The sequence below is a fragment of the Pomacea canaliculata genome, linkage group LG6 (assembly GCF_003073045.1).
Source record: "Pomacea canaliculata isolate SZHN2017 linkage group LG6, ASM307304v1, whole genome shotgun sequence".
Classification (NCBI taxonomy): Eukaryota; Metazoa; Mollusca; class Gastropoda; order Architaenioglossa; family Ampullariidae; genus Pomacea; species Pomacea canaliculata.
This window is the reverse complement of record NC_037595.1, coordinates 30,879,240-31,023,418: the sequence shown is the minus strand read 5'-3', so window position 1 is coordinate 31,023,418 and position 144,179 is coordinate 30,879,240. Positions and strand designations below refer to the sequence as shown.

At 46.0% G+C, this 144,179-nt stretch overlaps 3 protein-coding genes across 5 annotated transcripts; 1 reads left to right on the top strand and 2 right to left on the bottom strand.

The window, feature by feature from the left end:
- Positions 1 to 9,197: 9,197 nt before the first annotated feature.
- LOC112565778 (ankyrin-3-like) lies at positions 9,198 to 14,585 on the bottom strand. Its single transcript, XM_025241534.1, has 6 exons — positions 14,571 to 14,585; positions 14,176 to 14,224; positions 13,908 to 14,027; positions 12,953 to 13,606; positions 12,101 to 12,332; positions 9,198 to 11,856 (listed from the first exon to the last, which is right to left on the bottom strand). Exons 2-6 carry the CDS (start codon positions 14,210 to 14,212, stop codon positions 11,205 to 11,207), a joined length of 1,695 nt encoding a protein of 564 aa, XP_025097319.1. The 5' UTR covers positions 14,213 to 14,224; positions 14,571 to 14,585; the 3' UTR covers positions 9,198 to 11,204.
- Positions 14,586 to 14,655: 70 nt separating this feature from the next.
- LOC112565779 (baculoviral IAP repeat-containing protein 3-like) lies at positions 14,656 to 20,464 on the top strand. The gene is made up of 6 exons (XM_025241535.1): positions 14,656 to 14,867; positions 15,040 to 16,448; positions 16,720 to 16,895; positions 17,123 to 17,186; positions 17,612 to 17,698; positions 18,042 to 20,464. Exons 2-6 carry the CDS (start codon positions 15,464 to 15,466, stop codon positions 18,242 to 18,244), a joined length of 1,515 nt encoding a protein of 504 aa, XP_025097320.1. The 5' UTR covers positions 14,656 to 14,867; positions 15,040 to 15,463; the 3' UTR covers positions 18,245 to 20,464.
- A 24,277-nt stretch (positions 20,465 to 44,741) lies between these two features.
- LOC112566215 (single-minded homolog 2-like) lies at positions 44,742 to 127,870 on the bottom strand. 3 transcript variants are annotated; one of them, XM_025242239.1, is made up of 11 exons: positions 126,726 to 127,870; positions 87,946 to 88,014; positions 79,408 to 79,592; positions 61,733 to 61,809; positions 58,038 to 58,127; positions 57,578 to 57,686; positions 57,063 to 57,148; positions 54,700 to 54,899; positions 53,774 to 53,880; positions 50,993 to 51,140; positions 44,742 to 49,577 (listed from the first exon to the last, which is right to left on the bottom strand). In XM_025242239.1, exons 3-11 carry the CDS (start codon positions 79,580 to 79,582, stop codon positions 48,155 to 48,157), a joined length of 2,415 nt encoding a protein of 804 aa, XP_025098024.1. In that variant the 5' UTR covers positions 79,583 to 79,592; positions 87,946 to 88,014; positions 126,726 to 127,870; the 3' UTR covers positions 44,742 to 48,154. The 3 variants fall into 3 exon arrangements, with proteins under 3 accessions (XP_025098024.1, XP_025098025.1, XP_025098023.1); XM_025242240.1 differs by lacking the exon at positions 126,726 to 127,870 and adding an exon at positions 112,744 to 113,014; XM_025242238.1 differs by lacking the exon at positions 126,726 to 127,870 and adding an exon at positions 94,688 to 95,996.
- Between the last annotated feature and the right edge of the window lie 16,309 nt (positions 127,871 to 144,179).

Genomic DNA, 144,179 nt, shown 5'->3' with positions numbered 1-144,179 from the left:
GTCAACAAAGTCAATGATGGATAAAACCCAACAATTCTATATTTTTTAATTTCTTAGCATTTACTTCCTGTTGGTATTTGTTTTGCTATAACAAAACTCGATTAGTTTTCTGAAGCGTAGGCTGTTGACAGCTGAGCCACTCACTGGTGGGAATGTGGGATGCTGTCATTGCTGTTGCATTGTGTGAAAGTCTGGCTGTGAAACAGCATTTCAGGCTTCATTGAACTTTATTGAACTTTCTGTTCGTGTGACGTGTTCACATTCTTTATTGAACTTTCTGTTCGTGTGACGTGTTCACATTCTTTATTGAACTTTCTGTTCGTGTGACGTGTTCACATTCTTTCCTTCCATAAGGTGGCTGTACCTGTGAGCCAACCGCCTGTCACTCGCTATTCGTTGCACACCAACACCCCCCACGGTCCGGTCTGTTGATGGTGGAGGGTGGAATGCCTGCCTCAGTGGGGAGGCCAGGTGTAACTTCGTAGATGTCTGGGACAGGCACTCAGGTAGGCAGGCCCACACCAAATGGCTGACAACAGGATGTGGTTTCCGTAATATTGCTGAGGGTTCGGCCAGCGTGTGAGGGAGATGGCGAGCTTTCATGCTGCATCACCCGACACAAGTTTGATCTTTGGAAGTAAGACTTCACACAAATCTTTCTCTGTGTTATGTTTACAGAAGTGAGTTCAGAATGAAACGTGACTCCTGCGCCGATAATTCCTACATAATTCTAATTGATAGTTTAGTCTTTGCTACTCCTCGACGAGCATCGGGCCTCAACAACAAATTGAGTTTCTTGACTTTTCCATTTTAGCTACTTCTGCTCAACCACCCTGTATGTGGCGTCTCCGCCGTCTGCAGTAGCGGTCCGGTGGCGCAACGGTTAGCGCTGTTAGCGCCTGTCACCAATACAGTGAAGGTTGGCTGCCCTGAGTTCATTTCTCGTCTCGGGCACGCTGATCTTTCTCTGCACGTGGCATCTGTTTACAGGGCTGGCTGCTTGCCGTAATATAGCCTTAGCTGCTGACACGGCGTAAAACACCAATTCCCCCCCCCCTCCGCCGTCTGCAATAACTAACATATTCTCACACACTAACCAACAAGTGATAACTAACACATTCTGGTCAACAAGCGATGACTAACATACTCACACACTGGCCAACAAAAGAACTGGAGTAAAATATTCTATGCCTGTTGTCCAGCCTGTACACCTTGGGAAGGTGGTGCAGACCTGAGAACTAAAATAAGGAGAGAGGTACGCAGTGCTGACTGCTTTATTGTAAATAATATACTATTAGTACAGTTTTTGTTCTTTGATATACTAATTGTTCTCATTTTCTACGTCCTCACAACAACCTGCATACCTTTGATCTCCTAATTGTATCTATAATATATATTGTCGTCTACAAAACCAATGCCAACAACCGTGGGTGAGCCACTAGGTGTGGACTGCCAGGTGTCTGGTGTCACATTTATGTTTATCCCTGTGTGGCTGTAGTCAAGATTGGTCAGACTTCTTACTTCTCAGCACCTCTTCCACTTCTGACATGGCTTTCTTACTACATGTCTGTCGAATATGTCAATGGCTTTGGCAAGTCTTCTGCTTCCTTGGCTACCCGAGCATTTGCCCCCTTGACTCTTCCAACGCTGATGCTGTTGTCAACTTTCTAACACTTATTTTGTTAAAGTCAAGCTTAAAATAAGTATTTGACATATGTGGTGAGTGTAAAGCACTATAGCACTATATATAGCACTATATATATATATGTATACTGTAGTACTCTTGCACTCACTCCCCTGTGATGTCCAGTGTCTCACTTGTTGGGCTGACGGCTCACTTGGAGCATGAAGATGGGAGAAGGAAAAGGAAGGAGGCTGATCTTTCGAGGCAATGAGAGATAAGCATAATGGTGATGCGCCTAGATGATGTGCTCACATGATGTCCTGTCTCCTGAATACGGAGGTAAACAGCTTTAGAGGAAGAGCGGGAGTTGAGGGTGGGGTGCGGCAGAGGAGATGAGCGGGTGGCTACTCGTAGTGAAGATAGAGCTCGATTGCTTCCATCCCTCCGTCTCTTTCTCCTTCCCTCTTGCATGGTGTGCCCTCTGAAATTACAAATTTGTCAAAATATTCTTTGCTTGATAGAATTTCTTTTCTTTTTCTAGAGCCACCGCTAGCATGCGGGCCTGGCCAGAGGGGCGGGGAGGCGGGGAGGCAGGGTGTACCCGGGCCCGAGGAAGGGGCCCGGCATCGGTCAGTCATTTTTTTCGGTTTCTTTTCTTTGAAAACAAAATCGGAAAGAAGGGGATCCACGAGGAATAAGTAAATAAAGCTAGGGTTAGCTTCAAATAATGTTATAAAGTGTAACCACTACTAGAGGTCCAACTACATACAATAACTGTACCCAGATCGGTGACATCACACATCCATCAGGGTGAAGGGTAGAAACCTTGTCTTGTCTTCAATCTTCGTTTAAAACTTTCTTGTGTCCACTGGTGACATTTTGCTGTACAAGTGGTGTGAATAGTTTGATCTTTTCGCATCATTTGCCCTCCTTTACTCACCACTCACCTGTACACAGGTGTGAAATACTCATTTCATGAGGTGCTGTCGATCCCAGCTCTGTACAATTTCCTAATGTTTGCTGTCTATCTTAAGTAAATAAACGAAATGTAAGTATTGCCAGTGGAGTTATGACATGTAAGCATATTGTCATGTAGCAACTAATGACAAGTGCAGGCGATGACTACTGCAAGGGGCCAGGCAAAGGTCGTCTGCTGCTTTTCACGGCCCTACAGGTCTCACAGAAAGAATAAAGTAAATATTAACGGAGGCAATGTACAACAACAGTCTACAGCCGACTGTTAGACGACAGCAATATGTCTGTCAGGTGGGGAGTAGGGGGACATGTGTAACTTTGTCTACTTTTTATCGCCGCCCGCCCGTCACAAACATCGTTACAGTTTGTTTTATTTATAAAATGACTCGGGTAAACATTTGCCGGCCAGTGACATGTTCAACAATGTGTTCCAGTTAGAAATGTCTTTAACTCTCCATTCCTGTATCACTGGATTTCTCTCTGAGCACTACGCTCACGTCTCCAATTGCTAAAAGAAAGACGAAAGAAAACCAAGGAAGGAAAAAAGAACGAAATAAGGAACCCCATCGCCTTCATTGCTAGAAAGGAGTGAAGGAAGTTTATCAATCATCTAACAATTCTAACCCCATCACCTTGATTCCCTTGAAGCTTCTATGAAGGAGTGAAGAAAGTTTATCAATCATCTAACCCCATCACCTTGGTTCCCTTGAAGATGCTATGAAGGAGTGAAGGATGTTTATCACTTCGCTTGAATGTCACTCGATGCTGACAATGGTCACGGCTTGCTAATCACCAGTGCTTCATCATCTTGCATTGTGAAGAGATGTCTAGATGTTGTGGCCCGCATAATAGTCAACATCAACAAGGGTGACGTTTATGTGACGTGGTGTGTGGTTGGCCCTCGCTAATAGTCGCCTAGTCGCGGCGTCTCGCTCCAGCAGCTCGCGTCACAGGTGACGTCACACTCGCTGTGTGGGGTCCGACGGCCGGTGGCCTTTGTTGGTGCACAGCAGGCTTTCTGACAGCTACTTCAATCTTCTGCAGTGTTTGTTTGTTTATCTGTTTGTTTACTGAACCTACCGTGCGGCCCATTGCTTGCGGCAGTTGTAGCAAAGAGCAACAAGCAGCGGAGGACAAAGGCGGCCTTGTGACATCCGTCAACTGAGCTCCCTCCTCCCCATCCACCCTCTCCCACCCATCCCCTGTGAGGGACCTGACAGTCTATCCTGCTACATCTACACACAATGGAGTGGGTTATGTCGGGTAGAGGTCGAAAACAAGACGGTGAGACGATGTCAGCACACTGCTACTCAGTAACTCACATCATCTCATCAAAACATTGACCCTGTAAATTAAAGACCATGGACTGGGTGCACCGTGCGCCCCTAGCGCTGGCTCCATGGCTGAGGTGTAATTACAACATTTATAAAATATATTCAGTTTAGCTGACTGCTTAGGTGTGAACTATCAAGATAGGAGCCAGCGGTGGCTTACTGAAGTTCTCAAACTTGTTTGCAGAGAAAAAAAAAGTTTAAATTAGTTTCAAGACTAGAAACATTCCTTTTAATTCACTTTAAATGTTAATTCTTCAAAACGAGTTTTGCTTATCAATTGCTTTTTACTGATGCTCTCGACAATGTAAAGGCCAACTTAAAGATATTGTTAGCCTCATGGCCTGTCGGTGTACATGGATAGAATCACAAAGTTCGGTTTCCGCAGCCACTTGGTCTTCACTGAGACTGTCCAGTGCCAAAGCTGTTTGGTCTGGTGATACATTAGTTTGCTCCCTTCACCGAGTTTTATTGTTTCCTTAGGGTCCAGAGCTTGTCGACCCCATGTTTTCCGTCACGTGATTTGACCTTTGCCAGCTATGCACCCCAGTGTTGCCAGGAGGGAGCACCACAAGTTATGGAGGACAGTGCGCCTCACATGCTGACCTCTGCTACCAGCGACACCTGGTGGGTGTGACGACAATCGCACTTCCACAGAACCTACCTGTGAGAATCGTCATCGAAAAAAGTTGGGAGGGGGGCAGTAAGAGTGTGTATGGGTGGTGAGTGTGGGTGTCCACAAGGGATCTTGGACTGAATTCTCCTTACATGTCCGTCTGATTCTGTCAGCAGCAGTGTATGCGTTCGTGTGCACTGATGAAAAGAAACATAAAAGCGTGTGTGTGGTGTGTGTGTCTGTGTATGTGTTTACAGGTTTACAAGAACTTGCCAGAATCTTATGTTGGCCTTTGACATGCCCCTTGATCTTTCAGCTTCCCATTCATGCTCCTCCTTTCCTTCCCCTCTTATTTTCTTGTTTTGTGTTTCATTACCTGTGATTACTTGTCATTACCTGTCGACTTGTCCGCACGTTCCTTTACTACACCTGTCCAACACTAGCTACGCGTACCTCCTGCCCTCCTCCCCTCCTGCCCTTTTCCCCTCCCATGTTCCAGTCTATCACCATGACTACGTGTATCTGGCATTGACTGTGTGTTCAGAGCTCGCAGACACACTGGAATCAAGATTATGGATTTTACCTTAAAACTCTCCAAGGATGTCTCTTGGAAACCATGTTGCCGTGAGTTGACTAATGGGGTTGAGGTGGTCGCTTTGTAGGACAGTGCCAGACATGGATGAGCGACTCGCCACCACCACGGCAGCCTCCCTGCACGACTCGCTGACACCCTCGGCATTGTCACAAGCTTTTTGTTTTCTTGTTGACTAATGTCTCCTACAGGACCGCAGTCTGTGGTTTGTGACATAGCTAACACTAAAAGTATTATTACCAGTTATCTATAGCCACTCCACGCTGTTGTTTGTTTACATGAGTTGTTGTGTCCCACGGCATAACTTTTACACCAGAGGTCGCACGTGCAGGTCGTCTAGCAGTTGAACAGGAGGTCAACGGTGACAACACACAGTAGACACACTGTACACTAAGTACTTATTTACCCCACATGGAGGTGCACCTGACTGCCACTATGGAGTTTGTAGGCCAGGCGGGGGGCGGCAGGCAACACGTGTTTGATTCCCGCCAAAACAACAATGAATCCTTCCTGCATCCTGGCGCCTGCTTCACATTTTAGCCTTCTAACCAAGCCTCGGTCTGCGAGAGCACCCAGCACTTGATGTGCAGCATGGGCGGGTCGAGCCCTAGGCTGGGGCCTCCGAGCGGTCCCTCCAGGGGCTAGAACTACACATACCCCCGAGGCAGAGGCTGAGAGGTCTGTGACCGGAGAAGGCGGCGGCAGGAGGGAAGAAAAAAGCGAAAATGCGGCCAGTGCCACCTGCCACAGGCGGAAGGCGAACTCGTTTCCTTGTCATTTCTGGGCTGATGAGATCAACGGGACTGGACCCGCTGCTTCCTGCTGACGAGCTTCACGGCTGCCTGCAGGTGGATGCACGCGCTTATCATCACCTTGGTGGAAGTCAGGTGAGACGGGATCTGGTAATTGTCATCACAGACCTGTTTGCTTCTTCAGCGTTCGATAAACGGTTGGCCTGCTGCACTGTTTGCTCGAGGCTGCTGATTCCACCCACCCCACCTGCCCCTAGACCTCACATTATTTTCAGTCGGATAATGTTTCTGGTGGTTTTTTTCTCATTCACAACGGATGGTGTAGGAGACTCACAACTTTTTCAGATTTTTTGAGCCTCTAGTGGCCAGTGTGTAGACGGGTGGTGGGCTCGCTCTTGTCCAGCATCCAGACAGCTCACAAAAGCGCCAGGAAACTGCTTTGTTCTGTATCAAGAACATAAAGCGACTGACAATCTTGTTAGTGCCACGTGGGCTCAGTACCCAAAGAATAAATGCAATGGCTCGACTGAGCGCACCCGGCTATCATAGTACAGCCGGCCGTAAATCCGGGTTGAAGGCACCCGCTTATCATAGTACAGTATAGTTGAACTGAATGCACCCGACTATCACACCCCTCGCTGTGCGGCAAGTAACCGACTGGCAAAATATGTTTTCTACCCACTTCAGGCCATGCGGTAACTATGTTCAGACACCTGGAGAAGGGTATTCTATTCCTCTATGTGGAGGAGAGGGAAATTAATGACAGACCATTATCAATAATTCAATGTCAGCAACTACGACAGCGATGAATGATGACCGTTTTAGAAAACAACAAACGATGCAGACCAAGGCTAAAGAATTCGTGGTGGTGGGTGGGTGGGTGGTGGGTGGTTGGTGGTGGTGGGTGGGTGGTGGGTGGTTGGTGGTGGTGGCAGGGACACAGTTTGACAATAAGTCGAATGGTAAAGATGTCTTCTAGCTGAGGTAAAAAAATCTTTCATCGGAATCGAGGAATTAATTTAATCTCGAAAATCGTTAAATCAAATTTGTGTTGTTGCCGTTTCTTGCAGATTGGTAATAACCGGCTGTCAAACACCATGTTTATTTTTCTTTTTAGTAAAGCGCTTGGACCCGCCTTTCATGGTGGGAAAACAGCGCTATACAATTATAATTATAATTATTATTATTATTATTATTATTATCAGACCCAATCAACAGTGCTGTCCAGTCATGTAAAACCTGTTATCTGCCCTGACATCCGCACTGACCTACCCGTGTAATGCAATGCCACGTGTGTGAGGCCTGACACGTTTGCTGCTCTCACCTTTCACACCAATGACTTCACTTCAAGCGGGTGGGTGCAGCTGCCATTATCGTTACCTGAACTTGTCCCAGACTGCAGTCGGTGCGTTTCGGGGACGGGATGATAGGAGCGTGCGGCAGCCACCCCGGGGAAGCAGGATGGTCTTAGTGTCCATTAGGGAACAGGAAATGACGGAGAGTACTGCGACACCCTGTCATCGCAAGACCACCCCCTCACAGACACGTGCTTCCCACCCCCATGACTCGAGGACTAGCGAGACACAAGAAAAGAACTTATTGACTTACCATCAGTTAGTCAGGTGCACAGGTCAGTTTAGTCACCATGCACTAAATACTTTCATGGTTGTTGCTGTCAGCTTTAACGGGCATTTCACTTTTGTTACACGGGTATAACAAGGCACAGGTGGTACAGAACTAGCTGAGCTGTAACCTACATCCTGCTGTCTGATTATTTGTTGCTTTAAATACAATGTGTTGGGGAAACAAAACCTTGGCACCAGCAGCTGTTACTGAGACAAGAGTAGCAGTCACATTCACAGAGCAGGTTCGCAAACTTCTGCACTTGTTGCACTTATTCACACGTTCACTTCGTTACTGTTCACAGTATCTTATGTTCTTTCTAACAATCACTTTTCTGTATTTTAGTTAAATCTTCATGTTGAAGGTGAATATATTGTGTATTTTTTTAGTTTCATTCCGGATGGGTTTTTTAAATAGGAAAAAGTATATAAATAAAATAACATTGTAAGCAAAATAACCTTAATATCGTTTATTGTCACATTTTAACAGAAAATCTCCCTTTTGCATGTTTCAGAGCATCAGACAACAGGTCAGAATTTGCAAAAGTACATCAATCGCAGTCTTGAAACTTGTGTGTATTCCTAATGTGCAGTGCAGTTATGACATGGCTAGACGGCCGGGTAGATGGGTGGCCCGACTGGATGATGGACGTGAAGCAGGTGTCACACACCAGGGTAGCAGGGTCAGGGTGTGTTGTCTGAGTGTGTCACACCATCCACGACTAGTCTCTATATCAGAGCCGGGAGCAACCTTTCTGTTGGCGAGACCAGCTAAGGTCTGACTGTTGCAAGTAGAGGTTTCTGGTGTCCTACGAGTGAGGCAACAATCAAATCTTCAACAGCCGAGTCCTCATCAAAAAGCACCTGCAGCCTGGTAAGAGTCACTATCATGTTATGGACTTCTAAAAGACTTTTGATGGAGTATGACACGAAGACCTATGGAGCGTACTGCGGACATTCAATGTGGAGGAAGATCTGCTTCACGACGGTTCTAGCAACTCTACTCGTCAACTACAGGCTCTTTCTCACGACGATGGGTGTGCGCCAGGCATGTCATTTTGTCCCCAGTGCTGTCTAATATCTGCCCGGAGAAAATCATTGGTGATAAACTCCGGGACCATCACACTTCCGCTTCAATTTGGGGGCAGGGGGAATGGGAGGGTCGTGACACAAGCTGATGTGGTTCGCCATGTCGTCCGACACGACACCTTGCCGAAGACGTCCTCCAAGGTGGTCGACGCCGAGGCAAAAGCAAAAGCTAAGTGACTAATGTGAAAAGTGTGGAGAGGCTGTCCACTGGGGGACCTTCTCCTGCGGGTGCATGCCTGGCACCATTGGCGTCAGTTCACCTCTGCTGTGGCTGAGAGTGGTTGGCGCATCCAGTAGCAGTTAAGGGAGAAGAAACAATCAAAAGTGTTTATTATAAATGGGCCACCATGGTAGAATTTGATGATGTCACAACATCATGCTAAACGTCTTCATCTCCTTATCTTGATGCCAACACCACTGACTCTTTCACGCTGACACTAAAACACATTTCCAAAGGTCTAGCCTAATGCAATATTTTGAAATCACCTACATGAATTGCTGAAAAGATGATAAGTGGTGCTTGAACTTTGGAAAGAGCTATATGAATACCGCAGCTGAATCAGCACATACACTAATCAAATAAGTCAAAGAAGGCATTCATCTTAAAAATATATTGACATTTCTGCATTAACATCTGTGGCCAAGACCATAAACATCTATAGCCACAGCCACAAACTTACATTTTTAACGAACAACCATGATTATTTGTGGTCACGGCCACAGCATGCCACTGAGTGGGGTTTCCAATAGTGAAGTGGTTAAAACATTCACTGATCACCACTGCAGAGACGCCCTGGGTTCAGATCTTGTCTCGGGACACTCTCTGTATGAGACGCCTGTTTGTAGGGTTGGCTAGCGGGGGTTTTGTCCAGTTTCACCCCTGCAAAATGACTTCTAGGTGGAAACACTTTCCCGCTGAAGCAACACCATTGAATGTGTGGATTGCTGGACTTCCAGTCATTTAAACTGACTAAAGGTACTGTAAATGTCTTTCAGTCATAACATCTACATATGAAATAAAAAAATGTACAGAGACTAAAAGCAAATGTTATTAAAGACATGAAAATAATAATAATAAAAAGAAACAGTGCCATAAAAATAGGTTAAGTCATAAGTACTAGTAATTATTGTCTCCCCAATCATTACAATAACTTTTTTAAGTCATCTTGTGTATTTTAAGAAAAGATTTGTGTAACATTAAAAGCGTTGTTTGACTTAATTACAGATAAATTATTTTAATCATGCAGAGTTCACTTTATTCCCCAAAATTCTTGTGTGTCTGTGTACATGCATACTGATTGTCAGGTCCATTCTTCATGCCCACTTTACCGCATTTTATTTTTAAGAAGCTATTTTATGCATAACTTATTTTGTATATTAGCACCTAGACTACCCTAAAATTGTACAGGCACCTTCTTTCAGCAAATTTATTTTCCATAGGAGAGTTAGTGTCATTGTCAGGATAGCAAATTAATGGTAGGTCATACACTGCTCTACTAAGTTAAATATACTTGCTGATATTCAAAACACTGCTTCAGTACAGCTCTCTGCCTTTTACCTATAAAATACAAGCACACAGATGAATGACTTTACCAGCAATGAACGTGAAACTACATGTAATTTTAATAATTTAGATATGAAGATATCTGTTTCCTGGTATAAACATAAAAGCAAAAATGATAAAAGAATTGTCTAAAATATGTATTAGTTCTGTCCCATCTAAAACTATGTTACACTACTTTGTGTCAATCCTGACCAAAATCACACACAGGCATCTACGCACACACACATGTATGGAAAGTTCAGGCAATTAAACACCATAAAAAAAAGCACCAACACATTAAGGAAGAAGCATAGCAGTGAACAAGAGCAGGTGAAAGTATTTCTGATTAGTTTCTGCACTTGATTGCTGCCATTCATTTACATCACACATTATGGTTTCCAGTTGTGCTGGTTTTGTAAAAAAATAAAAATAGTGTTGTCAGATACAAGTTATAGACTAATTTTCCCACAGTAATAACAGCTCTAGATCGACGTGCTTCTCAGATGAATCGATAAAATCCCTTTAGAACTTGAGTGATGTTACTTGCCAGTCACAACCCGATGCACAGTACCTTCTTGAGTCTTTCTAAACACCTTTGTGCACTGTGTATCCTCCTATTCATAGCACAACTTTAAAGTAAAACAGAATGTAGTCTAATCAATTTCTGATCTGTAATTCGTCGTGACAGATGTAGATGATGGGGGCGGGAACTGATGTTTTACACCGAGCCAGCAACTAAGGCTATATAACATGTAAGGCAACCAGCTCTGTAAACATATGCCACATGCATAGGAAAAACAGGGTGTCAAGATGAGAGATGAATCCAGGACAGACAGCCCTCACTGTATTGGTGACAGGCGCTAACCATTCCGCCAAGGGACCGCCCTAGATGATAAAGGAAACTTTTATTATGTTTGAATGTTTAAGTAGAAGTGAGTTGTATCCCAAGTTTAAGGATCATGTTAAAGTGTATTGTGCTTCCTTGTATAGGGGGAAATGCGCTACACAAATTACCCCAATAATTTTGGTTATAATTCAGCATCACATGTTGCTTTTCTTTCTAGAACATGTATGGCTCAAGAATATCTTCAAGGAGCAAGATAGATTTTAAGCGACCTGGCATGGAAACCGACTGCGTGTAGTGAAGAAGATTGACACATGCAGCACGTAAGACATCCCTACAAAGGACCTGCAAGGTGCACACCTGCTTTTGCGCCTCATGTACATAATACAATGCTTTCTGCTGGGAAGGCAAATCCAATGCGATGTGTGTGCCAAAGAAGCTGGATATAGTTAGAGGGTGATGGTAATGTCCACAAGACAGCAATATCTGTGTGAAAATACAGTCTCCTTTATAAATGGCCAAATCTAGCAGAGACCACACGTTGTTTGAATTGCACACACCCTTGACTGTGGCTTTTAAAGTTGACTCTGGAAATGACACAACAGGAACACTGATCTGAAGAAGGTAGTTAACAACATCAATGTTTTTCCCTCGATCATAAGCCAGCTCAATGACAGTCTCCCCTCTAGCAGTAAGGGCATCTAACTGGGCACCATGCTTAACTAATGACATGACCATTGACAAATCATTCTGGGTAACAGCCACATGCAGAGGAGTCCAGGAGTCATCATCCAGTAGCTGTGAGTGAAAGGAGTGTGCATTGCAGTCAGCATCATTGTCAATGAGCCAAGACACCAGCTGTTGATGCCTGCACACACATATACACCCATCGCATCCCAAGACAGAACAATGTGAAAGATGATATACTAAATAAGCAGGGTTCTATTGAGAATAGACAGTCTAAAGCAGTTATTTTATATTTATTTTTTATCTGATATTATCAACTTATTATATATCGTCTCTGTTGTTTCATCATCTAAACTCTAAAGCCTTTTTTAAAAGTTATCTATAGGCGAGACAGAGCACTAGTGTGGCTAAGAGCACAATCTGACCTGCAAGTTAGTGCAAGAACAAGCGGAGTGACTGAATGAGATCGGCGATCTGCAGTGAAGCAAATTGGCATGTTGACACTGTGGCCATGATCCACCAGGCAATGAACTAGTTCCATTTCATTATGTTGAATAAAGATATACATTAGTGGGTAGCAAACAAAATCTGTTTTGGACATGACAGCATCAACAGGCAGGCCCTTATTGAGCAGCATCTTCATCACATCCCACTGACCTGCACACAAATCCATTTTTCCACTAGGTACATAACTATATACATATACTCCTATCAAGCACATTTGCGAAAATGACATTCAACAATTATCTGATACTGATAGCCTCATGCACAATTTTTATAATTCAGTTGTATTTGTGTTTGGTAGAGTATTTATGTCCAACTATTGCCATCCAAAGTACCTGTCAGATAAATAACAGAGAAAGATGCACTACTGCATACTGGTGATCTGTCATTTTAAACTGCATACTCCTGAAATGAAGATTTTAATGGAAAATGTCCCATGCTAAAGGTAGGTTTGCTTGCATGGCTGCAAGAGTATGCACAGCCTATTGAGACAGATATAAAACCATATTTCTCATATCCAAAAGCTATAAAGTAGTGCATAAAATCTTATCAAGGAGAAGAATTCTAGAATTAAAAAGTTATCTAAATTATCAGTTAGCAGTTTTATCCCTTTATCCACTTTTTTCTCCTTAAATATTGATAAATGGAACGTACTTCAAATTTTTATTAAAAAGTGATAATGGTTCAGATAGCACTTACCTTCTGTTTTTCCTTATTTAATGTCATCAAAGAATTAAGTACCTTCATAGGGAATACATATACTATACACTTACCTGTGTAGGCACCATATTGATAAGCATCATATGATACTGCATGCCCATCTGAATTTATGACATACATATCTGCTCCATTCTCAATCAAATACTCAGCCATATCACTACTGCAGTAAAAGCATGTCAGGCGAAGAGGGGAGAATTTGTTACACTCATCTTTGAGGTTTACACCAAATTTATGCACCAGATGCTTAAAGCATTCATTAATTTTTTTATCAGTAGTAGCAAGCCAAAGACACACTTCCATGATGACTAGCTTCCAATAGGCAGTCAGCTCATCTCCTAATATTTCTGTCAGAAAATCAACAACTTCACAACTTCCTCCATTCAGAGCATGAATAAACAACTTGACTATGGCAGCACTGTCCTGATAACTGTAATATTGTGTGTAAAATTCCCGTACTGTCCTTTCTGAAGATGTGAATAAAAGTCGCAAGAAGTTTACATTACACGCTGCAGCAGCAACATCTGCATATGTGACAGTGTGGAAGTCAGACGGTACCAGTGAAGAGGCATGCACCACTGAGTGGCGTATCAACTTTAAATAACTTTGATTACTCTCTAGAGATGGCCTCAGAACCAAAGGCAGGATCTCATTGCATGTGTGAAGGTCCACAGTCTCAGACTCCACCTTGGGGCTGTTGCTGCACTCACCTGAATCAAACAAGTGGCATTGTCAAACAGATGACACAATGGAATAATCACTATTTAATAGTAAACTTGCTTGCACAGTCAGATTGTGTACAATTAGATTTATAATCAGAGGCTAGATTGTATAAGATTGTAACAGTCAGATATGGTAGGAAATTTAAAATATTTTTTCAGCTGATTATCTTAAAATAGTCAATTTTCCGAAAAAGTGTCTGAAGAGAGTAAAGATGGTGAACAATCCTTAAAACAAAATCTTTATGGTGAAACAAACTATACAAAAAATTAACTTGTTTTCTGTTCTTACAAGTAACTGGTACCAGTGTCTGGCTTAGTAGATAGCTGTGGCTGCTGACAAACCTATCGTTGATATTGTCAGTCCATGCTGCTTTGAAAATATTCACTCTTTCTTCAGCAAGACTGAATTCTGTAATCACAGAAAAATAGTGAATACACATACTGAGGACCTTCTCAAAGAAAATGATTTATCACTGCACATGAATATGTGTACATGTATTCACTTTCACAGATTAATATGCTCATGCATCTATTTGGAGCATATAATAATCTCTCACCATTTTGCTGGGTTCTGTGTGATATTGGTGTTGCCATCACCACTTCATTCTGAAATATACAAGGAGGAACAAATTGGAACTAGTACTTACTAAAACATTCATTTTACTGTCTGTTATCTATTAAAGACCAAGTAGAAATGTTTTCTAAGCTTTAAGAAACTTAAATACAAAGAGCTGAATAAGCAGACAACGACAACAAGTTGTTTGGTGTACCCTGGCTGAAGTCACACAGATGATTGCGAACAATCCATTTGGGAATGAACTATTTTTAGAAAGGAAATATCCCGGAGTTAATTACAGCTTCACAACGAGAACAGTCCATATGAGAATGAGATATATTTAGAAACGGAATATCCCGGTGTTAGCTAATTGCGATTGCAACCGGTGTAGCTTACTATAGCACATGTAAGTAGCTTACTATAGCACATGTAAGTAGCTTCAGGCGTCTGAACCGAGAGGCGCAGCGTCAACACCCGTGCAGCTGACTTCCTCCAGTCGACTCAGCTGTCGGGAATGGGTACCCGACTACAGGATCGAGCAGCAATTAAAGGATATATATAGCTGCAGGCGTATACAGTTTGATATATTTCATCTATAAGTTCGAAGTCAAAAAAAAACAAAAAACAAAAAAAAAACAAGTGAAAAAGGAATTACTGCAGATCGATGCTGGGCTTCCTCAACCTCACCATATGGTATATTTTTCAATATCGGAATAAGTGCATGCATCGATCTATATATATATAGCACATGTACGTTGAAGTAAAAATTATTTAGAAACATTAATTGATAAATCTATAGTTGCTGTTAGTATCAATCAGCCATGCAGTACGGTCGCAATTTATTATTTTGTGTGCAATTTTGCAGTTGATCGAAATTATGCGAGAGAGCAGATCGAGCACGTACACCACGAACCTGTACACATCGTGAGTACACGATCCCCGCCTGTAACACGTACGTCGATCGGGAGTTGTCTTTGATGTGGAATTCCGGGTTGCACAACTACACTATATGACGTACAAAGCTTATCGTGATATAGGTTCAGCAACAGATACCAATACCAATTTAGTAGAACGGAAATTTGTGTGTGCTGTGGACCGAAACCCTTAACCACGGAAAGACTGTGATCTAAAATTAGTACCAGGCCTGCCAGGAAATTCCCGTTACTATTTCTGTCGCCATATCATCGTCAGCCATCTTGTGGAATGAGCTGCTGCCAAGTGATGTGACTTACTGAACTTTATTTTAGATCGTCTTGTACCACACACTACAGATATTTTGCTCAGAAAGCATGGCTGAAGCAAACTGTAGTGATAACATGAGGAACGAGTTTTTGAGGTACGCATCTTTTAGTTGTAACTCCAGTTTCCACCTGCCTAGTGGCGTGTGGGCATTACAGTTAGCTGGGGCAGGATTCTGTCGGACCGCGGCTTGTTCGCAGTGGGAAGTGATTTGCTTTTCGTGCGGACTTAAACTGGACGTGAGGACATTGTCCAGACGGCCTGTGCTAGAAGTTCATAGACTGTTGGCACCAACGTGTAGATTTGTGACTGGAACTTCCGATAATCAGCCTATTCCGACATATCCTGCCGTCTCCAGCTGGCTAACTCAAACCTTCCTTTTCCCTATACCACAAGTTTTCACTATTACGCAGTCGGACAACACTCAGAGAAATGGAGCTCGCAGTGTTCAGGAGCAAGATCAACCAGATCGTCGTCCTGACCACCAGCAGCAAGGACCTCTTATTACAAGTGGACCATTGCCGCAGGATCTTGTTCAAGGACTTGCAAATCCTGTGTTAGATGATTTTACATTAGCTGGCACCGTCGCAGAACTAGGGAGTGATTCCAGTTTTCTTTTGAGCACAACGACGTTTGACTTCGCATCAGCACCAAGTCTGCCTTCAGACTTTTTCACAAATTTTCAGAATATGACGCAGGATGACGCACAATCATTCACAGTTTTACCTTTGGAGAATCAAGTTCAGTTTCCAGAAGAAGTCCTTGTCACTGATGGGAAGGCAATGGAACCAATAGGTAATTATCCAGACCCTGATATATCAAACACAGAAGTACATCAATACAAATCAGCAGTTACACCAGGGGAAGAGAAGAAGACAATAACATTTGAAGATTTAGGCATAATAGTACAGCGACCAAAGCGTCAAGATCTTGCAAGTCTTCCAGCACGATTGCAAACTTTCCACATGGGATGGTCAAGCCCCAGTGCCTTGAGTACCAAGGAGCAGCTGGCAGAAGCAGGATTTTATTATGCAGGTAATAACACTTTATTTTACTTGAATTTTACATCATTTAAAATAATCATTCTTCAAACTTTATGCCTTTTTTGTTATTTTGTTCATTTAGTGATCTGTTTATGTATTTATAGAGGTCTCAAAATGATCTCCAGTTATAGAGATATAAATCTCTCAAGCATTTTACAGTCAGGGCCTAATTTATTGTAATGGCTCAGTATATCCTTATTCAAAGATTGAAGTGCTTGTCAACACACAAGAAACTTAACACGATAAACTGTTTTGACTGGCAGGTTATGCAGACTGCTGTCGGTGTTTTTACTGCGGTGGTGGACTTAAGAATTGGGAGGCAGAAGACCATCCATGGATTGAACATGCGCGTTGGTTTAAGACGTGTCCATATGTCCGCAGCTCAAAAGGACTGGAGTTTATAGATGCTGTGCAGTCCCTAGCTCAGACTAATGCTGCTGTAAGTCTCCTTTGCATTACAATATATCAGTGCAACCAATATCACAGTTTCCTTTGCTGAATAATACTGTTATTTTTTTCCCTTATCTTTAGCATGATATTACCTTTACAAATTTTCCTAGAAAATTAATATATGCTAACAGAAATATAAATATTCATGTGAAATGTTTGCTTTGTTGTCAGTAACATTTTTAATGTCATGGTCTCCATTGTTTCCTTTAAATCCAGATCCATATGAAAGATGTTGTAAAGGAAATTGACAGAATGTTAACAAAGATGCTAGGATCAAAAGGTGAGGAAAGAATTTTTGTTTTCTCTTTAATACATGTACTGTAAATGTACTTTTAGTTGCCATTCATACCAGGTGGCAGAAGCTGAGCATTTTGTGTTATATGCAAAATAATGCATTTATTACTATAGGAATATGCGAAATAATGGTTGCATTCTTTATCTTTAACTGTATGCCTTGTTTATAACCTGATATATCAAACTAATTATGACAGCTGTGTGAAAATGAATATAGGGGAGGCACATGATCACATGACAAATGTTAGGTTAACATAAGTGGTCTGTAGTAATTGGACTTGACTAAATTATCGTAAAGTACATTAATAGATAAAATATGAACATGGTTGTCTTTATCAGCATCATTTTCTCAATCCTAATTTGGATAATATTAATTTGCAGAAGTTTGTAAAGTAATCAATCTGTTTACAGGTGAAAACACAAATCATTGTGAAACCAGCGAGTCAGATCCTTTACTGGACAACCTGGATGATACAGATGATTACCAAACCATATTAAGTAAGAATTTGATCATTTTCATAATGTAAAAGTGAGCAGTCTGCCTTTCAATTGTACGTAATTTACATGACCGGCCAACATGAAAAAGTCAGTTCTCTGTTACCAGGTTTTTGCCTGTTTAATTATGAACGTGAATGTGTTTATGTACAAGCTTGCAATTTTTTAAGACAAAGTCAAACAGCAATTGTTCCACATTCTTAAGCATTTACTTCATTCTAAAATTATTGTAATTGATTCAGTTGTCTATTTAGGAAGACTTTAGACTTCAGTGACATAAATATTACTTGGTATCATTAATAGTATAAAGTGTAGTGGTGTTGCTAAGAAATGTTTTGGTCCCCAGGAAATGCCGAAGAATTGGAAACAGAAAATGAAGAACTGGTTCATCAGAAGATATGCAAAATTTGCCTGGATAAGGAGGCTTGCATCTTATATGTTCCATGTGGACATCTAGTTACCTGCTCACTCTGTGCACCTTCAGTGAGGGAGTGTCCTGTTTGCCGGCAAAAGGTCCAAGGGCAGATCAGAACAACCTCAGTGATATGAAAATGAAGATGATGCTGTTAGTGAAAAAGAATAAAATACTTGCAGTGTGTCACATGGGATTATGTGTATTTGAGCTGCTTACAAGTGCCAAAGGTGGAGACAATGTGTCTGTTTGGAAAAGCACTCTTGTCTTATTGAAATACATGTCCACGAGTGAAGAGTGCTTCCAACATTTCTACTAACCATAGCCATCCATGAAACATCACAGACGTAAAGCTTACTCTGTCATAACGGCTTTATGCAGTTAAAATTTCCTAGTATTTTATTCTGCTATTGAAAACTGTTTTTTACAGCGTTCAATATCCACCACATCACTGTGATACTATGAGTATGATACATTGATGTTTATGATCTCTAATGTTTTGGTGTTTATGATTTTGAATTGGTTGAAAGTGACATACTGTACAACAATAGAATGAAAAGCGTATTGAAATGCTGACTTTTTTCCCCCCATCTTTCTCTCTCTCTCTCTCTTTTTATTTTTTTATGAATGAAGCATGGCTTTCTGTGATTGAATCTTAAGTACATTGCTAGTATTTAGTGAAGATTGGATCTTTCTTAATTGCCACATTCATTTCTAAGGACTGCTTAGATATGATAATTTATTATGTTTGGTAGAATTTAGCCCTTCAATTTCATAGTTTTGATAATGCTATGCAGTGATGCATCCAAGCTTAGGGGAAAATGTGGATCTTTGGGTCACTGATTTTAATTGTGACCAAGCTTTTAAGGGGTGGCATATGTGTTTACAGTACAATACTTGCACTTAATCTTATCAGAACAGATTCACCATAAAACATGCAGTTCATTTAATGAGAATAGATCACTGGCTCACCGAGCCACTTTGTTCTCTCTCCTTTGTGTTTGTGAGAGACAGGGTGAAGGAATTACTGGTTTGTAATAGTTGCTTTTTTTGCAGCTGTGCATGAAGTGCTAAGAACTTTAACAGAAGAATCAGTATAATTTATTGTTTGAAATAACATGATATAGTTCTTTGTTAATTTATGATATTCTACAACCTCTCTGTGACAGCATTAAAAAGAATTTGTATTAATCTGAATGTAAATTAATAATGGTCATGGAAGTTGTACTCAGTGATTTCTTTTTAATCTTTAAGAGCATTATAGAAGTTTGAATGAGCTAAAGGACTTGAAAAAGTAGGGCTGCTATTGAATTATAGAGAAGTAGTTTGTGACAAAGGCCCTATGACTAGGTCTACAAGACTTATTCTTCCTATCATAAAACATTAAAAGTCCCTGGAAGAGCTATGGTGTGGCTTTGTAGACAGGTGTTGAATGTGCTAGAATTTGTGCCAACAGCAGAAACACTCTGTCCACCTGGCTGGATACAAGTATCCAGTGCACTAGGGGAGATGGAAAGCTGCTGAAGAAAAGGGTCAGCTTCTGCTCATCACATACCAGAGCCAAGAGATGGGGAATTATACTTTTCTTGCAGGTCACTGCCCTACTAGATGGTGAACTATATTTTTCTGATAGGTGACTGCTCTACTGGATGGTGAATTATAGTTTTCTTACATGTCATTGTCCTGCTAGATGGTGGGAGCTTTTTACCTTTACATTCTCCATGGGTAAGCAGGATTTGGGATTTTGTCGGTGATTTTGACATAAACAATGGTGTGACCTATTGGCATAAGTTTAGCATAAATGCATTGTCAGTTTGCATAATTTTTTAGGGTGGTGGGGGGAGCCTACAAGTATAGATTGGAAAGCAAGTATTTTATCAGGGTATAAGATACAGTCTGGTGGCTGTCTACCTTGAGAGAGCTGTTCAGCTACCAACAGACTGTGTAACACTTGTAGACACTGGTAATAGCACAAACATTGAAGCTACACTTCTACAGACTCAAACATTAAAAAGTTGAGGACAAAAGTAATTAGGGAATTGAGAAAGTATTATATATGTTTGTTAATTTTGAATACTTGACAGCTTATACAAATTTAGGCATACTTTGTTAGGTATTTCTAGAGAATCTGTAGTCTTGTCAGTTTATGAATTTTGCTATGGCTATAGGTGATTTGGAGTCTCAGCTAAACAACTGGCTTAAATGGTGTGCTGTACACTTATGCAAACTTATTGCTGTATAGATAACTGCATTGTACAGGGCTGTACTGTGATTGATTTTATGGAATACTATAGCAGTATGAATGTGGCTATGAGTTTATAAGGCTGTCTTAAATAAATATCTCCTGAACTGCAAAAGATGTTTTTTCCCAAGCTCTGTATGATGAATGGTTATATACTTATGTTAGTTTCATCAGTGGATGGAAACAACACCTTTTATAACCAGATATGACTGCACCCAGTAGGAGGACACCAAGGAATGATCAACTGCTGTTAAAGTTATGTATTGTGTAATAGTATAATGGTAATCCTTTCACACCGTGCAGTTCTTTGCCTTGTTCTCTCCTCCATTTTCACCTGTATAATTATCTTTCTTTGAATGAATGGCAGAAATCATGTTGTGCTGTCATGAATACCTGGTGTGAATAATGGATGATATGAATGGGCGTGAACAATATGACAAATTAAATTTTGTGTTTTCATACCCAGTAACCTGTAGCATTCACTTGCATAAACCACTAAGCTGCTCAAATAATGAACTGTTTGTGCTGGTGCATATGTCAATAAACAAAACAAATGTAGATTTGTTGCCAGTTCTATGAAGGAGAAAAAGATTGAACAAAAAGAAGCAAGCAGTTTGTAGTGACCGTGTCTGTCAGCCGTCCAGCAATCTTACAAGCACGACATTTTTCAAGGGACGTAACCACTTTATTGTAGTCTCGCTGTATTAATGCAGTTTTTCCCCTTGCTTCAGCACCGTAAGCTTGCTCTGCATCTCACTGGTCATATCTCACAAACTTTCTGAATACTGTGAGACAAAAATGTGTTTAAATTTTAAAGAACATCATTTTAAAATGTTATTGTAGGAAATTCCCTAGCATTTTTGGTCTGGGAGCACAGTTCACTTTCACGGTCTGTGATTTGTGAGCACGAAATCGTGTGTCCGTCAAATTCTGGTTTCTGGTTTCTGGTTTCGGACAAAACTGTACATCTCACCCTCCCATGCTTGCACGTTCAGGTGTTTGTCGTAAAGGATTAGAAATAGGATATCAAGCTATGGCTTGAGTGTGCTTTTTCTACATTAAAGTACCTTAAAAAGCATTATTTGCAAAGCAGAAACCAGACCTCTTCCTTTAATCAAGACATCACCATCGTTTATTGATTGATATGAAGGTAATTTGATAAGTTGGGTGAAAACCGAAATAAATTAAGCACACGGAAGAAGGAAAACTAAACCTTTACACTCAACGGAAAAAGAAAGTAGCACTCACTGTGGCTGTTGGCATGTTTTCACTGGCCTACCTTAGTGACTGTATGGTGTGTTCAGTGCACACCCGTCTGAGATGAACTCGGTCATGTGACTGAATAGGTCCCTTGTACACTGCCGGCAGTTGCAGCCGCCATGTAATATCGGGTGTTAAAGTTCGCCCTATAGAGCTTCAGTCGATGAGTAGATGGTCTTTGCTTGCTGACGGAAAGTGTGGATCACCCCAAGATTATTTTGGAGAGGCTGACGATCATCAAACTGGAGGTACTGATCCGTGTGCGTTGGTCTCTGGTAGACACTGAAGACCAGCCCGTCGTTACCTCTGCTCCATTAACAGTCTGGAACAGACTAGGATTTTTCTTTAGCTAGAGCTTCAGCTCGATGTATTATGATGGAGCAGTGTGCCAACCACACTTTAAACAAATATCCTTCTTCGTCTTTAAGTGTGATAGTGTGCCACTAGAAACATTTAGGATCATTCTGTGACCTTTCTTCAGCTTTCATGAAAGCCTCCTCCAAAAAAAAAAAAAAAAAGAATCACAAAGCCGGCAGAAGCAGAAAGCATGGCCTCAGTTCTCATCACTAGTCAGAGATTTGACACCCATCTTGGCCTCTGACCTGTCGTGGGCCCTGGCAGCACCATCAGCAAGCTTTACACGTGCACTGAACACACACCTCTCCCTTAAACACTACTCCTAGCAACCTTTCCCATGATGCTAGTCATGTGTCACACCCTTCCTTTTGTAATATCATGTTAGTCTCAGCTCTTGTTAGTTGGTTCCTCTTTGCGTTTTCTGTATTTGATTTTATTCTTTGTTAGTAAGGTTGTTTATTCTTGTATAGTTCGTATGTTATTTGTTTGTTTTTCTGTCTCTCGTATGCAGTTATTATTGTTGTTGTTGTTGTTGTTGTTATTATTATTATTATTATTATTATTATTATGTTGTGATATCGGACACTTGGTGTCGAGGCTCTGCTAGTCCTCAACTCTTGAAATCGAGAGCTCGCTATGCTTTGACATTATTACGGACGTTAGTTATGAAGCGAATTTTTAGCATGCTTTGATTTATGTAAAACTAGTCTAAAATATGCTTTTGTGACAATCCGAGTGTAGCGCATACACGGACAAATGTGATCAGGCGCGCACACAAACACAAGGGCACATGCAAGGGGAGATAATGGTGAGAAAGATGTGATTACCAATGACAGCCGTTTTAAAATTTAAATATTTTTAAAAAAGTATAATTAAAGAATATTACTGAACCCAAGAAAACTCAAAACTTTCTGTGGCTGCCTCTCTATCTCTGGCCCCTGGCATGGGACCCAGTGCAGCACAAAAGGGAGAGTTTTTACACACAAGGGTTTTGTAGACAACAAGGAGCTCGTCTGTAGAAAAGAGGAAACATGCATGTAGAAAGGAAGGAGCATTCTTGTAGACAAAGGAACAAGCTGGCAGGCTTTGTGAAAAGGCGGTGGTTTGATTGCGACAGTCGATAAGTCTGTCTTTAGTCCCAGCAACAAGACCGGGGCTTTGCCTGGAGCCTGCACGAGCTGCCCACCTCGCATCTCTCGTCTGTGCACAGGATGTGGCAAAGACCGAGCAATTAATGCCTACTCTTGCCGCTGCCCGGCCACAGGCAGTGTATGGTTGCTGCAGTGTCTGATGATGTTGCTGCGTGTCGTTGAAGAGCGGTGTCTGTTGGTGCAAGATCTCCCCATGTTGCTTGTCTAAGCCACCCACCTCCTGTCCGCGGCTTTGACCGTGCCTGTCCGCTCCCTGGCCGCCTGCTGACGTTAATTAGATTGGAGGATCGCTTGTCGAACTGCTCGTGTCTTCATTGTCCGCCCTGTAGATGTCCTCCCTACAGCCTGGGGATGGGAGGGATTTGGACCTGAGCCCGTTGACTGTTGGCGCTGTTGCTGTGAGGTCAGCGCGAGATGAGGGAGGCTGGCAGCCAAGTAATGGATGACCGCTCGACGTCTGCGGTGCTCCATCTCGTCTGCTGCTCAGGCACGACATCTACGTCACGAGCAAACATGGCGCTGGCTCGCGGCGGAAGTGACCACGATCGTTCGATTAGGAGCCGCTTCCTTCACCTCGTCCGAGAGCAAATTGTAACAAAAATGATCCGCAGGCAAATTATGACATCCATCTGTAACCCGATCAGCGAGTGTTTGCCAGGCTGGGTGTTAGTTAACGCTGAGCACAACGAGGGGGTCCGGGCCCGCAATCAGCGAAACCCGCCATCAGTGAAATTGGAGGCGGTGGCCATGTTTGGAGGGGATCGATGCCGGGCGATTCCTTGTCGGCGGTATTGTCTTAGGCTGGCCGTCCCGGCTTGTTTTACCTGCGCCATTTGCATAAGTGATTGAGGCGCTAGCGAGAAGGTCTTCCTGCCGACCCCTGCTGGCCGTGCGCCCGAGAAATCTCCCAACATCTTGATGGATTGCCGCTGCTTGACTCGCGGACTTATACCGAGGGCTGCGACTCTCAAGCAGATCATCAGCTCTGGGCATTCATCCACACTTTAGCCAGTTGCAGATGACTTAATGGTTATCATGATGATACTTCCATACCGCATCGTGAGGCACGATACAGTAGGGGGAGCATTCATGTAAACATGTATGTCGTCTCCAGTCCAAACTTCCCCAACTGACAAATCTCGCTTTTGTAGGGTGAACTGAGTGTAACTGTGAGTGTAACACCTGAGTGTAGCACCTGTGTACGGACGGCCGACTCTCTCGCGTCTCTGGCTGGTCTGTCATCGTCCTCATTGTCGTCCCTCTACCATTACACGACGAGCGATGAACATGATGACTTGAGAACTGCTATGAGTCGATGGGCGATGATAGACCCCACATCTGTCTGATAAGGTTTGTGACTGAGCTCCCAAGAAATTGCTCAGCAAGTTATTGTTACATGGAAACAAGCAATGAGAGAACAGTTCTTGTCACGAACTCTCATGGCACAAACATGTTGAAAGTACTTGGCTTTGTGTTGTTGATTTTTGTTGATGGATTTATTTCTGTCTTGAGCACATAAAAAACAACCAGGAATGTATTTTTTTTAAAGTGTTTGTTCGTAGGCCGTTCTCATGAGTTATTCCTAAAGTTTTTCTTTTTGCATATTCTTGTTGAGAAAGGGTATTGGTAGGAACACAAACTTTGTCCTGCAGTCTACCCTCCGGCCTCATGGGAGGCTGCAGCCAGCGCAAGACCTCGAAGCATCTGTTCACGTGGTGTCGCGAGCCTTGTGCTCTGGCCTCGGGGTCTTATCTCAACTGTGGAAACTGTCATCGTCATTGGTCCTTCTCTCATGAATAAAGCAGATTTATGCTCTCTGATTTAAGAACTTATATTGTAAAGAAACCAAATTACTTTTTGACACTCTGGATCTGGTCAGTCCTACAACCTGTGTGTGTGCGCGTGTGTGTGTGTGCGTGCGCGCGTGTGTGTGTGCGTGTGTGTGTGTGTGTGGGTGCGCGTGTGTGTGTGTGTGTGTGTGCGTGTGTGTGTGTGTGTGTGCGCGCGATGCTCTCTCTCTCTCCCCATGTGTCCGTGCTTTTGTACATGTAGCCGATAGAAGAGGGGTAAGAAAGGAAATCGGGGTGTAAAGGTAAGAAACACAAAAGACAGTAGTGGCCCTTGACTCCGTGTCGCCGACTGAAATGTGCAAAACGTGTGGAGGTGGGTGACAAAGCCGTCACGCCAGACGCCGCTAAACCAACGCCAGCTTTGCACGGATGAAAGCAAAGACTGTTGTTGCTGCCGTTGCCCTTGCTCATTCATGCGCCACAATATGAACTGATGTCAGGTGACGCGCACACGGGGTATCAAGGGCCACCCTAGTCGAGGGCCCCTACCCAAATACTCGCAGTGGGCTGCTCGGCACAAAGCAGTTAACGGCTTCCATCGCATCTAAGCTATTACAGCCTGACACTTGTGTTGCAAGGCGGACATTTACATATATCATGAGACTGCACGCAACATTGCCAGGACACCGACAATCTGCAGGGTGGGACCGCGAGAGGGGCGAGCAGGGGGAGGGACGTGTGTGTCCACCACCCCGCCTTCACTCCTGCAATGGGGCCGTGCAGTCACTGCTGCCACATTATATGTAAAAAAAAAATCTTTTCTAGTGCAGATCTCGACCACTTCTGTCATTCCACGCTAACAACGAATTGTTACTTCTGTTGGAAGAAAAGAAAATATTTGACAGAAAAATAAGAGCAAAGGCAAAGCTCACGAGAGGGTGGGGAAGAAGAAAATAATGAAAGTATTAGAAAGAAAAAGGTGGCGACTGGACTCGGGTGCCTGTGGCGGTGTGTGGTCGTCGTTGTCACAACAGTGCTTACGATGGCTGCCCCTCCCTTCCTCGTCCCCCCACAGGTCACCTCCAGGTCTGTTAGCGACAGGACTGGCGGCCCCGCTCCATTCACGCGCCATGAGCAGCATAAGGGCCGCTGATTATAGTTGCAAATGTCCACATTCCCCAATTTCCAGGGGAAGGACTCTTCTCGCTCATTAGACTGGCTTTTCTTGACAACACAAGTCAAAACAGTTTTGACGACTTGTGAGGATGTAAATCAAACTCAAATCGAACTAACAAATCCTTCTCCATCACTCGGACTGCGGTCCCAGCCCCTGATGTTGTACTGAAGGTTGATGGCACTTCTCGCCACAGGCTGTTTACAGAGTATATGCACATAGACGATTACAGGTCATTCATTCGTCTCTTGATTGGTAACAGTTCTACTAGTGCTGCTCACCTGGATGAGTACAGGTACAGCTGCGGCTGTAGCCACTCAGGCCTAGCTTGACAGACGACAAATCTTTATTTACAATGATAACAGAACAAACAAATTGTGCTTGTTTACATCTAGCCCTCTAAGCAGAAGAAAGTGAAACACTACATTGCTACCAGACACAGACATTATTACAATCACAGCAAACTACGGAGCGACCCACCCGCTACGTCACCTTGTCAACTCGTCCTCTGACCTCTTGACTTCCTTGCAGAACATAGAATACAGCACAGAATGGTCACATGGCCGAGCCAGACTAGTGTTTGACTGTTGAGCAGGGTTCCTGGTGTTGTGAGTGTAGTGACCGGCCATTGGCTTTGTGTTCCTTGTACGAGGCACCCAGTAACCTCCGGCACTTGTTCTCGGATGCTGTTCCTCTCTCCGCATCCACAAGCAGAGTCCACGTGTGACATCCATGCAACAGGACCGACACTAGGTGCACCTGTACACCTTGCTGCACCAGAAGCCGTCCATCTGGCCGTTGGCGCTGTTGCTGTCACGATCTTGATGCAAACATCTACCATACAGCATCTGTCTTGTGGCAGGCTGGCTCCATGGTGTACTGCTCACTCCCTGTACCTGTACTGCAAGTACTCCGTGTGACAAGTTAGAGTGTTAAAATGATGTTTAACCTGTTTACTAATCTTGTGCCAAAATAAATAAATAAATAATAAGGTGCTAAATAATTAATGGACGATTAAGCTAATTTTTGTGTAACATCCAGTCCATTGTATGTTTGACGACATGTTGTCTGTGTCGCTGGTGTATTGTCACAGGGACAGATAATTCAACATTCCTTCGCACTAGCTATTATGCACACTTTCATCCCAGAGAAAAAGCTGATCTCCCCTGGCCATCTTCACCACCCTCTGCCCACCTCCCCATCCCATCCTCCACTCTGTCCTAGCGCCATTGCCAAGTAGCCTCTTTGCTGCATGTTCCCGCGGCCAGAAGTGTGATGTGGACAATGGAGACAGCAGGCGCCCTGTGGCCATCTGGACTAAAGATGGTGCAGGAGGATGGGAGGGGAAACTGCAGGGAGCAGTCATTTCGTCAGTGGGGAAGACGGCTGCTGACAGCCCATGGTGCAGCCACGTGACCACTGCAGCAGCCTCCCACCATGGATGTCACACCCCTCGTCCCACCACCACCTTTGGTGTCCGCTAGAGAATGAAGACAAGCCTCACGAGCGACTCTACAACGAGTTCTCATACACAAATTGTGGGACACTGGATGATGTGGTCAGGGTCAGCCTGACCCTGTGTATTAGCATAATATGGTGTGAGTCTGTCATGTCAATAAATAGCTGACAAGTATAAATACGTCATGACACCTACACTTACAAGACTGTTCATTGCCCAAAGTAAACCTCGTCAGGTAGGAGGTAAACAACAACAAAGTACCATTGACGACACCAAGACGACCACCTACTGCCCACAGAACAACCTCCTGGTGAGGAGGCCACGTGTCTGCAGTGGCTGTGGCCGCCTGGTGAGCGAGTGTTGACAGTGTCCTCCATCACCATGGTACTTCATGTACACAACATCTACTAAGTACTGATGCTTTATTGACAGTACAGGTGTGGTCGGTGGCATCTCAGTTGCCGATGTTCGTTTAAATAAAAACATTTCTCTGGAATCAACCTGAGCTTTGCATCCGCTGCCATACCCGAGGCCACGAGACACGGCAGAAGACAAACATTCACACAACTATCGTGACAAGACCACGTGACAGCTCCAGCCTCTCACTCACTCACTCACTCACAGTGCGAAATCACCGCCAGGTGGAAGCACTCTCCCTTCCAATGTCAACAACAAAGCTCTGTAATCCAACGACTGAATAAGCAAATTTCTCGATCATATCTCGTTTCGAAACCCATGATTGTAATATTTTCAGTTTATTTTGAGATTTATTCTTTGACAGTGTGTCTTGAAGCCAGTATTCCTACTTCACAGCTGTGTATTGTTGTAAAGATGTCAAGACTGAGCTTTGTAAAATCAGCTCAGCTCAGTGAACCCTCCCTGCTGACTACTAAACTCACCTGAATGAGGTGGCACCTGTGAGAGAAGTGAGGAGATCAAGCAGACTCACTCACTCACTCACTCACTCACTCACTCACTCACTCACTCACTCACTCACTCACTCACTCACTCACTCACTCACTCACTCACTCACTCACTCACTCACTCACTCACTCACTCACTCACTCACTCACTCACTCACTCACTCACTCACTCACTGTCAGATTTGAACACACCACCTTTCAGTCTTCAGACCTCGTCTCTAGCCACCAGGCTATACAGCCGTTACCAACTAACGTATCTAAAGTTCGTGAAGAAGTCAAGTTCGCCGTTTACAAATCCGCTGAACCGAGACGCACACGTCCCAGAACCGGTGACGTCATCGACAACGAAGCTGCTGTTAACGAAGATGACTAGTGCACGACGGACCACAAACACCCTGCTACTAGGTCCCTCCAACTGCTAGGAACACACACGTCATACTCAATGGAGTGAACAAGATCGGAGTGACAGACGGCAACAACCTACCCGATCCTCTCCTCTCTCCTTCAGACATCATTGTACGCGTGGTCAGAGTTGCCTGCCCAGTCAATGGAGGACATCGAAAACTGACAACAGTACCCTACAAAGAACACCAACAAGAAATAAGTGACAAGATGGCCGGTCCTCCACAGTTCATGACAATTGCTATCCTATAATGTCGAGGACTTTGTGTGGACGGCAAGACACTAGCAAGACAAGGGAGAGAATAAGTTCCACTGACCCAGTGACTACGCGACACGAGGTGTCCGTGCTAACGGTCACCAGGACACAGCACGGGACTCACCCGTGAAAATATTTCACATCTTCAACTGCGACATCGAAGGTTTGCTCGTGAAAACACACTATCGTGGCTTTGTACAAACATTAACGTGTTTGTTATTGTGTTTGTTATTGTGTTTGTTATTGTGTCTTACAGACATTGCTTGACGTCAGCAGTACACTGCAATGTTTCTCTGACTTCCAACGATACTTCAGTCCTGCTTCTACACTTACATCGCAAGGAAGAGCTGCCGGCCGATATCCTTGTTTTTAGTAAAAAATGTATTTAATAAGTTTTTGCATAGACTGCAGTGTACGGTTGACAATTTGATTTTATTGCAATTTGACACCGAGTTTAACGAGACAAGTTCTGGACTTAAACCCACAGATGAAACGCAGGTTCGGAGACAGACCAGGAGGAGATCGATCCTCGGCCCAGAACCGGATCCGCTGGGGTGGTATGGTTGCGGCACTAGGAGGACAAAGAAGACTAAAAAGATAAGTGGGTTTTTGTGTGTGTGTGGGTTTGTGTGCTGCTTCCACCATTTTGTAAGTCTATGATCATGTTGAAGCACAGTTACATCTGGACTTCAGGCCTACCACAGAGACGTTAATATTCGAATACCACTTCTACCTACCGCAGCGTTCTCATTGGCAACCTACTATTTCTACCTACGCATCTGGTTTTGTAACATCATTTTCTCATCTCCATCTCTTCCCAGAAGCACATTTTCCCGAGTTCCTCGACCATCTCACCGGAACATGGAGATGAAGCTGAGTTTGTAAGGTGGCCAGTGACAAATCACTGTCATGTGACCCCTAACTTTCATGTCGTTGACCAACGGTGACCTCGCCACCAGTTCTGTCCATTTTTCACGGTTCCTCAAAGCCCCATGGGGAGTTAATCAACACCAGCGCTGTCCACACTTTCCATGTATCCTCCTCCCTGTATCTTTCTCTCTTCTTCTGTCTTCTCTTCTCCACTTTTCCTTATTGTTTGGGCATCGTGGTGTTGATTCCCTCTCCGATTTAAAACAAATGATATCACAGATGGTGGCCTCTCGAAAGTGAGACGTTTTGCGATTTGTTTGTGACTGTCGAACCTTTGCAGTCAGATGTTCCGAAATGTTTGTAAAGGAGACATGCAGGACAATATAAGTCACAGGGCAGACACATCATGGTCGTCCTTTTCAGTTCGGAAAAGAATACCTGCAGCTGATATAATTGCATAAGCCTTATGAAAACTGATATAAAAGCCTTGTGGTTACTACTTCATAGCAGCTCTCAGTTCCACGTTCGCTTGGCCAGTTGACAAAGAAAAGCTCTTCTAGGAGCCTAGAGCCAGTAAACCACTCAGTTAGCCCACTCAATGTATCATCATCGTTATTTTCCTAAGATAGCACTGTCATAATCACTTTTACCAGAAATTGGTCATGAAGCTTTGTTGAGAAGCGAGACATTCGATGAGATAAAATTCTGAGAAGAAGGGGAACTGCCAGGGTCAAGACTGGAACTGTTTTCTCCGTCAGACAATGTTTTCCATAAGTTACAGCACCCTTTCCTTTCTTTAGCAACCAGTAGGTGAGACAAACACAAATGTTTTAGCTTAGTCTCGGGATTTTTTCTAAACCGAGTATATTTGACGGCGCCATCGTTAGGACAACAAGGAAACGACTTTCTTTGAAGTTATAAGTTGTCGGTAGCCGTGAGATCACATCCGTCCCAAACACACTTTTTTTTTTTTTTTTTTTTTTACCTTCTTTTCCGTACTCCCCACCCGGCTAGCCTCTTGGTGACAAATTATGGGTAATGAATCAGTAATGCAGTGGCGTAGGAAGATGTTCGGCGTTGGGGGGGCAAACTCCCTGCTGACAGTGAACGGCGTTCGCACTCGCACGGTGATGACCGTCTCCTGTCTACGTTCCCCTACCTTTCTTCAGTTCTTTGCTCTTTGTGAGGAATTACGTCTCAAATATTGGGGGGGCAAAAGGATATTCCTGCCCCCCCCCCCTGTATTTTCCTTGGGGGGTAATACTTTTTAATACGTGGTAATACTTTTGTTTGTCGCTGTCGCTGAGCCGGACTCATTCTGCCATTGTTGTGCTTCACTCATTTCTCGAGGCTCTCCTGTGTTTGTATTTTGTGTCTTTTATACACGAGTGCATTGGCAACACGTGTCTTACTGTACCTGTCCGTGTAACCTGAGGGTCAGCATCACAGAGAAGCTAGCACAGGAAATAATACAGACTACGGTGTCTTGCTACTAGACTCATGGTGGACTGTGTCCGGCCACACGTGTCTTCACCTGCCGTGTAAAAGAACAAAATTCTTTGAAGTCGGCGAGACAAGTTGCAAAGTATGTTGCATCATTCAGTGTCGCGAGGTTACACAGCAAGCTAGTAACATAAACAATAAATTCACTTACATAATTATCCCATGCGATACCCGGAGCACAGGCCAGTCTACTGTCGCTGTGCAAATATAATTAATTATACACAAGGACCAACACGTAAACAACACACCTGACACAACACCTTGAGCTTGAGAGGAAGTGACCTGTGGTCACGTGACAACTCACCTGTGGAGCACCAGTCGCCGGTTTGTGTGACCAGACTATTTCACGCTCACCCAGGACAACAAGCACAAGCCGGGTGGAAAAGCCCGGATGTGAAGGACGGGGGCAGGTCGCAAGTGATCAAAGAGGGTGGATATCAAAAAGATATGGTGGCGGCAAATAGACTGTTGGAAGGGACAACAGTGTCGGACAAACACATTCTTCTCTCAACTCGCCTGCTCCCCATCTTCACCCTCGCCACATCACAAAAGGGAGGGTGCGCAATATCCACAGCACAGGGCGGGGGAGGGGATGAGGGTCGGGTAAATGAAGCTCGCCAGACATTCGGGAGCCGCCATTGTGCGGGTATAGTCGGGTGGGTGGGTGGGTGGGGTGTCGACTGGGTCAGCGAGGTTTCCTCACTCACCTCACAGGTCCCGCTATGACGCTCCTTGTGAAGACTGTGAGTGGTGAGAAAATATGGACGAGTGCCGGCAGTGATGACAGAAAACACTCCAGTCGCGCAATGGACCGCGGCCGCCATGATGTGCGCAAACTGTTGTTGGTGAGTGACCTTTGACATGCGCTGAGTTGATTGTTTACTTCTAGTGGCACACAAACAACGGTCACGTGTTTGACCAACGCACCCGTTACTTGAGCTGACAGTTGGTAGGTGAGCTTGTCCCTCTCTCTCTCTCCAGCTGGTCAGGTTAGTGGAATATTCACACACACACAGCGCGCGCACACACACAGACAAGCACACAGACACACGCACACGCCCCTCCCCCACACCATTACACACAGACACAACACACACAACACAGACACACAAACAGACACACGCACACACACAACACAGGTATACACACACACGCACACTGTATTCTCGCCATTATCTAAACGCTATGATCACCGTCATGACATTCACTATTTTCAGATGAGTGTTCAGTGTCATGTTCCTGTCAGGTCTACACACAACTGAGATGGCGATAGGGTTAAATGTTAGTCTCAGGGTTAATCGCCGTCGCCACACGTGACATCATCAGTCAGTTTATTTTCTGACAGTGAAACACGGAGTCTGCTAGTGGTGTAAACACGACCACAAACTATGGTCAAAAATAATAAAGCAATAATGTGACGTTTTGACATCAAACAACAAACATTCGCCGTTTTCTTTATTTATCACAAATGTCTCTGTCTCCTTGTCTCTGTCTCTTACTATTTTTCTTGTAAGGTTTGAGTTATTTCTGTGTTCACTGTTTGTTGGCTGAGTATTGTAATAATTTGACATATAAGTTACTTATGAACACCAGTGCACGTGTCTACAGGCCGTCTGAACAGCCTCTGGTTGTCCAACGTGTGGGTTGAACGTATTCTGGCTGAGTACAGTCTAGAAACTGTCATCACTGACGATTGTGTAGCTGTCATCGCTGATGATTAGTGTAGCTGTCATCACTGATGATTAGTGTAGCTGTCATCACTGATGATTGTGTAGCTGTCCATCACTGGTGATTGTGTAGCAGTTCACCTACAAGGTCTCAAAGACACATTTTCAAAGATGCTGATCACTGAAGCTAAACTAGTGAGCGTTTGCTGGCGACACCACAACCACCACAACCACCACCGCTACCACCACCATCACCACCATCACCACAACCACCACTACCACTTAGGGCCTTCCCCCTCCTACCGTAAAGCGTGAGTAAAGAATGCTCGTGGGGCGACAGACGTCACAAAGGTGGGAAGGCTGGGGGTAGGGGGGGTGGGCTGTGCAAACACGTGTCCTCACCAGCTTCCTCATTCCCACCAGAGGGCGCTTGTGTCCCCTCCCGTCGAGCGTGCTCTACGTCCCCCTTCCCCTACCTTTCTTGCAAGTCCGCCAGTCGGACAGACAGCGGGACAGACAGCCGCACAAACAGTCGGACAGACAGCGGGACAGAGCCGCCCAGACAGCCGGACAGACAGCCGGACAGACAGCCGCACACGCAGGCCAGGGAGGAAAGTTTGTCAACAATATTTTGGAGACTTGTGCTCGAGAAGCGCGCTGCGTTTTTAATGTTTGAAGTTTCTTTGGATGACACAACTGCACAGCGATGACAGAGAAATAAGTCATCGACGACAGGGGCAAGATGGCAGCTAGATACACACTGCATGTACAACACACACTGCAGCCTCTCTCACACTTACACTACAGTTTCTGTCACACACACTGCAGCATGTCACATCATACCGGCAGTGTCGCGTCACATTGTAGACGGTGTCATGTCACACTGCACTCTGAGGCACACGCCAAGTCACCTGCCACGTGTCCCGTTGAGGTCTATGTCACACTTCTCACTGCAGTCTGTATCACGTGTCACACCATAATATGTCACATGTCACAAAGCGTATTACACGTCACACTTGTCTAGAGCACGTCACGTGACAGCCTGTATCACGTGTAACATCACAATCTGTGACATGTCACAAAGCGTATTATACGTCACGTGACAGTCTGTATCACACAGGTGTCTATGTCCTCAGAGACCACTGTGTGTGTGTGACAGTGACGTCGGCCTGCCACCCGTCACACATGTCTGTCTCACTCAATGTGCAGCTGTCCGCCATGTTTGTCGTGTCCGCCACACGAACCTCAATACCTCAATACCTCCACGTGCTACTCACTGTGACACTGTCACAGAAGCAAAGACACAAACGAACTTTCCATTGACTGTTGTTTGTTTGTTGTTTTAAAGTACATCACGTGACTTTGTTGTCTACTCGTCTTGCCAGTGATTTCGTCTCACGTCTTCTGTCTTCGAGCATAACGGCTGAACTCTAACATTGACATGTTGCTTGTACAATGTCTTTATTATTGTTGTTGTTTGTTTGTCGCCTTCACTGCTAGTTCTGATATACTCTCTGGTGTGTGCGGGGTGTGGGGTGCGGGGTGTGGGGTAGGGAGCGCGCACGTATATGAATGAATGAATGCATGGATGTATTGACGGATTCACGTGAAGGAGGGAGTGAAGGAGGGAGGCAGGGCTGTGTGGAGTAGCTTACAGCAGGCTGTCTGGAGTGCTTCTGATGGCTGCGGCCCCCATTTTAATTGCTACTTATCGCCTCCTTCATCCCCGTCTCACAATCGGCTGCAGGCGGAGTTGTGTCGCTTGGACAAACACGAGAGTCTGCCACTGCCGCTAGTGGCGCTGCGCTCGGCCTCTTCTGTCTCTCCGGCAGCAGCCTCCTCATCGCTAGTGTTTTTTAATTCTGTGTAGTCATCGCCACAGTCTATTACAATGGCTGAGTTCTGGTGATTGTGTTTCTAAAAGGAGCAACTTTACAAAATGTCGTCTGCGGGGCTGAGTTCCGACTGAAACGAGCGCCGCCACTCGCAGGGAATCAAAGGCTTTTGGAAAGTCAGTGTTTGTTCTCGGCTTCACTCTATCCTGCGGGCGAGCTGTCGTCAGCCTCTAACGGTCGTTGAAGGAGGATCGAACTCTTGAGCTTGCTGTTGTTGTGAAGATTTCATTTGGAGGAGTCGCGATCTCCACTCTGCTGCTCCACGTGTTCAGATGCCAGCCTCAACCGTCGGCGGTCAGTAATTACAGTTGGTGATGTCAAGTCACATCTTGTGTGACAGAGTTCACTTCACGTTCACATCACAGGATTTCTTACACAGGATGACAAAGACATGCGTGTGTTGTGCTCGCTTTGAGGGGGATTTGAGGGGTGGAGCGGACAGGGTACGTGTGTGAGTGTGCGAGTGTGTGAGTGTGTGAGTGTGTGAGTGTGTGAGTGTGAGTGTGAGTGTGCGAGTGTGTGAGTGTGTGAGCCTCCGTGTGTCGGGAGCTGTACTTGATAGAGAGATCGCCAAACATTCATTATGAATAGAGTCTTGAAGGAAGCTGGAGATCATTGGGTGGCGCACTCGCCAGGAAGAGAGGAGGTTGGTGTGGGACTTTGTCGCCCTAACCAGTGGCCCTCCTCTCCAAAGCTGCTTGTATTTGCTCGCCAACAATCCGCCGTCTGTTGTGCGCTGAGCTCATCTTTCAAGCCATTTGTCACCTCCACTCATTCTGCGGTTTTCCTCCATGGAGGGCCCCTGGGCAGCAGGAGAATATTCCAAACCTTCCATGTGTGGAGGTTCACGATGTGGTTGTCTACATACTTTTGTCTCATTATTAAGTAGTTTCATTCACGTTCCAGCCAAGTTTTATGAACTGCTGTTGAGTGCACACTCACACAAACACAGAAACCCAGTCTTTAAAAACTCAATTCTCTTCATTAAGCAGATGTTCTGTAGCAAGCTGTGACATGTGGTCAGCTCCACCTCACTGTACCAGACGGTGTGTGTGTGTGTGTGTGTGTGGTGTGGTGTGTGTGTGTGTGTGTGTGTGTGTGGTGTGTGAGTGTTGTGTGTGAGTGAACTTTTGTGTGTACGTCAATGCCTACACTGTAGATATTTATTTGTTTATTTATCATTACTGGTCGGCGCAGAGTGCGACCTATCAAATAGACATTATTATAATTATTGTTATCAGTAGTAGTGGTGGTGGTGGTGGTGGTGTTATTAATATTATTTAGAAAAATTCGCTAAACAAACAATCCATGTCTGTAGTGTGAAAGTAGGGATGCCCACCACAGGCCCACCACACGGCCCACCACACAGCCCACCATATCACCCACACGGCCCCACACGCCACACGGCCCACCATACAGACCACCACACTGCCCACCACACGCCCACCACACAGCCCACCATACAGCCCACCACACGGCCCACCACACAGCCCACCACAGGCCCACCCTGAGCTCTGGCTCACGGCACTAATCTGTCGACAAGATCAGCCAGCAAAGCGTTCCACAGTGTCACGTGATCCCTGGTAATCGCCTTACGGCTCACAGCGGCTCAACGGTGCCAAAGCTCTTAAAGCGACTTCCAGAAATAATCGGAAATCTGAGTCGCCCAATCCCCGGCACTTGTCGCTGCAGTGCCCCTGACATACAAAATCACGGAACTGTGTTGTTTGTTTTTGTGTTGGACTCCATTGAAGTTTCCGCTGACTACTTGAGGACAAACCGAGGAACAAGTCGGCGACAGCGATCTGTGGAATGTAATTCATCCACTTGATGCAGCCAGATGCACACAGTGCATGCTCCGCACTGACATGATCCGTCTGCCGCATTTGCACCTGCAGATCACGTGCACGATCATGACCAAAGCTGGTGTTCACAGGTTCAGACCAGGGAGATGATGGATGTCGGTTAATTCTATTAGACATGAACTGTGGTGCAGCCGCCATCTCCTCCGGAACACTGGACTCGTTGGCGGACAGGTCAGTTGTCCACGTGTCTACACCCTCCACTGCCATCCTGGCATTGCACTCAGTCCTTCTTGGTGTCTGGCAGTGGTTGAAGTAGTGGTAGATACAGTGGTAGTGCCATAGCACCATGGAGACCGCCCTGTGTACGTGGTTTCTACGTGACAGGCTCAGTGCAGGCTACAGGTACACGTCGTCACGTGACGACCGGCTGCTACAACAGTCACAACAAATCTTTCCTGATAAAGATGAGCACATTACTACATTCATAAATTATGCACTCGCCTCATTACAAATTATTGTAGATGTGTGTAATAATTTATAAAATTTAAATTAAAAGCGTGAAGGCTTGTAGCAGGTTGTTGATATCCATACTTTATTTTTACAAACCTGTATTTCATCAAATGTTTTTATTTTTATTTTTATTCTAGTTATTTTCGAGGATGCTGGTAATGTCATCGGTATGCGTAAGGTTGTTGCTTGGTCCTTTTTTTCCTTTATTTCTTGTTGGCAAAAATGGTCAGCTTCCTGCGATGGCCCCCACTCTCGCCTCCATCAGCAAGCAGACCTCCGCCTCGTGTTGATGGCCTCCGCCGGCTCCCCTCAGTCTTCCTGGGTCCGTGGTGCACATGGCCAGCCACACACTTCAGACTGTGAATTAGTGAGTGGGTGCCATCACACCACAGCAGGGTGAGAGATCAACTAAACTGTCAATTAATATCACACTAATTACTTTTGTTCATCTTCATTTTGTCAGAACTGTTTGAAGCAGTGTGTGAACTCGTATCAAAGCATCACTGAGAACTGCACGAGGTGCTTGGTCGTCATGACAACAGAAGAAGGAAAGGCGGGGTTACTAATGGTTAGTGGAGGTTTGGGGAGAATGATGCATGCACAGGACCTTCACCTCAAGTTCTGAATTTGACGACTTCCGGTTGTGAGGTGAGCGAGGTCAGCAAGGACACTGACTTTCACCTTCACACATCGCAAGTCTACACAAGCAATGCGCATACACTTGATTAGTTTACTGTTGAATATTTAGATAATTAAAACTGATTTAATTTGCATTCTTCAAGTTCAGCGCGTGAAGAGTGAGTGACTGTGTGAGGTGAGGTGAGGTGAGTAAAGAACTCACAACTGTCAAAGACTTGTCAACATGTCAGGTGTTGGTGCCAGTCCCTGGAGTCCTGTCTGTCCTGCAGTCCACTTTTTCTGACACTTGTTTGCAGCTTGTATGGCAGTATTGTCTGTTGTTTGACAAATGTTTGCTGTGTTACATATTTACTGGGGGAGCCAGCTAATGAAGTTAGAAATTAAAATATTGTTTTAATCATTTTGTGCGCAATATCAAGTTCACAAAATCCGCTATTTTTACAGCCAATGTTGGCAATAAATAAATAAAATAATAATAACACGGAAAAGAACATGACAATAAACTAAATTCCTTGTAAAAATTGTTCACCGCGTTTTAAAACACAATCTATCCATGCTTTATTATTCAAAGTAATTTTATTTTGAGACGAATATAATTACAGACATGTACATCTGTATTAGCTGTCAATGTTATAAACTGGCAAGCTACTAAAATAAAACAATTTTCACCAGTACCATGTCAAGAAAAGGAAAATCAACTCTGACTTTCTCATATGAAGAAGGAATAGCTACCTCGTCCCCATCACCCATGTTCATCCACTCCCCCCCCCCCGCTGCACGGCGTTCCCACCCCCCCCCTCCTGACCGACTTAAAAGCAACTACACATAAATGTCAACAGGTGTGAGCTTCATTACAGAAATAAGTAATTTCGTCTGAGAGATTTGCTGAAATACAAGATACTACCGCCTAACAGAAGGTGTATCCTCCCAGTGCAATATAGAATATGAGAGAGAGATAGTAGCAGACGACGACTAGTGCTGTGTGTTCCTCTGTTGTCTGTCTTCCCTGTCTCGTGTTTATGTGTTTATGTGTTTATGTGCTCGATGTTTCTTTTGTTACACTCTTGCCATCTCTGTAATGCTCTTAGTTTTTTATTTCATGTCTTTATTTAATGTGATCAGCTCGTCTGTGACTGTGGTGTATGAATGGCCGTCAAACAAGCATTCAGTCCAGTGACCCGGGCTCACCTTTGCCTCTGACCTCAGTCTCGGAACATTCTGGACGTCGACTGCTTCTCCTCTCACAACAAACACTCGGGACAGACTAAACTTTCTATTTGCAGGTGTGGACTGTCTGTAGCCACGTGACCAGACCTCACATAAATTACAAGTACCTGTCACCATCATTTTCTGCGCACATCTTTCACGCACCGAATTATGAAAAAGTCCACAGACCCGAAAACAAGACACACCTTGAGCTTTTGTACCTCCGTGAGCACGACCTCGCATCATGGATGCTGAGTACCAAACCGGAAGCTCAGTGGCATGGGACTCAGTCTACAAGTTATTCCCAGACATTCGCTGCCACCACTTGAAGTCTGGTCCCGGGTACATGTCTCGCCTGAGGATGGAGGGTTTTTTGTCTTGTGTCATGACACTGTACTCAGCAGACAGTTACACTTGGAGACAGTTTGTATGTAGAGACAGCTTGTGTACATTTACTTGTTTACATTCTCTGCACTAATCTACACGCTTGTTTGTATACAAAAATCACGAGCAGGAATATCCATCGTTAGACAAAACAGTCTTGACCTATGCGCTCGGGCTGACATGTTTGGTAAGATCTGTAATATCTGTAATATCTGTAATATCTGTAATATCTTATTAGAGAAGGAGTAAGGCTTCTTTGTGAGGCAAGAAACAGGTCACGTGACGGCTAATAACATTAGAGAGAGTGCCACAAGAAGCAGGTCGCACGACAGCCTGTGTCAAAGGGTGGCTGTAATGAAATGGTGGAGGAGAAAAGAACAAATTGATCAATTAGCCGTGCAAGCGACCAGCGGCAGGCAGCAGGCAGCGAGCGATGCCAGACAATCCACAACGAGGCTGACCAGAGCCGCTCCTACCCTGGGTGGCGTTCACCTCACATTAACCCGGTGACTCCAGCAACCCTTCCCTCGTCCACTTCAGCTGACCACTGACTGACTATTACAGAGAAATATGTTTGTGTTGACATGAGGTTCAGACATCACGGAAATGTGTTTATCATCGGACAGAAGCTGTCGTCATCCATTGTTGTCTTGTGTACAAACTCAAAATGCCAGTAAACACAATTCTCATTATTTACTTCAGAACTACGAGGCATGCACCTGTCTGGTCACTGTGCTGTTCGCTAGTCTGGTCATCAGCATATTGAGTAACAGTCACTGAATACCTGTTGAATACAGACTGACTGTAACACCGGCATGATGCTGAGGTCAAAGGTCGCGGGCTTTTCTCCACACGAACGTCGGTCAGAACGCGGGCTGGGGGACGATTGTAGAAGTGTAAAGTCGCCGGCGCTGCGGCTGTTTGTCGCGCTCTTCGCGGTCGAATTGACGATTTGGGTGCAAGATGGCGACCAGGGCTCCTTGACAGCCCTCACTTCCTCACACCGGAAGCAATAAGAGAACGTCGCCCAACGCAACCGGAAGCGCCAATATCACCCCCATAATGCTCAGGACGCGCCCTAGCAGCTCTGCTCCGTATTTCCGGTCCAGTTCGTCTGCTGATCCTCTATCTGCATAAGTAGCTGGAAGGGACTTCCGGCCGCCATTGTGCCTGCTGAGGCGCTGCCCTGACTCGCTGTCATGGGCCATCATGGCTGAGTGGCGCGATAATGCGGCTGTCTCACACCTAAAAGCCCGCAGTACTCGCGAGACCCGCACAAAGGGCAAGAAACGCATCCAACAAAATAAATGTGAGTTCTACTACTGAAGTATGGCCTCCACCGACTCCGCCCGGTATTTTGACTGGTGGTAGTCGACACTCCGTCTACTGGTCACGTGACGTGCTTCTGTCTGAGGGAAGTATCGCGTTACGTCATCGTCATCTTCCTTCTGGGACAAGTATCGCGTTACGTCATTGTCATCTTTAGTTTGAGGAAAAAATCGCGTTACGTCATTGTCATCTTACTCTGAGAAAAATCGTGTTACGTCATTGTCATCTTCCTTCTGGGAAAGTGTCTTTGACGTCATTGTCATTTTCCTTCTGAGGGAAGTATCGCGTTACATCATTGTCATCTTTACTCTGGGAAAAAATCGCGTTACGTCATTGTCCTCTTTATTCTAAGGAAAAATCGTCTTTGACGTCATTGTCATCTTCATTCTGGGGAAAATGTGACGCGTTATAGTCATCTTCAGGCCGAGGGAAATATCTAGTGACGTCACAGTATACGTCATCTTCTGCCTGTCAAACGTCCGTTATCTCCAAAAGCATCTTCAGCTTAAGATGGCAGAGGACAGTGTGTGTAAGTGACGATCAAGTAAAGCTTTACCAAAAAACAAACAAAAAACAAACAAAAACAAAAAGACAAAAAACACATAAAAACAACAAAAAAAAACAAAAAAACAAAACTGCTGGTGAGGTGTGGAGCCCGCACGTAGAAATAATGGCGGCTGGGGAGCTGCCACTAGCCGGTGGGGAGACAATGCTGTGCCCTGACCACCGGCGCAGAAGAGCGCCATCTCTGGTGGCGCCGTAATGAGTTGTGCGAGGTGGCGGCGACTGAGCGGCGTTTAATGATCTTCGTGCGCCATTGGGCACCGCTAGAGCGTGGCTCCTCCTAACGGGCTGCTTATGGCCCCTGGCTGCCCTTCCGCCTGCGATCAACAGCTCAGTCTGCCGTACACAGATTGCCTTATCTCCCCTGAGTGGTGGCGGGCTACCCGCGAGTGTAAGTCGCCAAAGGACACTTCTTACAGATGTGACAAAGCTTGTTATCGCGACTACTCGCTGTTTACACTCACGTGCCCCACACTTGTCAACAACTCCTTTGCTCCACAGGGTCACGTTACAGATTACATGGAAATAATTTGTGGAGCTTATTGAATAATTTGTGTTTGTTATTTCTCTCACAGTCATCTATATTTATCCGCTTATTTATCGTTGGCCATCATTTTGATCCAAATCCGTGACTAGATTAACAGTAGAATTTCTTTCAATAACTTAACGAGGGTTTTGTTAGTTTTGTATCCAGTGGTAATGTCTGTAAGTACTTAGGCTACTAAAGTATGGCGCCAGTGTAAGGCAGGCCACGTGATTACTCAGCTGCACTGTCAGGCGACAATCGTGTTGCATGTCCTCCATTATTTGAGGACGAAGCCTGCATTCTCTCCACTTCGTCAGCTCTTAATCTCTGTATCTCACAAGTACCCCTGGCCCTTAAGACAAAAGCAGGAGAGCCCACGGCCTGCGGAGTGAATGCAGCCAAAAGGCAGAACGAGTGTTCGCGGATCAATAGCGGCAAACGGCACCGGAAGTTGCAGCGAAGATTAGCGCCAGCGCCCCCTAGAAGGATGGCGAAGGTCTCCGTGCGTTCGGGAAGGAGCCTGCAGGGAGACAAGAGCTTGGAGCGGCGGGAGATGGCTTTTCCATGTTCACAGGACATTAAGTTCAAATTAAGGGACGAACCCCTTCTGCGATTTGAAGAGATCGCGAAAAAGGTTTGGACTGCGGTGCGGAGAGGACTGTGGCCGGCTTCTTCTTCCGCCGACCTGCTCCATTTGTAAACAGGTCTGGGCGCCAGGCGGATGTTGTCCGGGCATCACAGAGCTGGACAAAAGGAAGCAGCGGCTCTTCTTCACCATTGATGGACGGTGCCAGGAAGAACTCAAAAATGAACGGCCAATCCACTCTAATGCTTGAAAAACACTTTTCACTGCTTCCGCATGCAATTTAAACTTAATTCTTTACATAAGTGCGTTTTTCAATTTGCTTTTCTTCTTACACTTAATTCAATTCAGTGCCATCGGATTGGAGTTAAAGGTGAAGATGCTGATTACAGAGTATTTCGCTGTTCTAATGAAGCAAAAAGTCAACTGTAAATTATTGCTAATTCTGTTTTAATCACAACAAAGCATAAACTGAAAACCCCCCACCCATATCTCTCTTTTTTCGTTACACCCTCTCATCCCCCTTAACTCTCTCAACCAAAAAAAAAAACAACCAAGGAAGGCATGGCGAGTGGAGTGAGTTCCTCCCCTGACTCACTCGCACAGGTGGCGGAGCAAATGAAGCTCGTTTGTCATGTCCTCCTGGGACTCAAGTGGCGGGAGGTGGAGTGGGTGTAGGCAGGACCTTTACTGACAGTTGAGACGGCGATTGTGATTGGAGGAGCTGGCAAGATAGGGTGGAGGGCAATGGGGGGTAGGTTTGTCATAACTGCCTGGCGGGGTAGCAACGGGTGGCGATTGACTTTCCACTGAGAGCAGGGGGCGGACAGGATCGCTTCCAGCACAGTGCGAGCACACCCACCTGACACACGACACATCGCCATGCTGACACAAACAGGTTGACACTAGTTGTGGCTCTGTAATTATGATGATGATAATTATTGCTGTTGTTACTGTTATTCTAGTCACTGCTGTGGTGCCAGTCCATACCACAGACACTCGGGTGGCTGCACTAATGTCTGGCTGCGACTGTCTTCTGACAACTACTTTGAAAAATTCCTTGTCGCCTTTAATTTCTGGAACTCCGTTTATCTACACAATTTTCTTATGCTGTGATGTAAACAATTACAACAATTATAATGTACTCGGGGTGGTCTAGACAGCTGCAAAGACATCGATGTTAGAGGACTTTGGAGCCTGTCTACAACAAGAAGATAAGTGTCGGGCATGTTGATGTGAAACTGTATCAGTGGGACACAACAAGAGGTGCGAGCTTCTGGCATCTGAAGAAGGTGTCCACCGCGGGTACAGCAACCAAAGGGAACATTTCAACTGAGCATCTTCATACCTTCATGCCTTCACGCCTTCACCACACCATACCTTCGCATGAAGACCGTCTGTACACACAGTGTATTCATGTCAGAGTGTTTACATGATGTGTAAATGACAATAAAATAAACCAGTAATTTATCAAGATTTGTGTTTGTACGTGTCAAAGCTCCTTTCTTTATTTGATAAATCTTTTTATTTTGTGCATGGAATAATCTCGGACATGTCACCTTGTGCCACTAACTTTGACACTATTTCTTGGTGAGTGTATCTTTCCATGTGTTTTATTTTAAAACTCCAGACATTTATATAAAAATATGTATGCAATTATACCACTTGTAAACCACGTGATTGTCAGGGTTAAAATAATATTGTTTCACTTTCTTTGACTGTGTCTCGGTGAGTGGACTAAATTTCAGTTTGTGCTCAATATCATAAAGTTCTAAGGTTTTAGAAATATTTTGGAGCTTTGGGTGTTCTCATTATTATACTTGATATGCTGGACAGTGGGTGTTGTCGGTATTGTCAGTATTGTCAGTATTGTCAGTATTGTCAGTATTGTCAGTATGGTCAGTGTGTATGTCTGTATTTGACTGTTGATGTCCACAGAGTGCGAGTGACAGTCAGTAGAGTTTTCACGATACAAATAGCAAAACATCGGCAACACTGACATGTCACTCACTCAGACCTTCATTTACAACTAAAAGGTTCAGAAAGAAAGATAATCAGAAGAAGAAGACGATAATAAAATTCCATGGCAACGACTTGTGAACTGCACTCTGTGACACAAGCAAGGGAGGGCAAGAGGAGGAGGCTGGCTGTAACTCTGTGTTTAATTAGCGAGTTTTCACATTATGCAAATAAAATAATACACTCAGTAGAGGTGACACGCGGTCTGGCAACTCATTTCTTTAATTTTAAATCATTCTCGCAAAGATCATTTAGTGCAGACACGGGTGGCAGTCCCCCACACACACTGGGTACATGTTATATAGAATATATTCTCACGTGTACAGTCGCTAACAACCTCGCTCTGGCCTCACCCACACTTCTAACTGACACAAAAACCTGTTTGAGCTACAGCAGCTGATTATCATTAGTGGCAAACCTCGTAACAATGGCAATCGTCTGTCAGACTCATCATCGCAACCATCGTCATTGATGCCCCCGAGGTCTCTTAGCCCCGAGGGTAGAAGACAAGGACACATCGTGCACTCTGTACTGACCGGCCCGATGGCTGGATGCAAGTGTCCGCTGACACACACTCAGTGCACACCCGGGGTGTCCTGCTACAGTTTAATAAGTGAACATGACATTTCGATGAACAATATAAAGTCCATGACAACAACAGCAACATTAACGTAGTTTACAGGCCGGTCCGTGGTGCCAGACACAGACACGGACACAGGACCCTGGCACCTGTTTGAATAAATACATTTCTTCTTTGGTATGTTTAGCTGGAGAGATGCTCGCCAGGCTCCGAGACGCCGCTGTACAGGGGAGCGAACTCTGACCCAGGAGCACAGAACCCGTGTAGCAACCCTCGTTTGTCTTTGGTATACGTGGACAGAATGGCAGCTGTCTGGTGGTCATCACAAGTCAGTGTGTTGACATGTTGACACCATGGCGACAGACAACACAGACAGGGATGTAGCTTGACAGCTGCTCACAACAACAACAACAACAACAACAACACAAACAGTAATATCTTCACGTCTCGCTAGTCTAGTCTCTAGTGGAGGTGAGCAGCCTGGGGTGGGTTGTGGTGGGTGTGGTAGGTGTGGTCACAAAGTGGAGGTGAGGAACATGTGAGGTGAGTTCTCCCCGGTGACTAAGTCTAGTGCTACTCACACAAAAGTTACTCATTCCACAGAGTTGCTGGGACACAAACAAAACATGAGTTACAGACGATGAATGCTGTCCGCGAGTCTGTCTGCAGCAGACCGAACTGTACTTGCGTGTGCAAGTGTGTGTTTATCCAAAGATTTGTATGTACATGGCATGATTTTACATTCCCTGATATTTAATATAATTGTTTTCCTTCAGGGTTAGAACTGACCGTTAACAGATGTAAAATAACATTTAACTGATTACACTCTAACTTTACTCCTTTATGGTACGCTAAGAATTTGAAATCTCAATCATGATTAAAATTAATCATAACATTCAGGGAATGTGTTGAATAATTTAAATGTTCCCCTCAAGAAATGTAGCAAGGACAGCATCGACAAGATGGCGGACATCACGTGACCAGCTCCCCTTCCTGCCCACACACCATCGCTCTCCTCATTCGCCGTCTGTGCCGCGGAGAGGAAGAGAGAAAGACAAAGAAACAAAATAAAACGCAGGTAAACCAGGTGTAATTTATCTGTTTACAGGTCAAGTGACAGAGGCCCTCCACAGCTTCTCGTTTCTGTCAGTCGCCATTGCGAGTGTCGGGGGAACCCAGCCAGAACCTCACAAGTACTTGCTGACCTCACAAGCGAGATGAACAGATGGACTGACAGACCAAACCAGGATTGGAAGAAGACAGACGATAAGACACACAGACACAAAAACACAAACAAGTACAGACCACACAGACACACACACACATGAACCGCTGATCTGATGCAATCTGCGGTCGGACTGACGGACTGACGGACTGACTGACTTCATTGCAACAAGGAGACGCTTTGACAGAGAAAATTAGAATATTTTGTCAACTGAAGGCAGCTGGGATGGAGGATCCCCTGTGAGCTCCAGTGAACTCGTAATACACGACACGACCTACTGACACTAAATACTGTTTGTCTTGACACACAACACCACGGACAGTACAGCAGCATCGTGGCAACAGCCAGCAGCGGTCTCACGATCACTGTTCACAGCTGTGTCTGACTTCACACTTCTCACTGTTCACAGCTGTGTCTGACTTCACATCCCTCAATGTTCACAACTGTGTCTGATCTCTCAACGTTCACAGCTGTGTATGACTTTACGCCTCAATGTTCACAGCTGTTTGACTTCCCACCTATCAATGTTCACAGCTGTGTCCGACTTCGCATTTCTCACTGTTCACAGCTGTGTTTGACCACAGAGTAGTCTCAAAATACTGTTCATAAACACAAATATCTCGCGATGCAGTCTGCGGCTACCTTCAGTTTAAATATTGAAACCATTGCAAGTTGCCCACACTCACACAAGTCCCACCTACCGCCATGTCTGATGGATGAAGACAGGACAGGACAGGATATGTTAGTTCGCACAGTCACTGCTCACATCTCTTGCCTCGTGAACATCGCACACACGCCGCTTGTCAGGCTTCTGAAGCCCTTCAAGTAACCTCTGACCTCTGCAGGCAGCTGCAGCAGAGTTCACTCGAGGCGGCGACCACTCACTCACTCACTCACTCACTCACCGAGTCGTCCACAACGTTACAACTCGCCCCGACGTTTCACCAGTCGCAGCCAGACACACAGCCAGACAGACACACAGCCAGACACACTCGCGCTCACGATGTGGCTATTCGCACAGTTAGTTTCAATCACTAGATGTCCCCGCTATCTGCCCTCGACACATCAGAACAGGAAACGTCCCCCAGCGCTGCTACGGATGCTGGTGTGAGTTCAGCACGAGGTGGCGCTGTCTCCAGTATACCCGTCGGCGGACATGTTTGACACCAAACGTCACATGACGATTCTGTAGACTGCAACTCGTCTGCATGGCTGCCAGAAATACACGCGCGCCCTCTCGCGGGCTGACTTGTAGTCAGGGGTCAGTGAACGGCATAACCGTTGGCAAGGTGGTACTGCTGTGGGTCCACGATCACACTTGTGTACCCGGCTTGCGGCATGACCGGGTAGGTGCGCTGGGCCTGCAGGGCTGCGGCGTTCTGGTACATGCTGGCCGTGGGCGGGTAGTTGTCGTAGCCACAAGCTGCCTTCAGGCACTGGCTGTAGTCCTGGGTAGTCCCTGCCATGCCCATGGCCATGCCCACCCCCATGCCCAGCCGCATGCTGGCACCCAGGTACGACTCGGCGCTGGGCATGACGGGAGTGACGCTGCTCATGGCGCCACCCAGGGCACCCACCACGCAGCTGCTGCCGTTAGTGGAGCTGCTGTTGCTGCAGTTGGCGGAGGTGGAGCTGGATAACACGGAGGACTTGACGACGCCCCCCTGACCCGCTCCACCGCTACCTGACCCCACCGACCCCGCCCTTAACTCTGCTGCCGAATGTAAGCTACCAGAGGTCGCCACCGAGGGGGACTTGTGGCTGAAGGCGGGGCCTGTGGGCTGTGTTGTCACTGGTGTTGCTGTAGTCCGTGCTGCTAGACCCGACACCAGCCCCACCTCCGGCAGTTCCGACACCGCCGTTGGTGACAGTACCTCCTGCACTACCACCACCGCCGCCACCACTAACACTACCACCACCACCATTGCCGTTGGTGACGATTCTGTTGTCGCTGGTAGCCGTGGCGGTGGCTGTGGTGTAGGTGGAGGTGGAGGAGCGACGACGCATGATGACGGGGTGAGGTACGGACGATTCACGTTGCGTGACATGCTGTTGTTGTTGTTGCTGCTGTTGTTGGTGATGAAGATGTTGGTGGTGTGGTCGCTGTGGGTGGTGGAGGGGAGGGGATAAGGCTTGTATAGCTCCAGCACTACCTCCCTGCTGTTGTTGCTGCTGTTTCTGCTGTTCGTGGCTTTTGTAGGTGACCCCCTCCTTGGTCAAATGCGAGTCCATCAGCGGCTCGTACTTGTTCCGCCAGCTGACCGCTCGCCGCTCCGCTGGCCGCCGCCGCCCGAGTGCCGCTGCTTCTCGTACTCCTCGCTGCTGCACACGTCCACCTCGGACGCCGACGACTCGGAGCGGTTGCTGTAGGGCGCGGCGTAGTGTTGGGCGCTGTACGAGTTGTCCCGCGAGCTCGAGCGCGAGCACTGACCGGACGACCGGAAGTCTGCGTATGACTGGGTGGACCCTAGCACCCCACCGCCACCACCACCACCCCCACCACCCAGACTCCCCCACCTGTGCTGCTGCTGCTGCTGCCGCCGCTAGTTCGCGGCTGAGGGCCGCCGCCGCCTCCTGGCTCAAGCGCGAGTTCGTGGCCGCCACGGCTGCACTTTGAATGGCAGCATTAGACGACAGATACCCCGGGTAGGCGGCAGGGTCCCTGGCTGGGTAGAAGCGCTCCTCGTAGCCTCGGTAGGGAGACCGATCGTCCAGGTAGCGCTGGTGAGCGGCGGAGGCGGAGGGGTAGGAGTACACGCAGGCTGCGTCTCTGTACATGGCCACCCCGGGGTGCGGGTATGGGGTGGAGTAGAGGGCGCTGTAGCGGTCCATGCTGTCGCTGGTGTGTCCGTACATCATGCTGTGGTAGGTCTGCACCCCGACCACGTCGCTGCTGGTGGCTGCAGTGGCCATGTAGTCGGTGAAGGGCTTGTCCTGGTAGTCCTGGCTGCCCTCGCCGGTGTCGCCGGGTGTGGAGCTGAACTGTGGGTAGGGGGAACGGCGAGACTTGCTGCGTGGAGGTCGAGTCTTGCCTCCCCCGCCTCCCGTGCTGCTGGTGCGAGTGCGTTCAGACATGGCGGAGTAGGGCGACAGCTCCTTGGCCGTCAGGGTCTGCTCCAGCTGTATCTGGCAGTCCTTGTTCATCACCTCGCTGGCGACAGAACACAGCGTGAGTACATGGCCTGACATACTGAGCTGACTAAATGACATGGTCACGTGTTTATATGGTCACGTGTTGATACACTCTATGTCTACATCCACAGCAAGAGTGTCACGTGTTTAATAAAGATCATGCTGTATACGTACACCTCATCTGACTTACGTCCTCCGTATTACAGTAAATTACTCAATTAGCGAACATCGTGTTGCTGACCAAATAACCGGAGCTCCGTGTGTCATCACAATGGCATCCATTTTAACAAGGTCTTTAAGAAGTGTGTTTATAAGCCTGGACACCAAAGTTTCAGACACAGAGCATGTGACAACATGGCGAGGGAGGGTCAATGGACGGCGAGCGGAGGCGTCATCTGCCGCCCTCGTCTGACTCTCAGCATTCACGTGCCTCGGAACGCATCAGCTGCGGCGCCAGTCACCGGCGCCAATCAATCCCTCCTCATAAATTCCTTCCCGGCGGCCCCCGCGCCCCACCCGCCAGTCGATGCCGTCGTTGGCATCGTCTTCCTGCGCCGCCATCACAAGTTTGTCAACACTCTGCTCAGTCCTTAGGTCTGTCAACACCGCGCAACCCCGTCAAAGGGAAGAAAGGCTTGGAGAGGCATTGGGCAGCTGCACCAAGCCCCGGCCTCTAAAGACAAGCCTGGATTCCAATTGAAAAGTCAGATGTGGAGGACGGGGGACAATCTGAAGACTTTGGTCCGAGTCCGAGATCGATGGTTGGCCGGCCCGCTCTGCGACCTTGGCCACTGGCGGTTGTCACTGGATACACAACGGCTTCTCCATATTCAAAAGCCGTGTGGACCCGGAGGACGCCGGCTCTCAAGTGTTGATAATGTTGACTGTAAAAGACGACAGTGCTTTCTCTCCTCTTGTGTTTTGTGATAAAGAATCAATGAGGATTTGGGGCGGACATGTGTGCTCACAGCGCACTTGACATTTTTGTAATTTACTGAAAAATGTTTGTTTGCAGTCGTCTTGTGAAAATTCTAGAAAAGAATATTTTACACACACGGCTCTTGGTGTCGCAATCTGAAGGACAGAGAGATCACTGGGAATATAAACATCACTCAGTAAGTTTAAGTCATGACACACGTAGACAAGTCGACATGTCAGGTCGACAACACTTCCCTTGAGTGACCTGCCAGTGACACCCAGTGACAGCCAGTGACAGCCAGTGACACCCATGTGTCAGTTAAGTGGTCTGACCCTAAGGGAACTACAGCGATCACGGCATCAAGACCGGTGCTAAAGAATAATAATAATAATAATAATAAACACAGTCTTGTGACACCATTATCCGTGTCCGTGACAGTTGAGGTACCCTCTGATTTAAAATTGGTAACGCTTGATCAGAAGTGATGATGATGATGACGATGATTCCTGACTCACCTGAGGACGTAGTTGACACTAACGATGCAGTGTGGACGGGAGGATCGACTGTTGTGGACGATGGTGGCATAACTCTGCATCCACACCCACCCGCCATCTTTGGCCAGGAAGCGGTAGTACTTGGTGGTCACCTGTCCCTTCAGCAGCACTGGAAAGACAGAGAGAGAGAGTTCCTAGAGACGTGTACAAACAGTTGAACTGCGTCAGGTAGTCGAAGCTTGTCAACAAGTTTACAAAACAAATGCCACAGCTGACAACAACAGTGGTAGTTAGTCTGTGTGCTTGTCATTGTTGTCAAGTATGAGCAGGAACAGGCAGAACATTGTCGGGTCGTACCCCGGCCTTGCCAAATACCTCCCAAATTGATTTTTGAAATGTCTTTCAACACTTCAAGTCTGGCCATCCTTCAAACTGGGGCTAAATAACTCCTCAATTTCTAAATTGATTTTTAAGCTTCACTCCCACACCCCCATCCTTCAGATAACTCTCCTTGAGCCTTCACTCTTCCTCAGCTCCCACCCCTTCTCCAACACCCACCCACCCTTCCTCCACCCCCCCTCCCTCGATCTGTTCTTTCTCCGGCATCTGTTCCTCCTTCCTTTGCCATTGCTGCACTCCTCCCTTCCCCCCACAGGCCCACAAGGACCTTGACTCTGGCGCCGGAGTGTCAACATGGCGGCTGGCTGGTAACCAGAGGCAACAACAACTGGTGTTTGGCTTCACTCGCACATTCTGCTCCTTCTCCATCACAGGCCTGCTTCTTTGCAACTCAAACATTCAAAACTTTCTCTCGGCTGATCTTTGTGTCAGCAGGGTGCTGATGAGGATAAGTAACCTGCGACATTACTCTCCATGTTATGTAAGTGTTGTTACACGTTACAGTATCCATTACATACTGACACATCTATGCGAGATAAGTAACCTGCGACATTGCCTGAGTTGCTTCTTGCTCTACACATACTGTTATGTAAGTGTTGTTACACATTTCAATATCTACTTACATACTAAGACATCTACAGAGGAAGGCGTTTGAAGCTGGCATCAGAAGAACAAAAACTCGCTGTTGACTTGTGACTTTGACAGAAACTGTTGTTTACAGCATAAAGTATTGTTAGTGTTGTTTACAGAAGTGACCAGTCACAGCTCACTAGTGTCGGAAGCTTTGCCGCCGGAAGGAGGGATGGATGGAGTAACAAAATCAAACACACTTGCCATGTGAATGTGGAGAGACAGACGACAGTAGAGCTGAGAGACAGACGACAGCAGGGCTGAGAGACAGACGACAGTAGGACTGAGAGACAGACGACAGCAGGGCTGAGAGACAGACGAGAGTAGAGCTGAGAGACAGACGAGAGTAGAGCGATAACAGTTCTGTCCACACACTGACTGCAGTGCCACTACCACGTGATCAATGAACGTGTGGTCAAATGGAGGAGAAATGCGATTGGTGCGTGTTTGACGAGACTGGGTTAACCCCGGGTGTCAAGCCCAACGTGTGGACACTGTAACCGCTAGCCTCTGGGGTCCTGATCACCCCGAGATACAATCAATGCCACACACCGCAGTGGCAGGTCAGGCGGTAAGTCCCGGCAAGAACTACTCTCTTCTCTCGTCGTTTGTTCAAGAAAAATAAACTGATATGGGATAAAAAGACTTGCACAAAAAATCTATAGCGAGGCTCGTGTGATGAAAATGGGGGGGGGGGGCAGTCAAACAGGAGGGAGGGGGACGAGTCGACATGGAAATCCATTCAGCCAGGGAGTGAGAGATAAACACAGGAGATGGAGGGAGGCCATGGTGACGAAAGCTCTCTCTTTTCTTTCATTCATTTTCTTTGGACTCCCTCCTCCCTCCTCCCGCTCTTGCGCCTCGCTGGGTCCCCCTACTCCCCCTACTCTCCCACCACCATGGCCTGGCTGGTGTAACAAGGTAGATTGAGTTACCCTGACAAAGACATCCACCCTACCTCCTCGTCTACAAACAGGACTGCGAGTGCTGTAGATGTCAGTCAACCTTCTCTACTACATGTAGTAGGTGTCACGTGATCTCGGTATGCTGCAGCTCACAGGTGACGTGGAGGTCGCTACAGACACAAGTCTTACCTCCAACTGCCAGAGATGTCCGTGTTCATGGTGTTGATGTCAGTAGACATCTTTGTTTTCCTCTGTTAACGATGTTATTAACGTGTCCATCAACTGCTAGACGCTCGTGAAGCTCAACTGAAGGTTGCAGTCTGTTAAAACCATCTCACCGCCATCTTGTGAGGCTGAGACTGGTGTCGTCGTCTTTTATTTACTTGTTGTTGTCTTCAGATGATGACACGTCCAGTCATTTGTTTTAATACCAGGAGGAGACTTTTATCTCTCTGGTACTAACAGCGAGAAGCTCAACAGTGCAAACAGCGAGATGTCAGCTTGTTTATTTTCTTGTTGTTTCTATAGAAACTGTGTAATGGTGTTAGCACGTGTTGGTGTGGCTCAAATTCTTTGAGTTTCGAAGGACATCCCAAGCCCCTGGCTCTGGCCATCCTGCAGACACTCTGCCTTCATCTTACATCTATCTTCTATTTGTCCCACTCCACTTCCCTCTCTGTATTCCGCAACATGCCGCGCATAACTTATTCATCGTCTGCTGACCAAACAGTTTTTATATGTGTAACTATACACGTGAGACTCTCTAACCAATCAAAACATTTATCCACACACAAAATTATCTCTTCATTACCCGTTGGTCTGTCCTGTCATCGGTCAGTGTCTGGATGAGGGGCAAAGGTCAACTCACGCGTGTGGTGTGCGTAGCGCATGTGCAGGATGTCGCAGGCGTGGATGTAGTGGTACAGCGTCTTCTCTATCAGGTCCTGAGGCTCGTATCCTGTCAGCGCCGCCACCCTGCGCCGCCAGCAAGGGTTAACGTGAGCATTACGTCACCAGCACGTAGTAGTAGCAAATACAGCTTTCATTCTTGTATGTCACGTGGCATGTAAAGCAGTATATGTATATTGATAACGAATTTATACACGTAGACACACACAATACACACGTGTGTTCATGTGATTGTGTTTTTTTTTATGAAGGGACAGGACTAGAGGATACTATCCAAATACCGATCCTAAAACGTCTCGATCCCTTCCCTCCACGGAAAAGAAGTAAGAGGAGGGGGTCAGAATGGAGGTAGCAAGGAGCAATATACTTTTTGTTGTTTTTTTAATTTTTTTTTAATTTTATTATTTCTTTGTTTATATTTTTTATTTATTTGCTGTATTTTGATGAGGGTCTGTCCCTATTACATCGCAGAAAACAGATATTTGCTGCCGTAGACAGCTAAAAATTATTAATTTTATCACAAGCTGTAATTTGTTAACGACTGTCACTCTGGCGGCTGTCTGCAGTTCAAGTCTACGAGAAACAGGAGAAAAGGAGATGATGGAATCCATTGGGTTCACTCTTTAGAAAATAAATAAACAACAAAGGAAACGGACAAGCTGAAGGCGTCCTGCTCACTTTCTGATGGCACCAAGAAAAATCATGGCTGCTTCAACAGCACTGTCAGAAAACGTGAGCAGGTTATGTTTCAGACAAACAGATTTTTAAAGTTTCTGTCTCCAGATAATGCACTTTGCCACCAGGTGGAGCACGTGACGTTGGCGCTAAGTACCCTTAGTTGTGTCGTCTGCTGTCTTCTAACAGGACAGAATCGTCCAGCCTCACCTGGCATCCAGGAAGATGAGCTTGAGGTCGAGGGAGGCGCGGAACATAAACATGTTGGAGAACATCTTGATCTCCGTCACCGCCGACGGCGGCAACGAGTGGCCCACCGCCACCAGCCCCACATTCTGGTAGCAGCCGTCGTAGGGCGCGATGTCCATGGTGTACTGTTTGATCTTCAGGTAGCCAGAGCAGTGGATCACCTGCCAACAGACACAACTCATCATTCTCCTTCACAAAGACAGTGTCGACAGGGGCGTCCATAGCAACAGCAAACACCTGGCGGCTGCTTGGAAGGTGCTACACTTCACATCAACACTTCACATCAACAATAACAACTCACCATGTTGTTTTGAGCTGTAATTTTCACATGTGACTATTCCTACGTGCAAAGAGAACATTTATTTTCAGATTATTATTTCACTATCGTCTGGAGAAGGTGCCGCACCCTGACTTGTTCACCTGGATGTTGCCATGGCTAGGGGTGGCGCAGTACAATGATGACTAAGGAACCGACACCCAAATCCCAGACGATGTCAACGATTAAAACCTGTTATTAACTTGTACTAATGCCTTTTTCTCGTCTTTCATGAGTTAAAACCAGACACAGGTCTGTTCCCACTTGATACCCATTGTCAGAGGTGAGGCCAGGGTCCTCCCTGCTCTTTGTCTCTAGCATCTAGTAACCTCACTCCACTTGACGGATGCCTTGCTAAAGGTTAATCGAATGGCGACCCCTTCCCCACTACAAAGTACTTTTATCGAGGAGTTGTTAGGGAGGGAATTACTTGTCCTCGACACAAGGCGACGACACAGCTCCGCCGCTCTCCGCGAGCAGTGGGCGGGTAGACGGGTAGACGGGTACACGTGTGTAGGTGTCGGGGTTATCAGACTTAGGTCAGCACGAGAAATGGAACTGGTTGGCGAGCGTTTTATGAGCATCAGGAGGGTCTGTGCGTGAAGACAGACGTGCTGACGACGAGGAGTGTGGAGGAGCACGTGCAAGGCATTACTCAGCGCTGCTTATTATCAACGTTTCCTCGCCTCTCCTGTCGATCCCAGCACGCACCTCTCTGACCGGGTGGCACCTCCAGGCCCCTAGGGGCTGGGGTGTGTGACGTCTACCACCTACATCCTCCATCTCCCACTCTGTGCACGTGTAAAAGCATGGTCGGTCGGCGGGGAGACAACATCGCTCTCTTGTCTTCACTAACGCTGTCTTCAGCGAAAATATATCATGTCGAAAAGTCCAACAGTAAATAATGCTTTACGCCAATTAATCGAAAACTGGCTTCTGCAGCGTGGGAACTAGTTAACGAACCCTCGGCTCATCATCACGAACTCTCAGTTATTTATCAGCAGCCGCGCCTGAGCACCGCTCTCTTATTTCCTCCGCCTCGCCCGGAGTGTGCGAGAAGCGAAGCCTCCACCTCCCGACTGGCGAGAGGTCGTCTGCAATTACAGGAGAGCAGATAACGTGGCCACCATCACAGACACTCACAACGGCCTCAAGACAGCCGCACATCGTTGGCAACAATTACCAGGGACATTCAGAAGCGACCCCAGCGTGTCTGTCTGCGTGTCTGTCTGCCTGGGTTACACGCATATAATGAAGTCTGTCGGGAAGGTAAAGGGCGAGCACTGCCACTGACTCTTATAATCAAGGGGCAAAACCTCGACAATAAACTTTTGGCTACTGACTGTAACCTAGGAAACCTCCCACGCTCTTGTGTCAAGTCAGTGTGATAGCGGAGTGGAGGCTGACATTTCCAGCCCCGGGCTGGGACCGTTATTTGGCCGCCAAACAACAAGTGAGGCAACGCACGGGAGGGAGCGGGGCCGTGCACAGTCATCTGCAACGTGTGTCTTCCTTTTACAGGCTTTGTGGTCATTTCATTGTCACTCAGTTGGCATGTTTTTGGTGGTGTCGTCATGCCGACAGTCAATTCCTTCAAAATTGTCTTTTTTTGTTCTTCTTTTTGTTTATTTCCCTTCTAAATCAGAAGTAAACAAAGTTTAGAAAATGTGACTATTGGCGTATTCGTCTAAAACGATCATCTGCCTCTAAGCAAACTATTAAGACATCAAGGATTTGTGTATAATAGACCATTACCACTACTTATAATCATATCATCATCATCATCATCATCATCATCATCATCATGGTACAGTGCCGTACCCAGTCATCGCAAGCTCAGCACGCTTTACAAGTAAATAAAATATGCAAAACAAAATAATAACAGAGTAAGTTGAGAAATAATACAGATTGGAATATTGGGTAATTCAGTCCACATTGCAGGCATTTTTGTAATTTTATTTTATTCTATTTTATTCTAATTTAATTAATATTTTTATTTATTTTTTACCTTGTAACCGCCGGCGGTCAGCCCTGCATTGCGCTTGGCAAGAACACACTTCATTCGTAGGAAGAAGGATCGCTCGATCTCGATATCTGCAACAATCCATCACAGGAACTTACAGCAATCCACGTGTCAGCCATCTTCGCTTGTTGACACATCGTTAAAACACGAAATATTCGTTAAATTTTAAACATTAAAAATTGTATGAAAATAGAAACATTATCATTGTGAAGCTCTACAACACACTCCACACGTGGCTAGTGACATGGCGGTATCCACCTCCTGCATGGGATAGGAGTTGTCACGTGACTTGTAGACACTGTGCTATAGTCTACTGGGTCTTGAGCTGTGCTATTCACCTACTACATTCTAGCTGTGCTATTCACCTCCTACTACAGTGTAGCTATTCACTATTCACCTCCTACTACATGCTAGCTATTCACTATTCACCTCCTACTACAGTGTAGCTATTCACTATTCACCTCCTACTACAGTGTAGCTATTCACTATTCACTATTCACCTTGCAGGATGTGGGCGTGGTAGGGGTGGTGGACGGTGAGCAGGGCTGTCATCTCGTCGTGGTCAGCTGGGTGGATGTACTCGTAAATACTTCCACCCGTAAGCTCCACCTGTCGAAAACAAACTTTTTGTTTAGATTAGCTATCATACCTGATGAAACTACTTGCCGCCATTATAGTTGATTATTATTGCATACTTCTCTAATAACACGATGCTATAACGTGTGTCGCCTTGTCCGTGTCTGTTTACGAGCTTGTGTGTGTGTGTGTACATGCGTGTGTGTGTGTGTGTGTGTGTACATGGTGTGTGTGTACATGCGTGTGTGTGTGTGTGTGTGTGTGTACATGCGTGTGTGTGTGTGTGTGTGTGTGTGTGTGTGTTTGCGTGGAGGGTTGGGACTGGGAGGGTGAGGTGAGGTGAGGTGTGTACACCGGTGGCCATGTCCAGCTGAGCTCACACACCTGCGAGAGGCCGAGATGGACGGATGCTGTCTCGGAGATGTACATGATTTTGCCGTCGGGAGCTACCACGAAGATGAAGCCATCCAGCGTCTGCAAAGTCAAAGCAGGGAAACCCTCGGTAACTTGCTGAGAATCTTTTTATTACCAGCGCTTCACAAGCTCAAGTAATTTTAAACAAAGTGAAAACACAAACAGTCTCAATGGAAATAAGTTAACAAAGCGCGAGACAGGCAACAACATTTCACATTTATTATTCGCTTGCGGTCTACGAATTTCTAGTTTTGAACAAATGTGATCTGTGCATTTCCCTCCCATTGTCTGCAAAGTGACTGGATGGACTGTGTATGTAGCACCCACTGTGATGATGGTGGATGACAGTCACCTCACTTACAAGCACCTACTCAACATGATTTCTGTTCCTCTAGCGCCAAAGGAAGTAGTTGATTGGAAATCTCTTTCTCTCTATCTCTCTCTGTGACTCCCACCATCCCTCTCACCACCAACCCGCCCTCCAGTCCCTCCTGACGAAACCAAAGCTGGAGTTGATGTGAAGCAGGCGGGATGCTGGCGGAGGCTGCCCCTGAGAATGGCTGCATACACACCCCGGTGCCGCGCGCGCCGTGTTTGTCTATGAAAATCACCGAGCCCTTGTCAAATGCTGCCCCCCCGGGATTTACATTTTCAACTCTGTTTCCTTCTGCACTGGGAGACCACGGCCAGGCCCGACAATGAATCATGCACGTGGGACACCAGGTCCGCCAGCCCAAGACATATTTAGTGATAATGATGTTTAGGAGAGAGAAAATATCTACAATGGTGACAAAAACGGTCTTTTTGGGGTTTTTTGGTAGGGGGTGTAGGGGGGAATATTGCGAAGTGCTACATGGAATCACAGTTCTTGTCTGTTGTGGGTGACTGTTGGCGACAGAGAGGTACCCGGCAGTTGCCATGCATTGTCAGCCACACTACCCTCACTCTAGCACCGACTTCTCCATGACCACCGACACATTTGAAATCTTTACAGTTCTTGTGTGAACTTCCAGAATGTCCATCATAAATACTAGTGATGCTGGATGATGAATCTCTGTCCGTCAGGCTGTCTGTACAGCCAGTGAGCCTATGTTGTGTGTTGTCTTGAATGCTCCAGTCACCGTGGAGTCTGCGCCCTGACAGGAAGTAAGTGTGACACTCCAGTGGTCAAACCTTGCCCCACAGGGCAACAAAGTCTCACCACTGGGAGCTGACCTCAAAGCCGGGAACCAGTCATTCATTAACCTGTCTCAGGTTTCATTCATGCTGGACAGAAAGTGTCAGCTTTGCAACAGAAAAAAACGAAAGACAGACAGAATGATAGAAAGAAAGAAAAATGAGCCTCTAAAATTTCACTAATATTATCCGGGATTAAGCGAGGTAAGAAAAAGACAGCGCAATCGCACAACCTTTTCCGATTTTCAGACTATGGTGTGTGTGTCTTTTATGGTTTTATGGGAGTTTCTTTATCAATAAAATTATTTTCCTCATTTATTTTTTTTTTAATGAGACTGCATATAACATTTAAAAGGCCTGATGGAGAACTTGTCGTGTAAAGCGATTGTTTGTAAGACTGACGAGTAAATCGCTTGGCGAAGCCTCGTCTTGCGTGAGGTGTGACTGACTGCAGCACGTGCAAGTCGGACGTCCAGGTGCACCCAGGTAACACAGCCTGAGATGACGTCTGCATGGCAATGGCTGACATGAACAGCTCAGTGTACCGAGGCTAACAAGCTGTCTTCATCACTCCATGGCCAGGAGGAGTCCCAGCGGTGGCTGAAGTGATGAAGAAGCCAGAGCTGCAACCCGAGCATCATCTCGGTGCCGACACCCGGTGTGCGCGAGACGACTGCTGCTCCGCCCCTATCTCGCTAACCAGTCGATAGACCCTCGCGCATCCCCCTCAGCTCGTGGAGCACGGAGGCGCGAACTGTTAAGCGGAAGCCTAGTTAGGTATGCGCGGACATGAGTGGTAATGTGACTTCCGGACAATTACGCGCCCTTGGCCGACAGCATGGCGGCAAATCCGCTGTCACTGGAAGCTGGCTCGGCGGGACTCGCAGAATGTGTAGGTGGAGATAACCGCCTGCAGGACGAGCGGCGCTGGCGGGAGCTGGATGTTGCCGAGGATTACAGGCCCTCGTGTCAGCCTCCCGTCTGTCCTCGCCATGCTTGTATCCTCCTCACCCAACAATCGCACAGCTCTGGCAAGCGTCTTAATTTATTTATAAGTTTCTTTGTTCATCTCTTTGAAATAAAAGACTTCATTATGTCCTCTCCCCTTGAAGCTGTCTGACCTACTGCAGCGCCCCAGCTGCACTCGGAGGCAACATCCTCCGCCAACCCTCGAACATTCCAGCATCATCTGCAGCATCACCTCTGACAACCACAACGGCGCCGCTCTACCAGTCATTGTACTTTAGTTTCATGGAGGACTTTTCTTTGTACAAGTGTGGGTTTGTTTGTTTGTTTGTTTTTATTGCCGCTGACAATAATTGGATGAGGTGAACCTAGCAATGTCGGTCGAACCTTGTCCTGCCCACAGCAAGTGCCGGCATCAGCGGGTAGAATTTTGCACGTGAACAGAAACATTTGCCAAATTTCACTAATTTAAATTATGTTTTTATATTTATAATCTGATTCGCTTGACATTATAAACCTAGAGTCAACAGCTTTTACCTGTCGTTAAGCTTCTCTATTAGAGGATGGTTAATGAGGATAACACGAGGGCGAGGTGAGTGTCTGTCTTTGACCCGTTAATGAAATTCGTGGGTATGGATAAGTTCGTTTATACCCGAAACTACGGTTGTCTCGCGGTGTAAAACTTTATAATTGTTTTGCCTAGGAAGCAGCAGCAAGCAGAAGAAGAAGACGACGACAACTATGATGATGATGATAATAATGATGATGATGCAAGTGAAATTTTAATGTTAGATATTGTCTTTGTAACGGTTTGCCAGGGAGCAGTCAGCAACTTGAGAGTCAGAGGTCAGCAGCAGAAGAAAGGCCAGCAGGCTGTGGCGGGAGACGAGGAGCAAGTTTATCTGAGCTCCTCCATTCGGCAGGAGGACGTGACTCGGCATAGGGGGCGCTCGTCGCCAGCAGAATTACCGTGCAGCGCAATTATCTATTCATGAGATTGGGCGGCCTATTTGCCCCAAGACCCGCCACACACCACAATCGATTCCTGTCACAAGATTGGTAAGGACCTACAGCAACTTAGTGGACTCCATACAGCCACGACACATTTAGCACAATTCACAAAAAGCCTTTCACACATTTTGTTGCTCCTGTCTTTGTTGGTGTCAGCTGCTGCAGCTGCCAGTCAGTAGGCACTGATCTGTAGTGTACATGCCATCAACACACTCGTCACAAATCCTTACACTCAATACAAGGAGAAACTTAAACACTCGATTAATCAAACACTGTTAGTTGCAATGTTTCTCATCAACGGGCGTGCGACCTAGGTCTCGACTTCATTTTTGACACATGTCAATAAACAAGTGTACATTAATTAAACTGTGTTGTGCACCCAGATGACCCCCACAGTGGGGGGCGGTCCTCTAGTGCCAGGCTTTGATGTCCATGGGTGTGGTCTCAGTGGTCTCTGATCGCCACTTCAACATTTATTTAACACGAAAAGTTCAAGTGAGTCAGCCTCCTACCTGCAACAAATGCGAGCCGAGTTCCTTCTCCATGGGTGTCCTGGGTGGAGTCCTCTGGCCCCAGGCATCTCCCAGACCTGTAGATGGAGAGATAGCACAACATGGAGACCACAATGATGCACTGTGCTGCAACATCTTAACTTCCAGCAGACATGAAAAGGTATTGCACCACAAGAAACGACTTTTATCACACTATTCACAAAATAAAGTTCACACAAACAGAGACAGAAAACAGAGACAGAAATTATTTTGTGACATGATTGTACACGATCACATAGCACACTGCTTGTTAGACTGACCAACAAGTAAATACAAATAATAAAAAGTAAGTAAACAAACAGAATTATAAAATACACCAAGTCTGTCATCGAGAGAGTTTAACTGCGGACATCCGATCGCTAAGCTGACAAACTGTGGAGGAGTAGGGACAGTTGGGAAATTCCCCAAACGTGAGCTTTCCCCAGTTTGCTGACTGCTTCTAAGTCGGAGGAGGAAATCACAACAACACTTCTTAACTAAGCTGTTGTGTTACCTTCCTCCCCCTCACTCTCACACACACACCTTCTCCACAACAAGGAGGGGGATGGGTAAGAATGACAACACTTTGAGAAATGATAGTCTCAGAAGAAAAGTTGTAATAATGAACTGAGGACTTGAACACTCGGTGGTAGTGTTTTCTAAAAGACCTCGCGATATCAAGACTTGGAGGAGAAAAAAAATCGCTGGTCCTCCCTCCTCAGTTCTGACCGAGAGCTGTCGTGTGTGTTAGTCCGGACATCATTGTCTCCTCATTACACTCAATGAGAGGCGCCCTCTGTGGGCCCGCTGCCAGTCACAGAATGGCCCATCGCCTGCTCAGTGCAGTTCCATTGTGATGAAAACGATGAAGCCCGGCACTCGGTTATCTTATCCAATCCTCTCTATGAGCCATCGACCCTCAATTAGCCGGGTGTTGACTCGCTCGGTCTTTGAAGTCAGCCCCACGCCCGCGTCACAGCGAGGCTCCCCTGCCGGAAGTCGATGGTTTGGATGCCCCCACAAATGGTCCTCCATGGCGCTTATCCTCCTTAATTTCTTGAAAAATGGCGCCGAGGACGCGAGCAGACTTGGGAAGACGTAGTTTCTTAGCAAACTATCGGGAGGGTGCAAAGGTCACTGCGTGTTTGCGTTGTATCTCTACCCTGTCCCACGTTTTAATTTGATCTCCTTTATTTTAATTCAGAAAAAGTCGCCGTTTACACTGGCGTGTGTCAGCTTGTCGACACTTCAACTCGCACATAAAATACGAGCAATTTTTGAACAGCTTTTGATAGCTTTTGATGAGCATGAGAGTGTAAAGCAACTAATCAGACGGGAGCGGCGTGTACAGAGATGTGATGCTCAGTAAAGTTCAACAATCTCTACAAAAAATGTTGCTGACCTCATCTCCCGCCCTCTCCCCCAATCCCGAGTTCGTTTTTGTCTGCACGTGGCAGAACGGTCGCACTTCCCGACACAGGCCCACCTTGGTCACGTGACCCACGAGGGCTGTGCATAGGGCAGTCAACCCTTGACAATCAGCGGGCGGCAACCCACGGTCTGGGCTTTCAAAGGCCGTCTACCTGCGAGGTGACCACCTTGACAAGGTAGGTGGCGCTGTCTGCACCGGGTCAGGTATTTCTCCGCCAGCGGATCGCCGCCCTCTGTTGTCTGATTAACTACGAGGCAGTAACGGGATCGGCTTCAATCAGCCGTGGGCCGGCGAGACACTTGATGGCCCGCTGCTGGTTAAACAGACCAGAACCACAGGTGATTTACTACCTGCGCCCGCACCTCACCTCCGCCGTGTTTGCTAATTTTCCGCCACACAGAAAGCGAAATCACTCTTTGCTGACTCTTTGGTCTGGCAGCTGTTCGGGGGACAAAAGGAGGGCGACCTCGTCTGTTGATACCTGGAGCCTGACACCGGGTCCTCTACAGGTGTGTCGGATGAGGTTCATTGCTCACTGCAGTACGATGTGGAGACAGGAACAAAGAAAGAGGAGACTTCGGCCAGCATGGGGTGGGCTTGTTTGCGGCTTGTTTGTTGTGTGACATGGACATCACAGAAATCAAACAAACTTTTTGTTGTTGACAGGTTTTCATAAAATAATTGATTGTGTTACGTTCACAGGTGTAAACATTGTGTTTATAGCAGGTATCAACCGTAGCATTTCTCACACGCCATAGTTCATCATCTTGTATTGCTAAGACCTTGTTTGACTGAAGGGAGGGGGAACCTCACCCCCAGCAGTGAGTCGTGTCTAGTGACGGCCAGAGTAGTCTGCCCCGAGCGAGGCGACACGACGTGGAGTTCAAGTCGCCCACTCGTCTGTGGGTCTGCTCGCCCGCCCATTAGTGTATCTTGGATGTGTCAGGGGCGATGTTTGTCTGCATCTTCTTTGTGTGTGTGTGTTACTGTTTTGATTCATGTCCTGCCTGTCACAAGATGGCGATATTCATCTTCTGTACAGCTCGACCTCAATGCATTCGCCAGTTCTGCGAAAGCTACTTTTTGGTCAAGGACCTAACACGTTTTGATAAATAAAAGCAAAGATTTGTTTAGACCTAAACAAGGTGATGAGCTCGTTTCACTAGTTCCCACAATCTCTATTAGCGGGCAGCTTAAAATGAACGTGATATTCCCTCAAAAGGGGGAGAGAACATTGGTCTCACAGGTCCCTCCTGGTGGAACACAGACACGCCGTCACTCAGCCGCTGCCATCAGATCCTCCCACGGCACTGAGTCAGGTTCGAATCCCCCCTCCTCGCCTCAGTGCCGCTCAGCTCCCCCGCGTAGTGTTTTCTCTGGTGGGAGATGGCATCCAGCTCGCTCCCCCTCCATCCCATGACTGGCGGTACCTCCCGCTGGTACTGAAGGTGGACCACAGAGCTGAGTTTGTCTCCCCTATCGGAAGACAACCTTCGTGCCTCCTGCAGGCGAGCCCGGACACGCCACCAATCTGTTTGCACAAGTCGCTGTGAGGGAGATAACGACATTCCTCGTCCTGTCCTCCCAACAACTCACTCCTACCAGCAGCTCGTGCATTGAGCTTTGTGCTATGGCACTGGAATGCTGTGAAAAAAGCTGTGGGTCAGTGTAATCGAGTTGTCTTATCTTTGTCCAGCTGTACGGGTATCTGTGTGTATTATCTCTATACCCTAACATGGTACTCACAATAAACTACAGCCGTACCCTTGTGGAACCCAGGCGCAGATACCACCTGGATGTCAATGAGTAAAGAAGGAAGATTGACAAGGAATGACAGAAAGAAATTCTATACTGGACCAAAGTCAGCTGACGGTATCAACACTTGCTCACAGCTCTATTCCTCCCTTTGTCTCACTTGTCCACCGCTTTCCCCCTCTCTCGCTTGTTCACAGGTCACGTGACAGCTTCTTACTTTACACGCGCTCAGAACCGGTCTTCTTTCATCTTGTGACAGTTAACTAGCCTCTGGAGATTGCTTTGCCAGCAACAAAGGTTACACGGGACTGGAGTGACATCCTCTATCAGCAAGGAAGACTGAAAGGAGTGGAATGTGGTCTGTTATCAACGAACTCACATCATAGACCAGTGGCACACACAGTCTTCTGTACTTGATGACACGTCAGCACCAGCTGCCGGCCATAACCACACACCACAACCGACAGTTTCTCATCGTTGATGACGATGCACTCTGTAGAACCGACCTGCAGGATGCCGGCTACAGAGTGCTGCCATTGTTGTTGTCAGCCTACACCACAGTTGGCAGACAGACAGATCCACTTGCTGGCTGTCTTCCTTGGCCTCGTCTGATAGGTGGACGATAGTCTTGTGTGGTGCTGGTGATACCGGCGATCAGCGGGTCACACATCAAAGGGCCGCCTGCTCAACATGCAGGTGCTGCCCACGCGACGACTCTCACCTGCAACACCTTCCGCAGACTGGAGAATGAGAGGCGAGGGTTCGAGTGTTGAGCCCAGGAGACCATTTTAATGAACATAAGACATGGGCACGACCTAAGTGCATGTTGGTAGCAGCACACAAACAAATTCTTCACTTTCTTCTCGTGTTGCACGTGCGCCATTACCATCTCATCTTGCAGACAACCACAGCTTGTCTTGGACACATTCTCCACATCGTCGCTTTGGACTTGCAAGAGAAAATCACTTTAGGCACCAAGCACTTCAATACAGAAGTCTGGGTGAACAACATGGTGGTGAGGAGCAAAGGTGTGCGAGAAATCTTTGACTAGATTGACATTTCCAATAAGTATTAGAGGAGTTATCATGACCGCCGTCAACAGGATAATAAACCTTTAGTTTACTCGGTAAAGCTGTAAAATCGTAAGCTGAGCCTCCATTAAACTACTATCGACAATCATGAATCCCTTAGTTTAAAAAAATCCAAACTGCTTGAACATGTGAAATACGTGTCTTTTTGTAGAAAAACAGTACTTGTTGACAATGTGGAGACATTTGTATTTGTGTATTTGTGTGTGCAGACTAGCTGACTGAAAATGTGGAAATCAGTTTTCCTGACTGAACTGTTCAGACGCCATGTGCATGTCCGTCAGTCTACCTGCTCGGGCCCTGTGTCTGTGAGAGTAGAGAAAGTGTCTGTGAGAGTAGAAAAAGTGTCTATGAGTGTCTGTGAGAGTAGAGAAAGTGTCTGTGAGTGTCTGTAAAAGTAGAGAAAGTGTCTGTAGGAGTAGAGAAAGTGTCTGTAGGAGTAGAGAAAGTGTCTGTGACTGTGAGAGTAGAAAGTGTCTGTGAGTGTATGTAAGAGTAGAGAAAGTAAGAGTAGAGAAAGTGTTTCCACTCCACCAGTGGCGCTGATTACACACGTCTTTCCTCCCTCAGGAAAGCGGAGAGCGGCATCAAAGGCAGGAGCCTGTTGTATCGCCAGCCAATCGCTGCTGCGGCAGGCCGAGTGATGGGTGGCCCGCTCCCTGCAGGCGCGGTCTGATGGCTGGATCTCGTCTGTCTCAGGATCCCGCGCCTCTAACACGCGATTACACCACTTCCTGCTCGCCATCTGCAACTCGACCCTGTTGAGACCGACTCGCCCGCCAAGTTGCAGTAACTCTAGTCTTCGTCACGTGTGTATCCGGGCATCAACGTGCGGCGGCCATGTTTTGTTACGTCACAGGAAGGAATGTCGGGGCTTTTACTTGCAGATGTCAGACGACTGTAGCATTGAACTGAGATGACACCAGTGTCTGTCTGTGTGTGTGTGTTCGTGTGCGAATGCGTACATCACTTGTGTCTGTGAGTGTGGTCCGCTCTCACTCTCTGTCTGTAACTCTCTCCATCTCTCATTCACACACACACACACAAAACCACCGATGTGATAACACTCAAATAAACTAAAATCAAGGAGAATACACGCAGTGTAAAATATCGGGTACAAATGTCTTACCACCCACCGCCATCCTCAACTCACACAACCCGCGCATTCCCCTTCACATTCAAGGATTCAAGGGGAATATGTTCTCACACAAGCCCTATACACAGTGCAGGGGAGTGTCGCAGATATCCAGCAATACGATAATTTCCGTTGACAAAGTCTGATTATTGCACGGCCACCTGCTTGTAGAATCGGTGACAGAGGTAAAGAGTATAAAGCAACAATCGGTCCTTCCTGGCTCCCTGTGTTCTGGCTCCGTGTTGCTGGCAGGTAACATGCTAGTCACACAGGTAGTCAGCTCGTGGACGGTAAGCTCACAGGAGTGAGAGAAAAGGGGAGAGGGAGGCAAATAAAAACTGAATAAATTGAGATCTTGTCTAATCAACACGTTTACCTTCCTGTCCGCTCTGATGCTCACTTTCTAATGTTGTCAGTAATTAATTTTCTTCACTCCGCAAACTACATTGGTGTTACTCTAGATCTTTTTAATCAGCATCCACCTTTTTCACACTTTCCTCTTAAAATTTGTTTCTCCATTTATTATTGATGATGAGGAGGAGGAGGATGTACAAGACGAGAAGGAAGATGAGTGAAGTATAATACCATTGATGTGTCGCATTCCGTACATTGTTTGTTAGTTTAAATAATCACGTGTGCATACACAGTAGTCAGGCTTTGCATAGTGACACACGCACGTACACACACACAGGTCACAGTTGCCCCCGGTGACCCCACTGTGCAGCAAACTTCAGCAGGACACAGCAGGAGACAGCAGGACACAGATGCTCTCGGAGGTGCGTAGCCTTATCATCCTGACTGGCGAGTGTGTCTCGGTGTTTGCTCTCATGATGGCGGCGCCTGGCAAAGAAGTGATTCATCATCACCAGGCCTCTTACCCAGACGCATGTATGTAAGCACGGCAAGCCAAGACCCTTGAGCGTGACAGCATGTGTGACCTCGCCGAGATAGTCCCGTAGTCAAGCGCCGTAACTAAGGTGTTGGTGGCCAGTGTGGCGGACAGCTTGTTACTCTTATCTGTCAGGCGTGTGCACTGTGGGTGAGTCCATCCACCCGCTAGAGGAGGTGAGGCTCGCGACAATTTTTTTAAAATATATATTGGAAGCAGAACACACCTCCCATTTAAATTGCGCATTGGGACTAATAAAGTTTATTATTATTATTATTATTATTATTATTATTATTATTATTATTATTATTATTATTATTATTATTATTATTATTATTATTATTATTTACGGACAAGAGAATCCAGGCATTGGAGAACAAGTGAGTGAGTTCACTGAGGACATGGACCCAGTGACAGCACCAAGCCCTGTCGCCTCACTCGTAGGACCAGGACCACTTCTCGCAAGAGTCAAGCACGTGAGCTGGCCTCTACCCGGCACCACCTGTGTCAAAGACTGTCTGTCCTTCCAGGTACCTTGGAGGGAGGTGGACACTACGGTGGCCGGAGGCAGAACTGGATTACGAATGTGAAGACGTGGACTGGTCCCCCGACAGGCGGGAGGGGCGGGTCCTGTCGGCTTCCGACTCTATCCATGTACTATAGGTATACCTCCCAAACACCAGTCAAGGAACGAGTGACTGAATAAATGGTGAATGGTCGGAGGTTGAGAAACAAGATATTGCCCAGCATGTTACGACTGTTGGTACTCCACAGCCAGTCCACCAGTCCCACCAGCCAGTCAACCAGCCAGACATGATAACATGCATGACTGCTTGGATTTTTTGGGAAAAATACATCCCTAGGTCGTGTTCTTCTAAATAAATTTATAATTAAAGATACGCTATCAGGATAAATTGTACAGACAATAAATTATACGCATTTAGAGCTCAGTAGATTCAATTAAAGCTTACTAAATACTTGAAGCTTTATAAATGTCGCGTGCATCGAGTTTCAAGAGCAAGCACGAATTTACACAGAATTTATTTTGAGCAGATTCGGGGGACTGGGGTAGTTAATCCGCTAAACACGAGAAAAAAATTTAAAATGTCGTTGTGAAGCATGAAAGATGTTTCTTTGAAAATATAAACATACAGTCAATTAATTCCCCAAACCTACGGGCGCCATGTAAGGGCAGACAATTTCTATATTCTGGAACGAATAAACAAAGAAATAGATATTTAGCTAAAATATTATAACCTAGTTATGCTATTAAAAATGAAATAACAATAGTTGTCTAATTAGGTAAACTGTCTAGCAGCTTATGATACAGAAAATAAAATTTGCAAACATGCGACTGTGGGAGGCGAGTCCAGTGAGGATGAAGACGGGAGGTAACCGCGGATTGCAGTAATGACAGACTGACTGCCATCTTCATTTTGAAAAGGAAAAAAAGAAAATTTGTGTGCTCATTTTGTAGATAATTAAATTCCCCGATGATGATAATTATAAGATTGTGAAGGACTAGCGAATTATTCTGGAGACATTTTACAAGGACTGATGCAGACCTACGACGATCCAAAGTGAGACCAGTGAGGACCATCGTCTGCTACAGCGACGGCGACCTCTGACTTCTGTCTCGTCCTCCTCTCCCTCCACAGAGATGTTCACAAAGCCATGAGACGTTTTTCATTTCAACAGGCGGCAGTCAATACTCTATGTTTACTGACTAGAAAAGAAAACATACACTATTTTATTGGTCAGCCAGTTTGAGGACAAGCCTGTGAGATCGTTAATTCCGGGCAGTTGCTGACAAATTGGCATCATGGCCGTTGCTACGATACGTCACGAGCCACGAGGAGGGGTGAGGGCTGCCTGGGGAATGCGGCTGCCAAGACAAGCGACACAAGGGAGGAGGGAGGAGGAGGAAGAAGAGAGAAAAGAGCGGAGGGTGGGAGTGTCGCACGGACAGAAATTACTGAGGGATAAACAGAGAAAATCTGGACATCGTAAGAGCTAGAAACAGAAATTCAGATATTGTCTCGCCGATGACATGTTGACAGCTGAAATGACTTTCTCTCAGCTTACACAACTTAATCAAACTTAAACCATGGTTGCTTTGCAGCATCACACGTTTATAGGAGCCTTTGCACACTATGGTTGGGGCACTCAGAGGATAAGGTCTGAGGTTCATTCGTTCCGGCAACCGAAATTTCCTGCCCACCCGGCTGAAAGGGGCACCCGAAGTATGAAGCAAGGTTTAAATGGGTTCAGGGAGAAGTCTGGGCTCCACCTTGCCTTCGTCATGTCCTAGTCATTCACAACCTCTTACTGTACAGCTAATCGGCTTTATCACTACTTATTCTTCATCTTTTTCTTCTTTTTATTGTTTCGAAATTTTAAACGATTATTTTTTCCAATTTCAGACTTTAGAGTACTGGTGGAAATACTAGTAAACATCTGAAATAAAAATATTGACATCATGAAGTGGGATAAGGACACTTGTCTGAGTGTGGGACTAGTGGACAGGTGTGTGTAACATGCGTGATGAGGTTACAGTTGTTGTGTGACAACACCCTCCGTGTAACATGCGTGATGAGGTTACAGTTGTTGTGTGACAACACCCTCCGTGTAACATGCGTGATGAGGTTACAGTTGTTGTGTGACAACACCCTCCGTGTAACATGCGTGATGAGGTTACAGTTGTTGTGTGACAACAACATGTCTAGCTCCCCAGCTTCCACTTTAACTGAAGAGTTCTGGTGATGTTAGTGAAATAAAAGCCGCAGAGGGCGCCACGTGCTTGTGTGCTCCTACTTCAGCCATGGCTGTCAATGGCCCTCAGCCCTGTGTTGCTGTACCCTGTACCCTGCCCACCCACTAGGGCAGGACTGTGTGCAGCACCCGGTGCCTGACTTGCAGGCGAGAGAGAGAGCAGCAGCGCGTGCCCGCCGCACGTGGCCGGAGATCAATGACGTGCCGCAGCCAATGGCGTGCAGGCTTCGCTGCCAGCAATGAGACGTCGTCACGCGAGTGAGGACGAGACGAGCTCTGGGATTGGCTGTCCATGAGTGGAGGAGACACGGTGCCAGGCGATGTGTGGAATGTCCTGCAGACACTGGAATGTCTGACAACTACACTTACAGCTGAACTTTTACAAACAGTTTATCCAAGCTGCGTGACTGGGAGATGTGGTTGTGGTTGTGGTTGTGGTTAGGTCTGTTGGCAACACGCAGCTGTAGTTGGAGTTGTTTCCAGAGACATTTTACAGATTATATTTTTTTTATCTCCTCCTCCTCCTCCTCATCCTCTCATCATCATCATCATCATCGGTTAAGTTAATATTTAGAAGATTTTTGTAATTGTATGTTTGTCTCTCGTGTCGGTAAGTTTTTATGTAAACAGAGTCATAACTGTTAAGATTTACTGATGATTGTATTTATTTTAGTTTTGATGACATGCTGAGCCTTTGACTAGCAGCTGTAGTAGCTTACTACAGGTAAATGAAATGTCTAGCCTCCACCAAAACTCTATATTCCACAGGAGTTCTTGGCGATGTGAAAGTGTGCGAGTTAATACTGTGAACTATCTGCCTGTCTAGCTTATTACTTGTTACAAACGGCACTGGGAAGGAAGGAAGGGAAAAAAAATAGAACCAGAGGCTGTAGACAAATAAGTCACAAAATATTTATGTGGAGCACAAATCACCGAGAAATCCTACGAGCTCAACAGAGTATGGGTTATGGTGATGGATGTATGTTATGACCAAGATGTTTGGCGGAGTGAGTGAGTGTCGCTGACATTTTTGTTATCGCATATTCACATTTATCAGGTCGATGTTCTGACAGACACTCGTTGAGACATTTGTTGAAAAATGATTAAATAATTAGCACAATGTCTCTTTCTCTGACTGTGATGTTAGAAGATGCTCACAGTCAAGTTAATTTAGACAGAAGTCGGGGGAGGGAGGGTGCAAACCAACATGTACTTGTAGGTGTGTTAAACGAGTATTCTTCCACCACCACCACCACGACTACGACGACGACGGACGACGACGACGACGTCTAACATAGAAACGTTGGCTTCAGAAGGTGGATTAACACTAGCAGTGCTACTGCATGAAGACCTAGCGCAATGCCATTGTGGTGATGCACGATTAAAAAAGGGGCTCGACAGTCTTATCAATGAAATATGTCTTTCATTTTATTAAAAAAATATCAATTTATGGTGACTCGGAGCTCAGGAGACCAGAGCTGTACTGCCGGTGTGTTATACGGTTAGACATGGGGTCAGCAGCTGCACGACCGGCCAGCTGCACCACACAGTGCCACTGTGTTATAAGGGTAGACCTGGGGTCAGCAGCTGCACCACACAGTGGGGGCATGGGGCCAGTGGGGCCAGTGGGGCCGTGCAGGTGTCCCGGGTACACAGGGACAGTAGTCAGCACTAATCGCACTGTCGTGAGGACAGCGATAAGTCCATCACGTGTCAGGGTACTCACCCTGCTTGTACTGAGTGTGGGCAGCAATGTGGACCACGCCAGGCATGTCCTGCTCCAGGGGAGAGGGGCGATCATCAAGTGCGCGGGTATGCATACACACCTAAAAGATTTGTCACCAGATACTCGGCCACGTATGACATCACACCTGCTGAGAAGGTTTGGGAGAGAAAAAAGCATGGCGCTGCCCCCACCTGCCACCCACCCGCACACGCAGCCCACCCGTCCCTCTCTCTCTCCACACGCACTCCGACCAACCCGAAACCAAGTTGACATAAATCGGCGGAGAAGACAGAGAGGAAACAACACCTTTCTACGGCAGACGTCGACCGTACCGCCCACCTGCTGTGGCTCGTGCAGGTAGTCGTTGTAGCGGGACTGTGGCGAGGATCAAACGAGGACACGGAGAGTGAGCAAGTCCCTCCTTGAGAGTGATGGGAGTGAGTCCTACTCACCGCGCCTCGTTTGTTTATTTGGTTACAGTAGTTTTACTACTTGGTGGTTATTTGTTTCTATTATTTATTTGTTTCCATTATTTATTTGTTTCTAGTATTTATTTGTTTCTAATATCAAAGCAATGGAAACAGAAGTCCAGTACTGGGATGTGCAGCTACCCCGATGGTAGCCAGACCTCTGATTCCTAGTCGCAGTCCTACAAGATGCTGAGACAACCGAGAGAAATGTTCGACAACCTCGGTTAATCTTATGTTGGCACAGCATAGTGCGATGACGGAGACACGTGACCATTGTTGGCGCTGCGTCTGGTGGTGACGACCACGTGGCTCGTGTCTTCAAGTCACGTGACGACGACACGGCGCATGTCCATCCCGCAAGCACCAGACCAAGAGCACATGGTCCTGATGGCCCAGCAAACGAAGCCAAACTGCTTGATGAAATTAATTCCTTGTGTGAGAGCCAGTCGCTGGGGACCCCACCAACGACCATTTTGCATATCAAACTGAGAGGCTGGCGATCGCATCTCGGGCCAAAGGAAGGCACCGAGCTCCAGCTTTCGCTGTGAGTAGCCACAAGGAGCGAGTGATGGCGGAGCTATGGGCACAGACGTGGGCCTCATTACCATCCACACAATGGACCGACAGTCCGCACAGGCTCAGCCAACCTCAACGACGACGTTGATAATCAGGGGCAGTTACTCCTTGTTGACTAATCGGGAGACAAGAGGCCGATGAGTGTGGGATGGGGGAGACAGATGAGAGACAAGCAGTAGCAGATGCTGAGAGACAGCAGAACAGGACATCTTGTAGACCTTGTACTGCCCTGCCACACTGTGTGGTCACTCCGGTCTACATACTCATGTCTGTTTACAGCCGTCCGGCCATCCTGCTTACTCACAGCTGAATGGCTGCTGCTTGCTGCTGCTGCGTGTGTAAAGAACCTGACCATTAGGAGCACGAGCTCAGTACAGTCACATACCTTCAAAATGGACCAGACGACAACCAGCTGTTCTCTGAAACTGGTCTTGATTCCGGTGTAACAGACCTTTGCCCTCTGTTATGCCTGTTATTATCTTTAATATTTTAAGTGTTATTACCTCTAATATTACAAAAACAAATCATTTGTCAACAAGCACAGTCTCTCTAACCAATACTCGGTGCCGCGATGTCTCTGTCACCGACCTCAGAAAATAAAGACAAGGGCGACGACGCCGATGAGACATGACGAAGACAGCTGACGGCTGGTGGGCAGCTGTGGGCACGAGGGTGGGAAGAAAGACAGAAAGAGTTTGAGAAGACTTTGTATCTCCGTCTGAAATACAAGACGAGAATTGCTGATGGACTGCATGGAGGAACTGGATCCTCAGCTCCTGACACGTGGTATGTGGCCTTCGTCCTGTCCGCCTCCCTCCATCTTAAAATTAGCGCCTTTGGCTTCTGGAAAAGTCATCATCATTTTTCTTCTTCGTCTTTTGGCAGTTTTTTAGCCATCAGATTTGTAAAATTAGTCAGCTCCTTGCCTGACTGTTTATTTCTCGATGTGCCAGGTATTTGTTTCCATGGTTATCAGACTGCAGAACAGGGAGGAGATAAGAGGAGGTGGCAGTAGCAGACAACTCATGGTGCTGAAAGCCGGACTAGACGATGAGGCCAGGGGCAAGTGAAAAGTCAATGAAAGTAAACACTGGGCCTCCTCTTGTATATTTGGAAAAGGTAGGGAAGATATACACTGCCTGCTTTTTGTTCAAGCGAAAAATAGCGAGAAACAGCGAACTGGGAACATTGGCAATATCGAATTTTTTATTTCTATTTCTACTACTGAGTACATTTTCCTCCCGCACCACTCTCTCTTTTTCTCTTTACTTTTCCTGTGTGTGTGTGTGTGTGAAATAAACACAACACATCATTTTCACTGTTGAGGCCACAAAGAAAGCCACTCATGTCTGGCTAGGATTGAGCTCAGAGTGTTTCAAGCTAGGTTTCCTTATTGATCACTCCACAAGTGAAAAAATATTCCTGATGGATTTAATTACTGCAGCATTGTATTAATTCTCCATGATCCAGATTTACAACCAGCAGCTTTGTGGCATGAGGAGAGCCGCTTACATGGCAGAAGGACCGGGAGGCGCAGGTTCTCTCCCCAACGACCGATAACTCTTGCTGTGGATGAGATTGTCGCTCAGGGGAGAAAACTGAGATAAATCAGCTTTGTGCAAACAAACTGCAGCCAAAGGTATCAAGCAGAGGCGAGGGACAATGCAACTAATTTATGTTGCCAGTTGGCGAGGGGAAGTGCTACAGTATGAGTGGGACACCATCAGCAGCTCGGCTACCAACATCCAGCCACAGAAATGTTGATGTTGCAATGGCGGGCAACGGTTGTTTGATTATCAACAGCTTGTGTGAGAGAAACTTTACAAGGTTGTTGAATATGACTGACGACATGATTATAGCCGTGCGGGCTTTGCTCCGGCCATGTTGTTAAACTCAGAAAAGTGTGGCCAACAAAAGTCCGCCATCCACGTGCACATGTAGAGAGGTGGTTGGTTGCTTTGGACGAAACGTGCTGCCACCTGGACAAATTAATAATGAACCCTGACAATAACTGTAAGTACAAGGACGTGTTACAGGACGTCCAGTGGGTACGGAAGACAAGCAGACGACGAGAGGGACAGGTAGAGGAGACGAGGACGAGGACCAGCTTATCATTATTCCGCTCGCTAACGGCCGCAGCTTGATGGCAGGACCGCCGTCGGCACGTGAGGTGAGGCCGCCACTTCTTGTGGTGAGCACAGGGAGGGGGGTGTGTGGTGGTGTGAGGGGGCACAGCGGGTGTGGGGCAGGCAAAGGTACAGCGCGTGCTTTTTCTTTTGTTTTTCGCCCCATCGCCTTGGCCGCTTGTCAGAGGCTGGAGAAATCAAGGGCAATTAGTCGCCAGCCCCGCGACTCCCTCCCCTGGGGTGGGGGTACCTGGGGTGGGGCTGACGTTTGCCGGGGCCCAATGGCCCAGGGGTGGAGGGGGAGGCGCAGAAGAACAGCGGGGGGCCGGGAGGCCAGAGGCCGGCCTCGTGCTGTAAAAGAAAAAAAAGAGCTGACTGCGCAAACGAGGCTGATTAGGGAAAGCAGGACAAAAAGCTGGCAACACTTCCACGTGGCAGTCACTAACGAGAGTGGCAGTCATCAACATACCACTCTCTTCACGCTGACATTTTCTTCACAGACGATCTGACGTCAGCATCCACCATCAGGGAATCTTCCGCCATTTGTTTTGTCAGATTCCCCGATGTCAGCTTTCTGAGAGTATTTTTATTATTATATTATTATTTGTTTCTCGTGGCAGTGTCTTCACACTGTCATTCTGCGAGTGTTGATGAGGGGTTAAAGTCTTCACACAGTCAGTCTGTGTCTTAACATCTCAGACTAGTCCGCTCCGCTCTTGCGATACAGTAACCGCGGCAATAATCACAATATCACATCACACTCATGTTACAAGTCCATAATGACATGTATTGCAATGGTCCTTTCACTGACCATGTGTGGTCGTTGTTTCAGTTGATGTATATCTGTCGTTGAGGGTAAACTGTGATTTGAAATCGTTGACAATTATTCAAGTGCAGTTCATAAAGGAATAAAAGTAAATCTGACTGTGAGGATGTTATCGTTATTCTCATTTCACCTGTCAGGTGTTCTGGACATTTTATTCCTGGTGTCTTCTTGTTTGTCTGTCTGTTGTGGTGTGTAGGTAAGCCTGTGTCATACTGAACACTGTTTGTGTGTGGATACTTATGTGATATTGTAAGTTTTGTCTGGGTGTTCCTGTCGGCCACTGTCTCCACAAACAACTCTACTTCCTGGCATTTGGCAGCTGGACAAACACTTGGCTTGTTTTTACATTCAGTTGATGTCATTTATCTCCATTTTCAGAACACTCGAGATCAAAGTAACAAAGGAGGATGACAAAAACCTGGAAGTATTGTATTATGAAGGAGTATTTCTAATTATATAAATTATCATTGCCGCTTGGCCTATTTCTGGCTTGATGAAGAAGTTGAATGTTGTGATGTCGATACTGTTGTGTGTTGTGTCATGCCCGCCCCACAAACATTGTGTTTACATTTTCTGGTATTGTGTGCTGTCTAATGAATGTCAGTGTGGGTCACTTATTTCTGTTTTCTACTCAAGTGAAGGTTGTTGTTCTCCTGTTTGTTGGGGTTGGGACAGTGTAATAAACAGTCCACGTCTGTAGACGATTGGGTGTAGCAATGACATTCCACTGCTTTATGTTTTGTCATGTCAATGTGTTCACTTGTAGCAAACCGCTCAGTGAACACTGTAGTCAACACACTAAATGTGAACAGAAATGTGAACAGTTGTCACAAATCGCTCAATGAACACTGTAGTCAACACACTCAATGTGAACAGAAATGTGAACAGTTGTGACAAACCGCTCAGTTCACTGTTCACAGGCCATCAGCTCCATGCAAATCATACATCGAGACAACAAAAAATGTCGGAAGTTGATGAGGAGCATCTCCTTGTGCTGATCCCTGGATACACAGGCCACTGCCCTCTCATATTCCACTTGACAAACAGGGGTAGACTCGCATGATGTACCCGTGTGTCGACTGACCCACACACATCAACACACCCGTGCTTACACGTCTGTAGATGGCAAGGAGAGCAGACAAACAGACAAACATACCCAGGGTGTGTACTCAGCATGAGCACACCCAGACCCTGGTTTCTTCTCTCCCTTCTGCAATCATCTTCTCTAGGCAGTGGGGAGCTAACGGGTGGTTAGCATGAGGACCTGTGGGTATGGTGCACCACACAAGGATGGAAGTGTTGACTACACCTGTCGTCGCTACTATTGTCCTTCATAACCAGCCTCCATGTGGAGGTTAGACGAGGGCTGTCTCACAAGTTCGGTGATAAGCGGGTGGATCATTGAAAGCTTGCAGACATTCACCGTCACCATCTTCTCCACCCGGCTTGGGGAAAAGAGTGGTTTTAAACGAATTATCGAGGAACTACTCAGCCTCCACTTAACCAATCATCTCTATCCATTCTTCTGTTTACTTTATAAAAATCGTCTTCCTGACCTGAGAGACAACACTAACTGCCCCGCATGTGGCTCCCGCCCTCCTGCTCCACCCCTATTGCCTATATGCCTACTAATTTATAATTTATAAAATAATTTAGCATAATTCGTATTATTATTTGCATCCATTCCTACCAGCAGGACTGTCAGAGGCAGTGACCGCGTGTTAAAAGGTCAATACCGCCACGACAACAGAAAAAAATCAACAAAAGAAACAGGGAAATCAACAACAGCAACATGAACATAAACAACAATAATGTGCATGTTAACAACGCCAATGAGCATTCCTTCAAACATTAATAATCGTGTTTACAAGGCAGACACCCTTTCTCCGTTTGTCATTTTGCCAATAATTATTTTTTTATGTTTATTTTTCACACTTGAACAAGGAGGAGCAGAATGCTTACTAATGCTAAAAAGAATGTTTAATAATTTTATTAATTGTCACTTTTTGTGTTCTGTGTCCGCATGAGTATTTTGTAAATCAGGAAATCTTTCTTCGTTACAAATAATTAATTTTAAAAATTCCATGGAAGCACCTTCCCACAAACTTTTGCAATAAAAATTTGGATGCATCGCAGATTTGAATTTGTTTTTAAATTTAATCCGTTTTGTGTTTATTCCTTTTGTACAGAATTCATGTGAACTTCTGTGGTGCAAGTCTTTGTGTCTTCATCTCAAGGTGGTCAGTTGATGCACTTTATTTAGTGAGGCTGTGTACTTCCCATGATACATGTGTGCAGTCTCTGTCATTTAGCCTTGTTCTGTATTTTGCTGCTTGTAGTTTCATGCTCATCGCTTTAGTTTTAATTGGTAAATTATAATTCACAAATTTCAAAGAGATTTAATTGACATTAGATTGGTGTCAGAAGAAAGGTGTGAACAAACAGCCATTGCCATACATCGACACACAGCAACCTGTTGAGTTCCGTGGAATCGTCAGTCAACTGCACGGTCCACTGACCACACCAGTCTGTACACTGTGGTCTTCTAATCTTAGTGTGACAAGACCAACACAAGCAGTGCGCATGTCAGCAACATGTGTTCTGGTGCTTTCTCACAAGAATGAATTTTTTGTTTGTTGTTTGTTTGTTTAAATTAAAAGTAGAAAAAATACTTTCCAATAAATAAAAGTGAACAGGCTGCATTAGTCTAGATACAGAGGCACAGAGCAGACAGACGAATGAACAACACCGACACCACGTGAGACACAGGTGAGACACGAAGGTGAGACACGAAGGTGAGGAGAAGACAGACGCGAGGACAGAAGTGAGGTCAGGGTCAGGGCGGGTCAAGGCCACACTCACCGTCCGGGAAGACGGCGCGCATCTTGAGGTAGGAGGTGGAGAGCCTGATGATGGAGGCCTTGTCCAGCTGGCTGGTGATGGCCGACGGGAGCGGCAGCAGCTTGGCCAGCTCGTAGAACTCGGCATTCTCCTTCTCGCGGCGCGTCCTGGCGGCATTCTTTGACTTCTCCTTCATGGCTTCCACCCTGGTGACAACAGCAGTGTCAGGTGTTTACAACCCACTCACGTGTGCACTGCCCCTAGGGCCTTCTTAACCGCTCACAGGGTTCCCAGTCACTTAATCCCCGACGCTTCATCCTTAAAATGAAATTTTAACTATAAAAATTATAAGGCAACGAAAAATTTAATTGAAATTCAAATAATTATCTTCATATAAACATCGCAATAAGTTTTACAATTAAAATAAATACTGAAATACATTAACAATATTTAAATCATGCTATTAACTTCAACATCATTTGAACATCTACAACATTAGTTAAAGTATTTTAATTGTAAAACTTACTGTGATGTTTATATGAAAATAATTATTTGAATCTCAATTAAATTTTTCGCTGGCATCATAATTTTTATAGTTAAAATTTCATTTTAAGGATGAAACGTCTGGGATTAAGTGTCTGGACACCAGGTTTTTATTTATTTATTTATTTTGTTTTTCTGTGGCTGTAACAGGAACGAACGGTTGCAAACGTTAACTGGATGTGGGAATGCGGGTCTGTGCCATGTGTGCGGACAGAAAATAATGTAAGGAAAAGTAAGACACTAATGTAAAGAACACTGTTTCTGTCTTCCATTCCTTCATTGAAACTTGTGACCGTTTTATAATTATGTATTTATGTCCTACGCTTTCAGCGCATATAAATAAATAACTTTTCCGTCTACTGTACTGAAACATTATCACCTATTTAATTAGCAGATTAATCAAAACTACGACTTTGACAAATTTTGACACAGTTAACTTTTTGCGATTTAATAGATGTTTCACCAATCTTGTCATTTCTGATTTATCCGCTTTTATCGCGATGGTCGTTCTTTGATGTCCTTAACCGTTGTTACTCCGTCTCTCCTCCGTGTTGAGATTTTCTTACCCAGTGATTATTTTATAGAATATTAATCGCTCTGCTTGCTACTGTAGTGGTCTTCGTACATGCTGTGGTCACAGTAATTAAGTGTTAGAAGTTTGCCTCTCTACCTACTCCACACACTGAGGACAAGAGATCCCACAGACGGCGCTGCAAGTGCTGCCACCGACAGGCTGACGTGGACAACACAGTATTTTCTCACAAGCATTAAACGAGTTTTGTGAATTTAAAACAGAAACGGAAATGTGAAAAAGATGTAATGCATGGAGTGGTGTGGCGAGTGTGTACAAAAGCAAAGAATAATTCCGACGACAGATGAAGGTAAGGTGAGCAGGGAGCGACAGACACGTCACAAGCCTCGTTCTCACTTCTACCCACAATGCAACCAACCATGCCACACCACGCGAAAATAATTATTTACAAAATACTGACTGAGCTTACTTGCCAGAGTTCATTGCTTCAATCACATTTGACTACTTATACACACACTCATCACTCGGTTAAAGCAACTTTTTTCTAGATTTTTCTCAATTTTCTTTAAATTAGCTGTGAATGACTGTACACAATATATATATATGTACCACACTATAGACTAGCTGTGGATGACACTGTATACTATTTATGTACCACACTATATATTACCTGTGAATGACACTGTACACAATATATATATACCACACTATATATTACCTGTGAATGACTGTACACAATATACATATACCACACTACCTACCATGAAAGACAATCAGAACAAACAAGACAACAAGCGGTGGTGAAGTTGTACAAGACTATAATTATTAAAACTGTTTGTACAACTACACGAGGGCGGGTGGCCTGTGATGGGAGGCGGCAACATCAAGAGAGTCACACGACAGGTAAGCGACAGCAACTGTCTGCTGTGCCAAGAACACCTGTGTGTGAAGGAGAGATGTCAGCTATAGACTGTTGTCATCACACAGATCACACCCATTGTCAACAGGGTACTTTGTCTGCTCACGTGTCAGTAGATACCCAGGCGAAGCCTAACTGAACAGTTTGTTTGGACAACAAACAGCTTTGTGAAAGACTAGAGATCACGTGGTGCCACAAACAAAAGTGCAAGTGAGGGAGGCGGGTATTGACCACTTCTTCTGCACCGATTCCTCCGCCTGCGCTGCCTAGCAACCACACAGCACACACCCCGCAACGTGTGGTGCTGCCCTCTGACGTCCGTGTGGTGCGGGGCGGGGACGTCAGCTGACGTACGTGTGGTGCGGGGCGAGGGCGGGGACGTCAGCACCACAGTCAACGGTACGTCAGCACGCGCTGTCACACTGCGCCCTCTACAAGTAACCACTAGAATGTTTCAAGACGAGAAAGCAAACCTCAAATTGTTTGTGCGTTACCATGGCAGCTGGATGTGGTAACGTCTCGCGTTTGTAAAGTATTTGTTTATTTTAGTTGGATGCTGTTGTCCGACAGCAGTGTAAGGTCAGTGTATCGTCTGTCAGACACCTCAAAATATTTTTGTGAGGACTCAGTGATGCGACTGTGACAGATGCCTGAGTCTGAAAACTAGAAACTCTTCGAACACTTGTTTTGTCTTGTTTACTTTGCGTGTTTTTTCTTTGTGTGTGTGCGCGCGCGCTTGTTTTTTTGTTTGTTTTTTTTTGTTGGTTTTTTTTTTTGACTGTTTACTTTCAGTTTCACTATTTGTTATACTTTATTATTTAGTGATTCTAGTGCCTGTTTGTTGTAATGTCGTTTGTTTGATGGAGAGAGCATTAGTTCAATATGATTGCCAAAAAGAAAACTGAATACTACTCAGCTGACCCCGGGGAGAGCGCGAGATGGCGGTTTAAGAGGAATCAACCGATCAACGGATCTGTTCACACCGGCCGTTCACTGCACCACAGGTTGGTGCTCAGTTCATACAGGGCTTGTGTTACCCCCGGGGTCCCGCTGACAATAGCAGGCGAGATGCAAGTTTGACTTGGGCATCCTCACCTGTCGTCAGCTGTTTGCTCGCCACCTTCCTTCATGGCCAGGTGCGCATGGCGGTGATAGGGACCCCCTCCTTCTACCCCACCTACAGACAGGGTGTGCGTGTGGGTGTGTTGGGTGTTGGTTGGTGTGTCTGTGTCTAGCATGCTTGTGTGTGTGTCCGTGCTGTGAGACCCATTCTAAGGAGATCGCTGTCGTGAAGCAAGCACAATAAATAAACAAACAAATAAATAAATCAACCCAGCAACAGAGAACGAAAGACACTCCCTCTCCATTCACTATAATATCACAAAAGCAGGTAACAACTGACGGCATCATCCCGTGAATGGAATAAACAATAAACAGTTCGTCCTTCCCGAGTGCATGCCACATTGAATGACAGTGGACACGTGTTTGAGAGTTTGAGAGAAAAAAAGGGATAAGTATTTCTGTATTTTATTTTAGAAATAGATGACTTATTACCTGTAAATAATTTTTTTGTGCTACAGTGCCACGATAAGTGAAGATTACCTCAGTGGACCATTTTAAACATTTGAGTATTGCAACTCCTGCTGACTGGATGATGTCACTGCAGTCTGAATGTGTGTTACTGTAATATATTTGTCTATATTTGTCTATATTTGTCTACATGTGCTACAGATATAGTGTGTCCTCAGTCCTCACACTTGGCTTTGATTCTTTGACTTTATGTATGAGGTGGCGGCGACTGTTGTGTGATTAAAGTTTCCGGCTGTAAACTGTTAACACCACCTTGCAACACCAGTGTAACACCATTGTAACACCACTGTAACACAGTGGTAACACAGTAGCAGCACCACACCGACTGTCACCGCGCGCCACTGCTGCCCTCCACTGACGCCCTGTGACTGTCTCAGGACGAGAACAAAGTGTGACGAGGACTTTACAGAGCAAAGCTCGCGCACCACATTAATTTTTGTAATTTAATTGTATCTGGTACAACATGTTACATACAGAATGTTTTTTTTTTCCGCAATAATAATTTACTGGCGGCGCCTCTCAAGCAGTGTGACTATGCGTCCTCCTGAAGAAGGAGGATCTTGTTCATCCGACAGTACAGGAGAAAGCCCGCGACATGAAGGCCCGAGGCTAGGGCCTGGAACACGTGATCGATTGGTCGCCGCATCTTGAAGGTGACTGGAGGGGGGATCAAGAATTACACCCAGTCGTCCCCCGGGCAATGATAATTAAACTACTCACGACTATGAGCGCTAGAGTAGCAGTGAACACTGAGCGGGACAAGTGTTCACAACAGAAAGACTCGAGAGCTTGAGGACGAGGACATCCTGTCTGACGAAGGAGGAGAAAGGCGGACGACACCAAACAGATGAAAGTCCACTGGACCTATGTGAGTCTGACTGACATAATGACTTGGTACAATGTACCTGAGTGGACAGGTTAGCCTGTCATCATCCTGCTGCTTCCCTGCCTCAGGTGTCTGACTGATGCAACATGCAATGTAAGTTGTCTGTGAGACAAATGTCGGCGAGATGTAGGTTTGAGATGAATTATTGTTTGTTGATGTTTTTGTGTTTATCCAATGATATTAGCTTCCATTTCTGCTTTAAAGCCTTGACTTCAGCTGTTGTATTGTCATCCACGCGTCTTAATCTTCACCAGCTGATAAATTATAAATCAAAGGAACAATCACATTGTGGACACTATTATGGGATGTAAGCTCGAATGTTTCCATAAGGTCTCCAGGCAGACCGGATAAAAGCACGACTACACAAAAAGTAGAACATCGCGAAAACACACACACAAAACACATAAACACACACAGAGACACACACAGACACACACACAAACACACACCAACACACTCTCTCTCTCGCACGCGCTCTCACTGCACGTTGTTAGCACTCGGCCAATAATTCCCGTTCATAAAAAGATCAGAGATATTGTGGAAATAGAAGACAAGAGAATAAAAATTAAAAAATAATATATCTATTTTAATAATAATATTATTAATTTACGATAAAAAAATTATGAAATAAAAATCCGTTTACTAAGGATTTTTTTTAATGTTGAAGATGTGTGGACACCCGTCTCTTGCGGCGTCAGGGCACCCGATCTACCCCGCCCTCTACTTCCCTTCTCCTCTGGTGTGTTTAAATATTAAAATATGAAACAAAGCCAGCAAAGGGCGGGAATTGGAGTTTTTAGATAGGTTTCCGACAAATTCAGCAGCAGAACTGGAATGTCTCCTGTAAAGACAGGTGAGGGCGCGCCATCAGCTTCAGATGCTGCGGCTGACGAGGGCACAACGGGACACGGACCATCGGCTTCTCTGTGCACGAGCGGATTGTGTCACAACTGACTTTGTTACAGGTGTGTCGGGCACACAGTACAAACATGACATACATGTACTTGTCTGTCTGAGTGAACGAGTAGACGAGTAAGAGCGAGCGTGCACGCGAGAGAGAGAGAGACTGAAGGATGATAATGAAGTGTGAGTGTTTCTGTTGTACCGGACAATATTTCAACAAATTTATTCTGAGCACAGTAAACTTACGAACGGAAGTTATGCAAACAGCTGCACGCACCCTTACTCCACAGGGACCAGCACTTCACACACACATCTGGCATTCACACAAACACACAGTTCTCTCAGTCGGAGGGTGAACTCTTCTCTCACTCTCTTCTGTGTGAGTCTGCTCTCTCGTAATATCTCTGTGTGTGTGTGTGTGAAAAAGAGACAGAGAGAAAGAGGAGAGAGAAAGAGAGAGAGAAAGCAATGAGTGCTTGTGAACATCCGCGGAAGTTGCTACAACCGCACACGTCTGTCGTGTGATAGCTGGTGACTGTGATGTGAACAGTGAGTGAAGCGATGTGTAGTAAACACAACACAGTATTGCTGTGTATTGCAGCATCCCATGATGTCAACTGTTAAACATTAACATATAACCAGTGTGCACTTTTGCCACAAGGACACGCCCTGCTGACCCCTGCTGACCCCTGCTGACCCCTGCTACCAAGCGCCTCACTAATCCTCGCTCTGCTTGCCGCGGCTTCTATTACATTGTATAAAGACAACTTTGACATCTACATTGTTGTCAACACCTACTCCGACATCTGTGTGCAAGTCCAGCAGCTGTCGTCACATGTTGAGACAAGTGTTGTGTCTGCTGTGTTCTAATAATCTTACTGTCAGCCCACCTCACAGGGACCGACCCCTACAAGCTCTAGTCAGCTGTAGGAATGGTCAGAAATAGTTTACAATGATTCAGGTCTTAGCCTGGCTGAGCTTTTATTTATTATATATATCGGTTTTATTTTTTTAATGGACTTAATCTCACAGATCATACTGTTAATCAAAATACTTCTATCCGTGGTGTTGATGAATTATACTAATTAAGAATTAAATCATCTGAAATTGTACTTTAGTTTGCTCTCAATGAAAACAATTATTTTAAACTAAATTATCAGTGAAGTCGATAATCCTAAATGATGCCGATAATACTGAGAAATGTTGTCCTACAGCACTTGAGTACTTTCAATTCGGAGATTTACAGATGTTAATAGAGATATATAAATATTTCCTTCACAATAAAAATAATCTTCTGTATAAATGTCTCCCTCTGGTGTCTCTGCATCAGTGACTAAATTATAATTCCTTCTGAAGAACTGCGACTTGTGTCTGGACTTTGACATTATCTGTCTAAAGTACTGATACATAATAATGTTCTATATTAACCGTCTTCTGTGTGCAGAACTGACTGAATAGCACACTGAATTATTCTTCAATAATATACAGGTAAGTAAAATATTCCAATGCATTTTTTTCTTACATAATACTCCATCCGTTCCCTTCTTGAGGTTTCGATTGAGGCCATGTTTTTGAATAATGTACACAATGAGCAAACAGATGAAAGGTTGACGAGCGAAAACAGACTCAAGGTAACCTACGGGGATTTGTAGCAGCAGCCGCCACATCCTGGGCACATCTTGTGTACATCGTGTGTAGACGGTCGCTGGCTGACATCACGATGACAAAAAACTGAGAAAAGCTTCGACGATCGCAGATAAAGACTGCGCAGAAAATTACTGCCAAGCCACATACAGGATGTGAGCTGTCGCACCACCAACTGGTATTACTGGATGCTGGCAGACAATTGTTTCCAGTTAACTGCTAAAACGAGGCATGCTACTACAAAGCTTCCGGTTTAGTCACATTCTTTGTTACGGCTCGCCGAGACTAACAGCGGAGAACTTGGCAAGACGTTGGTCTCGGCAGACAGACGGCAGTCCACCTACACACGTCTGTGATCCACCTACACGTCCATGGTCGCACTGGCCACCTAGATGCCGGGACCATGGTCTTGTCAAGCTAAACCCTGACCTACAATATAGTCTACACTCTGACCTACACCATAGCCTAAACTCTGACCTCTAGACCATGTGATGCATGTCGTTAGTGCACACTTTGTATCAAGGTCTGAGAGTGAGACGAGGGCTGACTGCCTGCCATGTCCATGATGCCATAGCAACAGATTGTATGGGAAGTGAACAGTTCAGTACAGTCAGTACAAGTACGGGTGGAAGGCCTGTCTGTCTGCTACTCAACCTGTCCGGACGAATACAAGAATCACTGGCACTGATAACTAATTCAAAAGTCAACAAATATCAGCTGTGAGATAACTAGCGGCTCGTGGCATCAGATCGTGTCAAAGCGAGAATTAATTATTTGCAAAGAACCGTGCAATTATTATTCGATAAAAAGTATTTCATATCTATGTAAATTTACGAAATGTTTCTGACAAAAGCACAAAACATGAAATTGAATGAAACAGGGGTTAAGGTCGGTGCTCATTGCCAGCAGCGGTCATAACAACAAAATATGAAAGTGTCGCTAGGATACGATGCCTGGTGTGATGACGAAGTATTTTAACCCTTTCAACCCTTTGGCACGATGGGCTACGACATGGCTTTGCCGGGACAGCACGGAAATACTATTTTCATTACATTTATTGCGAAGTTTAAACTTTCTCTTTCCAAAAATTATAGGTTCTTTGGTCTCATGTCTACCTGAGAGGAGGAATGATAAAAAACAAATTTCCCCCACTGTCGTCTTGACAGTGTTCAGTTAGCAGCAGGTCCTTGTGGTATAAGTACACAATGTATAAGTGCTCAGAGGGTTGAGCCGATAACATTACTACTAATAACAATAGCAATAACAGCAGTAACTAAGACCGGCTAGTAGACGAAGTGTTGCGGTAGAGGAAAGGTGAGGATGAGGAGGATCAAACAGGACACAGGCCGCCCACCGCGCGGAAGCTTTTCTCGGTGTGTGCGTGGTGCGGCGGCGAGTGATGGCGTAACAAGAAAGACAAATCAATAGCACATCCCTAGGGGCTGGCGACACCATTAGCGGCAAGGTGACGGGCAAACAGGATGCAGACTGTAGAACAGGAGTGCAGCAGGGTGCAATGGCGAGCAAGTGAGTACTACTCACCGTTCATGTTTGTCCTGCCCGGGCGAGTCAGGATCAAGCAGAGGGAGGGGCTCAACCCCGTGGTCCGCTCTGAAACACAAATTGGAGGTGGTCCTCATCAACTGCTAACACGTCAGCACTAACACCACCACAAACAACCAACAACAGCTACCACACTGCCGTCGTCATCGTTATCGTCGTTATACCGTCATCATAAACAGCGACAACACCAGCAACACATCGTGTTTGTAGATGAGGCTAGTGATGTCTACAGTTTGATAATGACTAACAATAACTAACAATAGTAACAGCACAACAAGACAAACACGTCATGTGACAAACAATGTGTGATCACATCCACAGCTTCACATGTTACAACTTGTGTCACACTAAATATCACTGGAGCGCTAACACAGGGGGAGCGAGCGACTAATGTAGTCAGATGTGTGTTCACTTAGAGAGCAGTGTAGAGTGCAGCTACCCGCCTAACCCTAACCCCACTCACCCCACTCACGCCACTCACACCCAGGTGGAGGGACAGGGAGGTGAGTGGCTAGCTAGCTGCCTAGCACACAGGGCAGTGTAGGGAGGAGTGGGGTAGGGAAGGGGTTGTGTGATACATTCATTTGCGGTTATCAAGTTTTTAAATATATTTTAATGACAAAATTATTTATAGAACACATACCGCAAGGAGTTAGTACATGCTAAGATAAATTAATTATTTCGTTTAGTTTAATTTATTTCATCAAAAAAATATTTAACAATATATTACCGTAATACAAATAACAATAACCAAGCTCAAGCGAAAACACAATTTTTTTAAACCACAAAAACAACAACAACAACAATAACAGCAACACACGCAGAGAGAGCCTCATATCTCCTTTTCTCCATTCCTCTACACGTGCTTGCATACAAGGCACCAATAAATATTTAAATACATTAACTACAGCAACCATCAATGGCCGTTACAGAGGTTGCTACACCAGGTCCACACCAGGTCCACACCAGGTCCAAAAAGCAAAGTCTGAGGTCCATGTGTAGTACACCTCAATATAATGGGGTGTATTCATGGGGTGTACTCGTGGGGTGGATGTCTCTCTTCACCGGCAACACTAACCACAGTAGTATCATCGTCAACTGGCTTTGCTTTTTAAAAAATGATAACAACCCATTTATTAATATTTTATTCCTTTTTCTTTTCCATTTTTCTTAACAGTAGTATTTAGCACATCATGCACACTGCTCACACATAAAAACATTTTAGTGGCAGATAGAATAATGGCGCACAGACAAACACAACCCACCCTCTCTCTCTCCCTGTGGGTATTCTATCCTTGGTCACAAAAATATGCAAAACTGAAAAATCTGTTAATATATAAATTCAAGCAAGAGGCTTCTTAATGTTCCCATTGTTTTTTTGTTTTGCTTTCTTTCTTCCACCCTTCCCTCAAATTCAATTTTTTCATTTTATAAACATGCTTACAGCAATCATACAACTGTCATACAAGAATGATTTTAATTTCTAAAGAGTAGATGTTAGATGTGGCTGACATTTTATTCTGTTCTTCTTCTGTTTTTGTTCCCATTGCTCTTGTTTTTATTTCTCTCTTCTTACACTAGCTTTGACATTGCTTCTCGTATTATCTTCAGTATTGCTTCAAATGGCTTATCACACTAGTTTACATGTTGCTTCATATCACAAAACCTATCATACTGCTTTCTCAGTGTGCTATCCTCGCTACAGAAACTATTTTGTATCTTTATACACATGGCTTGTAGTCAGTCGGACAGTTTGTTACAGCGGCTTGTGTCTGCCTCTCGATGTCCACACAGGCCGTGGTGTGATGATGTGTGATGGTGTGTGATGGTGTGTGATGGTGTGTGCGATGACAACCGCAACATTCGCGGTGTAAAATTTTCAATTGCTTTATTAAGTGATTTATTAAACTCTTTGTTAAGTGCTTTGTCGAGACTGAATGATGAATACAGTATTTATCAAGGCTAAAAAGATGAATCCAGTATTTATCGAGACTGAAGGGAATATATCATGCGGGGGACACATGAACAGCACAGTGAGGGAGGGACAGACACAGGGAAGAGTGTTTTCACAGTCTGCACTTACAATAGGTCAGCGCCTTTAGCTATTCACATGCTCTCTCCATCTCACTAGTCTGTGTGTCTGTGTGTCTGTCTGTGTAAATGTAACAGACTGTTTCAGCTTAGCTGTTCTGTTATTACCACAGAAATAAAGGAGAGAGCGAGGAAGGACCTTCAAGGAAGACAGTGAGGGAGACATTCCCAGAGCGTGTAGAGCGACTGCGAGCACAAATTAAATGTTTAAATACATAAATATGTTCACAAAGCTTGTGATAGTTATTTTTATATTGAGTGGAGTCTGTATACCAAATAGCATTTGCAATTAATATTGTTAATAAATAATAATTAAAGTAAGTAAAAGCAAAGACAGAAGAACTAGGAGCTGTGATAACATAAGCAGCTGGCAGTGTAGAAACACATCGCTTGTACTACACACCCGACTACAGCTGGTAACTGCTACACAAATGATAAAAACTCACTTCATGTCAGTACAAACTGTAATTGTTGTGAAATCTCTGAAGTATATTTACCTGACTTATACTTATGTAAACGGATTGTTTAATGATGTGCTACACACCGCCGTGTCCTGTATGTATGGTACAGTTGTTACATTTTGTGGAAATGTGCAGAATGTTGATGTCAGCCTACTACAACATCCACCATCTTTTTCTTGCCGGAAGTGACGTATGTGTGATTGTACCTAAGCTTGTGTTTGATTTCACAAGTTCACACGGACAGTTTACAGTTTCAACAAACTCCACGAGACAAACAGTTCACTTCATTCATGGTTGGTTGTTGGTGTGTGGCACTGTCATGTGAGGTGCACTGCACTGTGGCTGTCACTGCAAATGTTTCTGAGGCTGTTGTAGACTTTGCTGCACTGCGCATGTCAGCCTCACACAACATGGCCGCCAGGTGACGTTACGTCACAGATGAGACTGACATGCGCAGTGTGAACAGCGAGTGAACACACGTCACCAGGGAGGGTATGTGGTTGTTGTGTTCAGTTATCGCTGTTATCGCTCACTGCAGCAGACGACAATGTGAGTAAGATGGCGAGCTGTGAAGAGTTCAGGCCGTCACCACTACAGGCACACCGACAGACACACCGACAGACACACCGACAGACACACCGACAGACACACTGGCTGCACACTCGACCGTGAAACACGGAACTTGCATGATGGGGGCACTTGATGTTGGGGCATGGGACGACGACACCGAGGTTAAACCATAGGGACAGACAGACAGACAGACAGGCAGACAGACAGGCAGACAGACAGACACACACAATACAGATAAACCTGTGAACATGCACACAAGACTCACTCACTCAAACTCACCCACTCACCTACTCCATCCATCACTCGCTTGCTCTCCTCGCTCACACAGACAGACGCACAGAGGGAGGACAGGGCGTGTGACACACGTGCACTCAATACACTGTACATGTATTTGCCTGTCACACATCGGTACCAACGACAGGCGCGACAACCTCTACATTACATGACGCCATCGTCGCGAGGTTGTTTGAGAATCGATTTCGATTCGGATGCAATTTGCAGACGATACAAGTTGGGGAAAAAGAGAACAAGGCACAGGTCGATGGAGGACAATGGTGTGAAGGGATCAGAGGAGGGATGGAGGCGGGCAGTCGGCGACAGTGCTGTGCCCGTCGCTCAATACACCAGCAGCAGCAGCAGCAGCCGGCGACAGACAGAGACACGGCGGGGAGAGGTGGAGGAGGAGGTGGTGGGTGAGGAATGTTGACGAAGATGATCTTGTAGGTGTGATGTGGGACAAGCCAGGATTAGTGTCCAGGTACTTGTAGTCGTCTGGCTCGAGATATTAAACAGCTCCGAGCTGTGTGTATGTGTGTGTGTGTGTGTGTTGGAGGGGGGACAGGTGTGTGGATGGGGTGTACATGGCGGAGCAGGCTGTGCACCGGCTGCTAGATAATAACACCAGCAAGAACTCCACCACCACCAGTAACCGCGCACGGCCAAAGCTGTCGCGTGAGGACCAGGTATTATCTCACAATCCACAGATGCATTCAACTCGTTTTTTCAAAAGTGAATAACACAAGATGACCGTTTGACAGAATGCATCTGAAATCTGAAAATCGAGTCGCGGGCACAGAGAGCGACAACAGCGGGTACACGTGGGGGCAGGGGAGGGAGGAATGCAGAAAACTGTGTGAGTGTGACAGACAGACAGACAGACAGACAGACATTCCATTTAATTTTAATAATTCTTATGTTGATTTAAAAAAAAACTCTTTCGCTTCCTCGTTCCCCTATCTTTCCCTCCACCCCATACTGAGATGTGGTGGGGTGGGTGGGGCAAGAGAACTGTAGTTCAGATATTTAACTATCATATCATCACAACTGCTCGGAATTCACAACTATTGCAGAAAATGCTCACATGTAAACATGCGTTTCTTTTAAAGTTTACAAATAATAATATTATTGCTATTTTAAATATTGAGAATAATTATTATAGCAGTTATTATTGTCACAATTAAAATTATTGTTGAAGTAATTAAAATTATTACAATTTATCACCAACTGAACTCAGCAGTAATCTGTGATTCTTTCACGTTGTACAATGACTTTTAAAAATAATACTGACTTCAAAGAAATATTAAACAAAGAATTTCAAACGACAACAAAAAAAAACTATTAATAATAAATAAAATGAAATAAAATAACATATCACAACGCTTAAAGAATAATTAAAGTAGATGCTAACACTCGTCATAAATACATTTAACAAGCCTACATCTTTCACATTTTGCTAAATGTTGTGTACAGTTTAGTCGCGGGCTACAAACAAAGGTGTGGAGGAGTTTGATGAATACGAAGAATGCACGTTCTGTCTCTCCACAACGTGACATACACGTGCACACACACGCGCGCACACACACTGGCGAAGGTAGTCGGGCAGGTGAGGCCATTGCACCTTTGTTATGGCGGACGGGAGGGGGAGGGGAGGACGGTGTCACCTGTGGCTGTTTCTCAAAGCAAAATCTGCTCAGAAATCCATTGGAGATGTCGGGGTGGTAGCGATCTGTCGCCTCCTGAGTGAAAGCACGGAGCAGACGACTCAAGGTGTGTGTAGAAAATGGCTCCACGGCCCCCACCCGTAGGTACACAGGTGTCGAGACTGGCAGTAAATGTGTCAACTTAGTGTAGTTAGACTAACAGTAATAACAGAATATTTTTATTCCTTAGGCCATCGGAACCTAACACGAGGGTGACATCGAAATGACTTGCTATATTTGTAATGCATTACATAGCATGTTACAACACGTGTAACACACAGTTAGATGAGTATAGAGGAGGAGTAGCTGTACAGACAGGCGAACACGGAGAGAAAAACACTCATATATTTTGTCATAAACTGTGCACGGGATTTCCCACATTTTAAAATATTTTTGTATTTTAAGCGCTGCTGCAGGCCTCCATCTTGTTGCCGGAGTCGTTTGAAATTTGTGAATTGTGTCGCAATGTGGGTATCACGGGTACTTGTACTTCGGCAAACGACTTGAACAGAGCTGACTATTTGTGTAGTGATGATGTAACTACTACACCATTTTCCTCTGTTGTTATATCCTGCAGCTGGTGCAGCTGGTGCAGCTGACTGCTAGACTTACAGCTACATTTTGTTGGGATGACACCGGACATGGCCACTTGGCCGTTGTAACTTCCTGTTTGAAAGCAGTAGTGGCATCCTGACTGGGCCACCCCGTCACTGCTACACTCCGACATTTGTGATTTCACTCCTACACACCTCCAGTTACTGTGTACAAACAGTTGTTGTTATGAGCTAATGCAGGTGATGCACGTGAAATTACAGAATAAAATGGAGGCGAATAGGGTGGAGAGTGGTGCACCGAGTGCAGCTACACCTCTTAGTTAGACCGTGGTTGTCACAGTGAACAGGCCTGTAGCTGTGGTGTCACTAGTCGAGGGGCTAACTCCAGCATCCACACACACACTCACACACATATATACACACTCACACACGCTTACACACTTACAGCTCAGCCGCGGACGAGAGGTACTTTTGACAACAACACTTGTCACCGAGAGGTGGACACAGTGGGACACACCACAACAACTAGCTGCGCGCGTGTGTTTGCACGTATTTGTGTGTCCGTGTTTATATGCTACATATATATTTTAGTTCCTGTGTGTTAGAGTTTGAGAAAGTGCGCATGTGCGTGTCTGTCTGGTGTAAAATAAAAAGCAACAACAACAACAACAAATAGATGAAGACAAGCCGCACCAAGTGCAGTCTGTACTGAATGTGAACACTGCTGCTGCTTACCGTGCTCACCACTCAGTCCCCCACTTTACACCTGGCCTACAGCTTTCTTTCATATTACAATCACCCTCGTCTCCCCTCCCTGACCCTCCCGTCCCACCGGCGGAAAACGGGTTGCGAACAGACTTCCATTGACTTGCGGATTATTGCAGCAGCTGAAGCGGTTGTCGTGTTGTGAACACCTTCTGACAAACGGGTGGACTGAACGCGCACCCGTGTTGTACCTCTCACCTCTTCCGCGTGCTCTCAACACGTGACCTCCGCAATAAATAACTTTTAAATAAATATACAAAAAGCTTTAGGAGAGGATGAAAGAAGAGCAATGGTACTGTACCGGTATGGCGAGTCACAGGTGTAGCGCCGTGTACCTCCCGACTCAGGTGTTGACGACGATCAGTCGCGATGAGACAAGAGACACGAGTGGGTGTCACTGCGCTTGTCTCCGGCTCCAGGTGAACCACTGTCTTGCGACTGGCGGCACTGAGTGGTTCACACTATCAAGATTTTTCCGCCGACTGTAAGTCGTCAGCTAGGCATCCGGAAGTGTCTGTAGGGTGAGCTCTCCTCTTGGAATCAAAGATCAAAGCGGAGCGGGTGGCGACGGCAGGTGAGCTTGTCGGCACTCGGCTCTGGGTGTGCACAGGTACTCCACTGCACCGTGGTGACGACTAACCACCACATCTGTGACCGACGACGACTTGCGGCTCCACAGACTGTAGGTGTTGAACCAATAGACAAACAAGACCTGCCGGCCACGCACTCCAACACAAAGCGCGTGAGCGCGCGCACGTACACTGACACACAGCACGCGGACTGTTGCGACTGTCGGTCCTGGTGGGCACAGCGAACCACTCTCCGCACTCACTACGACAGGTACTCGAGGGTGTGTGCCTGTCGGGGGTGGGGCTAGGAGGGGGACAGGTGTCCCCGGAGGTTCCTAGGTGTGACGCAGTCTCCGCTCAGCCAGGTGACTACAAACAGGTTCCTGCAGCACGGCAATGGCTGGCTGCACTTGCAGACAAATATTTCTGCTACTCACAGTTGTTAGCAGCGCCGACACGCTCTGGCACATGGAGGGTCATTGACGTGTATCCTCCTCATCTTCTCCCCTCCCCCAAACCCTCGGACGACTGGTCCCCCCACACGACTGGCTGGTCAGAAGGCGACAGGGCGACACCTGGCTCCCAATCAACCAAATCACTGGCACTCACTCGCAGACCACTCGCCCGCCTTCAGTCACGGATCGCTGCACTTTGGTCGCCACACCCGAGCGACACGACTACAAGACTGGCATGACGATGGTCCGACACTTCTCTCGCAGGATGCAATCAACAGTCGCCGTGACGTACGTGACGTACGTGGTGCCAGACCGAGTCTACGTGGTGCAGCAACTGCACGTCACTGACACGCCTGGCCGCACAAGTGAGCAGCAGTGGTGTGAATCATTGGCTTAGATGCCAGCCACCCGCCGTGAGCTAAGAAAACATTTGTCTTTCGTTTGGTCTGTTCTCACGATGTGTAAAGTGATGTCGGTGTCCGCGCGCGTCGTCAGCCATCGCCTGCTGAGTGGGCGGGGCCAGTGTCAGTGGCAGACAGGCCAGCAGTCAATCACCGCCACCCTGCTATGCCCCGAGCGCGCTGATTGGCTCAGCCACGAGCTGGCGCCGTCCGTTAGTGGCTGGAGGGCGTGGCCGGACTTGGAGGTGAGCAAGAAACACACAAGCCGTAACCCCGGGGGGCGGTGGGAGGGAGATGACGAGAGATTTATGCCTCGACAATTTCACTTCATCACGCGACGCTCGGCACATCATGACCATGGCGGGGTGACAAAACAGCCCTCGTTAAACGACCTTTACTTTTATTTCGAATGTTGGAGAGACAACCATGATTGTATCGCCATCACCGTGAGTGGCTGAGTGGCTGAGCGGCGAGGTCTAGTGGAGTGCAGCCAATCCTGGTCGGTAGTTGGCTCTTACCCTGACTACAGACTACAGACTACCCGACAACTACACAACTACAGTATGTAGTAAGTGTTAGCGTAGCAGTTAGTAAGTGTACTGTATAGTAGTGCAGTCAGTAGTAAGTAAGTGTGTAAGTGTACAGTGTACAGTAGTAAGTAGTAATAGTAAGTGTATAGTAAGTGTACACTAAGGTTGACACTCTATAGTCGTGTATAAAATATTTGTTACAACACAGCTGATGGGTTAGAAGGCTGTTAACAAGGAACACTTACAGCTGGGAGGAAAATGATCACACGGCACCACGTCCTCAAAAATTAATGAGACTGTACTCTGCTCCAAGGAATATTAAAAAGATTATTTGAAGCAATGTGTGTGATTGTGTGACTCATTTCACACACGCCATCAAGTCAATACCCGGAGCTCACACACCCGTGAGGGGGAAGGGTTACGGCGGGGTAGGTGGAGTAAGGGTAACACTCCCCCCCTAGCGGCCTGAAGACACCCCCACTTTGTGTGACCAGGGTTGTCGTCTTTCATATCCACACACGGCCGTAGTGATAACGGGGTGGGTTCACGGTCTTACATTACGGGTGGTACTATCACACAGTCTGTATAAACCACAGAAATTGTGCTCGTGCTTTTCTCTCCCCACCCCAGTAAGACGCAACATTGTAAACTGTTTTTTACAAAACACTTTCCCCCCTCACTCCCCCCCTATAAATGTGAGTGTGATGGGGGTGGGGCTACACCCCCAGCTCAGGTGAAGTCCCGCTAATAACTGTCAGCCAGAAGTTGACCATAGGAAGCGCAGCCATTGGACATCACACCTCCAGTGAAGTAATGGTTTTTCATTTGACCCCTGACCTCTGACCACATCAAGGCTGCAGCAAAGTGAAGCAATGAGTAAAGTAGCCGTTCAGCTCATTGACTGAATGGCGGGACAGAGCAGCAGTCACAACACAAACACAAACAAATACACAAACACAAACACAAAACACAAACACAAACAAATACACAAACACACTGGTGTGACAGGTCCACGACCACAGACCGCCAGGACACACTGCAGTCTGCAGGATGACAATACTCAGCCCAGTGCAGTCATCCTACACACTACTCACTGCTCACTACTCACCACTCAGTGCTAGGTACTCAGCTCACCATCCGACACTCAAATGTTTGTACTTTACCGGGTATTCCTGTTAAACAGTCGCATGTCTACATACCCACACACACTCTGTCTCTAGTATTATTATTACCGACACTATTGTATCAGCGAGTGTAGCAAGAGACCAAACCTCGGACAGTCGCTACCTACACCTGTAAAGCGAGTGTATCTAGAGATCCAGCATAGGACTGTCGTTACCTACACCTGTATATCAGGTAGAAGAAGGTAAGATCAGGGTGGCCAGGCTGCTGGATGGTATCGGTGAGAGAGAGAGTTCAGTCCCGTGTATCACAAAGACAGACCTCCTGTAGTTGTTGGTTTTTTGCTGGCGGTGCAGTCAGTCACTCAGTCACTGGAGAGAAGGCGGCCATGCGTGGGGGAATGTGGCGGGGCCTCACCCACCCCAGTCTCAACATTTCATCTGTCGGGGGAGCAATGAAGTCAGCGCCTGTTGTATGTACGTCACACAGCAGCCCTCAGTTCAGCTGACGCTCGGTGTGGCCAGGTGAATGAGAGACAAAGGGCCGGGGGAAGGGGGAAGGGGCTGGTATTAACCCTCCATAACATCCAGGCTGCCCTGTGCAGATGTTAGACACAACAGCCGACAAAGCACCACACACCGACACAACTCACTCCAGCAGCTTTCTTGTGCAGAAATTTGTTCAACTTGTTTCCGACTCCAGAGCAGGTGGGAAATTGAAAATGCAGCTGACTGACTGACTTACTCGCCCCCTCACTCGCCCCCTCACTCACTCACTCGCCCCCTCACTCACTCACTCGCCCCCTCACTCACTCACTCTGAGACAGCATGAAATAAGACCAAAAAAAGAAAGGGAATGAATGAATAAAATAAACATCTACTCCCAATGCCTAGTTACAGCGGATCGTTTCCTACAAGATATGAATAACATGTTTAAAATACAGCAATGGAAACAAAATGAGAGTGGGAGTGGGAGTGTCTGGTGGAATGAAAGACACTAGATGAACAATGTCATCATGAGGTGGCGTCCTCACCAAGTGTTATTCGCTATTTTGTTCTGTTTGACTGGACCTCGACAGACTCAAGCTGTGGGTGGACTCGTCTCCACACAAAATTAAAAAGTTGTAGTGTCGCAAGTCACAAACTATTTTCATATTAATTCCTGAAAAAAAATGTAGTGTGTCTGTAGAGAATGATTTGCATTCTTCATATTTGTGAGACCATTAGCTATAGTTTGTCACCGACATTTTGTTGTTGTTGTTGCTTTATTCTAAACATAGTGTGACAAATAATTTTATACTCTTCTACTTCCTGTTACTACAGGATCCTTATTGTCTCACAGGTACTTGGTCAACCTGTAGCGACCCGCGTGTCTGGCACCTTCATTTGATACATGTATTGATACTGTTTATATACTGCAGTTATTTTATAATTACAGATATTTAATACATCTTTATTTATATATATATATTTAAGCAGAGAAAGTTATTTTCTTTCTACAGCTCTCTTTTTTCCCTGTCTTTATCTCGCTCTCATTATTTCCTGTCTTTCTACACCTCTGTTTGTTCTGTCAGTCTATACTCAGGGACAAGATTATTGCGGCCATGGTGACATAGTCTTCCACATCGTTGTGTTGTTAACATGGGATTGTTATTTGTCATAGACATACACTGATAAGGTTTTCTGTTCCAGACGTTTCTATGCAAGTAACAAAAATTCCGCCTTTTTTCCCCTGTTCTTATCTCTACTCCGAGGTTGACATCCTTGTCTTCATAGCCTCATGACCACCTCCTACTCGTTGCGCAGAAGGTTGTGGTCCGCAGACTGAGACAACTACGGCAACACTCCGTATGACAACATCAACGTCCACACCACCACAGTCAGGGTAATAGGAATGAGAGCGGTCACCAACATCAGGGTGGCCATCACCTCCCCTTTGGTAACGACAGTGTCTCAGGTGTCAGCAGTCCGCCATGCCAGGCTCTGCAGGGTTGCAGACAGACTGTCACTGTCTCACCTTCAAGCTGTAAACACGTGACTGTCACACTGTCGTCCATACACACCTATCGCTGGCACTTGCACAGGGCTGCTGGATGCCAGAGGCTCTAACCTCGTGACCCAAGGGTCGCACGGCCACCTGTGGTGGTTATTCCCGAGTCAGTCGGCAAAATGGCTTTTGATTTCTCGGTGCAGGAGGAAAGCGAGCTGTTACCTTTGTGTATTGGACTCTCTGGCTGTGTATGTACTGTGCGCAGGTGTGCACCCTGGTGCTGTTATCCAGGTGAAGCCACCCGGTAAGGAGGAGAACAGACGGCAAGTTATGGCTTTAGGAGGACAGACTTTGGCGAGTGTGTGACGACAGGAAGGTGCTGTCCGTGGAGCACACAGGCCTGTGTGTGACGACCACCATAAACACGCCGACATACACACAGGTAGAGTGGCCTGGAGTGCTGGCTTCTGGCTGCTCTTGTCCCTCCCTTTCGTCAAGACCTTAATGGCCTGTGTGGCGCTAGGTGGCGCTGGGGCTGCTCAAGGAGAGCGCGCCGCGCGCCATTGTACCTGTGCAAACACGACGAGCTGCACCCGCTTAGCGGCTCTGCGCATGCTCGACAGTCACGTGATGCCAGAGTCGCCAGACCGGCAGCACGAGCTTCTGCAGCCCACCTTCACGTCCGAGTCCATAAGTGGGCTTCAGTGGGCTTGGCTGCCCACACAGTCCGTGCAGAGCTCCTGCTGGCAGTCCCGACAGTGATGTCCGATGTCCAGCGGAGTCCACTGCTGCCTGTGGTCCTGTCTTAGCGCAGTCACCTTCCACTGCGGTCAGAGGTCCTCTCCTCAGCACACTCATCACACCATCATAGGCTGTCTCCACATTGGCTGGATCCAGCATCCGTTGTCATCTTCAAGGACGACGAACAAAGAACTCTTGGGACACTCTTCCTTCTCGTGTTCAGTTTTTGTTCCAGCTTACTTTTCTCTCGTGACAAGGGCAATGCGAGACGATCACTGGGTGCCTCCAGCTTGCTGCTCCTTTTTCACGAGCCCCAGCCACCCCAGTGAATGGTGACAGTGTCAGCACAGCAACCACAGCCCTGACCTCGCAATACGGGGGGAGTGATAAGTGGGCCAATAATCTGGTCCTTGGCAAATCTTGACAGCCAGCTGTGAGGCCTGGACACAGTCTCACTGACATATTCCGGAGCCTGTCCATCGCCAGTCGTCTGCAAGTCGTTGAGACTGGTCATCTTGTCGCCAAACCACCGGATGTCTAACAGCTGCTTCCCCCGAAACGCCCAGCCTCGTCCTGTTTATTGTAGAGAGAAAGGAGACCTAGATACACGGTGATGATGAGGTCACTGGTGATGAAACCGCTGCTACTACTACTTGTGGAGTAGCTGCTGCTCCCTAGACTAGTCGCGATGTGGTTTATTTGGTTGCTTTGTAAAGGCTTTACGTGATCAGACACGTGACATGGAGGAGGCCATCATCAAGCCGCACTTGACATCAAAGACTGGGTGCACGGAACACCTTGGACGTCTCCATCCACATCGTGCCAATGGAGTTTTGAAAGTTCCTGGAACCTCGAACATACACTAAAGGTTGAAGCGTGAGATATCGGGTGGAGAAAGACATTCATGCGCTTTGTTTGTAGCGTCCTTCTCTCTCTCTCTAGTATTAGTACCTCTACTCCCTCTGTGATCGTCACGCACGCACACACGCACCACACACACACACACATCGTGAAAGGCTCAGATAGAAATATAAATCCTGTGATGTAGGTGTCAGTAAAATGTACCGGATGTACCATGGACTGACAAAGTGGGAAACCCTCGCTGAGCAACCGGACTGTGCAAGTGTCCTAACCCTGACAACATGGCCGCCTTCAAGCTTAATTTTGAATAAACAAAGTAAGAAGACTGCTTCCTGTTCAATTGATTGATTGATTGATTGATTGATTTGTTCGTGATGGTGGTCGTATAAGTATTAATTTTCTGTGTGACAAACAACCACCGAGTGAGTGCCAGAGTAGCTGTCAGTAAGATATTCATTTGTGGTCTGTTTATAAACTTGTCACATTTATTCTGCTTTTTTATTAAATTATTTTCAACTATTTCTGATTTCTACTTAAGAAAAGGCATTGATAACCGATGGCAAATGTATTGACAAGTAGAGGTGAAGGCAATGAAAGGCTTGAGGAGGACGCTGACGATCAGAGAAGGGTTTTACGATGACAGAGGAAAACCTGCGGAAACTTCCATCATCGCGCTCTTTGTAAACTTTGTTTGTTTCCGCTTGTTGTTTGATTATTCCTTCTACGCTTGCTATTGAGTTGTGCCTGGCTGAATGGCACTCTCTGGTTGATCGAGGACAAGTTATAGGTTATCTATCTTAGCTGGGCGAGGAAAAGAGCGATGAGACGATGACATTCGCTACGCGGGGTGGAGATGGTCAGATTCGGCAGACGATGACACTGGCGCATCTCGCGGCCAACCGGAAACCCGTCCTGCTTCTCTCCCTTGCAGTTGAAGCGGCTCTAAACAAACAGAGTTGTTGAGCCTGTGCGATAGCGGCCGCTGTAGAAGTGATACCCTGATGAAGAACTTCCGCCCACACTGTTCAAAGCCGCGGCAGGCGGGAGGAGGATTCAGCAGCGAGCAACGAACAATACCCGGAGCGGAGCGCTGCTTGGGTAGGGAGCGCAGATGGAGCAGAATGGTCTCGGGGCCCAGGTAAGATCGCGGATTTGTTTACTGACCAAACATGGTGAAGAGCGAAAGTCTATACTTGACAAATGTCGGATGGGGCCAAGTTATTGTTGGGGTCCTCCACGGCAGGCAGTGCAGGCGGTAATGGGGGACAAGCGCTGCTCTTGGTCGCCTTGCCCGACCGTCGCTCACTGCCTTGTGGCTGTGTGGCCCTGTGGGCCCTGTGGGACTGTGGGCCTGTGGGCTGTACAAGGTGTGCCCCTTCCCACCCACTGATGGTGCTCCACCCTCGTCTCGTAATGCTAACTTGTTTTCTTTCACCTGAAAATAGCCAGCTCGCCAGTCTAGAGAGAAGTGGCTTGACGGTCTAGTCGGAAACATCATACTCCGCCATCCACGTGCACTCTTTGACATCCACCTCCTCACGACAAGTCTTATCCTTCTCAACATCAACTTCGTTGTTCGGCGGAACCTGGCGCAGCGATTTATGCGAACAAAAATGTCCGTGTTTGAAATGTCGTGTGTATCGAATGTCTGCGCGAGTTTCAATATACGATCCTGATACAAGACTCGGAGGTCTCGACAAACCAGCGGCTCTATTAGTCTCGGATTTGTAGCTGCAGAATACAATAGCGAGCAGACGAGACGGTAGGGGCCAATAAAAGTCTCACACAAACTCTTCCCATTCTCGTGAGGCAGTGCAGGTCACAAAAACATTCCGCCATCAAACGGACTCCGGGAGGCATTGTGGCGGGGACTCCATTTGCTGCACATATTAGCGTTACAAAACGCTGCGACCACAATCGCCTCTTTATGGCGGGCGGCGGTGCTTCTCGCTTCACTTGCCTCATCAGCCGCCCACAAAGGCCGCCGGCCAGTGCCAGGAGGAGCTGGCGAGTACCCCGAGGGCGCCCAGACCTCCGGAACAAGCGGTGCACTGTGGCGGCGCGAGCAGCGCGCGCAAATAAGAAATACAAACGAGATGTAATAAAAGCAAATGGCAGTGTGCGAGCCGCATTGTGCACGCAGCAGACCATTCAACAGTTTGCATTGCTCGGGTGGCAATGTTATCGCAGGTAGGGTCAAGCCCGTCGCCTCGATTGCCTCCCCTAAATTTGCACACCTGCTAACCGCCAAAAGAAGGCGACACAGCATTAATCAAGTGGCCCTACTCGCCCAGTCCATACTGAAGACACTGCACTAACGGAATGTCTTAATCCCTTCCTTCACTTTTTACACTCTCCCTCTTCCCCTCAATCGTCCCCCGTCCTCCCTCGCCATAAATCTTACCCGCAGTCTTGTACAGACCTTCTCTTCAAAGAGCTCGGCGAAAGCACTGACCTTGCTTAAGAAACAGCAGGTGCTTCCAGCACTAAACAAGCTCCCCCTACCCTCGACCCATCGTCAGCGTTGACATCAGGTCCAATCATCACTTTCTTTTCTTTCTTTTCTTTTTTTTTCCAACGAAAGATGTATGAGCAGAATACCCGGGCCACCCGACAGACCGATGAGGTGAAGTCGGGCATCAGGAAGGCGGCAGCAGGTGTCACGTGCTAATGGCGTAACGTGTTGACAGTTGCTCGTCAGGTCACTGACCCCTAACACGTGCGAGTCAATACCATCGTCGCACGTGCAGCATCGAACTTTTCTTCTCACCTGGGTAGCGTAGGTAGGTGTGTAGAAAGAGTTCTAAAGCCTTACTTTATGCTTTTGTACCCAGAGTTTATGCTCGGGATCCCATACTTCAGGAGATTTGTCTGAACAGTTTTCACTCAGCTAAACATTCGGTGTCGGCATAAAAAGGTCGCCGACTACCTGTTCCCTCGCGGGATACGAACTCGAGACAGCTTTTGGTTGCCTCAGCCCTACCTCAGATGCTCATTTGAGCTTATTTGTTTGAATGAGGTCTAGAAGTATGAACTGCGGGATCCATGATATTACTGACATCTCACCTCTACCTGTCAGACATGCAAGTTCCAAATGCACGTGAGTTTATTTTGTCTGGTTTTGTTTGTTTTGTTTTGTTTTGTTTTTATCTACAGGTACTTTGTTGGGAGAGCAGATGATCTGGTGACAAGTTGGGATGCTGAGACCAAACAAAAGCTCGCTGCTACCACGAGGGCTCAGTGCAAGGCAGGTGCCGGATGATTAAGGTAGGAGGCGCACTACAAGGCGCGGACACCTGTGTTCCGTGGAGGAGAGGCCACATCAAGGGTTCCGCCTGTGCCGCCCGCCCAGTGCCCAGTCGCGGGGCAACCAGAGCCGCCGCGGACATCTGTCACCGCGAGGTGCGAAACGGCCGCCGCGCGCTCTTGATGACCCCTGACCCTCGAGTGGTGGGAGGAAGAGCGCGGCGGCCGGTGGCGGAATGCGGGGCGGCGCGATATTTTACAATGTCATTTATCACCACTGCGGCCAAAGATAACACGACTCTACTGACTGCCCACCTGTACGCATCTACCAACCGTCTGGTTGCTAATCCAAGCGACTCGCCGACGGAACTTGGTGCAATGGAAACTGGGTGTCAGTGAGTCACACCCGAAGAATGTGGTGTGGTCGTGACACAGCCACCCGTGGCCAAAGTTCCACCGCCTCTTGCAAGTTTCCGCTCGGTGCTGTAAGATCGCTTGGGAGTGCGCAAGATTTTCTTATTTAATCACTGATCATTCCAGAAGGTTTCCCCTCCTTCTCTGATGTACACAAAGCTTAGTCACCCGCAACCAGTCTTCTGATAACAAGTCCATTTTTATTTTGCATCAGGTCTTGGAATCCAGAAGAATTGTAATAAAAAGTCGCCCCTGATATTTGGTGGTTGGAGGATAGGGTGTTAGAGACCACACTTTTCCCGGGGCCAGCTTTTATTGTGAGGGGGAGGGGGAATGTGTTCGCCTCCTTTGTTTCGCTCCTTTACCCTCCCCATCGCCGACAGCGACCTGGCGTGTCTTTGGGTTGGACCAGCACTGTACCCACTGTAACCACAGGCTCGCTGCTTCCGCTGAAGAACTGAGACACGGAGACAGAAGCTGGACAGTCGCTAGAGTCAAAACGAAACTCCTTCAACAGACAAGTCATCCTCCTACTAGAGGGCGGGTAGATAACAGGGACAGACATCTGGTGAGGTACCCGGCGAAGCCAGCAACCACATCCCGGGAATTTAGGGAACATTTAAAGACGTGTAATAGAAGCCTCGTAGAGAAAGAAACATCAGAGAGAGAGAGAGAGAGAGAAGAGACAGAGAGTAACGGACATTACGACGTCGTCTGTGCTGTGCGATGATGTCATGATGATAACATTATTATCAACACTGTTATTGTTACAACACTTGTAGCCGCCACACAAAATCTCCACTTTGACGTCATCAGTCATAGCGTTTACACAATCATCTCCACTTTGACGTCATCAGTCATAGCGTTTACACAAACATCTCAACTTTGACGTCATCGTCAGTAAGCTAGAGTCAGTCTCGCGTGCAGATGACGTGTTGCTGTGTTACAGCCAGACTCTCGTGTGTGGAGGATGTTAAAGATATTATTTGTTAATGTTGTCTCAAACACAGTTATGGTTCTTGTTCTCTAGCGCTAAGCAAACTCCTTAGTGTCAGTACGCGCTCTACAATTTTGCTTTTTTTTAATTATTCTTAAGATTATGATTATGATTATTCTTGTTATTATTATCGTGGCACAAAGAAGCTGTAACGCTATCGTCAACAGCTAGCAACTCTGGGGTCACGTGATCTCTGCACGTCAAGACAAGTGAATGGAAGGGAAAGGAACGGCTGACCACTGCAGTCGGATCTTGTAGGACTTCTTTAAAGTATCACGTGACTCACGAAGCTAGGTGGATTAGCGAAGTGACTATTGGATTAAAAACACACAGTCGTTCATCTTCTGTCTTCGCCTGTTAAGTCACGTGCCGCTGACAAATATGTATGTGTCTTTGTGTGTGTGTGTGTTTGTGTGTGTGCGTGTGTATGTGTGTGTGTGTGTGTGTTTGTGTATGTGTCTGTGTGTTTATGTGTGTGTGTGTTTATGTCATTAGTACTCAGCGCATATCGGGTGAGCAGTCGCGACTACCCGTACTTGCCCTACGGTGGTGGCTGGTCAAAGTGGGTGTGTGTGGGGGAGGGGGATCGGTCCACACCGGATCCGACTGTAAAGGGAGGAGTGAGATGAATTGCTTCTGCTTCATTAAAGTCAGACACGCAACACGCGGAGAATGGGGGCGGCCCGTTTGTCCTCCTTGCGACCGGCAGCGGAACAGATGCCGGGGGAGCATTGCGAGGACACGATTGTTCCATCTCGCCTGTCACCTTTGGCAGCCACCCGATTGACACCTCGCTCATATTCAAATTAGTCCACAATTCCTCGCCTTCATTTTCCAGGTACAAATTAAGGTGGTGCCGCGCCCTCCGAAAAAGCTCTCGTCACTCCAGAACATTCTAAGCCTGTCTCAGTCGGCAAGTGTAGTAAAAAAAACAACAACAACAACAAAACAACAGGAGCATGAGGTAACAGTCATAATGTTATTCGTCTGTACGTGACCATTAGCAGTGTTGAGGATAAAAAAAAAAATCGAGAACAAAATAACATGAAAAGTAAAATAATATATAACAATACAGCATTAAAACCACTACCAACCAAATGCAGGTAAACATTTGACCAAGTTTGGAAAAATTATTTTTTTTATTTTTTTAAATGACACGATGGTTATCAAAGTCTTCAACAAACTGACTCAAACCCTCGTCCACATTTGTTTGGCTAAGAACAATGCTCAGGGCGGGAGCGAAACAATGAGACAGAAAGATCCGAGAAGCAAGAAAATTATTTTCAACCGACAGTGAGAACCTACTTTGTAATGAAAGTAAAGATACACAGTTCTTGCGAATCAGATTTTAAGATGAAGAAAGAAGCATCGCATTATACATCCACGGAGTAAATAGTCTTCCATTGGATTCAAATAAGCGAGTCAAGAACACATAAATATATTTATGAGTACAAGCAAACTGTATGTTCCCTCCCAGTCCCACGTGAGGAACGGTTAATGGCGATGTTAATTTGCAGCTAAGCTACCTCATCATTCCCCTTTCTTTTCCTCCTCCTTCTCATTTTCGTTTTCTTGTCCCAAAGCGAATGAAAAAAAAAAAAAAAGAAGAAAAGAAACAAACAAACGGAGCGCATGTACGAAGGAAAGGGAAGAGCTTTACCGTCGATTGAAGCCACATCTAAGCTGGGTGTGTATTTTTCACAAAGCGAGAGACGGAGGGAGCGCGAGATGGAGACACACTCCAGCCTCCGGTCCCTCCTTGACGGAGGCTTCAGAGCGCGCGCAAATAGTTTGGCAGGAATTTATTGACGGTGTAAACTGTCTTGGCTAAATGCCTTCTCCACACAAAACCTGTCATGTAAAATCTAAAGTTTTTCAGACAAACAAAATTTGCCTCCGAGCCCAAATCATTTGTGCGCTGTGCCGGGGCTCAGACTTGCGCAAATTGTGCGGCCCGCCGCCGCGGCACGTCCGCCATGTTTGAGCCGCCAACTGCCATGCAAATGTACCGCCAGCCTCCCGCTCACTGCTCACTGCTCACCGCCGCCATGGCGCAACCTCAGCCTCCACAGCCTCACACTCAGGGTCTTAGTCTTAAGATCCGGGTCTTGTCTTCCTGCAATGATGCCATGTCCTGGAGACTAACAGTTGCGGCCACAGGCACTGCCAGTAGCGGGAGGTACACCACAACGCCGTGGAGGCTAGCACTACATGTTTACTGTAGAAGCACAATCACACTGTACAAGTACACAAACATAACCATGAAGATTTCTAGATGTCAATCGACTCACTTGATTAATTGAATCATAATTAGAATGAGTTTGAAATGGCGACCTGGCTGATAGACAGGTGTTGTTGGTTGGCACTTTTCCTCCGCTTGTTTGTCGCTTCTGGCCTTTGACCCTCAGCTTGTGTTCAATCAGATGTGTTGATCTGAACTCACAGTTAACCTAAACTGACATGCGCGTGGATTACAGTGTGACATGATCAGTAACGAAAGTCTGTGCACGTGCAGGACGAGTCGGGTACAGACCGCGCTTGGGTGGCACGATGCGGATGATCCACCCGCCTGCTGGTGCACAGTGCAAGTTCGAGTCCCACCAAAGTTGGCTCCAAACAATGCCTCACACAGTTACTGTTTGACCACCTTTATATTGCAACATCTCATCTCATACACCATAGCGAGCTGTCACGTGATAGTCACGTGCACACAGCAGCACCTGTGATCAGCCCTGTCATCAATGGCCGGACTACAGCAGCAGCACAGGTCGGCATCCTCATCGAACGCCTCAAACACACAACAAAGAGAGCGGCTACTGCTAGTCTCATTCTTCATCGCCATCTTCATCAACACTTTTCATGAGCAGCCCGAAAATGATCGTTGAAAAATAAACTTTGGAACTCAGCGATCCCGTGGAGGAAAATGTTCCGCCAAATAAACGCTAACTTGATCAGGGAGGGCCTCATGATGGGTGATTGTGCAAGAAGTGTCATCAAACGCCGCTTCCGGGACAGCAGCGCGGGCTTTGATTGGCTGTCGGCTGCTGTGGGCACGCGCATCCTCCTCCCTGTTTGGCTTTCCAATGACCGCTTGCAGCCCCTTGACTAGCATCCAGCCTGCCTGCAGGCCTGCCACACTTCCTCCGTCTCCTCCCTCCACGGCACCTCCTGTACCATCCTCCTGACTGCACCGTTTGAACAGCTTTTATTTTGTGGACTTTCCGCTCCTACACCTCTCCTACTTCTTAAAACTCAGATTGAATCAAAAACAAAATACAGAAAACAGAGCATTTACCATTTCCTGTACCGGGTGGTCCATATATGAATTTAATAATACTTTATTTTAGGAAGAAAAGCTAGAAAAATATATTGTTGGATTTCTTTTTTAGGGAAGGGGGGAGATGGGGCAGCGAAACAAGAAAACCAGGAGAAAATCCACATTTTGAATTGTCAGTTCCTGCGCTCACAGTCAGTCCTTTCTACAAAAGCCAAGTCGTCAAAGACAGACTACAGCAGTGGTGCCAGACATCTTCTAGCCCGAGGGCCGCACTGGACACGAGGCGACATCTCGCGGGCCACAACATGGCGGCTTTGCCAGAATCATGATAGTAAAAATGAAAGTATCTTGTGTCTGGTCACAATGAGCGGGCCGGAGGTTGGCCCCTGGACTAAGGTAGTGAGATAAACGAAAAATGTCATCACTCGACGACTCGTACAGACGTCTTGTATGATGTGTAGCGATGATTACACCTTCTCTTGCTGGACATTGCAGTCTGTGCAGGTGTGTGTCCTGGAGACGAGTGAGCAGATGTTCAGGATGAGTAAAATGCGAGTTTTTACCTTCTTTGCGGTGCTCAGAAGTCTGTGTGGAAGTATTTTGTCCAAGCGGCCACGAAATGTTTGTTTGTGAAGCCCACAAGGAAGCAGTTGTGTTAACCCTACAGCTAATCCCTGCTTTAATTGTCCGAAGCTTGCACCAAGCTTTGCTGTGCAGTGACTGCAGGACACGTTGACACACTTAAATGGGTGGGAGGGAAGGAGGGAGGGAGAAGAACACTTTGTTCATGAAATGTTGTGGACGATAAGAGACTGCTGTCAGCTCACCAGTCACCTATCATCAAGTCGCCATTTGTCGTTAACTACTCTACAATCTTTTCCCCGCGATGTTCCTTTCCTCCATTTCCGATGCATTGGCCTCGTGAGGCGACGGACTGAAGGTGCCAGCAAGAATCCATTGCATGAATCAAAGGCCGACCACCCTCATAACCTACCCCTTGTGGAGCCGCGTGCCGGGGTTGCCGTGTGCACCCGATCTCTGAGGTCAGAGGTCAAACCAATAGCCCAAGCGCTCACGGGACGGAGAGGTGGATCAGGATCAGGTGGGATCAGCGAGCGAGTCCGGGGATTTCATCTTCCTGCTTTGGACAACTTAAGATATTTCCTTGCGCCAGGAACTTTGTAACTCGTGTAGAGGGCTAAAAAACAGTCGCTTGGTGACAGATAGCGCCGCCTATAGTCGCAATAATCTCCATCCGTCAAACAACCATTTCCTCTTTCTTCTTCCAAATGTAAATTAAGGAAGCGATCGTCACTCACTGGCATTCTTCTGTGTCAGTGTGACCACTGTTATGTTAGCGCGGGGTGAAAGGTCACATGACGATAAAGGTTCACGCAGGGCTCAGTGTGTGGATGCTGCACGTGCAGCACGGTGCTCGCCACACAGCGCGTGCAAATGGTCAGATGACGTCACAGGACTGCGATGCTGAGGTCGTGGAGTGCACAGATGCCACCTTCCACACTCGATCAACTGATTAACTGATTATCCAAGAGCCATTGCCCCATAGCAGGGAGCAAACAACACTGAAAATCCAGAGTTACACTCATAGGACATAGCTATTAATAGAATTGTAATTACAGCTACAAACACAAACAATGCTGTCACAAAATTACTGAGGTGCATAAATTAATTGTCTTCTGTAAGTCTACGTTGACAAGCATAGACAAGATATACTATCAGTAATGCCAGATATTTACAACTTTTCACTAGTTGCAGTCAATAACAAACTCAGTGTAGAATTGCTGGACTCAGAGCCATGTCCTGTGTGAGTCAGAGAGAGGCTGTCAGACGACAACACACAGCGAGAACCAAAGTGAACTTTATTTCTTCATTTATTTTACATAATGGACACAACAGGTCACGTGCAGGTGTCTTCTTTACTACCCTATAATAACAAAAACCGTCAGCAAATAATACTCAAGTAATTCATTTTCAAATATTTTTCTCACAGTGTCCATGTGTGAAATAAATGAAAATCTCTCACAACTATTAATAGGATCACATTCCTGCCATCTACACACAACTTGTCTCTCTGTTAATGTGCCTATAGCTAAAATGGATAAACCCCTGGAAGGATCCGTGGATGAGAAGTATGAAGATATTATTTGAGTGTGATTAGAAATACAAGGCTATTCAACAAATGAAATGAAGTGTAAAGCTGCTGGCAGACATCGACATGGCAATGATGATGCCTGGGGAGGAAAGTACAGGACTGTGTCCTCAACTGATAAATTCCAACACAAATTTTTTAGATGTTGGCCATGCCATCTTTCAACAACAAAAGCCATCAAGTTGAATCCCTAGACCTGTACTGGCTTACTGTCTTCAGGAGGACATTTGCCGTGATATAGCCCTAGTTGCTGGCACGGCATAAACACAAACAAACAATTCAGGAGGACAGGACAGGTGCAGCAGCGGACAAGATTCGGCGAAGTGAGAGACAGTCTGGCATCGTGAGACCTGCCAGGCGGGGTTTTTACTGTCACCGCTTGGTCGTGTCTCTGGTAGGAAATTCAGAACGGTTTCCACAGAAATTTGGTCTTGAATGCCCGGATGTCTTTTTGTTTCAGCCAACAGAAGGATGTGTTTAAATAGGAAATGTTTGACGACTGCAGCAAACGCTCGCCGCCGGTAAGAAACGCTCCGTGGCTGTCGGACACACCGAGGCTCCAGCTCCCACCCTGTTGTCTCACAAGACAAGTCGTCATATGCTAGAGAGCCGAGACGTACCCCACTCAATCAATACGGGTGCACTGGTGAGCAGATCTATTACCCACGGAGACAGAGGTGGTGGTGTCAGGGAGGACACGGCTCATGTACCAACCGATGTCAGCGCCGCCGCTCGGAGCCCAGTTTTCAGTTAATTTTCTGGTCGTTAGTTGTGTTTGTCTTGCGATTATTAGAGTGAAGCGGGGCAATGCGATCCAGATCGGTGGGCTGACCTCCAGATGATTGCCAGAAAATTACATTATCATATGTCAATAGGCGGGGGCCGCAGCTCAGCGCGCTTTGCCAAAAAAGACTTTCCTTCCTTCCTAGTGTTGCTTGCAACTTCTGCAAACATGGCCAACTGTCTTGTGCAGGGAAGTGGAGAGAGAAGAAGTGGATGACAGGGAGGGAGGGAGCCAGGCCTGGCGACAGGCTTTCGTGTTGTGGTCGAGAGATGGTCAGGTAAAAAGGCGGCGAGCACCTTGGTGACCCGAGACCCACAGGACAAAGGTGAAGATTGCAAGGGCCGGATGAAGGATGCCACGACCCACGGTTCTGCCTCCTCTTGCGGTCTGGCAGGGCGGGTGCCGCATCCCCCACATGAACGGGTAACTAACTGACTAATGCGACTACCCGATTAAATGTTAGGACTGTGTGAAGCTATGACACATCGACATCACCACTGCTTCTACTGCGCCATCACGCGCTTCCTTGTACGAGGCCGACAAAAATAAGTAAAAATATTACCTGTAAGTGTATTTAGAATGTGTGTGTGTGTGTGTGTCTGTGTGTGTGTGTGCGTGCTGTATTTTGCTGTGTGCAGACAGATGGACGAGGGCTGTTGCTCGGTCTGTGCACCAGTTGTGATATCTTTGTGCGATCGCCGGGTGGATTGGCTGCGTGTGGGCGCATTGGTAGCCAATAACACAACATAAGGAGAGAGAGAGAGAAATACCTGGGCGTCCACAGCGGATGAATTAATTTACCTGCGGACTGTGTGAAGGCAGCTGCGAGACCACACACGGCAGCACGAGTGACAGGAAAACCTGCTGGTCAAAGCTGATGGCGGATAAAGACTGGGCCGGCTGTCATGGACTGTGTTTATTGATGTTTATGTTAATGTTTATCTGAGGCCACAGCAGTCAGGCTCGTTACAAACACTGGCTTCAGCTGACAGGCAGGTAGACAGTGGGTCTGACAGCTTCCTAACACCGACACAAGGTGTTGGCAGTCACATCGTCAGTCACATCGTCAGTCTCATCGTCAGTCTCATCGTCAGTTTCATCGTCAGTCACATTGTCATCACATCGTCAGTCACATCGTCAGTCACATCGTCAGTCTCATCGTCAGTCACATCGTCAGTCCAAAAGAAGTAAGCGATGAATTAAATAAGACAGAGAGACAAATGGAGGCGACGACTGACATAAGCAATCAAACCCTGTGTATGTGTGTATGTGTGTGCGTGCGTGCGTGCGATCTATTTGTCAATAAACTAAGTTTCGTGTCTTTTCTCACATTTATAACTCACACACAAACACACTTACATTTTTATCTCTCCATGTGCTTTGGTATTGAATCAGTTCGTTTATAAATATGAAGACAGACAATATTTGAATTTTTTTTTCCGCGGATAACGGGGAATTCGATGCGACTGTCGCTAGATGAACACAAACCGACTGAAGTGTCAGAGGTCAACACAAAACGGGAAAGAAGAACAAACAATGTGGGTACGGGTGGTACATTCGGGTTTAAAATAAACAATGAAGCGGAGGACAAAGTGCAGGAGGTTTATGCAATTGAAAGTCGAGAAGTATAAAAAAAAAATATTGGAGTGAAGTCTGAATGGAAACAAGAAATGTGAAAAAAAAAAATTAAACACGGTGAGAATGTGTGTGTAAAACACCTTCGTCAGCAGCAGCCAGTGATCATGACAAATTAGTAAATCATAATTTACTCGGGGACTGACAATAACATTTATTATATTTTGAAGCGAATCTAAAAACATGAGTCTTCAATTATTTAATTAATTTTTTTCTGCAATGAAGAGATTGAATGCTGAAGAAACGAAACAGCTGAGCCAGCGATAGAACGAAGACACGAACATGTAAGCAGCACAGAGAAATAAAGAGACGGACAAAATGAACAATATCTCAACAAAGAACAAGCGAAGAAGGAAAGAAAGAAAGAGCAGCTGCTATAGGTAGCATAAAAATGATTAAATCAGTTGCTGACGACCAGCGAGGATGAGAGAGAGAGACGCTGGAGTGAAAGCAGACCCTGAAGGGATTAGATGAGAGATGGAGGGTGAGGAAGAGAATGTTGTCGGATTGATTTCCTTGGTCAGTGTGAATAAAGCCGGAGCTGAGATAGCAGCCGACATCTTGGTCATATACTGCGACTGTCAGCGGGTTAATCATCACCAATATTAGCCTGGATTGGCCGGCGATTGGCTGCACATGCGCAGTTGTGTCGCTCCCAGCTCCTCCATCGATTGCAGGCGGTCTGTGGCGGTGCCAGCCTGGACCTGACATCTTCAGCTTTGAACTCCTCCTGTGCTTTCCCCGAAAGATAGTAGCGGGGAGTGGAATGCAAATCAATACTCAACAAATGTAATTAATAAACACTCCCTGCATAACACTCTCAAATCACATCCCTCCCGTCGCCAGGGCCTCCTAAGAAATTAATACCCTCGACTCTGGCCCGCCGCTGTCTCTGTAGTAGCGACGAGCGAGGCCAGCTTCAAAAGTCGCAACGGACAAGCCACGAAAGAAGACAGGAAGGAGGTAATTTTCGTGGAAGCAAAATGGAGGCGAAAAACGAGTTTCAATTTGAATTAATTGCAGTCGGCTCATGAAAACGCACGTACGAGTGTAAAGGTAGACGGGGCTGGGCCGCGCGCGCTCCGACTATCGCTGTTCTACAAGTCTAATTTGAAAACTATCTCCCTGTGCACTCCGACCTTTCACCCCTTCCTCCTCGCCGAAGGCGTTTGGAGAGTAGCTGCTTATCTATTGGCCACAGTAGAAACTGGAGGCTGTTGTCGCCTCACTCAGTGCTGGAGGAGATGGGGAGCTGCTCTATGGCAGAGTAAGAGGTGACACTATTGTGTGAGCACTTGTGAACACCTCCCGTAACATCGGTATCAGTCCAGGCTCTGGTTTCATCTTTATACCTCCCTACAGCTCACTCGCCTAGTGAGGCAACATCAGCAATTCTTCCTTTTCCCACTCGATCCCTCCCAATGACCAACAAAACTCTACTGTTGGACCACATCATACAAACAACGCTGTTCGACTCTAACACTGCATTCTCTTCGTCTCTCTCTCTCTTCACCTTCTCTCTCTCTGTCCCTTTCTCTCCCCCCTTTCTCCAAACTTCGTTGTCTTCTATTGTCTTAGCTCTGTCCAGGTACCACGTGACCTACGGCCATCTGTCACCAACTGATGATGCTGGCTGGACACTAAGCACATAACATCCGGGTGTCGGCGCAGTAACTACATCACGGACAGCTGCAGCAGTCGTCTGTGGTTTGATGTGTAACGACGATAAGATGCTGGACATACTCAGCAAACTGTGAGTCTGACAACTAATCGAAATTTGAATCAGGACCATGGCAGAGAAGATACTCTTCAACAGCTGTATGCCGAGCATCACGGGATACTAAGCAAACACTACCACAGGGAAGCAACCTTCGTGGTCACGTGAACACTACGGGAAAAAGGAAGGAGTGAGGAAGTGATGGATGGATGGAAAAACAAAACAAAAAATCGTCTGGGATGGGCTTGTACGTAGATGAAGCTATGAATAGATTGCAATATTGACAAAACTTTTTTCTGGGAGCCAGGACTATGGCGAGTTGAATGCAAATACAGAAAATATTGAATTTCTTGGCGTTCTTCTTGGCGAGGCGCATGCGCAGTTTGTGGGCTGCTGACTAATGAGACACCAACGTGGGGGACAGCAAACTGCGGATGTTGTCAACAGCCCACGGGGCTACTTTGTACTGTGATGAACTGCTGCAATCGCGATAAGCTTGGTTGTGATGGGAGGAAGGAGGGCGGGGAGTGAAGAGACAGTTAGTTCAGTTCTGTCCGCACTTTGTGGGGTCACTGGTGGCCATGGCGACCTGCAGCTGCTTGTTATGATGTAGTTAATGACTGGCTAGTCTACACACAACTTACATCTTCCTTCACCACATCTTTTAAATAGACATTATGTTATATACTTTTACTTCATAACATGCTACAGTAAATTCTTATTTTATATCTAATTTTTTATCATCATTACCAATATTTCTTCTACGTCTTTCTTCAACTAAAATCATTTTATGTAATAAATATATTATGCTAGTAAATGTTTATTTGTGTCTAAATTAAATGTGTATATTCGTAACTGACTTATAAGACTACAACTAGCACGATATTCTAACTCATACTTGCAAAACCTGGAATCGTCACACATCTGGCCGTTCTGCCTTCTACTTTTTTTCTCTCTTTTTTTTTTTACTTTTTTTATGGTCGAAGATTTTTAACTTGTTAAAGAGCTTGTTAATATGTACACCTGTATAAATCTTTGAGAGACTGTTACCTGGACCAAAGTTGCCGACAGTGTCGACATATACACTCGCTGGGATGTCCTCCAATGTAGTGGTTGCCTCCTCCTACAGATGTTACATCTTTGATGTCCACGGCAAGGACCCTCGCCAACATCCCCATACAAACCACACATACCCCCGTGTCAACGATTTCTTTGTGTAAATACGAGTTTGAGTTTTGTAGCCAGGATGTGTACCTCAGTCCTAAACAAACTGCAAAATGTGTTGTCCTCTTAAATCTCGTGAAAAATCAATCAACAGACCGAGTGAGGGTGAGTGGTGGCAACATCCACACAAGTACAAGATGTGATATGTTTGGTGCAGATGACTGCTGTCTGACTGGCTGTCCTTACTACATCACCTGTTTATTTTATATTGCAACAAATTTTAGTTTGTTTAAACTGTAGGAGTAATTTAGAATACGGCAGCCATTGAAAACTGTAAATAGATAAAAGTAATTATGTACAATTCAAAACTAGAAAATGTCTTTCAGAAAATAGCGCTTCAAAATAAATTTAATTTTGTTTAAGTCTGTGATAGAAAGCCAATTCATTGAATACACCTGACCTCACAGATGATCAAACTTAATTATTCTTTTACGTTTGTTGTTGTTTCTGGCGGTGGTGAGGTTTGTTTGCTGAGTAAAAGTTTGCTGGGAATTGTGTTTGTAGGCTTTGGTCTTTTGTTGATAGTTTTTATCTGAGAGTGTGTGTCCTTCCTTCTTGAAAATAGTTTTCTTAAAATTATGGTGTGTGTTACACCTACTGAAAAAAATTAATATTTATAATTTTACTTTTTAATGTAAAATGTTTACTATTAATTGATGCAAGTAGATTATCTCAGAGATCGCGGAGGTATACAGATCACATCGGCACAGTATCCAGTCTCTTGTTTGTTTTCACATCAATACAACACTTACAAACACGAGTATAAAGGTTCCTACAATAATTCAGTGACAACCTGTGATAGTAAGTATGCCGACATAATGCTAATCAGTAGTGAAGAAATAAATACAATACTACTCATTGTGTAGCACCACGCGCACTGCCAGACTTGTGATGTGCTCACAGAACATAACGACTGTTGCCGACTGTTGCCGACTGTTGCCGACCTTTGCCGACTGTTGCCGACTACGAGACAAATATTCAGGTTATTTCCGTGAACTTTGACACACCCTGGTAAATTAAAACATTAAAAATATTGTTATTTGAAAAGTCGTAATTATTCACTGCTCTAATTATTTATTGATATCGTACTATTTGTTGTTTTGTCTTGGGGGAAACCATGCGGCCATGAAGAAAACTGCGTGTATCCCCCCCCGTAATCCTCGCCCGCCTTTGGCGCACACACACACACACGCACACACGCACACACACGCACACACACACACACACACACGCACACACGCACACACGCACAAACTGCAACAAATAGTATTAGCTGGCGACATGGAGGTACTTAAAGCTTTCTGGACAAGTGACATAAAATAAAGTGTGTGTGTGTGTTGCCTACAAAAGGCATTTTGTGCGGTGATAACATTTTACTATCAACAACTTTCTTGCTACCACTGTGACTGTGTTATCATCCAAGCGATTGCCGTGAACTTGTGGCAGACACTATTAATCTCTGTAATTGTTTTCTGAACATCCCTCTAAGCTGCTGTCATTGTTTCATTGATGCTGTGCTCTAAGCTGCTGTCATTGTTTAATTGATGCACCACGATAAACAACTATAATTGTTTCCGTCTATTATTGTGCTAAAAAACAAGAGAATCAAACAAACAACATGTAAAAGGTGGGCTATGCCATTTGACCGCCAGGTGAGCGGCTTAGAATATCACCACAGTTGTAAAATAAAATAACAAAAAGGTTGGGCGACGATTTTACTAGCGATAATAAATAATAATAAATAACACATTTGTATAGTGCCGTTGTCCAGCAGGAGCTTACATATCGACATGCAAGCACATAATTAATTTATACAGATAATAATAAAATAATATAACATTAATTATACAGGCAAGATTTAAAATATATATTGATGGTAATAGAAGTTAGCTGTCTGTTATTTTAGCTAGCTGTCCTAGCTGTGAAGGCTGACAATGTGTGGTTGATATTGTTGTCACTAATATCACACATCACTACCTGACTGGTGGACTGCACGCGCTGACTCACTCACTCTCTTGTTATCAACTCTCCCCCCCCCAACACACTTCGTGTCCCTCCCAGTGAAACAAAGACTTAAAAGGTCTTTGCACTCAGGGTAAATACCCAATAAATACCAAAGCAGTCTTGCATAATAGGTGAGCACCAAACATTTTTACAGGCCCTTACTACTTCCCGCAGCAAGTACATCTGCAAACATTTTGAAATTGCTCTTCTCCTCTACACCCACAGCTCTTCTCTCTCTCTTCTACCCGCCCCAACCTCTCTCTCTCTCCTGATGTGCAGGGCTGGTCCCTACCTTCATCCCACCGGCTGTCTACCCGGGCAGCCCACCCTTCATTCATTACTGGCGACATGCAGAACACACTGAGCTCATATTCAAGGCCGGGCCAAGAAATAACTGATGGAGCTCGGGTTACCAGCAAACTTTTTTCATAATTAAATGACTGCTATCTCTCTTTTCACGGCAAGAACACGGCGAACTGCCGGGTGAATATGGGGTATTTGAAATCACAGTTTAAACAAACAGGGCTTCTCATTGCGTCCGGTGGGAGTAGAGGGGGGGACAGGCCGACAACATCGTCTTTTCATCGTCGTCACGTCTGCAGGCCAGCAAGATGGCGGGCGGCAGTCGCGGGGTGTAATTACTGCTGACCCCGGCCACAGTTTGGACAGAAAACATGTCGACTGTGTCAGGGGCAGGAGGGACACAGAAATGCTTTTCACCTCCACTTGTATCGATACGGAGCCTGGCGCACACTCGCCTCCATGTTAGCTACGTGTGTGCGTGTGTGTGAGTGTGTGTGATGTGTGTGTGCGTGTGTGTGTGTGTGTGTACGTGTGATGTGTGTGTGCGTGTGTGTGTTTATATGTGTGTGTGTGAGTGTGTGCGTGTGTGTTGTTTTTAGTCATTGTATTATAAAGGATTTTAACGTAGATACTGTAAAACACAAAATCATTTAAACTTGCTTGTGTTTTACATTCAGGTAAAAGAAAAAGAAAATATTTCTTGCATAACGATTTCTGCAAAGACCCTACAACAGTTCAAAGTTTTGGAAATCATTATTTTTGTCTTTTTATCGGATGCTACAATCAAAGCCGACAAGAGTAAGAGTTCTTTCATCCACACGAAAGCTAAACTGTAAATACATATTCAGTGCTATTATCCACGTGAAAGATGAGCTGTAAGAATTCAGCGATTGGAGACGAGAACCAACTGATTGGTCCTGCACCCCATCAACCCATGAAGCTGTTTGTGTTTTCATGTTTATCTAGGTTTTACAGTGCTTGAGCAAAACAAATAAACAAATCGAAATGAAATAGAGTTGCCTTCATTGCGAGGAAAGTTGAGAATCAAAATCTTTTTCTCTAAGATATTTATAATTAGGAAATAACAAAGTTTGGAAATGACCCCACATTTATCCCTGTCCCTCCATAAAAACACCACCACACACAATAAGGAGAAAAAAAAAAACTTTCCAAGGCGTGGGGGTGGTGGTGAAGGAGATAAATAAACTTTGTGTGCAATAAGAAGTCAAATACGCAGAAGAGGATTTTGCAGTCTTTATATCAACAGTCGGCTTCCACAAGGAGACAAGATAAGGCACGGTGGCTCAAGGCCGGGTATCCATGGTTGTCAGGGTGTTGCTAGGTCTGCACTGACCAACCACACCACAGACCAGCCACACGCCTCTTGCTGCGTCTTCTTACCCAATCTTTGGGATGGTGGATGGTGGATGGCGAATTTTAGTAGTTTGCGACCTGAGTGATCCATGTGTCAACCGATCAAGAATGCTGAGGATACACCTCAGCAGGACACAAACAAACAAACAAACAAACAAACAAACAAACTGTAGACAGTGTTGCTGCCTCGAGTCACCAAGAAGTTTAGCCACGTGGCACATGTTTCATCTCGCTGTCGACTTGCACAAACAAGAAAGTGGACTGAGATGAAAACAGTGTCGTGGAAGGAAGGAAGGACGGTCAGTCCACGGATCAGCTGAAGCCGTAGAAGTGAAACAAAATGTCAAAATCGAGAAACACAGTGCAGTACATCACCATGATCACGACAGGTCAAATAATGGACTCCAAAATCAAAATTAACTTACAAAAATAACAAAATCCACAGAAATCCATTAGTGCTTCTTAATGTAATCCCAAGATGGCGGATGACCGAGTGGCGTCCCCTGACGGCGACACAAGCGTCCAGAGCGTGGACAGAGGGCGTCAGACGAGTGACATGGCGACTGGGCACAACCACCAGCCTCCTGGTTCTAGTCACCAAAAATGTTTGGAAAAGCAATTTGAATGTCACCGCACGGATACTGTCCTCAGCTGACTCAGCTGTCTGTAAGAACGGCTCCGCCTCACAAGCAGCAGCAGCAACAACAACAACAACAACAACAACAACAACAACAACAACAACAACATTAATGTGTATATCAAGACCTACATCACGTGGACACTGCCACTGTGGACACTACATCTCACACCTGCCAGTGCCATGTGGAGGCTGAGGGAGCGATGATGGCCATCAGGAGCTGCACTACAGCCATGGAGCCTGGTGTTCGTCAAGCTGCACCTCAACCGCTGCACCGCCTGACTCCTCTCCTCGTGCGCGAGAGGTCACTGTCAGCTGTGACATCATTGCCGTGCAGCATCACGTGTGCACGTGCCGCGAGAGGAGGCGACGGAAAAGTGGGACGCCTGCTGGACACGCAGAGAGATCAGAGGTCAAGGCCTACATCTCCCTGACTACCAGACATGACGACACGTTCTGTGGGCCGCCCACGCTGGCACGCGCGCCATTTCGCACGTGCTGGAAGTGACGTCAGAAGTGAGCATCGCTGTCGTCAGGACTGGATAGTTCCGAGCGCCAACATCTTGTCCTTAATATTGTTTGTCTGATACCCATTATACCCATTATACCTATTATACCCATTTATACCCATGATACCCATGATACCCATGATACCGCCAGTACCCACAGGCTGTCCAAAAGATATTCCTGTCGTCTGCCACACGCCATTAGCGGATGTGCCATTAGCATCCGGCAGCTCACCCCTCACCATCGTTACACGACTTTGCAATATGGCAGCAACACTGCACGCTTGTCCCATGTACCATTAACATCACAAAGCTGCCATTAGCATCACACCACCAGCAAACGCTTCAGGGGTCAGGGGTCAGTGTGTGGTCGCCTTCCTCTAGTCTTCTGACAATGACCTCACCGTGCTGACTCTGATGTACGTACACTGCGCTGACAGCCACAGTCAAACGGTGACAGTCATTGAGTAGGTGAGGAGCAAGCGAATGATGATGATGACGACGACGACGACGATATGTGAGGGGGGGGGTGACCAGACTCTCAGACGGATGCTTGTCACGTGACCTGTAGTACGTGATGTGGGGGGTGCAAGGTGTCCTCTCCTCCTCTAGTGTCTTTACATGCGCATGCGCACTGCAAAGCGACAGGCGGAGAGGAAAATGTCGCTCGTCAACACGACAGTTTGGGGAGGAAGTGGGCAAAATGGGAGACAAATGAGGAAATCTGTTGTGTGTCAAGGCCATGCTTGTCGGTGCTTGTTAGATGTCTACTTCTGGCACCTTGTGTCAACTCTCTCGTGTGTTTACCAGGTGTTTACCAAGTGTTTACCACAGTGTTTAGCATGGTGTTTACCATGGTGTTTATCTTACATCAACTGAGGCTTTCACTGTTGGCACTAAACACAACTTCTGTTTAAAACTAGCATCTAAAGTCTAAACCTTCTTTCCAGTTTCTGTGAGAAGTTGTGCTTTTACTAGTTTTCTTACTTTTTCAGAGACATTTAAAAAGTGAGGCACTCATGTGGTCAGACCATTGATGACGAATCCCTGTTACAAGCCTTCGCTATTCACTCGCCATTTTTATTTATCTGATTTGGTTAAATTTGTTCCTCTGGACACGCGCCGTTTCCTCTGATTCAGCCATGATTTCAATGATAATATCTACATATTGTAGTCCCCACCTCTCAGCCTGCCGACCCTCACAAACCAAACTCCTCCCATCCACCTTTAACCCCTGTCCCATAGGTAGGGGGAGGGGCTACACACTGACAGGTGAGCAGCATGGTGACGTCAGCCATAGGCGCGAGGCTTCAGTCGGTAAACAAACCTCGGTTCTGTTCCGGAGTGTTCGTTCCTCCGTTTGAAAAAGACGAGAGAAAAGTATGAAGGCCTGCTTAGTTTCCTTCAACCTTTCCTTCCTCTGCAGCTGTCGTTAGCCTCCGCATGTGTGTGCTGAGGTGTTACCTGCACTTTATTTATATATATATACGTACTTAACATTACCAGCACCTTGTTTATATATACATAGGTCCTTAGCATTACCTGCACCGTGTATATAAATACAACATTACCTGCACCGTGTTTATATTAACATTACCATTTACCCTGTGATATATATGTGTGTGTGTATATATATATCTTTAATAGAGGGTTAGTGGTCACAAGTTAATCTCATTAAATTATTTTAAAGTTTTTAACATAAAATTTAAAATACACAGGGGTTTGGGGGGAGACAGACCAGACGTTTATGAGCTGCAGGGAAAGTGTCAGGAGAAAGCGTTTGCTTCCCTCATCGTCATATCCGCCTTTATCACGTGCCCTCTGACGTCATCTCCTCGCGCCTCGCGGTTCCTGTCCCGGCCCGCTCCCGCCCGCCCTCTGGCCCTGGTAAACACACGGCGGGTATTTGTCTTGTCCACTGCCCACTGCCCACTGGTCACCACCCCCTGCCCACTACTCACTGCCCACTGCCCACCACAGCCCACCACAGCCCACACACTGTACGTGCTGCGCCTGGCGGTGGAGGGCTGTGCACGCGCCTAATTACTGTGGACGGAGTCCTGTCCCATCCTGTCTGAGGGAGACAGGGTCTGCACACAGGATAAGGTAGGGAAGACGGTGGAGAGGTGGAGAGACAGGGTTGACACTGGCATCAAAGACTTGTTCAGTCAGCGGAAAGCAAACAGGTTATTGTCAAAGAAGAATAACTAAAAGTGGACGACTCTACACACACGTTGAAGAAAAAACAAATATTTACGGAGAGAAAGATGAAACTTCTGCTTACAGTCTGACTGATAGAATGTACCTGAGGACTTCTCAATAGAGTTCGACTTTTGTTGACAATAAATAAAGTGGTAAACAGACTTTTGTTGACTACAAATAAAGTGGTAAACAGACTTTTGTTGACTACAAATGAAGTGGTAAACAAACAACACATTCATGATCGACTCTGCTGACCGTGGACCGTATCTGTCAACTAAATATTTTCTACCCGCAATATTCTACCAACGACTTCATGCAGCCATGGCAGGCAGTCAGTCATCCTATCAATCTTTGCCTTGTCATCCATCCATCTATCCACCCACATATGTTTGAAAAAAAAAATTGCATAAAAAAGTAGAGGTGATTTTTCTCGCCTGAGTGGCAATACTTATCACCTGGTGTTAGCTGTGGCTACAAAGTTCTACAGCGGACCCTCAGTCATCAGTTGTTACAGTGACATGGGGAGACTGATGTACCCGACAGTCAGCGGGTATTTGAGACATTTACACATCAGCACATTAACTGTCTCCTGCCGAGTTCACTGAGAACTTATGTCTGCAGCTCCAGGAATGAAGCAGTTTTCAGCAGCTGTCTGCTTTGTTACACCGTGAGACCCGCACTTGTCTGTTGAAATATTGTACAGTGAGTATGTGAGTGTGTTATTCATGGCCATAAAAAATAATACCAATGTGTGTGATTTGTTTTGTTTGTAAAACAGTTTAAAAAGTCCAAGAAAATTAATCAGGGAACTAACTTGAAGGACTTGTCATTAAGCACAGGCATTGTGATGTGTTACTAAAGACAGACAAACAAACAAACAAACAAACAAACTGTCAACATCTAGCATTTCAGTATATTAAGTATAAAGAGCAATTTGAGATACAGGAAGCCAGCATTACGATAAACAAGAAATGAAACCTCAGTGTGTTGCTGAATTCTTAAAAACATGTTAACAAAGCTAGGGTGTGACATACTCACTTCCAATTAAGAGTTCTGAAGACTCGTAAGAAATATCAATTAATTTTTCCCAGGCCTGGTAACATGGTTTTAAACTCTGGACTGATGTTACTGTTGGTTGGTTGTCTTGCCACTGGGTCAGTAGCTATGTGAACACAGTGAACACACGGACAAGCTCAACATGTGCATGATGCTGTTTGGCAAGAAACACCAGAAACCGAAGTTGAAAAATACAAGTTTGAGGCACATTCTGTAGTTTACGTGCTGGTGTGTGTGGTTGTGTGGTTTTGACACCATTTTATGCTCTGTAAGTCCATATCCAATGAAGTCTAATTTATTTACTATGAAATTTATTTCTAATATTTTACAGAATAATTCAGTTGTCAAAAGTTCCATCCTCATTCTGGCAGGTCGGCTTTGGAGGCTTCATGTTGGCGTGAACGACGTTCACATTCTGGTCCCTCAGCTTCTTATTGAGGGGAGGTTGTCCCCTTGCCCTCCCCACACTGTTACTACACCAACACTTCACTCACACACACTCACACACACTCACACACACACACACACTGTGATTGTAGTAACCGTATGCTCGGAGTCAGTAATCAAGTTCACATGCCCACAGAAAAGCCCAAAATGAGAATAAAATACAGTAAGTATTGCAGCAACAGTTAAAGTAATTTTTCTCCATTGAACTCTTTCCAGTAGAAATAAACATATTTTGTAATAAATATCACTGACCGCGATCCTTGCTTCTGTCGCTCAATTGTTGTTTTTTCTGCCACACGTTAAATAAGTTCAGTAAGGTCTTGTCCTCACATTTGACTAAACTAAATAAAATTAAATTAATTTAAGCTAAACTAAGCTAAACTAAACTAAATTAACTAAACTAAACTAAACACTAGTTTGTGTCCGTGTCGCTAACACTCGGTTTTGTCAAGACCAGCTTTGCCAGATGCCTCCAGTCTTGTCCACAAAGTTCAGGACCAGACATCTTCTGATAAACTCAGTGAGCGAGAAAGTAGGACTCGTGTAGCTTCAGACATCGGAGTGACTGACTGTAATAATCACATAATGATGGACAATGATGGACAATGATGGCGGTTTGCAAGTGTCAGACTGGTGACAGTTGATGGAGCGTTTAAAGGTGTTTGGGATTGTGTGTACAGGTGGATGAACACAGGACAGAGGGACAGGGCGACCCGCACTTCTTTGTCCCTCAGTGTCCGAGCTCAAAGACACAAGGAAAGCGATGATGACGATAGAAGCAATAACACACATGTACCCTCTCAATAACGGCGACTGAGCGATGGGAGGCGAGTTGTCCTTCCACACCTTTTGATGACGTCACAGGAAACAGTGTAATGCGTGTGTGTTGCCTCAGTGTGTGCGTGCGCGCACGTGCGATTGTATGTACGCTTATTTGAATACATCTGTTGATGATGTGTTCGGTGGAGAAGAAGGGGGCGCGGGGGTCAAGACAGAACCAGGGAGCCTCGTTGTGGTCGTGGGAAGCGTTCCGAGTCCATGCATCCAGCAGCCGCCGCAACATGGCGCGTGATGAGGTCGTCACGGTGTCGCTTTACACGTGAGGGGCTGACGAGCACGCGATAGAGCACACAGCAGCCACACAGCCAGCCACACACCCACGGCGACAACTGCCAGACTTCAGCTGAGGCTGGGGCTGTGTGTGGGGGGAGGGATGTGCAGAGATAACGGGTGACGATGGAGGTGGGGTACAGGCGGCCTGCCAGTCTCCTCCGCGTTTCTTTGTCATCGTCTGTCGCTGTGGGCTGCGCAGTGGCGAGGGTGAGGCAGCGCCACCCTCCATACCTGGTGTAGCCAGCGCGGGGTGTCTGAGTAAATAACGGTCACTGGCCCGTTAAACATCCCCAATGGCGACCGTAAATGCTCCATTTCGACGCCAAAATATCCAATATGTTTTCGCTTTCGATTTTGGTTCTGTCATGTTTTCTTTTGATTATAAGATCCAGAAAGACGGTTGAAGAACGACAGTCAGTAAATAAACGTCCCACAAAAAATATGTTGGGGCACATGTTTGTGAAAAAGAAATTGGAGATTCGATCGCCCTGACGTCACACCAGAGGGAAAATAGATGAAAGAGGATGAAAAAAAGAAGAGACGGAAGAGAAGAAATGATACTCACGGTTGGTAGAGAAATCCCCAGCGAAGAGCAGAAAGATAACAAATTGTTTCACACTGGCTGCCATGCTGCTGCCCTCCACCCACACGCTACAGAAGGCGGAGCAAGTCTGTGGGCGGCCAATCAAAGGCCAGCCAGCCAGTCAGCCACCCAGCCACCCCGGGCTGAGGGAGACGAGTGGCCACACGGCAGACAGTAGATGCGGGTGTGTACGTACTCAGCGCACCGGGGCTGTAAAGGGCGATGCTGTCACACACTCGGGTGGTGCTGGCGGGCGGGGTAAAGGGCACGGGGGCACTGCAGCCTCATCAGCACCACACTCACACCGCACCACACCCGTCACCAGCGCTTCTTTCTCAACACACGGAGTCTACAAGCAAGTGTACACGGACATTTTAGTTTAGTACCTTTATTTATTTTTTATTGAAGGGGAAAAAAATATTTGGAGGACGCAAGATGCATGTTAGGAAGTGATAAACACCAAGCAGTGCGAAACTCATGTGATGTCCGTCGGCCGCAGACTAGCGCACACCTGGGATAACGGTTTTTTGTTGTTTTTAGTTTTGGTTGTTGTTTTTGTTGTTGTTTTCCCCGTTTTTTTGTTGTTTTTTTTCTTGTTTTGTGTTTGTTTTTTGTTGTTTTGGTTGTTGTTTTTTTAATAGAGACGGACAGGACTGGAGGTAAGAGTGCGGACTTGAGGATTGAAGACATGAGCATTAAGGACATAAAGTAACTCGGCCTTTCACACACACCTTAGGACGGAATCCCCCGGTATTGGCCAGGTGCGAAGCTGGAGGGCAATAAATCTGAGGGACCAGTGCCTGTGAGGTGGGGCAGAGTTTTTGGCCGTGTGGCACCTGACCCCAGCCACACAAAACCCTGGAGACGCGGCAGACCGACTCCATTTATCAGAAGCCAATAACCCGCCGCCATGCTGGCAGTCTACCGTCACCTGGATACCTGCAACGCTCGCCAGTCTCACCTCCTCTCTTCCACACGTGGCTGATCTTTGGGTGAGTCATGGCAAGGAACAACAAGTGTCCACACAGACAACAAACAGTAACAACAGGAAGACAAGGTCCTGCCATCGAGGACACGGCAAGCAGCGGACAGGAACAGGACAGGACAGGACAGGACAGTTTCGGTGGCCAAGACCGGAGCTGCTGCCTGAAAGACCTGTCAGGTTCTTATTTCACCTGGTGAGTGGCGTGTGGTTACGAAGATGACTCCGTATGTAGGTACACTGTGCAGAGGAGACAAAAAGAAAAACAAGAAGCTCAGTCGAGATGAGTGAGATGATCTCACGGCGCTAAGAAGAAAGGAAGAAAGTTTGGCGACAAACAGAAATCAAACACAAGTCGCAGCTCCTCCACGTGGTGCACTGCTGGCGGATACAATGCGAGTAGAAGGGCTTGGGGGTGAGGGTGAGGGTGAGAGTGAGGGTGAGGAGTGAGGGTGAGAGTGAGGGTGAGGGTGCAGACAATTTATTCCATGCACGTCGACGGGAAATGTTAGATGAAGTATTTGATGGCGTGAAGGACTTGTCCTTTGACAGGACTCATGTCATCCGGCACCTTGGTGTTGTCGCTATCAAGGACACGATATAAAGGTTCTGTGTGTGTGTGTGTGTGTGTGTGTGTGTGTGTGTGTGTGTGTGTGTGTGTGTGTGTGTGTGTGTGTGTGTGTGTGTGTGTGTGTGTGTGTGTGTGTGTGTGTGTGTGTGTGTGTGTGTGTGTGTGTGTGTGTGTGTGTGTGTGTTGGTGTGTGTGTTGGTGTGTGTGTGTGTGTGAACATGTGAAGTGTGTGTGTGTGTGTCCGTAGATGTGTGCGTGTGTGTGTGGTGTGTCCTGATGTGTGAGTCTGTTATACCCGTACACACTCGCACCCGTGAGGATGTCGGCACGCACGCACACGTGGACGTACGATATGCGTACTCGCAATATTGCTTTCAGCATTTTAGTCAGTTAGTCAGTGTGTCTGACAGTCTGATAGAGGACCGGACAGAGTGTTTACAGTCGGACTACTAATACACCGCATAGTGTGTCTTATAGTGTACTTAGTCTAGCTTGTTTTTGTTTTTGTTTTTGCTTGCTTTTTTTTGTTGTTTTGGTTTTTTTTGTTTTGGTTTTTTTGTTTTTTGTTTTTTTTTTTTTTTCTGGTGGTTGTTTTTTGTTTTGCTTTTTTTTGTTTTTTTTGTTTTGTTTTGTTTTTTTTTTTTTGTCTGCAGTGCAAGCGGAGGACAAACTGGGAAAGTGTTGTTTTACAATTGAGTACAGTCTGTGTGTGAGTGTGGTTTAACGGGTACAGTTCACTGCATCACCTATATGTTCAGCAGGTGAGTAACATCGCCACTCGTGTTGTCAGCCCGTGAAGACTGTTGTGACCACAGCTCTGTGCATGACACAAACTCGAGCTTGATATAAACATCACATAAGTTATTACACCAACAAGAAACAAGTCATCATCGCGATAACAAGATAACAAATATTATTGTAGCAATAAGAAACAAGTGACAAAATCATAGTCTGTCGCCCTGACATTACTGGGGTGGACACTGATACTCCTACCCCCAGGATATAAGGGTGACAGGTGACTTGGTTGCTGACTTATCCACGGTCAACTGTTTGCGTGTCATTGCCTTCAAGAAGCTCGTGCAGTCAGGAGGTCGTATAGTTCGTATAGTCGTATAGTCTATAAACTGTAGTTCGCATTCTGCTGAAAATTCAAGTCCAGAACTTTCCATGCACTTAACCTCAAACTACACACGGCTTTGTTTCTTAAGGAACCTAAAAGGAACCGTCGGGTACATGGAAGCAGTTTCAGCCCGGGTGGAGGAATGCACGGCGCACCATCTCGTGTGATTTATTACAAATTCCCTTCATTTTCTCTATTCAAGACGAACAATTAGAAGATTAATAGCGAATTTCATGTAATTTGTTTCCGGTGGGTTTATATATATATACAGTTCAAGTTGTTGTTTTTTGTTTGTTTGGTTGGGGATTATATTTTTTTTTTGTTGGGGGGGGGGGGGGGGGTTTCTTCTTTTGTCTTGATTTTTGTCTCTCACTGCATTTTCTCTTCTACATACTGCCTTGAGAACAGAGATTTGGTCGTATTGTGTTTGTGTTTATTATAATTTTACTTTCAACGTCTGATTATGTTTGCATTTATTATAATTTTAATATTAAAAAATCACGTTTATGCATTGTGTTTCTTATAATTTTACTATTACTCTCTAAGGATGTTGGTGTTGATGACATATTTTCATTACACTAACTTCCATAAGTCAGCCATGTGTGGGTACACTGTGGAGCATGGTCGGGTGGTCACGAGTCGTCAACAGAACACAAACAGAGTTGGTTAGTGAGACACTGTCGTGTATGTTGCTGTGCTGGTCTAACCCAAGGTATTCAGGGTGCTGTACCTGTGTGCAAGGTGCTACATCTCTGTGTCAGGTGCTGTCAGGTGTCACCACAATAAAACAGTAACAGGTACAAACAACAAACTATTAGCGACATTTCCAAAAGGACAGTGGATTTTCGTACATAAAAAATATCGTTAGACATATCCAAAATTCGCAATAATCCAAAAAAGTATTTTCAACTATAAATGATCACGTAAAAAAAAAATAACTATGGCAAAAAATTCGCACTTTAGATGAGTCTAGATAATGAGAACCTCAGTCCGACTCCCATAATCGTCTGGCTGCTACAACTACAAGGGAGAAAATGTAATTAGCTGTATGCAGCTTTTGCGTGACCTAACAATTAAATATATTAGAAACACCTATGTTGACACACCTGTAGATACACCAGTGTCTTCATTGTTAACCCTTGTTAACCCAAACAATTAAATATAATAGAAACAGCTATTTTGATACACCTGTAGATACACCAGTGTCTTCATTGTTAACCCTTGCACAGCCAGGGTAATAAACCACTCACAAATATCACATCCCCAATGAGCATTTAATGCGTCTTGTACAGAAACTGATGGTTCATCACTAGCCAGCAACAAACTTATATTTAATGTATTTTCTATTTTTCCGATGACTGCGATCTCTGGTTGAGAAAATGACATTTTGCCATCTGTTGGTCATCCATGCCTCAGCCTCATAGCCCGTGTACAAGTGTGGAGACTGTGGAGGCTCAGCTCACAGAGATGTGTATCTGAGGCAGGCAGGAGGGAGGGGAGTGGTACAGTGTGTCCATTAACAGCGTCTGTAGGTAGCCCCTGTGTGTTTGGCTTGCGCGCTAACCTTTGATCGTAAAACTGAAACAGGATACAAAGTACACACACTCCGTCGCGCCCGCCGAGAAAGGAGGCCTGCCTGCGACACGACCAGCAGCAGCTAGCATCGCGCCGCACATCCACCCTTTCATTGCAGGCGGGGTAGGTGTGGGTGTGAGGGGGCACGGCAATGTTTGAAGGTAGGGAGGGGGAGAGAGGAGGGAAGGAGAGGGAGAACACTGTGGACGTTTCATCTTTTCACTAAGGACAGTTCTCTCCTTGCAGCCCCTGTAGTCGGACCCACCCACATCAGGGTTTTCTCTCCCCTTGTGACTGCTTGCACGCGATCTTCTCACCACAGCAACATCAATACCGACATCAGCGAGAGCGCTTTGTCGTTAGAGGTTAGCACAGAACGGCTTGCACGGGAGACAAGCGAGGGCCGACACTGGTGCAAGGGAAATAACTCCTGTCAGTATTTACACGGTTCATCTGCAGTAAATTATACTTTAAAGTATTTTGTGTTTGTAAATGTTCCTTTAGAGTATTCATTATAACTGATACTCTTTAAGACTACATTACATGTTACTGAGGAGTAAGGGTGTAAACAATGTTTTGTATGTCCTCACTACAACTCTAGTCTTTATTTGTGCACCTCTCTAATGTTCAACAATTTTATCTCAATTGGTCTCTGGCACAAATACTAAAGTATTTGATTCATTTATTTGATTGTTGGATTGATTAATTGTTGGTTGATTGATTTGATTATTTGATTGGCTGGTTGGTTGATCATTCTTGTAATCCTCTGAATCTCTGCAAATACTGTTATTACTGTCTCTGTGCCAAAAAAAAAAAAACGAATTTTTCTTTTTGTGTCTGACAAGAATAACTTCTTTGATAAAAACCGAACACTGGATACTGCCCGGACTGTAGTTGTTGACAAAATCACTGGTGTGACAAATAACATCGGGAAATTCCGCTGTCAGCGAGAGGTAACTACTGGAACCATTCCCACCCCACACCCTCACCCCCATTCTCTCTCTCTCTCTCTGTGTTTAGAAATGTACGTTGCAAGGATATTCCAAGACGTTAGTTACCGCATGAATAGGAATCCAAAAATAGTGATGATACTGATGATGCCAGGCGATATTATGGTTGATGGTTAGTATGCCTTGATTCCGATTGTCGATGAATGAGATAACCTCCACAATGAATCACATCAGAAGTCGTGTTAGAGTTTCAGTCAGAGCATCAAAAAGTCAAGGGTATCAAAAAGATTAGCAAACACTCACGCACGCACACACACACGCACACACAGGCACACAGATTGGTTGCCACAGATGCAGAGCATCCTCTTAAATGACAGACTTATCTAATTAGTGTCACATGGTAAGCCAGCAACGTCCCTCCATCTGTGTACTTCAGTGTGTCCCGATACACATTATTTACTTTTAGTTTTTACAATGAGTTCTGATAAGAGACAGAATACCAAACTCTGGGCACAAATCTCTGTGTCATCTGCCAGGTACAAACACATCGCAGTTCTCATTCTTGGAGAGTCTTAAAAGCAAGCTTGCTGATTGGCCGTCCTTATACTTGAAGCGCTCTCATTGGTTGTAGCCTTCGCTGACGTCACAAAATCGAATTTAGGTCACTCTTTTCTACTTTAAAAAATCAGTTAATTTACAACACGTTTTCGTAATTAAAAAAAATAAACACCACCATGAAGTTAGCCTGTCAGCACACCTCGTCTTCATTTCTTGTTTGACCCTCGTTAAACGTTAACCTGCTGCTGTCACCCACTCACAACACAGCCTCCCTCTTTCCCACCGCTGGGTGGCGTTGGCTAATGATTGCGTGGTTGGACCAAGTTCCTGAATGGCGATCTCGTGCTTGTTCACATTGTTCACTCGTTGTCAAGTTGCCGCTCGGGTGGGTGGGTGGACTAAGGCAGGTGAGGGTGGGTGGTGCGCACAAGATGGCGACTCGCCGTAGTCACGTTTACGTCAGGTACGTGACGCTTGACCTCCCGGTTGTCGTCACCCCTGCCCACCCGCTCGCCGCAGGGCTCTCCTTACGTGTCTGGCCGGTCGGCTGTCCGCACACACAGCCAGCCATTGTAAGACGCTGGCAGTGCGGGGGTTCGATGGTGCCGATGCTGCTGGCTTTTTAGCGAGGTGTTGGCAGCGGCGGATCAAAGGCGTTGTCGATATCGCCTTACTGGCGGCCCCGAGGTGCCACAGGGGAACTGGGCGCCGGGGGCTCAGTGCTCACCCTGGCGTGCTCACGGCCAGCCAGCGAGGTGCACGTGCATTGTTGCACAGCACGTCTCCGCGTGCGCTTGTCCGCTGTCGCACCTGCAGGCTTCCCAGATCACCTTCACACCAAGGGAGGGACAGACCTGGCGGCCTGGGAAGAAATATCTCGACAACATCGCTGTCCACCATGTTTATTTGCGGGTACCGACCATGCCGTGGGTCTGGGCCTGACCGGAAGCGCCACACAATTCCGCCTCTCATCCGCTCCATTCTCTCCCCTTCTCTCCAGGACCGATCTGGAATTCTGTCTGTCAGGCTCGCTGGTGCCGACGGCAGGTAGCTGGCTACAAGCCACACAGTCTCTGAGTCAATGCACACAACTCGGGGACAAAAAAACATGGGAAGGAACAACTTCGAGAAAGCTTAGGGAAGAACAGACCCTCTACAAATCTACGACAACTGTGTCAAAAGTAGATAATTACATTACGAGGCTAACTAACCGAGAGTGCTACACGTGTTACTGAGGATACCCTGTGGAAAATGCGTTGTCATCTCAAACTATGGTAGAATTCTGCTGAATGCTCAACAACGGGGAAAAAAATAATCTGCTGTTGTTGTTACGACAGATCCATACATCACAAAAATATTTTAAATGTTTTAAATTATCACATTGAATTCTTACGTCTTCTTTTGCGAAAACGATGTGAAATAATTTTCTGTCGGACAGACTGCATGACCATTGTAGTCCTTGCGCGCGCACACACACACACGCACATCACACAACCGCGTGTACACAACCGACATCCAGACACAGCCAAAACCCCGGTAGGACAGTAACCTATGTAGTTTTCTCACCCATGTTTCATGACCTGTGTAGTCAGGTAGACACGTGTAGACATGTTTTCCTAGCATCCCGTGGGACCGCAGGCTCACCATCATCAGTCTTTACTACACTTGGTGGCTAAGATGGAATGAAAGGTAAACATCCTTACATACCAACACACACAACCGACATTTTACCTAGCGGGTGTTATTGGACTTCTGAGGGTATAAACGAGGGTGCAAACTGTATTAATATTATTAATATTTTGTGACCATGCTTATGAGTATAGAATGTACCTCCCGGGCAAGTACTGCAAAAACTACAATGTAATAAAGTAATATCAGCAGCCAGTGTGATGCATAATGAAATAATCACGATAAAATAAATAAAAAGATGGCAAAATGTTTCGCAGTGTACACTTAAACTTCGATAAATTAGTTAAATGTACACAAGGCGTGTTGTTCACACACACACAGATCAAGCAGTACAAGGCCGACTACCGAGGAAAGCTCGTCAGCTCAGGCCAGTGCGGGTTTGTTCCCCTGCAGCAGGGGGCCTGGTGAGGCTGTGAACATAAACTAAATGGCGTAAATGTGGATATTTTTTGAAGTATGAAGCTATGAAGTGTGTTCAAATAAAAGTGAATTGTTACAGCACGTGTATATCTGTGCATCTATGCGTGTGTAAGCGCGTGCACACGAGCGAGTGTAATGTCTGATGCAAATTGCTACATGTGATTGTTTCTGATGTTGTCGTCAGGTCTAATGAAGTCTTACAGAGATAAAAATAAACACATTGCCAACAACAGTGTCAAAAACTAAGGCTGGCTTTCTAGACTCTTCTGTTTCATTTAAAAAGGAGTCCATACGAGGATGAATTGCAGGGAGCAGAAGGACATGAACAAGACTCTCTTTGGCCACAATCAAGGGATGAGGAGACTGTGGACACAACTTGCTGCGATAATATTCCAATTCACAAGTTTTGTGCACATTGGAGAACAACTGTTCACGACTTGCTATAAGTCAGATACAAGGGAATCACAAAGATTTGTTGAGAAGAAACTTTTGGCGAAAATTATTTACATTTCGTACCTGTTATATCAGGGTTATAGTCAGTCAACACACACACACACACATATACACACACGCACACACACATATACACACACACTCTCTCTCTTATACAGATAAAGGCGAACGCATATGCACGACTACAAACCCAACATTTAATAAAAGTGTAGGGAGGTTGTCAGTAACTATAGTATGTTTGAAAGACAACTAACATTCCCATTGTCCATTCAACAAACATCCTCATAGTCCCCAGTGTCGACAATGGGAGGCGTGGCGGTAAGGAATGCATGCAATCATTTCAGAACCTGACACAGTGTAAGACTTTTGTCTTGATGCGGAAGTCGACAGTTTGCCTCCAAGGCTGCTGACTTCCTTGAGAACAAGAATCCATCCCAGTTGACACGACTACTTCGCCCCATCTACCCCAGCCCCATCGCCCTCCACCCTCCAACAGATCCCTCCAACTGTGTATGCCCCATCAGAGGGGCTCGGTTCAGGTCTTGTGTGTGGCGCATTCTTTTTCGTTATCCATTTCTCGGTTCCTTCCCCACATCGCGAGATCACCAGGTGTGGAAGCTCTTTTCTATCAATGTCCAACTTTGTCTGGAAGGTCTTTGACCTGTGCTCCACTAGGGGTGACAAGAATAGGAGAACACATACACATATATACATATATATACAACTTTTTGTATGCACCTTTACGCTTTCTCAACATGTACTGTGTATATATAATATCAACATGTACTGTATATATACATATACATGCAGACTATATCATTATATATATATAGTTTTCTCACTTATACATAAATATTTCTTTTGTTTATACACGTAACTTCTTATGCATGCAGTCTAACTAAATGTGTAAAATGTAGTGTCACTGTAAGGTGTGTACAGTGGACGATACACACACATACAGAGGCCTACTCTCCCTCCCTCTCTCCCTCCTCTCTCCCTCCCTCTCTCTCCTCTCCTCTCTCTGATAATATATATATCGGACGACACATTCTATTTTATTGAATGGTTGTCACAAACTAAATAAACCATCCATGCTTCTGTTGATCAAGACCTAGCTGATGCCAGCACCGCGTGTGAACCTGTGGTGATGCTGAGGACAAAGATAAAGCAAAGACTTCACACAGACGCACGTGAGGTGTGCGCGTGCAGGAGGATGCTGTGCGGAGGACAGTCGCTTATGACTGGGTCTATAGACCGAGAGCTTTGCTGGCCGCTTCTCATATTTGTCGTCTCGCCAGGATGCTCAGTAAAACACAGTGTGTGCAGACTGACAAGTGGTCCAAGTGGCTCCGACACCACAGAGACGTTGCCTCCACTTCAGCCTGGGAACAACAAATCATACTTCCCTGGGATTATGTCGCAGATGGCGCTGAGTACGCAGCTAGGTGCATGTAGACCTTCACCAAGAAGACCTGGGGGAAGGGATGAGGAGGTTGTAGCAGAGCTGGACGCTGGCCAGTGCCGGGCTACACTGCTGTCCGACACGCGTCCCATCCCATCCCACTGAGACAGCGCGGCGCCACACGTGGAGGGCCGAGGCCGCTGTGTGCGTCTCGCGGTGTTGGGCCCAGCGACTGTTTGCTCTCCAGACGCCGTGTATGCTCATGAAGCGACGACTGACGACGGAATGTTTAAGCACATAGCTAAGAACCAAAGTCCAAAGGTGACGGCATCGATCCACGGCAAGGTGAAGGTCACACCTAGGATGAGGGGGGAGGGAGAGAGACAGAGAGGGAGAGAGACAGAGAGGGAGGAGAGGGCAGACTCTTGGTTCCGAAGATAAGGAGGCCACGTCACCATTTCACTTTCTTCCAACCCTACAAAGTCTAATGAAGAAGAGGCAGCGGTATTTTTCCTCCCTCGCCAGGACGATGCACACCACTGCGATGAGAACAACCAACCCTGGGAGGCAGCGACAACGACAACGACAACGACATCGCTAGTAGACATAGGATCCGAGCAACATGGTAGGCACCATGGTCACACGTGGCCTGCCTACCTTCGTCTTCTTCTCTACTCCACACCCGATGGTAGAGAGCGAGGTATACACGAGAATGAGAACAAGTGGTCACACGACACATCTGTGTCCTCTGTGGGCCTCGGTGTACTGTGTGGGCTGTAGTGTGTACTGTGTGTTCTGTACTGTGTGGGCTGTACTGTACTGTGTGGGTTGTACTGTGTGGGTGTACTGTGTGGGCTGTACTGTGTACTATGTGTTGTGTGGTCGCCTGTGTACAGTGTGGCTGTACTGTGTGGGCTGTATTGTGTACTGTGTGTTCTGTACTGTGTACTGTGTGGGCTGTATTATGTACTGTGTGTTGTGTGTTCTGTACTGTGTACTGTGTGGGCTGTTTCCTCTGTGGGTTGTACTCTGTACTGTGGACTGTGTGGGGTGTACTGTGTGGGCTGTACTGTCCCATGTGGGCTTACTGTGCCCTAGGAGCTATTTTGTGACCCAACAGTACAGGTGAGGGAGAAGGTGTCACGCGAGGAACGTAGAGACAAATTCCTGGCAAGGCTGTGCTGTCCACAGAGGGCTGCTTATGGATCTGACTACACCACGTGCCCACCTCCCAGCCCACCCATCAAAGAAGTTTGTAAAAAGCAAGTTATGAAGGCAGAGGCTGAAGGTCATAACGCTTTGAGCATCAAAGCAATCTTGCCTCCACATCCTGTCTGAGGCACAACAGTGGTGCACCTCGCACAAACACATCCTGAAGGCCATTCCCAGACTTGTGTTGCTGTGGCTGCTCTCCACAGTCTGGTCTCAGCTACTGATAGGGTTTGAGCCTGTCATACCCGTGTTTGGCATCGCATGCAGGGTGCACTTCAGGGTGAGCACGACAATGTCTGTAGAATCAACTGATGTCACTCCATCCATAGTTTTGTAGCAACATGATGGCTGTGACACCTGGCGCTGTGACAAAGTCTGTAATACACCTGACACTGTAACACCTGGTACAAGGTCTGTGACACTCACTGTAACACCTATAGTAGTGTAACAAGGTCTGTAACACTCACTGTAACACCTAGTGCTGTAACATTCATAACTTACAACTATGACACGCGGGGCGGTAGTCATGAAGTCTTTGCCTACGAGGACTTACACTGGCTTACACCTGTCTGTCTGTCTGTCTGTCTGTCTGTCTGTCTGTCTGTCTGTTCCCGATGTCTAGTGAACTACACAGTTCTGTCTCCTTGTGCAAGTGATGTCACCAACTCACACACACTTCACAGGATCTGAACGCTAGCACTTGTTGAGAAGCAGAAGACCACAAAGCGTATTCAACCAATGAATTGTATATCATAGACGAGACAGGTACATATCTACATTGTGTGTGTGTGTACATGTCTACATTGTGTGTGTACATGTCTACATATGTGTGTACATATCTACATTGTGTGTGTGTGTACATATCTATATTGTGTGTGTACATATCTATATTGTGTGTGTACATGTCTACATTGTGTGTGTATATAAAGCAGATGATGGCATGGAGTCTGACCAACATGTATGTCAGGTTATGTCTGGAACCTCCGCGCCCCCGCCTGCGAGCGGAATGGTTGAAGTGGTTGATTTTGAGGGGACAGGCCGGTAAACCCTCCAACAGCTAGATGTCGTCTGCTAATCGCCCGGTAAACTCGCCCTGATGAGGTCGTGACGGGGGGGGTGGGACTCGCTAAGCTCCCCCTCCTGACCCTTGACCCAGGGTCCGACTGGGTGGCCCAGGAGTAGCGCGGAGGGAAGGGCAAGTGAACGCGGAGACCAACAAGCGTGGAGGGCGGTGGCAAACCCCGGGGACAGTAGGAGGGGTGAGGGCGGGGCTTGGGGCCACGGTCAGGAAGACAGTTTTGGTGCAGAATCTGTAAATCAACATCAGGGCCTGGGGCACATCGCCTCCGTGTCACCTCACCTCATGCCACTGTTTGCCTCCTGACGGTGAGAAGTGTGACGGTCAGCAGCCGGAGGGTCGGGACAGGAGGGAGGGGTCTCTAGCTGCAGTGTAGGGGAGTTAAAGATAAATAGTGAGAAAGATGTTTGTCTCTATCTAGCGGGTAAGCGAGACTAGGGACACCAATGGTAGTTGCCACTGGGGCTAAAGTACCCGACATCTCCAGTACAGGACACAGTCTATTGACACATGACACCATCCTATTCCCTCCACGACTGTGGAAACAAGCAGCAGGTGATGCTGATAACTAGCTTGAGCACCAACAGTCAGGTGATGCTGATAACTAGCCTCAGCACTAACCCGCTGAAAAGGTTCCTGACCCCACAAAATGTCTGTGAACCGAGTGTCGAGTTTCGTTTTGCTGCTCATTTGTAATGAGTGAGAACATTAGCTCGTTACAACCTGCAACACGTGTGATGAAGTACAACATCTGCTCGCTACAACCAACAAGCAGCTGGTGCCGAGAGTGGGGGAGGAGGATGTTCCCGTTGGGTGGCAGTGACGTCAGTGCCTAGGTGTGCATCTGTCCACGTGACTTACAGTGGAAATACAATCGCGGTTGGAATCTATGACAGGAAACATTATTATTCCTCTCAGAGCTCACCTGCGCAGCTCACCTTCAATTCAAGGCATACAAGCCGAAGCTTTGACGAGGATTTGTTTGTGCATCAGTTTCAGATGCAAAGCCCATTAGTGTCGTCAGCCCAGCTAATCATGGCTTTGGTGCGGCGAGTGCGGGCGGCGAGGACGAGGCGGCCCCAGTACCAGGCAGGAAGAGGAGACACTGAGCCGTCTCTCACCTACCTCATCCCTCACCTCATCCCTCACCTCATCCCCTCGGCTCCAGGCTCGTGGCCACCAGTTTCCGTCTCCAGGGCAGCCTGACCCATCCCCTTCACTTCTTATCTTTCAATGATTGTTGCAAAGACGAAGCTACCATAAAAATCGAGTAGAAAAGTGCGCAAAAGAACGAAAAAAAATCTTCAAATGTTTTATTTTCTGTTTTGGTTTTCACGCATCTACAGGTGAACCAGTACACATACTACTCCTGGGTTAAACATTTTCGTACATCATATTTTAAAGAAAAACTCGGTGTCATAACAAAAACAAAAAAAAAATAGCTGACATTTCAACCAAAACCGATTATACTCTGCTCTCAGTCCTTCACTGACAAGAGTTGTAGCAATATCAGAGTTATTACAATTTTAAAACGATCATTAAAACCATCCTGGGTTCCAAGAGGATAATATTAACAAAGGATGGTGGAACAGTCCTCGTGACGACAGTTTATAAACACGTTTCAAAACATTTGCCAAACTGTAAAAAACTTTCATGGCCTTTTGATATTATTTATTGACAGTTTTAGTAGCATTATTTAAACACAACATTAATAATATTAAGTATAAAATTATACACTTTTCACTTTAAAGACTTTCCACAGGGGCGACAGATATTGCACTCAAAAGATTCCTTTCTTATCTTCTATTATTATTATTATTTTTATTTATATTTTTATTTATTAATGTTTCCAGGAGAAACACGAATCGCGAGAAGGTAAATAAAGATCATTTCCCTCACCTGATCAAATCTCCATCTGGTTCAGGCCTGAGCACAGTGTGTTTGTTCATGCACATTACACATTACACCTCACAAATCACACATTATACATCACACATCACACATTACACATTACACAATGCACACAAGACTATCTCCAAAGCGCAGGCGCAGACACACACGTGTCATTGCCGCACGAGCAGGAGAGAAATATTCAAACTGTCCAATGACCCAGTGTCAGAGACAGCCAGTCAGTGTGTTGGTGTGTGTGTGTGGCTGACATCATGGGTGTGTGAACTGAAGGACAGTTGTCATGGTATGTCAACAAAGGCGCGTTGTCACCGCCTACTACTCACTGTGGTACACAAGACTTGGGGGGGGGAGGTCCTGTTGATAGGTATACTATAGATAGATACACTATAGATAGGTACACTATTGATACACTATAGATAGGTACACTATAGTACACACTCCATGTCATACACACAATCATGTTTTCTCTTGGCCAACAACCACACAGTTTTGTTTGTAAACTTGTCTGTAGTAGCGCCTGTCTGTCACACTGGTGACAAGTAAGACACAAGATGTCAGCCATCACTGCCATGCTGCCATCACTACAGACTAGTCTGGAACTTGGTCTAAAGGCCACGTGGGACACACCATTGTCAGAATGTATGAGACAGTGTAGTGTTCTATCCAGGAACAGAAAACACACACAATGCACTCTGACATCTTTTTTTCAGTGTGTACAGTCAATCAGTGTTAAAACACCCACAAACAATAAATAAAATCAAGAAATACCTGTAAGTTTGACAGGCACTGTCCTGTAGCCATGTCTGTGATTGGGGGAACAGGGGGCGAGGTCAAGGCTTCAAGACTTTAGAAGGAACAAGGAAAAGAAGTTTTTGCATGAACACATTACAAATCCAACTATCTGCTTGTAGCAGATGAAAACATGAAGAACACAGCAAAGTAAATTCCACATAAAATGTGGGTTATGAAATAAATCAGGTTTGATGCCAGACAGCGATGGAGTCAGAAGTCCAAATGGTCAGGTGTCTGCTACAGCTGCCCTCACCCAGCACCCATCATGCCCTGTCCAGCAACTCATCCACATGCAAAGAAGAAGGAAAAAATCTGGTTTTGTTTGGGGGGGGTGGGTGAGGTGGGGAGGAATTTTTTTGAAGCTGGTGTCGCTTAAAAATCAGCATTAATAATAGAAACTCAGTATACAGCGATCTTATTTACAAAATACAGACCATGTAAACAGATACATCAGTATACTCGCATGGCATCACAGAACACAAAGACCACCAAGACAGGCCACCTTGTAAAAGATCACTCCCAACCCCCTTCCACACAACAAAATGCACTTCTTGTAAAGATACTTCAGCAACAAAGCAAAATGTCTCTCTCTGTTGCGACCAGACATAGACAATAAAGATGTATTGTACAGTGTATGTGTGTATATATATATGTGTGTGTGGCCGCCAACAGTGTATTTACAAATCATACTAATTACACTTTACTGAGCAAGTGTGGCAAGTGAGGAACAAAGAAAACAATACAAGCTTACATGATGTTGCACAGGTTGCAATTGCGGGAGGAGACTTTTCAGGACCTTCATTACAGGTGCAAGTCGACAACTTTGTAATTAAATAAAATAAACGGTTATGTTTTAGGAGTTTAAATTGACAGAAAGTATTTATGTCGTCTCTGTCTACCATAATCTGTGTATACGTTCGGAAAGGTTTTAAATGAACCCTTTTTCTATTTCCCTTTTGTTTGCTAATGTCTGTCTGTAACCCCATACTAAAGACTACTTTCTCAAACAAACAATAGTCTCGACTCAATGGACATTTGTCAGAGCTTTCTTACTCACAAAAATACAAATATCCTCACGGCACACACCGTGCACCGCTGTGACTGTCCTCCATCCTCCGTCTGACCTCAGCGACCTCCTCACATCGCTTCTTTCAAATGTCTCGCCCTCCACACTTTTTAAACGCGAATGACTATTTGTCAAATATAAGCAATGAACTTCACAGAACACATTCATAAAAATAACAAAAGCCTTAAATTTCGATACCAATCCACAGCATCTATGTGACAAAAACCTGACATTGCGGTACAGATGTGTAATTTCTATCTGTGGTACCCTCGGCTGACCGCAATCCTTGTTACTTGTAAACAATAAATATGTCCCACTGGTCTTTAATCTGCAAGTGTGTGTGTGTGTGTGTGGTGTGTGTGTGTGTGTGTGTGTGTGTGTATGTGTGTGTATGTGAGAAGTGTGGATGTGGGTGTGTGGGTGGTTGTGTGTGTATACACGTAGGTATGTATAAATATTAATTGCATGTGGGTCTGTAAGCGTGTGTGCGAGTGAGATTCATTGTAACCAGTTTTTTCATAATGTTAACAGCTAAGACTTTGTAACAACCTGTCAATAAATGTTCAAGAAACAGATAAGCATGTGCTCAGTACAACCTGCACACAACACATTGAAGTGTTTCATGTGTGTGACCTGGTGTGTAGGACCTCGGGCAAGTCACACAGTTCACAAAGTCCACAACAATGTTCAGTTCAGTCCAGAACTGCTGGCCACAGTGATCTTGTCACATTCACTTCACACATTCAATGTTCACAGTCACACAGTCCTTGTATTTTATCGTCTGCTTCATGGAGCGAAGAAAGGACACAACACATGGTCAGACCATTGTGTTGACAGTCGCCGACTACAGTGTTTCCATTCCAACAGCAGTGTTAGCACCGCTACCCGTAATAGACACCCGACAGCTTATTTCTACCTGTAGTTTGCCAGCTACCCACTGGGACAGTTAGTTCAGCTGAGTGTAACTAAGCTTACTGTAAACTAAACAACTGGCAGCATGAAATAATTCTGTGCAGTTCACACATTTGTCGGGAAATCACGATGTTTGTAAAACTGTCAACACTTGGTGAAATAAAAACACGGGTAGCAAGTTTATTATGTATTTCATAGTCTGAAACAGCTTGCAGCTTTATGACTTGATTTCTCTGGTATTTGCTCTGTTTGTGTGTGTGTGTGTGTTTGTATTAAAAATTGTGAATAAATAAAAAGGTTCATTGTAGTCGGTCCTCTAATCAGTTATCCAAACAATAAAAATGAATAGATTAACATTGTTAATGCAATAATGCATTGGTTGATGAAATACACCTGCAGATGGAATTAAATCATTGATGACAGTTACTGATGACAGGGTCTTGTGTAATGTTTTCACATGTAAAGTGAATAAATGTGTTCTCTAAATATTGTTACACAGTTCTTTATTTACAGTTGCTAGTTACTGCAGATGAAGTCGGATTGCTGATGGAATAAATTACATGAAATCTGTCTTAATAATCGCAGACTAATTGCCACTTGATGTTTTAGACAAAGCATCAAAATAATAAATGAAAATAAGAAGCTTCTGTGGTATGCTCATGTTTTGAATGGCTCGTGAATATTCTCCTTATGAGCATTTCAAATAATTACTTACCTGTATTTTTTCTACCTTCTACCTGTTTGA

Bases quoted from the DNA above. Each gene is read 5' to 3' on its own strand.
- LOC112565778 (XM_025241534.1), bottom strand. From the start codon at position 14,212: ATGGCAACACCAATATCACACAGAACCCAGCAAAATG. The intron at 14,028-14,175 runs GTGAGAGATTAT...CTGTGATTACAG, and splicing joins ACACAGAACCCAGCAAAATG to AATTCAGTCTTGCTGAAGAA. The intron at 13,607-13,907 runs GTAAGAACAGAA...TGTTTGATTCAG, and splicing joins GACACTGGTACCAGTTACTT to GTGAGTGCAGCAACAGCCCC.
- LOC112565779 (XM_025241535.1), top strand. From the start codon at position 15,464: ATGGCTGAAGCAAACTGTAGTGATAACATGAGGAACGAGTTTTTGAGG. The intron at 16,449-16,719 runs GTAATAACACTT...TTTGACTGGCAG, and splicing joins AGCAGGATTTTATTATGCAG to GTTATGCAGACTGCTGTCGG. The intron at 17,187-17,611 runs GTGAGGAAAGAA...ATCTGTTTACAG, and splicing joins AAAGATGCTAGGATCAAAAG to GTGAAAACACAAATCATTGT.
- LOC112566215 (XM_025242239.1), bottom strand. From the start codon at position 79,582: ATGAAGGAGAAGTCAAAGAATGCCGCCAGGACGCGCCGCGAGAAGGAG. The intron at 57,687-58,037 runs GTGTGTGAGCTC...TGTTTTCGACAG, and splicing joins TCCATCTCGGCCTCTCGCAG to GTGGAGCTTACGGGTGGAAG. The intron at 54,900-57,062 runs GTAAAAAATAAA...GTCTGTTGGCAG, and splicing joins TGACCGCCGGCGGTTACAAG to GTGATCCACTGCTCTGGCTA.